Genomic DNA, 127,533 nt, shown 5'->3' on the forward strand with positions numbered 1-127,533 from the left:
GGACGTGCACAAGTGCTGGAGCGTGGAAAGGCTGGCATCAGTTATCTCCTCTTTATATCAGAACTAAACTCCAAAATTTACATGACACATTTTCAACGAAGAAAACTGACAGTTAATACCTTTTTCAGGACTGAAATGAAATGAGTTTTTATCCATTTTGCATGCCACACAAATACAGAAAAATATTCACAAAGCCAATTAAGAGATTAGAATAATACTAATATGAAAATGTATTTGAGATATTTATTCTCATTTATAGTTTGGGATTAAGTTTAGCACAGGGATTAAAAAAAGATTTTAGAATGCAAACAGAAAAAAACGTTGCTTGCTGCTGGCTTGGACGACTCCGGCTGGTTAAAAATAGACCATAGAATACAGATATGCAGTTGGCTACGTGCGATGATGAGTTGACCCTGTGTGACGAAAGGCATCTTTGATCTTCTCCCAATCAGCATTTTCTGTACCCTCCTCCCATCACAAACCCCCAGAAGTATTTTAGAAACGATGTTGTCCATTCAGCACACAAGCCTTGAACCACATGGGCCCTGAAATAAACATGCTTGTCTTTGTTGTGGAGGTCAGAAAGAGAAGAGAATACCAGCCACACAGGTGGTCTGGGGGAGGGGAGGTGCGTTGGCATGTGGAGGTCTTTCATCCCGTGGATCAGGCTTTTAATGGGGCCCGTCACTGCATAACCAAGCGAGGAGCACAGCAGACAGGAGATGTGTCTTATAGGTCTAATGAGAGCACATTGGCATTTGTCACTGGCCAGGGCTGCATGTGGCTTCCCAAGGTTACCAAGCTGGTGCAGAGCAAATCAGGCGACTTATATTTAGCCTTGCAAATGGCGCACTGTGGATTATGTCTTGGGGCTCTCCGGTTTCGTCTTCAGTGCGTTTTGTAGCATGAAGGGGGGCTGTGGATCATGAAGTGGCTGCTATTCAGGTGAGGAGCAGGCTCGCTTCACGTTCTCAGGCCAGCTCTCCTTCCACTTCTGCTCACGTTCTGTCCTGCCCGCTCACACTTCATCTGGGGAGAACAAAAAGTGTTTATGGTCTCACATATTCCCGTCACTCTTCTGGAGGTGGAGGGCTATTCGGAGAGTCCAAAAGACACCAAAGACGACACCCTTGAGTTGGACTGACAGCCGTGGGGTGGGTGAGCAGGGGGTTGCTTCCCATACTCGCAGAGGACAACCAGCGTCACTGGACATATCACAGATTATTTCACCAGGCCACTGAGGTTGGGGATCAAACGGTATCATGGATGTACTCGCCTTAGAGGCAAAGAATGTCGGTGGACCTGAAAATGAGAAAAAGGTTGCACCGAGGCCAAAACCAAAACCTCCCAAAAAGGCCAAAAGGATCGTATACTTTGAGGTGGAGATTGTGGACCTAAAGACTAAAGAGAAACTGCTGCTGCTGGACAAGGTGAGAGCGTGTGTGGTGAATGGAGGGTTTCTGATTACTCTCACCTTTTATATTGACCATAATGATTTTAGAAGATTGATAAGACTTGCTTTAACTACAGCATGATGTGTTCTGATCACAGATATTCAAATCCTGTCTAAAAGACACAAAGATTGCTGGAGAACGTGTAGCATGCCATGGATTTTATGATCAATTACTACAGTTTATCACCTCCCACTGGATTCCTTTGAAAGGTTCATGATTCAAAGATGTCTGTCTGCTCTGAAAGTAGCACAAGCAGACGCAGTAATTACTTTGCAGTGAAGTCAGAGGAAACATGTTTGTTCTATCTCAAGAACTACAGGGTCACTGCTGTGAGCAGACAGGTAATTTTGCAGATAATCATCTACTTCACAGGCAGCTCGGTCAAGCGCAGCCATTATCGGTTACGTTTCTATTGAGCACGGGCTGCAGTTAGGAGGTGAGAATTCCCTCTTCATCTGCCAGGAATTTTCTGTTCAAGCTACAGTACATGCCTGTGCTGCACTGGGCCAACAGGCAGCCAGATACACATGATTAGCAGCTTGTGAAAATGTGTAGCGTCGTGTCCGAAAACACGAGGAATCACGTTGCAGATCAAACTGGCAAACTGAGCGATGAAAACGTCTGTAGTAAAGCCAGTAATCCAGATCACTTCTGCTTTTGTATTTGTAGTACTCAGTGTCTTGCACACTAATGTTGCTGATAATAATACTGTGAAGTTTGGTTTATATTTACATTTTGGTTGCAGGTGGAGCCAACTGCCACTGTTCTGGATATTAAAGCTTTGTTTCACAAATCATGTGAGTAAGTTTAAGGTATTACTCTTCTTTTTCTCCCTGTCTTAATGTTTAATACATGATCTCTGGAGCATGCCAAGAGTAAAGTTCCTCTCCGTTTTGACAGACCCAAAGTGGTATCCAGCCAGACAGTCCCTGCGTTTGGATTCAAGTGCGTCTGCATTTTACAATAAATTCTGCATTCGTGCAGCTCAGCTGATTGATAGGCAATGTGATGAAGTTATGCGTTGTTGTCTGGTCTTATCTGGGCTGATGGGTGTGAACTGTCATGTTTCTCAGAGTCAAAGTGTCTCAAGGATGAGGACGTTCTGCAGACACTTCCTGTGGGAACCACAGCCAGCTTTTACTTCACTGACCTCGGACCCCAGCTCACATGGGCAACCGTGAGTCCACATGTGCACAGAGATGCAACATCTGGGGCCAAACAGTAGTGCTGCATGTCTTCGCCAATTAATGACACGACATGCCTGCTTTTCATCACTGTGCGCTATCCAAAGTGTTTTTAGATTGATTCACGTGATAAAAATCAACTTGCCAAGATTTGAGTGTGTTAAGCCAGTTTTGAGTGTGCTCTGAAAAAAAACTGCCTGCTGTCTGTGTCAAGGAGGCTCCAGCATGCAAGATCTGATCCTTAATTGATTCGGTTCACATGGTCCTTTGCAAGTCCAAGTCAGCCATAACAAACTGTCGTACATGCACGCAGTGTTTTTCACCGGCTGACTGTTGGGAAAAGAAGCGAGCTTTGATTTGTACTTAATGGACTAAAACATGCCAAACCTCTGCTATGGTCTTTTAAGATTCTTCTACTTTAAATATAAACAGACAGCCTCTCACCCACTCAATAACTCTGGAATATAAATATCAACCCACAGTGACAGATAGAGGTGATTTGCTGCGGTTCGTTTTTCTCTCGCCTCCAGCACCGCCTGTCCTCTGTCCTAGGACATATAATCTCACGGCCCCATTTCTCCCAAAGGTGTTTATCCCCCTGACCTCTCGCGTGCCTTTCACTGCGCTACTTTACTCACCCTTGCCCACCCACTCTCTACATTCCCTGTCCTTACCAACCCTGACACAACCCCCAGCACCCTGCCAGGCTTCAGACTAATGCCACAGTGGGTGGAGGAACACTAGTCGCCCCAGCAGAGACCACCAGTAGCTATTGGTCGGGCATGCTGAGCCGGGGCTCTGCTCGAGGAGCTGATTCAGGCATTGATTTCAGTGCCAGCTGTGCTGCTTCGCTTGATCATATCATTTGTGAAAAGCTGCTATTACAAGCTGTCTTAGTGTCTCATTTGCTCAATGGGCACATGTTGAATACTATTATTGTTCCACTGAATGGTTGTCAGTGCTGAGGAGAAGTAGGTTGACTGTTTCTGCTTTAAGGTGGCTTTGACAAGTGGGTTGTAAGAGAAGCCTGAGCCATACTGGTGTCAGTTGCATGTTTTTGCTTTCCTTTCAGACTGACAAAGTGTTGATCTAACACAGGGAAAATATTCCAGTTTCAATGGTTAGTGTGTTTTCTGTTGGACGAGTGAATTGTTAGTGTTGTCAATGCTGTCCATTCATTCATAGCTGCTGCTGCAATCAAGAAAAACAGCGTTTAAAGCATGTCTGCCTGTCCTTTGCTCACTTCAGGTGTTCCTGGCAGAGTGTGTTGGCCCACTGGTCATCTACTTAATGTTCTACTTGCGCCTTCCCTTCATCTACTCTCCAAAATATGACTTCAGCAGCAGCAAGCACTGGGTCGTACAGTGAGTGTCAGCTTGCTTATGTTTTCGGGGATCTGTTGCGATGTTGCAGTGATGTATCACACAATCCCAGGCTTTGCACAGACGGCCCCTCAACATGACAAACACTCGTGAAGCATATTGCTATGGGGACGCTGAGTCAGGGCCAAGTGTAATGAACTGCGGCGGGACAATGTATTAAATCACGGCTAAATATGTGTGTGCGTGTGTGTGTGCGTGTCCTCTTGCAGCTTGGCCTGCATGTGTCACTCCTTCCACTACATCAAGAGGATTCTGGAGACGATGTTTGTCCATCGTATCTCCCATGGGACCATGCCTCTCAGAAACATATTTAAGGTGCGTGAACTACATAATTTTGGCCTTCGAATGTGATACGCAGGATATTATTATTTTACACCCTGTTCGTAATCCCAGAAATCCGAACCAAATATATGTGGTTTTGACACTTAAACTTATTATAGTCCCCGCTTCTATTCCAGAACTGTGGCTATTACTGGTGCACTGCAGCTTGGATGGCGTACTACATCAACCACCCTCTCTACACCCCACCCTGTAAGTGCACACTGCAACTCTCACGTTAACTCATCCCTCAAAGTTGACCTCCATCTTAATCCATTTTTCTGACACCTTGACAGATTATGGGCAGCAGCAGGTGAATACAGGACTTTACATTTTCTTGGTAAGTTTGAGATCTGTTTGAGTTGTATATTTCTGGCTCGGTACAGGCATCTTTCAAGACATTAAACCCAAGAATCTATTCTTATGTAGATGATCAGCTTTGGATGTTTTTATTCCCACAGTTCTGTCAAGTAGGGAATTTTTCCATACACATGGCTCTTCGTAACCTCAAGATACCTGGTGAGCATTTTCTAACAATGCATACAGTGTTCATATGCATTTTTAAGATAGCAGCTAACAGTATGGGTCAGTTAAATGTTTTGTTTATGTTTACCCATCATCTCAGGTGCCAAAACCAGGAAGATTCCTTACCCAACGAAAAATCCCTTCACGTGGATTTTTTGGTTGGTCTCTTGTCCAAACTACACGTATGAGGTAAGCAGATACATGCATGAATTTATTAAAGAAAACTGAGCATAGTCATTTTTGAAATGTGTTCCTATGAAGGTGGCGTAGAAGAAATGTTTGGCTTCACAGTCAGTGGAGTCCACGATACAGTCAGTCACTCAAAAGTTTACTGAAATGATTTGTATGTTTGTCACATTGAAGGATACTATTCACAGTTTTCCAAGCCTGTCTTGAAACAGTAATCAGATGCCTATGTGGACACTGAAACAGGGTTTTCATACCTTTTGTTCATGCAGGCCTTTTAAGACGTGCCTTCATAATGTGCTTCTACTGGAAGTGATGGGGAACAAAATCCACAGACCTGAACAAAAGCAGATTCCAAAGTTTATATGAACTTAATATGTGGCTTCAGCAGTCTGACTAAAGCTTTTTAAAATGATTAAAAAGGTAGATATCCACTTGATTTGACCAACTCATAGCCTCATATTAGCCTCAGATACACTCATAGCCTCATTTTGGCACAGAACAAGGCTTGTAAATTTTGTCCCCCATCGCTTAGGTACATTGGAAGCACACCAGGATCTGATCTTTTACTGGCAAGTATTAAAAAGCAGGAATGATTACAGAACGCTGGACCTGTTTCAGTATCCACATGAGCACCTGGCTATTGTTTTAAGATACACTTGAAACATTTACTTGTTTTGTTAATGTTCTACTTCTTTATGTAAGAGTCTGTATGCATATGTCATTCTAGGGATTTTTGTCCTACTTGTTATTTGCTGTGTTCTGCATAAATTCCACAATACAACACTGATACACTGAAGGCAACCGCTAACAGTACCTGCAGCCTGTCATTGCAATATAAAATGCACTATTGCTGCCATCTACTGGTTACATCCAACACATGTATGATAAATATCAATGCCGTGTGTGTGCGTGCGTGTGTGTTTTTGTGTTCAAACTTCTTGCTCACAGCTGGGCTCCTGGATCGGCTTCACACTGATGACCCAGTGTGTGCCCGTGGCTTTCTTCACTCTCGTGGCTTTCATCCAGATGACTGTATGGGCCAAAGGCAAACACCGCAGCTACTTAAAGGAGTTCAGAGATTATCCGACCCTGCGCTCTTCCATACTCCCTTTCATCCTGTAGAGCCTGGCAGAGAAAACAACAGTTGCTACACACATCACACATCCAACCTCTCGCTGATCGGGGCCTTTTGAAGGGCCTGTCCATCCACTGGATGTCAGAAAGTGTGTGCTGAAGTTAACCGCACGGATGGATTTTGGTCGCACGGACTCCATCTTTCTCACATGTCACTCCACAACAAGGAGTTACTCTTGAGTGTTGGACTGGCGAATGCAGCCTTCAGAGTTAATGCAACAAAGTCTTAATTTAATGTTGTATGTCAGTGCTGTTTGGTTTTTAAAAAGTTCACGTTATTTTCACAGCTTTTGGGAACCTGATCAGTTAAGTTTCGCACAGAGAAACTAAGAAGTTAATCTGCATTGTCAAACTAGTGTGCAGCCTGGAGCTGACAATGTTCTGGCCTTGTGCAGTATTGTATTGATCCCACTGATCCAAGTGACCTTTACACTATGGTAGTGCGAGTTCTGTCTGGATTAGAAATTGTATGGATTCCTGTGTTTTCCATGGGCGAGGGAAAATCTTTTCCCTTTGTCTGTACATGGATCAAGTGTGTTTGTGGTGTAGGAAAAGCAATTGTGAGGAAGACACGTCTTACAAAAATAGACTTATTCCTTAAACAAGATGTTAATACAGTGCTCAATCAAAAAAGCCCAAGTTTCAGTCATCAAATCGCCATCAGTGTGTCATGTATCTACTATCAAGTTACTGTGCATTGTCACATTTTTGCCCACTCAATTATTTCTGCATTAATCTGAAGAGATGCGCAGATCCAAACAGACTGAAATTCGTTCTAATGGTGCTTTCCAAAATTGGATAAGGAGTTTATTCTCCCATTTTCACTAAATGTGCATTTCACATAACACTGCATCGACTGAACCTTGGGATTAAACTAGCTTTAATTTAATTAGATTTTTTAAAACGTTCAGCTGTAACTTATGCGCGAGGAGAACATTCAGAGTTGGAAAGGATTTTTATCTTAAGGGGAAAGCTTATGTACAATATTTGATTTAGACTAAATAGGGCCGTCACTTGTCCTCACATAAGGCAACGCTGACCTGTTGAGACAATTGTTTTTAGGCGAATTATTAATGCGACGAGTGTAATAAACTATCACAAAGCAAGTGACTGAACAGAGAGACTCAAGCTTTATTTGTGACTCTGGAAGAAATGTCAACGTTACAGATAAAAACAGGAGGAGATACATTGGAGATGTAGACGACATCATGGAATGTTACAATTCAAGAGGCTGATTTTGATCAAAACACAAAGAAACACTGGACAAATCATAACTGGGTGATAACATAAAATATTGCATTTGATCAACATATCTGCTCTGTAAACAGGTGCCGAGCAGCTGTATTGAATTTAAAACAACATATTCAGTATTACAATAACATTTCACAAAGTTTATTACTTTATTTTGCTCATGTACTGTATGAAAGCAAACTCCATCAGGCTGCACATTCCTGCCCACCTCTATCTGTAATTGTTCCCCAAAATGCAACTGTATTAAAGTTGGACCACAGTCAGTTCTATACAAGGTAGAAAAAGAAAGAAAATGCAACATATTGCCTTGCCAGCAGGTAGTAGTATATCAGTTTGGTTATATCTCAGTGTTACAGAGACTCTGAAGACATAATCCAACATCAGCAGCTATTGGTGGCTTGGTAAGTCACGACTCAGACTCTGGTGACATGCAGATATGTAATGTAGATAGTTTGACTCCCCCAGCACTTAAGATGACATTTAATTCAACTCATCATATGAGAAAAGGAAAAATCACAGCAGATTTATGTTTATCTGTGTGACTTTCAATTTCTGGACAAACAGAAGGTACCATAATAGATACAGCAGGGAGGATCCGTTGATGGTACACTGACGTTTTGTTATGGACCCAAAGCTGTGACAGCACTTTGCTCACAGCACAACGCAGTCACGTCTCTGTGGGTGCATTAGCCCGTAGGTGGTCCACTTGGTGCAAGGCTCAGTCCCCTTCAATGGCGGCGTTATCCATCTTTTAAGGTCATTGCTCCTCCGCAGACTGAACATAGCGGTCTACAGCCTTGGCAATGCATTCCAACAGCCACACGGGTGAAATGAAAACCATTTAAAAACCAAAGACTATAATGAGAGGTAGGATGACTGTCTTTCAGTTTCTGGTCATTCTCACAGTGAAAGTTAATTCCACCGCAGCCTTCCCCCTTCACTCACCCTCTACATATTCTGTATATGAAGGTGGGTGGCAGGGTCCAGATGGGAGAGGGCACTGCATGCACGTTTGGGTCAATGCAGCATTGTCTGTCAGTCATGTGAAAGACAACTTCAGAGGTCTTCGAATTCCAGGAAGTGGGTCCTCTGAAGCACCTTCACATGGCGCTCATAGATTTTGAGTGCAGGCCCGAGTCGGATAGACAAACCAGTCAACACGTCGCTACGCTGCATTAGAAGAAGGGACTTTCCATCAATTTCCTGATGGGGAGAGAAAATATGTTGCTCAGTCAGTGTCACCTATAGGGCTCTGAAGGGATGTTCTGAATGCTTTCTAACTTTTACCGTATCTAATGTCATGTCATTTTGACTGTCCACGCTGTATTGAAACCCTGAAATTGAGAAAAAAGGCTAAGACTTTTCTTTACCACGCTGATACTGGCCCTAGCAGACACTACTTTTGGATCATACAACACACTTTATATTAACTGCCTCTAAAAATGTACGGGACGATGGGACACGTGTGGTTTTCAGTGTACACGTAGCGCCCTCTGTGGCAGTTGTGTAGTGGTGCACTGACCTGTGTGCGAAAAGCCACAGCCTGCTCTGGAAAGCCTGCAGCTGAGAAGTAACTGGCCACATCTGCCACAGTCCACTGCAACAAGTTCTGGCTCATCTTCTCCTTCTTCACAGAGCTAGAGGCAGATCAGATGAAGAAGAATGAGAGACACGACCACAGAGTGACCTTCTTCAGCAGGTAATGCCTCGCTTTTATGCAAACTTTTAGGGGACCTTCTGTGCAGTTAGTGAAAATTTAAAAATGTGAGTTTGTGCCTCAGAAATATGCAGATTGATTATTGAAGAAAATAAATAAAAGTCAAGAGAGATTTAAGAAACTATTGTAGAGACGGAGAGGGACATGATTTGTTTAATACTCACACTTCATCACATTTACCACCATTCAGGAGACTGTCTTCGGCTGCCGTGAAGGAGGATATATCGATCTTATTCTTAAATGTACCTGTGAAGAAAACGGACGTAAAATTAATACAAATGTTTCGTGAATGTTACTACAATAAAATACTGATTTCATAGATATCACGACAGGCTCTGGGAAGCTGCATGTTTAATGATCACTAAAACACAACATAGAGTCGATTTCACTGGTTTCTATTTAAAGCGTGAGTTTGACAACATGTAGGAGAAACACTTCGGTGTTCTGACTCATCCTTGAATTTCTTGTCTGAAGACCACATGCAGCGGAAGCACATGTACCTTTTGGTCTTAAGTCATTTAGAAAAACTGAAGTGAGGTACTTCAAGTTTGGTATTATACATGAAAGTGGTAATTCAAGGGAAGCTCAGGTCATATGACTCACTATGGCGGCAAAGACAAGGGTTCACATAAGAACCACGGTTCTAACTTTTTCCAAATCTGCATCAACGTGCAAAATTCAATGAAAATGTAGTTAACAGTAGTCATTTTTTCTGTAGTTTTAAATGTGCAGAATCACATCCCTCACCCTAAGCAGTGTGATTGTGAACAAACAGCAACAGAGTTGTGAAGAAGTGGAAGTGATGCTTTTTCCACGGTACTAATATGCCACACTGACGCCTCTACTGTCACGGTACGGTATGTTTTCCTATTAGAGTTTATTCACGCTTCAGTACAGTGAATAAGTGTTGATACAGCACCATTACTATACAGTATCAGTCCACTTTCTCAGGAAGCTGGCAGGACTGTCTTCATGCATGTGACGCATGAGAAGGCCCCCATTTTTACACAGCGTTGCTTCCTCTATGCAAACTGTATCCATGCCCTACATAAGTACAGTATAAAATAGCATGGTACTTGTACAGTGGTAAAAATACTTCAGTGTTGTTTATTTCAGTTATGTCTTGTTAGTTATTTACCCTGAGGTCTCTTGGTAAAGTCTCACTAAGCAGAGAAAATCTATGACCACTTCTCTTGCATTAAAAGACAGAAAGTCACATTTCAGAAAAAACCTCTGCAAGCGTCTCACAACACATTGTGCTGGCTGGGATACACAAGCAACCAGGAATCAAACCGTGTGTCTCTGAGGTGCTGGATGGGAACTTTTCCCTTGGTAACCTTTCATCAAGTTGAAATGTTGCTCTGCTAATCGGCAAAGCCGTACATAACAAAATATGAACGGGACCTTCTGCATTCTTAAGAGCCATCTGTAAGCATGTTATGCACCAAACTGCTCGTAAAAACTGTAAGTCTACAGATTTCCACCACTACAAGCCACTGCTGTTAAAAGAGCAGTATTGCAGTAGACCAGTAAGTAAGAGTGACAGCTTTTAAGACTCAAAGTGAGCACCACCTGGATGGAAGGTAGCAGGACAAGTTTGTGAAACATTCAAAAAATCTTGAGCAAGCCTTGAGGCAAGTACAAGTCGAAATGGCCAAAGAACAGCGAGAAGAGTATGGGAAACATACACTGTCATTAGTTAATGTCCTTAACATGCAGAACAGATGCAGACGACACAGTAGACATCATGTTACTCACAACTGTCAGATGGCAAAGATAGTGCTTGTGGTCTGCCATCAGATACATTCTTGGTCTCATCCTGTTGGCCACACAAAGCGGAACAAAACAAGTAAAACATGAAAATCGTAAGTGTGAAGCAAAGAGATCAAAGACATACAGATGCTGTTTTGTTGAGACAAAAGGTGTACTGGGAAATTACCTGTCCTGCTGCATAGTCTGGTACCAACTGGTCAGATGAAAGGCCACTATCCTCTGCCTTGCCTCCATCTTCTTTCATCACATTGTTCTTTAAAGCACCCGGGCTGGTAGTTACAGGGTGGATTGCTGGCTTCGTGGCTGCTGAGAACACAGTGAATCACTTGGATTACATGCTCATACAATCCATATTATCACACGTGACTTTATTCTCTGTAAATTCTAGTGCTATGTCAAAAACGAATGCGGCAGAGTTATTGTATGTGTCTTTTTTTACCACTGTTCATTAAACATGAAAAAACTGGTACAAACAAACCAATGGACGTCTGCAGAAAGACATTTTTAAGGCATGGAAATACAATGTTTTATTTTTTATTTTTCTGTGTCTAGCTTACATTGACTAAGCATTTCTACTGCCAACAACCATGTTACCCATCCAGCTTCCATGCCGTTTCATATCCAATGCAAAACTAGGCATAAAGCTTGCACATGAAACAATATTCAAGCGCTCCATAATGCTGGGTGTGCATATTAGCGTGTGTCTAGCAGTGTGAATACCTTTGTCTCTCTGCATTCCTGGGTGCTGGCGCTCCACTGGGCATACAGCAGAATGATAGGCCCAGTCATTGTGTGCGAGGGCCCTGGGGCTGGAGGGGGGCAAGGAGCTGGGCCTCTCACCAGCCTTCTGGAAAGAGACACAGTCCAGACCAGAGCCAGGGCCGCAGCCGGGGCCGGGGCCAGGCCGAGTGCCAGACGGAGAGCAGGGGGCAGAGACAGCCCGCACAGTGGCACAGTGCACGGCGGCATCTTCATATGTGCGGCCAGGAGAGGGTCCGTCCTGCCCATCGCGGCTCTCATCAGCCCCCTCTTCATCGGCATTACTGTCTGTGTCCATTGCCATAGAGGCGTCAGCCTGCAAAAAGGGAGCAGAGGTGCAACATGTAATTTCCACCCCACTCAATTTTGGAACTGTAATCTCTAACAATGATCACATAATACCTAAAAAAATCTAAGGTGGGTGCAGAATTAAACAATACATCAGGTGTGCCTTCATATCTGCTTTGATCAAAGGGGACAATAAGGTTGATACAAAATATTTAATTCAGTGAAAGAAAAGCCACCATCAACAATTAAGTTCATTATTTGACAACAAGTTAAAAAGCGGTTAAACCCTCCCAGATTATCAGGGATCGCTGTCATGACTGAGTACTGATTGCAGCCTGAGCTTGTCACACGAAAACACGCTCATACAGATGTCGCAATTTGACCGCTGTGGTGGTAAATTACTGCCTCTGAATGCCTTCGTCCCTTTCCGCGGTGCAGTGTTCACTCCGCAGACAGACTGTGAGCCCCTCCACCGCAAACGTGTTTCCACTTGAATATAATGTCATCTGATTGCATCTAACTAGTTTCAACATACGCACTAGTCCCTTTCGGTGGGGGGTTTTAGTCAATGGCGCCCTGAGTAAAAAATTACCTTGTGTGCGACTGCGTGTCCAAGACCCAGCAGTCGAGCACAAGAGCGCACTAAAGCCCGCCCCGCTCCTGTGCAAAGAGCCGCTTGTATGGCATTCACCCATCGCACTGCATTTCTCACAACTTTCACCGAGACACGGTCACAAAAACACCCCGGCCCCGCGGATCTCAATCCAGCATGATTTTCATCTCGGCTCACATGAAACAGCCGATGTGCTCGGTGCGTCCCGGTCTGTAGAGGCCTTCTTGATTGATCATACGAACACACGGGAGTGTAGAAAGGGCCGATGGGAGGCGTTTTGGGTTTTTCTCAAATTTCCTCCAAAGTGCGCATGGAGTTGGGAGCCGCGGTAAAGACCTCGCCATTGTGTCTGTGGTCTTTAAAGGAGCGCTTCCCGGGGCCGAGCCACGGTAGAGCCGAGCGGAGATAGAAATCGAGCGTTAACTCGACGTGCAGACCAACGCAGCACACCGATCAGCGCGAGCACCAGCCGCCCCGATTACCAGTCTACTTTGACTTTGCACCGGGTCAACGATGTACAGTAGAAGCGACCGAAAAGAAAAGAGTAACGCAAATGAGTCCGTTATCGGACACGTCACTGTCTGAATTTGACCCTCGTATTCAGGTAAAACCTGGATAACAAGCCCCGAGAAGCACTCTATTCAAAGTAATCAGACGTATTCGTTTTTGTAGCGACACACACGCCTTTCAGAGAACAAAGTCAATTTGATCTCAGCTTAACCCAAATCGGATAGAGCATCCGCCAGCTAGCGCTGGACGAACAGTTTGCGGTGGCTTTACGTTAGTTAGGTCTCGCAGTGTGACCGGCTTCTACATATTCCATTACTTTGCAGTGATGTGGCTCCTCTTAAAATACTGTCAACAAATAGCTGCCAGACACAGAGAAGTGATGGCATTACTGTATGGGACGAGTGAGGCCATAACAACGGCCGACACCAAGCATTAGACGTGACCGGGCTTGGCTGCGTGTCCGACAATGGATCTAGGGGTTCGACTTTATGCACTGCGTCGGCAGTCGTGCATCACTCGAAAAATAGACGCAGTGTGCATAAATTGAGCCATTATACCTTTATTGTAAGTACTTTAGCATCGATTATAATCGATTTGGTTGCTGTTCTACGGGACAAAACATAGTGATGGGCATATCTTAAAGTCAGACGGAAGGGGCTGAAATCTCGTCACGGGCAAACAAAATATGCGTCTGGACATGGCTCTTGTGACATTTAGTCTTTTGCCTGGGATGGTTGTCCACATTATTCCCCAGGAAAAAACAACAAGAAAAAAACAATCAACAACCCAACAATGTCCCAACGTCCCCCATCAGGCTCCTACATCCGCGGTGTTTGAGACTTTTTTTTTCCTTTACCCACTCCCACATTTAAAAGCCAGTGAGACTGAAAGCCCGTATTTCCAGTCCCGGGTTTCAAAATAAAACCCACATTGACACGCGCGTGTTCTGACACTATTATTTTGAAAAATGATTTGTTCAGCTTCCGGGCTACGTCTACGCATCCTTTGCTAGCTTGACACAGCCCCCCTCCCCTTCGCTCAACGCCGAGTTTGGGGCTTGAAAAGCGCTTTCTGCTGCTGGTAATGGTGGCTCGGCTTGTTACGGACGGGCAGGACGGTGCAACTTTTCCTGTTTTCTTATTTCTGCCTTTGCATCGCCCGTTTAAAGTGCTTTCCAGCCGGCGCCGTGTAAAATCTGCCATACTCAGACTACACGCGCACCTTCTGTTTTTTTTTTCTGTCTCCACCTCGGTAGCGCTCGAGCGAGGTCCAACCGCCGCTCCCCGTCTGCGGCAGTTTTGGGTGCACTTGCAAATCACTCCCCTCACCACTCCCCGAGTACAGACAAAAAGACGTGTTTTTTGTTGCAAACCACTCATTAACGTTACCCGCTCCTTGCCTTTATCTCCACCTGTTAATTTGGTGAGATGTGACATGACAATGAGATGTGAGCTCGTTAAACATGCCGCCTCGCATCAACCTCAACATACCTCCAAATCCTCCTCGTCCTGGTCCACAGGACCGAAAGCGCTGTCCCCGTTGCTCAAGTCAGAATGACTGGCTTCTTCCACCGCGCTCCTTCTGGCAGCCGTCGTTAACGTTACATCGTCTTTTTTTCTGCTTCTCCGCTGAACCTTGGCGGCGTTTCTGTACGAAATAGAGCCCTTGTAGTTAACTTTCAGCACGGTTTGTTCCTGAATCAGTTTCTCCAGTTCTGCGCAGGTTCGGTCGGGCTCGGACCCGTGTCGTCTCCGGACCATTCGGCAAATCCTCTCCAAGTCCGGCCGGGCTTTTCGCGACCGCAGCGAGTCGATAGTGTCCAGTATCCACTCGCGGTACTTGGATTCAGACATTTTCTTTGCTCGGTTGGTTCGTCTTCTCTTTGCTTTTTTTCTTACCTTAGTGCGTCAACCTTGTACGTTACACACGGTGTTTTTCGTGAGCCGCGGTCCGAGCCCAACTGAGAAGCGGAAACCTCGCTGTACGCCTCCTGCGTTTGCGTGTGCGCTTAAGGTGGACCGACGGAGTTGCAGAGAAAAGTTTCACTCGTGAGGAGTTTTAAGGTGGAATTTGAAGTCCTGGACGGGAACGAGCGCGCGCACTCGGGCCCATGTGCGACATAATGGGCGCAAAAGGTGGCGTTTTATTTCAGGAGATAGACAGTGTGATACCAACAACTGTTAAGGTTCAGCCTTTGATGAAGTCGCTGAAGCCAGGTCACGTGGTCCATCCTCTCTGACTTATCGTTACAACAGAGAGCTGTGTTACCCTTTCACACGATCACACGAGGAAAGAGGCAGCACATCAATAAATCAGTATATAAATCAAAATTATGCTTTATTGAACCTGATGAAGATTTGATAGATTGAGACTTATCCCAAAATTGTAACTGTTTGCAAAGGTTGAAAATTGGAAAAAGTAAACCCACCTAAAACCTGCTGTGTCTCCCAAATAAATGGACTTTTAATACATGGACTAACACTATACAGATATCCTACAAAAAAATCATTTTCTGTTAAGGGTTTGTTTACCTCAGTCATTTGTAAACACAATAAACAGCTCTCTTCTGTCAATTATGACAATGAATTCACAAAATGACTTTTCGATTGTGTTTGTAAATATAGCTGTAATTTGTTGTCCAAAAAATGTCCAACTGGATCTCTGAAGTATTTGTCTTAATGTTTTTGTAATGTATATTTCTTGAACTGCTTCATTTGTACCCATTTTAATGTGTCTCATTATTGTCCAATCATCAGTTGACTTCATAACCTTTCATTCTTTAATCGACTTCCATTCTTTGATGGATTTATTCATTATGAGGTCTTTTACTTTATCTTAATTGCTCTCCAACCATCTGGACGGCTCCCTTGGCCCTCCACATATTACTGATGCAGACAGATGAAATCCTAAAAGGAGGTGCACTGAGGACGGGAATACATTTGGAGAGGGGTGCCGAAAGCTGGCTGGTAATTGATCCTGTAGTGTGACAGGATGAACACAACACTGCATTATTCAATTGCACCTGCCTGCCTCTTAAAACACTCACTGCCAAGAACGTTCCTCCGATCCAGCCAACGACAGCAGCCTGAAACCTGGGAACACCTTCCTTGTCATAAAAAACATTGCTTTTACCGTGACATTGTGCAAGGTGAAGAGAACTTACATATCACCCAGACATGTTAGTCTTAACAAGTAAAAGTTTATTGGAATGATACATTTTGCAAAATATTACTTTATGTATATTTTTTAACATACTCATTGTGTTCTAAGGGTATCTGTCAAGTTCTCCAGAGGGTAAGATAGTTAAGACTGTCAAAGGCAAGGATATACAGTATTGTTTCCCAAAAGGTACAATAGACTACACAATCACTGTACCCAGGTCATGAGGAAAAGATTAATGTTTTGTTTTTGCTTTTTTGCTTTTTTTTTTTTTGAAAATACAATTAGAAAATATGAACGCAAAACATCTCAGATGTAAAAAGTGTCATGACTGAATGAAGTGCGCATGTGTGTGCGTGTGCGGAAACTTGATGAGAATAGAAGGCAAACACAGGAGAAAAACTCAGAATTAGCACAGAGCAGTTGATAGCGTTTAGTTGATAGAAGAGAATCAAAGACAGCTGACAAGAAGTTTTGCGTGGGAAACAAAATCAATCTTAAAAAAAGCATTGCGGTGGCCTCAGTGTCTGAGTGGATCAAGCGGCGTTGCCTTCTACCCACCAACTCTGATTTAGTTATTTGTCAGAACAGAAAAACCAAGGATATTACATGTGCTCTCTTCAAAGCATTACATAGTATTTTAGAAGTTTCAAATAATTAGCACAAATCAATTAAATAGGAGATCTGAAAGGGTGCGGCATGTGCTTCACTCTTCGCCAAAGACCGGACAAGTTGGTTGGTGATCCGCTGCATTGCACAACGTGATACTCTAAGAAATGAAAGGTTCAACTGTGATGAGACTGTCAGCTGTGGAAACAGCGATTTCTCAAACGTGTCTCAGGTCCAGCTGATGTCTTGCCGTTGGGTCGCTTTGCCACATGCAAGAAAAACCAAGCTCACCAGAGAAACGTGTATTATACAAAACACACATCATGTTTCCAGACAGCACTGAAACATCTCCATCAGACAAGTCAAGACATTCAAAAGGTATCATGTGTTTGATCTCAATTACATTAAGAGACTGGCAAAAGAATTACTCAAGCCTACTGAAATCATTTAGAGTCGAAAAACATTCTCAAAAATGTCATGTTACAAGACTTTATGACAGATCGATGCACATCAAACAATTCACAGAAGCTTTTCAGTGAGATGGACAAAGTCTAGCACCTAGGGCCTTGGGAGGGCGGGGGTGGGGGCAAAAGAACAAAACAAACAAACATCCTTCATCAAACCAAAACAATGTGTTCAGTCAACAAACCAGCAATAAGATTTGGTCTGCGATTGTCTTGCATCCACAGAAATAAACTTGGCAAAAGGGGACAGCTTCAGGACAGCTTCCTTAGTTTAATTTGTTACATAGAAAGCTTGAAAATGGAAACAAAACACTCCAATCTCAACAGCCCCGAAAATTTGGTTGGACTGCAAATCTATCTGAAGGTGTTACATGTTAGGTATATACAAGAGAAAGGGGAAGAGGGGAAAAAAAATACCAAGGTGAGACGCACAAGTTCAGTGACAATTATCAGCAAACCGTTGCCCTAAAACTGAATAATGAAAAAAGCCCGTAAGAACTCTCCGACACCTGTAACTGGGTCTTGTTCCATCTTCAAAATAGAGCCGCCGAGAGTCCGTTTCAATAGTTCAGCATGTTATCCATGACCTCAGGTACCTCAGCACAAATGAAGCGTAATGCTCTGCCATCTCTCTTTAAAAGTGATATTGTACAAAAATAACATGCACACTTCGTTGAAACATTTTGCTACTTTTTTGAGTATTAAAATCCACCACCGTCATAGTAACATACAGAAAAACTTTGCAATGTTGTCAGTTTGCAAATTTGGCAGAATTTATATTCGTTTATTTATGAAATCTTAATTCAGTTTCACAGCTATGAGATAATGTTGAAAAAGATGGATATTGTCTATCATTATATATATATATATATATATATATATGTATGTATATATATATAAATAAACAATATAGTCAGGAGTGTGACCACAATGTTACTTGCTGCTAAATCACAGCTTTTTAAACCCACCCTTGAGCACTAAATAACACATAAGCACAGAGATCGACATAAAAGGACAAAATGATCACCAATAGGATTCTTAAAATGCTCTAATAAATTCAGCTAAGAGAAAGACAGACCTAAATGTAGACCTCATGTTTACATTTCTCCCAGGTCCCCACAAGGAGGGAGACCTAGATGAAGTTTACTGCGATAAATCATTTTCACTCTGATCAAAGAGGTCACCACTGCTTCAACGGCGAGCAGCGAGTGCATCGTCTACCCAATAATCATGCCACATTGAGCAGACAAAGGCAGGTGCAGAGAGTTTTCAAGCTTTAAACCAAATGGGCACGAGGGATGCCACCATGGCCAAAGCTCTGCACCAATGCTTTCGACACAGTTTTCCAACCAGTTGGCATTGTGATAGGCACATCTGTTGGACTTGGTATTGCTTGGACAGATTCAGGATGAGAGATGGGGGGGGGGGGGGCAAGGGTGACAACATACAACAATCACTCTTTGAGAAGCTTGTAGAGAGCCCGTTCAAAAAGGAGCCTAGCAGATTCAGTACCTTAACAGAAAATCAATGCCTCAACCTGCAAAGACTGAAAACATGTCATTACGCCATCAGAAAGATACAAGTATAGCCGGGCAGCCACAACATATGCCTGTTCTCCTCGAGCCCCTGCCACGAACACAAGAGGGATAAATAAAATGAATAGGGAACAGTTGAGAAACAATCAGAAAAGGCAACACTGCTGGTTCTGTTGGATCTTTCTCCACTTTGCCTACCTTTCCACTGGGGGGGTTTACATTGTTGTCGTCATTACAAATAAGCAAGTTAGCAGTCCAACCTAGCGCTTCCTTTCTTCGGACCCCCTTTCACTTTCTAAATACCTGTCTCTCTCTCTCTCCGCTACTAATGGTTGGAATCTAGAACTCAGCAAACTCCTTTGCACACTTCTCTGTGAAGGAGACTCTGATTTCCTCTTCGTCGTAGTCATCGAAGTTGCTTGTGTCACCAGGGCCTTTGCACTTAGGAATAAAGGGAGCTTCAACCTAGAACACACAGGACAGACAAATCATCAGGATGATGATGCAGTGTGGTCTGATAGAGAGCATCAAACCATAGTGTGCACCATAATTTACTGAATGGCACTGGAAGGTGAAAACAAGACAATTAAAAACATATTTATATTCATTTATAGTAAACAGTAAGATAGAAATGGGAGTAAAATACTTTAGATGACCAAGAACTCATGCATGAATACTTGCAACACTAGTTCATTAATCAATCTGTGGTCACACTGCACGGCTAATTTGGCCGTTGATCATGTGTCATCATTTGCTTTCCCTCGAGTCAACTTATCTATTTCCAATTCAGCCAGTCATTTTCTGTATTTTCCAGAGTGAATTTCAACAACTGCATGAAAAAAACATATGAACTTGCTGCATTCATCCACACTACGTGGGTGCAGAGGAAACACTATCAACACCAAAGCTAAGAACTCAGGTGTCTTTCCTGTTAAATAAAGATGACAAAAAGAATTAAATTTGTGTGTTTTAAATGACATGTTCTTAGTGTTTACAGTCCATATTGTTATCAACATTTAACCTTTGTCTGCATGCTGCCGGCACTCCTTACGTGCCTGACTGCCCTGCCGAGGGGACTCACCTCCTCCTGATGAGTCCAAGGTTGGGAAGGGGTCACTTCAACGTGTTCTTTTTATATTATGTGAAACCCTTTGAAAACCGTAACCGTGATTCAGGTTTTCTACTAATAAACATGGGTCTGTTTGAGATGTGGACCGTAAAGTGGGGTTCTGTTTGTAGAGGGAAGGACTTAGTTCACTGGCCTTTATGTTAAGAAAAAACTAGAGGGAAACACATGTTCTGTGTGTTTCAGATATTTTTCCATTGGCCTCCAACCTAATATCATCTGTGCAGAGGAAGCACAGATGGTGTGAAATTGCCCGTAGCCGCAAATGTAGACTTAAAGACACTTCTACTGTCCGACATCTCATTAAAGACGTTTTCCTTGGCTGGCATCACTTCTCTTCTGCCCTTCTGGTTTTGAAAAGGCATGTGGGCTCTATTTGCACAACTACTGCATGAAGGGCTGTCCTCTCACCTTCCTCTGGTAGATGGCAATCCAGTCAGTGGTGGCAAACCACTTGTGGCCCTTGATATCATTGACTCCATTCCTGAGGTTGCCAAAGCGCTTGGTCAGGTCCACCTGCAGCAAATTTCTCAACAGATCCTTCAAGTCTGAGCTGAAGTGGGAGGGAAAGCGAACCTGCAAACAGTAAAAGCAGTGTGAGCGTGTGCTCTCAAGACCAGCATTTTACACCCTGTGCTATGTTTTCTTTAATAGACTGCAGGACTCTGGCATCAGTGCGAGCCTGTGAGTCGTGCCTGGTGCTACGAGTGGTACAATCTAAAATGACATTATGCCCACTAATGTTGAAATTGGATGTGATTTGCCTGGTTGTGACACATCTGCTTGTTTGCACTATTTCACTTTCCTTTGACCCTCTCTGTCCACAGGATGGCTTACCAGTGGCAGTTTTTGCTTTTCCCACCACTGTTGACTGACAGCATGCACGAAAAGCCAGAGATGACTGTCATTTGGGAGATGCTATACCTGCCCTGCCTTATGTTAAAGATCCAAACATGCTTTAAGATGTATAGAAAATACTCCACTTTGAATAATAATTTGTGTCTGATATGGTTCTTCCACAACCATAAGTTCAATTATCTTGCTTTTAATTTCCACATTTTAACTGATGGACGCAAGATGTCTCCGACTTCACTGACAATCAGTTCTGTGTTTGTGCACTGGAGGCTTTAGGTTTCCACATCACAGTTGAATATTGGACCAGAATTGGCTTTCAAATTAGTTGCAATGTCACAAATCATGCACGTAGGCCCGCCCTGTAAAACTGGATAGTCAATGGCAAAACTCTTCACACACACACATAGTGTCAAACTCTGTACACAAACATCATTTTGTACAGTGAAGCTCAAACATTCAACTGCAGAACTAGAAGAGTCAGTCAATTTTTGAGTGAAGGGGGCTTTAGCTATGGTCCCATGTTAGGTTCATGTCATGTGAGATCACCAGGGCACAGGCTCAAGTTAGAGGACAAACATGAAGGCTTCCTGTAAATAAAAAGATTCAGATTCAAACTTGCTAAAACAAACATATTTACAAATAACAAGCCTAAAAAGAACACTAAAGATTAGAACTTTATTATGACAAAGTCAGAAAAAAAATCAATGTTAAGCTCAAGATTTATGAAGAAAAAGTGAGGTATTTTCATGTCATATCCGATAAATTAAGAGAAATATAATGAAGCCATAATTTCACCAAAGGCTGCTTTCCAGTGCAAGGGGCAGGGGAGCCGATGAGTTAAGATCAGTACATTCTCCTGACGTTGGTGATGCAACGGTGCAAAGAGGCATTACATTAAGGTCAGTTAATTAGACACCTCACTAGTCGATAAATGGGGTGTGGATTTCAAGGTTCAAGGCATTTCAGAACATTATTTACAGCAACACACGTTTCTGTGGTTCCTTAGTAAGCAAAAATTCCCTTATGGACAATTATCCTTAACTTTTAATCTTTACAGCTGCAAATATTTCACAAAAACACCACATTCCTCTTCATATATTTAAGACTGTGACAATCCCATCACTGTTTGAGTGTTTTCACACCAAAGGAAAAAATGCTTGTATGAATTATGGACTTTTTGACATAGTTTTTAATTTTCAAACTATAGCTTGCAAACCACCACCTCTGTTGAGAGGGAAACAGTGTAGAATTGAGCACTGCGTTGTGCTGGGACAACCAAACTGCCACCAAATTTTTTAAAAAGGGGGATTATTTCGGTAGGTGTCCGTAAACTCACCTTCCCTGATACAATCTTCTCGTAAATCTGAATAGGCTGGTCTGCAAAGAAGGGGGGGTATCCAGCAGCCATCTCATATATCAGAACTCCCAAAGCCCACCAGTCCACTGCTTTATTGTAACCCTGGAAAACACAAAGGAAATAAAGGGCGGTCAGATGTGTCTCACACATTAGAGTGCTGACAATAGACAGCAAGCAGTACCACAGTCCTAAAGCTGACAATTAAATGGTTTCCTAAAGCCTCGCTTCCACTGGAGGGAATGGCCCAGCTCGACTCGACTTACTTTTGGTACTAGGTACTTTTCTTGATTTTGTTCTCCAGAGCAGATAACAAACTCTCCGTGTAGGTGAGATTCTTGGCTGATTGTCATACCAGCGCTGCATGAAACTGATGTGACAACATCTTCAAGGCGACACAAACACAGGCACAATGGATATAGGAAGGAACACAAAGCAAATATGAAGGAAGGGTCTTCTATTCTTCATATGTGGCCTTGTTTTAAGGCAAAAGCCTGCTGAAAAAAACGAGAGAGTTTGGAATGTCCTACATCAGAATACAGACGACAAGACGACTTCGTGTCACGCAAGTGACAATCCTCTCTGACCAATCAGCGGTCTGCAGTGGTCTCACTCCAACTTTTTGTACTGGCTCAGCTCTCCTGGAACATCGACCGCATTAAAAAAAAAGTACCAGCTCCTATCCACAACCAAAACCAGAACGGTTCCAAGCGAGTCAAGCTGAGTCGAGTCGAGCCACACCATGCAGTGGAAACGAGGCGTACTGTACATGAGGTCCCATGCAGAGCTGAGAACTCCCCTGGTCTTGTGACTTACAGAACAGTGCAGTTTACTATGGGCCAGGCTGAGCACTTGCCTTACTGAGGATGATCTCTGGTGCCAGGTACTCTGGGGTCCCGCAAAGCGTCCAGGTCCGGCCCTTCACCCTTTTCGCAAATCCAAAATCTGTTACCTGGGAAACAGAGTGCACAGCTCTGAGCACTGACCACACACTGCAGGAGCACAGAGATCAATCAAACATAATTGCTGTCGATGGCTAAGAAAACAAATCCTTGCCTGTATGTAACCCTGCTGGTCGATGAGCAGGTTCTCTGGCTTAAGATCTCGGTAGATGAGATCCAGGGAGTGAAGGTATTCAAAGGTCAGTACAATCTGGGCTGCGTAGAAGCGGGCGTGGGGTTCACTACAAAACAGATCACACACAGTGTTTACAGTCAACCAGCGGTGTGTGGAAAGATTCAGGAGTTAACTAAAAGTCAACTTACCTGAATCTACCAATTCTCCTTAAGTGTGAGAACATCTCGCCCCCGGGTACATACTCCATTATCATATACAGATTACTGTTGTCCTGTGGAGAGATGAGAAGTCTTACTCTGACATGCAAAACACATACACAAAAATTAGGTGAACGTGCAGAGACGATAAACAGACAAACTTTCAAATACATACCTTAAAAGAGTGCTCCAGTCGCACCAGAAAGGGAAAGCTGACAGCTTGAAGGATACGTTTCTCGTTCAGTGTGTGTTCTATCTGCTTCAGCTTCACTACCTAGGGTTTGGGTTAAATAGGTTAGTACAACCAAACTAGCATTTGAACATGAACTCCTCCAACCCCACGCATGAATTCATCACAGTCACACATAATCTGACTCTTCCAGTGACTGTAAACTGTAGGAAATTTGAACTTCTACAACAAAGTAATCTTAACGCCATTCTGAGATTGATTCATCCTCAGATGATGCACTTGTAGCACTGAAAAAGCACTGGATTCTGTCAAAGTCACTTTTCTTTTCTCCATGAGCTGCTAGCCAGCGAGGCTTCACAGGTTACAGATAACTGTGACATTGCACAGGGGACGACTTCACAATTTGTAAGATCGGGAGGATAAATAAATGCAAAACTTTTATACAAAATTAGTTTCCACTTTGTCGTCAACTCTAGACTGCATGCTTGTTTGTAGGTATGAATTATTCTTGTCTCTCCACTTTGCATAGGAAGGTGCGCATATAAATACTCTCTAAAGGTTGCCAAAATCTTGGTATACAAAAGAGACATTATCATTGTGTCAGAAATAGAAACTTGAGTGCCCAACTCAAGCATTCACTTATATTTACCAAATAGTATTTCTCTGTAATATCATGCCTAAAAGTACCGTACCTTCTGTTTGTCAAGTATTTTCATGGCAAAATGCTGGCCCGTCTCTTTGTGTTTAACCAGCATGACCCGACCAAACGAACCAGTGCCTAAGGTCTTCAAACGGTCAAAGTGGTCCAATGCCGCAGTTTGCTGAGGGGTACAAGAGGTATCAGTAAGAGAAAAGGGTATATAACAACTTGGCAGCACCTTACCAAAAAAAGCTCCAATGTATTAATATGAATGTTGTCATTCTGTTTACTGAGTCTATATTAGCTGCGCTCTCACGGTTGCAAAAAAGTGTATTTCACATTAGCCCAGCAGAGGGGGCACTGCCCCTCTTAAATAAATATGACTTAATCTGTTCATGAGCAGGACTGCATCCATAAATCTGCCCACGAGAGCGAACAAGCACATGAAAGCAGCAGTTACATCCATTCAAGATTTACTGTACAATGCATCATCACACTAAGGAGTCTCAGCACAAACAAGTACTAAATATTAATGACAATCAGAAAACAACAATGACAGAATTCTAAAACAACAAAACTGATGATGATTTATCAGAAAGGGAGAAGTAATTCTCTCTCACCTGTGCTGGATTCTCCCATTTCTTCAGGAAATCTTCTTTGGCTTTGGCAAGAAACTCCTTCACTGTAATTAGGAACAAAGTGCATATTCATTAGAGAGAGTTCATCTGTTTTAAAAACCACCAAGTCCAGACTTATGGGATTTTGTGTAATAGGTCACCTCATGTAATCACCAAGACCCAGAGCACTGCACAGTTTTGGTGTTTTACACTAAAATGAGGAGGCCACAGTGAGATATTCCAACAACTGAGCATGATACATGTCATGGGTTCATTAACATAAATGCTGTCCTCCATTCATCTGTCGTCTCAGCTTGGAATCACTCCTTTCTTTGGTGTTGAATGATGGAGTGATGAAAAATGAGTAACACCTGACTGAATTTGTGAGTTCAACTAACGCTAACATTTATCAAAACACTAATACGGCTCATGGTAATAACGCAAAAGTTGACCCATAGAATAGAACAAATCACTACAAGTTAATTTAACGTAATACAAGAAAGCATTGATCAATGTGTTTCACCCCGTTACAATACCACACCTGGATCTAGATTTAATAAACCTGTATTTACAAAATCCATCAGCTGGTGTGCCAATTCCCTTCATAAAAACTTTAATGAATGAAGAAGTAACTCAAAACAACTCATGACAAGTTCATTGAAAGTACCAGTCGGGAGAGGGATATACAAAAAAAAAAAAGAAGAAGAAGAAGAACAGGGAGGTCAACAATCTTTTAATGAATTAATAAATTGAGCATGACACAACTGTGTGCAGGCTATTCCCAAACACAGTCTGTGCAAGACAGATACTAGAGGAAGAGGCCACCACAAGGCCGAAAACAACTGGGGAAGCTACAGGGCTCTATGGCTGAGACAGGGAACATTATGCGTACAACAACAGTTAACCGGGTGCTTCATAAGTCACAGCTTTATGAGAGAGTGAGAAAGCCACTCATGTGACATCTCAGCTAGTGTTTGCCAGAAGGCATGTGGGAGACTCTGAAACCAAGTGGAAAAATGTTCGAAGGTCTAATTAAACAATATTTGACCCTTTTAACCGTCATACTAAATGCTGTGTTCCACAAGCCAAAAACTGGACATGATCTCAAGTGTGATTTATGGCAGTGCCAGCATCATGATGTCAGGATGCTTCTCTGCAGCATCTCCACAAACATAAAGCCAAAGCTACACAAGAAAGACTTAAACAACCTGGAGTGGCAACACCAGAGTTAAAGCCTCAATCCTATCTGGAATTTCTAACATGACTTCGGTATGGCTGTTTAATCATAGCGCCCATGCAGCTTAACATTACCTGAGCAGTTTTGCAAACACCCGTTGGGCCTGTAGATGCTGGAGGCAGCCAGTGCCCCACACCAAAAATCCCATGCTAGTGTATTATAGCCAAAGTTGGATTTGGAGTGGCCCATTTCTGAGATATTCTGAAAACAGTATTCTTACACATACGGTCATTATTGTCTGAGATTTGACACTGTTCACCAACATTGTGGAATAATAAATAGATCAGGAATAACAAATTGATCTGTGCCAAGAGAGCGGTATGGCATGAGGCTACAATGCCTGCAGGTTAAGAGGAAACCTACATCTGGGCTCAGAACACACATGCAACACTGCATACATGCACATACATGCAATTATAGACCGACAGTGATTTGCTTGTGGACAGATTTTGACAGCTTGGCATACAGTGCCATATGCAGCAGTTCATTTTTCTTGCCCTCATCTTTATGGGACTAATCACAGAGCTCTGTGGGAACATGTAGATAACCCGTCCTTCCTCATTCCTCTTTACCATCTGTGTGCTAGTTTTGAGGACACTAGCTGCCCTAGCTGATGAGGGAGCACAGCTCTTTCTACTGTTAGCGTCGGGCACAAGATGGCCGAGGTTGTACTACTGTCTGAATAGTTATTTTTTAACTGTGCTTAACTACTACAGTAAATATCAAGCAAGAGAATAAAAACACATTAATTCTTCAAATTACATACGTAACATTTTGCATGCAAGATTTCACAAATATAGGACTGAGTTCAAAGTAGAAATAATGACTAATGCAATTAATATTGAAAAAATAAAATTTATGTTAATTCATGAACTGAAAAACAGCAGACACATAAACATGTTAGGCCTTTCGGGATGATGTGGAACATCAATCTGTAGGATTAACTATTGCAAAACAAAAGCCTATGGTACAGTTTAAAGCCTGACGCTGTCAATAGTGACAAACTTTTGGATATTGATACTTAATCTAATGGGTTTTTGGATAAGTTCAAAATAGAAAACTATGAGAAACATAATGACAATGTTAGAAACAAATAACTTTCTACACAGAATTTTCTGATGCTCAAATGAGAACATTTGAGCATCTCTCACCCACAGACACTTAAAACTCCGCTAAAGCTTGATCCTGATCCCGTCAATGTGATTTCCTGCTAATTCTCCAAAGACCAACATCTCCAACAATAGGATGGGAGAAAGCCAGCAAGAACGGCGAAGACCAAAGTTCGCATAAACATGTCAAGAGTGTCGCTCCCACAAGAGAGCAACAGAAGCTGACTGGTCAACAGGGAGAAAACATTTCCCGTGAAAGTTGCTCAACTCCCACTTCCAAGCAGAAAGCCACAAATGAGGCTATTCCAGTAATAACTGGGAGCTAGTCAGAGGAAAGATGTGGGCGTTCCTGTAAAAGTCATTGGATGGTTAATGGTCAAATCACCCGCCGTCTTTGTTAGATTTTAGGAGGCTTGTCTGCCACGGCGACTATGGTAACTGCAGGTGATCAAGTAAGGCTCAACACCCGAACTTTCCTGTCACCCCAAATTCCTTACCATCTGGGATGACTATGGGTACCTCTGGTGCTGCACCATCTGCTGAGCGCGAGGATGACTCCCTCTTCCCTGCATGCCTTCTGGAGCTCTTCCTGTCACACATTAGCCCTGCAAAGTCTCCCCAGTTCTTCTTCCTTGGCCTCTTCCTCACAGTCACTGACTCATGACCTATCCTCCCCCTCTGAGAGCACTCTGGTCAGATCAGCAGCCCAACTCATCCACTAAAGCCAGTCCGGTGCCCTTGCCGAGAGGGTGTCTTCAGTCTTTCCTGTGACTGTCACTTTGCTGGGGGCCAAGTTCTGAAAGTAGCATCCACATCCAGTGTACAGTCAAATTTAGCATGGACAGCAGCAGTGGTCCCGTTACACTCACACAGATCAATTGGACCCTTGCTTTGGTTTGTATCAATATTTATTCTGCGCACAAAGTACTCTCTGCTGTTCCCTCCCATGTCAGGCACACACACATATAAACACACCGAGGTTATATATTGATCTAAACAGGGGCATAATCACCAGGGGGAGGGGCGTAAAACACAAGCTGGTATATTTATCCAACCCAGAGAGGAAGTCCTATGGAAAACTAGGCCTAAGTGAAGACCCTTGAGATGAACTAGACACATCTAGATGCAACTCAAACTTTCCCTAATTAGCAGAACCAATCAGATGTCACATCTGCAATGAAAAACTTTCAGAGATGATCTGGGCGTTTTCAAAAACATAAAAGTGCCCCTCTCAGGAGACGCTAGCAAAGCAGGAACACATAAACCACAGTGAAACTTTTTCCTCCCTGCCCAAATGCACCAGAGAGCTTGTGTAGTGCCAGTGCTGAATTGATCCTCCAAAAATCAATCCTACATCTCTCCCCTGGGCTTCGCTGGCCCACTCTGACGCAGGAACAGAGGGGTTATATTAGGGCGAGCTGACCGACATTTAACTGTGAAGCGCGCCAAATCAGGTCCCTGTCTACACAAGGACTTGTTCAGATGCACACGTTGCCATGTGGTGCATAAAAAAATCAGTCTGGGGGTAAACAGAAATGCACTGAAACTAGGAAGGTGTTTTCATTTGTGTACAAGGGGAGAAATCAATTGTAGTCATCAGCTCAATACTGACAGTTGAATTTCACCGTGACTACAAGCAGTGACTAACAAAACCACCACTGGGAAGTTACTTTACATCCTACAGTCAGAACTGAATTGGCTCGTTAAATTACTAACCAAGTCAGCAGCAGAGTTGCCAACAACGTCTCACTTTCATGTTCCCTTCACTTCAATTCAAATGCATGCCGAGGACAGGTAAAGTGCATGCATCCATCTCACTGTGTAATTGTTGTTGAACATTACAGACGATCAGTATCACCATGACCTCTTGGCTGACAAACTGAACACACTTTGTATTGTTTTTTAGCTTGTAATTTTAGCTTTACACACCTAGTTGGTTCCTCTTCAACTCTGTGTCAGTATGTTTCAATGCTGGGAGGCTAAAAGCTAAATGGCTACATATACAGTTGCTATCTGGGACTTTGTTGCACTTAAAAAAACGTTTTCCTGAGTTTCAGTGCCAGATTAGGTACAGGTGGTCTCTTGGGAGTGCTCATCTCTATAGCATGGCATTAGAGTATGCTACAGCTGTATTTATTGCAGAGAAAAAGCGATTGCATTATCACTGCCTGCAAATGTGACTGCAGCTTTACGAGACCAACAGACACAAGGGTTACCGCTACGCCCGCTGTTGCTGTGAGAATCCAAAGGAAATTACTGTTCCTTTTCCGATCACTGAACTCCATCCTCTGTTTTGCTTTGGTTGCTGTTGGATTTTGCATCTCGGGATTGTTCCCTGGCAGTATGCCAGCTTGCCAACTTGCCAGTTCAGTGCTGTAAGCTTATCTGAGGTTGCTGATTGGCATTTCAACAGCAAGGTTCACTGGTAATCAGTGCAGGCTTATAACAAAGCCCCTTTAACTGGAGACAGGAAGTGATGAGCGATCCGAACACAAACCTATCCCTGTTACACAAACCAGCTGCGTGCAGAGCTGGGGCAGGACATGAACCACACAGATATTTATAGATAGAGGGAGTTGCACTTTGACAGGGTGCCACCTCATTATATGACCAAATTCAAAATGCACAACATTCAATACAACAATCCCTTGCTCAGATGTTTAATTAGTGTGTGAAGTACAGGAAAATATTTTCCAAGCGATTAAGTACTCATAAAATCAGGTAGACTTCCAAGAGCCCTTTCGAGTGCGAAGGACAATGACACAACAGTTGTGTAACAACAGTATGCATGTGTGTTTGGACAGGTTTGTTACGCTGCGTAATAGTTTCAAGGCCGATAGTGTTATGCTGTGCAGCATGGTGCCTGACACACACGTCCAGAGTAACCGAGAAATGCCCTCCTTTGAATTGTAACTAGAAAACAATAGACAACAGATCATAGACAAACAACAGGCTGCTGTTTGTATATTTGTATACATGGATATATGCACACACACACGTCTTGGTTGCTAGCCATAAATACCAGTAGAACCCAAATCTGCCAGTATATAAAGACAACAAAACACTCCACCAAAGCAAACAGCCATGCAACTCACCAGGTCATGATATGAATTTAGTGACATTATCAAGAAAAAACAGCTTGATCATCTGTTAAGCGTATGAGTTTGAGCTCAGCCTGTAACTAGCTAAGCTGGTGGGGCATAGCATGGTCCACAGGCTCCATCCCTAACCCATGCTCCTATCCAGCTCCAGAATGAAAACTCACTCCAGCAGCAAGCCTCTAGCTCCTCCTGTGGTTGGTCGTGTCTGCCTTCTCCACTGCCTGTGTCGCCTAGACAGGGCCCAGCTCGATGAAACAGCCTTCCTGCCAGCCTGTGGATAACAGACATCATACAAGGCAGAAGGAAGCCAGTTGACAGCCTGTGCAGAGTCCCAAAACTGCAGTATGTCCGGCGGTTCTATCAAGCAGGAAGTCCAGAAAGCGGTACCGTCTTACAAAAACCGTCTTAAAGGCCAAAATTTCCAGCTATCCTGGCGGGCTGTGTTTAGTTTGCAATGTAGTAGAGGCAATGACCAACTGTGCAGAGCCTGGGCTGGACCTTCCTTGCTCCTTCACTTCCTGCTGCAGTTCACAGTGTCTGTTTGCCCTGCTTCCTCCTGTGGACCAGAAATAAGCTTTGTATACTAGTGCAGCAGCTTTCCGCTTGTCTCCTCCAGCCTGGAAAGTTCAGGGGAAACAGACCCTTTGCACCCGAACAAGCTCTGAACACTCTCTTTCCATTTTCCGTCGAAACCAAAGCAAGCTGCCATGTTGTCCTTAATCTCTCGCTGCTCTGTGGAAAGTTACGTTCCTGGGTGTGGGCTCTGGACCCCTGGGCTGCACCTGTCTCTGGGGATCAGGGTGGACCCTCAGCGATCAGGCCGATAAGGATGTGAAGCATGGCGGGTGAACAAACCTCCCACCAGCAGTGCCTCCTCTGTCCCTTCTTCTAACCTACTATTCTCCCCAATTTTCATTACTTCTTGAGCATTAAAAAAACGAAACTTCTTTGCATCAACACCTGACAGTCATGGGCCTTGTTACAAGGGTTACCAGTGATGGGTTAATGTTACAGAGGGACTAGGTGCCATTCTTCACACATACTCTCTACCAGCAACAAGGAGCTGACACTCATTTTGCAGATACCCATTCAGACTTTGCACTCTTGAGTGTTATTTATAGGGTCGTGGATAAAAACATAAAATGTTGTCCTCCAAGGCCTTCACTTGGGTCAGTGATCCTGGTAGGAAAAAGGAAACTCGGGCACTTGGATTGAATTACCAAACCTTTATATTTAGAAAAACACAAGTTTTTTTCTCGCTTATTCAGTAGTTAACCACTGCGGTTCATACTCAATGAAAATAACTGTCATTTATTTTGTTAGCTTGTACAAACCCCCCCCCCCGCACACACACACACACGCACACATATTCAATGACACATACAAGCGCCCTTGTTCTAAATGCTGCTCATCACATGATATTCAAGAGACTCCTCAACTCCCAAGTTTCTGCCTGGAGAGGATCACCCTCATGCATCACATGACCCCATCCTGGTGTCTTATTCCTTCTCTGATAACAACTAACTCCCCTCTACTCACTTACTGTCAAACCCAGTCTGTGGGACTCAATGCTCAGGTCTGCACTGCATTACACACTGCATCACTTACATAAACAACCTGAAATATGTGCACCCCAACTCTTGCTTCAAATCCATGCATTTCTCAGAACATGCTCTTTTTCCCCCTCAATACACTGGGTAATATATATATATATATATATAAAATCATTAAAAAGTGCACAAGAAAAATCCTTATCAGGATTTAGGATTTAGTGTTATTGCAGCCTTTCATAATCTTATGAAAGGAGGGGGAAAACACATCTGAAACACATGACCCACAAAGAAACCTATGATTGTTGTATAAGGTCGGTTGTTGTCATCCTCACTTGTACCTCTGAATTTAACCTGGGGCTTTTCATCACGAGCTTTCCCACAGAATCAGCGGGGAGAATGAATAATATCCTCTGGTGTTCAGCTGAGATGAACATAATGCCACTGTAAAACGGCTTGGCTGAAGTTGTGGCTGTGAATGGCCATGGCTATTTAAGGTTGATAACGAAGTAAAGTTAGCATTTTATGTTCATTCACTTCCCCATATGACAATAGGGTGTTGAAAGCAATGGAATATGGTGTCACTGTCTTTGGGCCTTGATGCCTTATACAGGTGTTATGTTGTACTTCATATTTCGCTGCCATCATAGGAAACAGGAAACAACCGACGTTACAGGAAAACGTTCAAACGACAGGCGGTGATAAAGCTAGCTGCTCCAGCTACGGGTTAAAGGGTACTCACCGCTCTCCATCTCATTGCCCTTCTTCGCGGTGGGCGTGTTGCCCATGATGGCAGGCTGATGGTGGAGTCCCTGGGCTCGGACTGAGTCTTCTTTAAAAGTCGTTGAGTGATGCTACACCGCTAACGCAGTCACTGGGCTCAATGAAGCTGACAGCTAACTACTAGCTAACAGCTATCATTATTGACTAAGGAGTGTTAATATATTTAATCAAATACCTTTTCTTAGTATGTTTGGAGAAGTCCAACCAAGCGAGTATATCCAAGTGTGCAGTTAACACTAACGCTTTACGTTAGCTAGGCTAGCACGCTAGCTAACTAGCGGAGATGGCCAATGGATGATAGCTTTGCAGTGTTAGCTCGTCAATTTCCCAAGCGTGCCTCGGGAAATCAAGATGTCACTCGACTGCCGTTTATTTCCAGACACGGCGTGGTTTATCCAAATCCTGTCCAGAGCATTAGGTAGATCGTCGAAAGTTGTTTCCGTCTATCTAACGAGCAAGCTAGCGTTAGCTTTTAGCGTCCCTAGCAGTCGTATCCTGGCCTGAACTAACCAGGTGATATCTCTGTGTAGGCAGGCCTTTTCAGCTGAAACCTGGATAAAGAAAGTGGTGTCCAGGTTATTCGTTTTCTTCCCTGTTGATTATTTCAAGTGGCTACCTCTCCTTTTGATTCCAAACCAGCCATCCAGTGTAATGGATTCCAGGGACCGACCATCTGATAGTCGATTCCTAAGATCAACAGACCCCTTCCATTAATCTTCGGACCGCAAGGGAAACTCCAGTCATCCATCCACCGGGTCCCGCCTCTTACAGGCTCTGATTGGCTCCATACAGAGCCACTCAGTTGACAGATGTCGCATTTCAAGTGATGATTGGATTAGCATCAACACAGCCAATCATTGCATTGATGCGATTCGTCTGTCAAATAGGTTTGTCCCGCCTCCCGGTCTCGCCAATAACCAATACGCCCATAACTATTTTTGTTTCTTTTTGCTTTAAATTATAAGATTTTAATATTTATCAGACTGAGTTTCGTGCAGGACACAAATCAAATGCAGTTGCATCTTAAAATCATCATCCTACTTGCAGAGCGGTATTTTCCAAAGCCAGGTCTGTAGCCTAGCCACCCCTTTCACTTGACTGATCTGTGATTGGACGTGACGCTAACGCAGGCTATTTTTAGTATGATGTGAAAAATATAAGGGGATACTCAAATTGATATTTGTGTTACAGAGCTGGTACTGTTGTGTTTAACCCCCTAAAGAAAAAAGTTCTTCTTTGGACAAAAGTTTTTAGCACACATGCATTCAAAACTGGTTCATATTACGTATTATGTTTTTCAGCTTCTGTAATTGACATTGAAAAAAAAGTGAAACCAAACTACAGCAAGTAATTAGGAGGAACATAGCTCTCACTGTCACACAGATTTTCATACACAGATACATAACAAATACAATGTTCTTTTATTTGGAACACAACATTGAAAAACAAAAGAAAAGAAAACATGGAGGAAGTGATATAGCCCACACAAAGCCCATTCCAAACTCCAAAATCTAAGTGGGAAAAGGTTTTAAGTGCAAAAGAAATTTTGACACAAACATAATGACAGATTATCAAATTCCTGTACAGCAACATATTGCAAATTATTTGCCTATTGCTTCAGTGCTGAAATCCTCTTAAACAGGTACAAATCAGTTCTGCAACAACAAAAGGAAGAAAGGTGAACCACCTGTCAGCTTTCTGTTCTGTTTCAGTTCAGCTGTATCATTTCATAGTTAACGTTTTCCCTTCCATGAGTTTAACTACGTCAGTATTGCTTTCAACATCATGGCAAGGAACTCCCCAACTATAAGTGATGGTTATACTGATCAGAGGTTCATTATCTTCCTTGGAACCAACACTGATCTGAAGCCAAGTTCAGTTTTGACAAGCTTCAGTTAAATAAGGGCAGCTGTAAGGCAAAGATGTCTGTACATCCACACTAGAATGTCCACAGGCATTTCTTCAAAAATAAGGTCTCGTGCTGTCAGTCATCACCTTTGGGACAGGGGTCGTTTCTATAAGCAGTCCATAGAGTTGTCTGGTAGTAACCCCAACGGTGGGGCCTTGCCTGGGAGACAGGATGGAGGGAGCATGGAGTTTGACGTGGGATCCACATTTTCTGAGTCTTCCATTCGCTCTGCACAGCCTTCCCAGTTTATATGGAATCTGGTAACGCGTGGGTTTGATGCCAGAATGTTTCTCTGGAGCTGAAAAAGAAACATGGAAATATAGATGAATACTTTGTACAAGTAAATGCAAATGCAGAAACTGTTTTTCCCTGCCGCCTCCCCATGCTGTTGCTGGCCTCTTCGTGCTACTGGGTTAGCTTGCTGAACAGTCTGACACTGCACACCAGACCACTAAATTTTAAAAATAAAATGCCATTCGCTGATGTATTGGTCCAATTGCCCAGCCCTAATGTGCACCTTGCTCCAATCGACTTGCAATACATCCCACCTGATTTAGCATCTAGACATAGGGTAAGAAAACCCTTTAGATCAGCCATCTTAAAAATGTGGCCACTACAAACAAAATCCTTTGTCATTACAGCAAACTCTGAGTGGAGTAAAACAGAAGTTACTATCTGAATAAAGAACATACATAACATTTTTGCTTAACAAGTTATATATAAGAGAATTTGATAGGATTATTAGTATTGTTCCAAGTGGAGCCTCAAAAGAAAGAAAAGCTCCAATTCTATAGAGTATTAACCACCATGCCGGTTGATGACTACCTCTGTTCTTCCCATTTTCATATTTAATACAACAAAAACATGTTGTTAAAACGCTAGGGTGGTGTAGTGTAATTAGAATCCAAAAGTACAATTTCAAACTAGTGAAATAAGCATTAGGCAGTCACATTGGCAACAGAACATATTATTCAGAAATCAACCATTAGTCTGACCTGTGTATAGTCTGGTTTGATCGGTGGATTTTCTCGGAGCTCGGGGTCTGTGTATTCATTGTTCACATAGTAACCAATGCGAATGAACTCCTGGCCACGGTATGTGCAGGTAATCAGCACTACAGTTACACCAACAGCATCACTTTCAGGAATCAATCCAGTGTTTGGGGCATCAGCCTGTTAAAAGAAACAGAACACTAAGATGTGCAAAAACATAATTTTTTATAGACATCAATGTCAGGAAATTAAATCGTCTTATTGTCGTGGATTATGGAAGCAGGATTGAGATACGATTAATCAAAATCTGTCGGTATGAAAGACAGGCTTGTACAAAATTCAGTCAGTCTAAATGACAATTTATTTATCTATAAGTGGATTATAACATGGTTAATTTAAAGGGGAAAATGGGCCTTATAGTACTTTGATAGATCAATTAAAGATGAATCAATAGTTACAGATAATGCAGAGACAGATAAGTAGAACAGCATAAACAACACAAATAATGGTTCAGCATGCTGATTGCTTAAAGAACAAGAAAATATGATTTGTCCATGTGTGTGACAAGTGCATTTAACTTAGTTTCTTCTCGAGTAAGTAACAAGTTATATGCCATATTAGTTCAAATAACATAGTTTTACATGGCAGTAGTTTCCACATGATTTTTTTTTATATGTATTTATTTATTTTACTAATTCTCCCGACTAGGAATGCACTGATCAGATGGGCACCAGTTGAAAATTGATATTTGCTGATCTTTATTACAGACAATTATGATTATAGATAAGGCAATTACATTTACGACACTCAAAATGTGCTTCCATTGACCATGTCATAATGTCTGACTGATCCTGCACCATAAAGGTTTCTAAGGCAGTTTATGAGCCCAAGCAGACTTGAGATGATTGTGCTGACCATGTAGGACAAGAGGCTGCTGGAGATGGCCTGTGTTTGTATACTATGAATAAAGAGAATTAGAAGTTAATTTGCTAAACTGAAATGGGCTTTTGAAGGAATCTTTTTTTACTGTGAATGCATTTCTGTCTGTCTTTTTCTGTCTGTCTTTCTCTGTCTGTGTGTCTCTCGCTAAATCTCTCTCACCCAAGAGAATTTTCTTTGAACATACCCAAAACATTTTTTATAAGGTTCCCCCACATTTGTTATTTAATAATTGAGATCAAGACATGTACTGGGCAAGACACTATATGGAAAAACAAACTTGTCACTATCTTCTAGTGGACAAACCGTAGAATGGCATTTGTGTACTTCAACATCTTATCATTTATCAGTTGACATATATCCTGATACCAATATATATCCGCAATGACCTAATATCAGCAGTCTGGCTCTAGTAGCCATTTTCCTTACATACAGCATCTCTTCCTGTTTTATGGCTGGAAAAACAACTACCCACAGTGTGGCATGACATGAAACAACTGTGGGACTGCATTATTGTCACATGGCCAGATGAATAAGTAGTAAGAATTGTAATTGTATAGTCTCTTGCATGTTTGACAGATGTAAAAGTGTCTGTTTGTAATTTCTGATCTTTCAAACTGCTCTGTGGACACATAGAGAGCTGCGTAGGAGAAATAGTGAACTGTTTAAAGGGACAAAACTGCTGACTTTGATAGGTGTAACAGAATAGAACAAGTTGTTAGAAAATTTTTGTTCCCACAACATACAGTATGGCTAAATCTAAACAGATTAAACACAAAGCACTGCATCAGTTAGTCTGTCCCAACCAAACATACCTGAAACACAAACATATGTCTCCCAGCAGGTACTGGGCCAACCAAGACGGAGTCCAGGACTTGGTCATACTCTTCACTTTCTGCTGAGCCAACGTAGATGATCTTCCATTCCAGATCTATAAACAAAATAAAGAAATCATGTTTTACTATAAAAGCCACATTATGAATGTAGTGCTGAGACAATTACTCCATTAACCAATTAGATGCTCAACAGAAAAAATGTCGATTACTACTGATAACAGTACTTGGGTAAAGCAATAGTTCTATGCATTAGCTATCTGTTACTGGTACATATACAATGTACAATGTACAATATGCAACCCTTAAAAAATATTTCACATTACTATTTGAGAAGTAACAAAGGCTAGGATTAACATGAATTATCTGAGATGAACGCACTTTTGGCTGCGCTAGCTAACGTCATCACTTTCACTGAAGATTGTAAATCTACATTAGCATATTTAAAGTTTAACGAACCTGACTTACATTACTCAACTTGAAGATGAGTCCACAGTGGGACACACATTCAGTCAAGCTGTGTAACGTTACTTTGTTATTACCTTGTACCATTACGTTACCTTTCATAGACCTAACGACTTTATGAATTAAGTTAGCATTACCTAATATAACGTTAGCTAACCTAGCGTTAGCTGTTAGCCATCTCTAATGCACCGATTAGCAACGGCTTACGCTGTCACAGAATATTGAGTTTTCTACGATGGCACATACCTTCTGGGAGATCCTCCATACACTCAAACGTTATTTCAAACTGAAAGGGGTTTCCAAAGGGACTCGGGTTATCTAGAACTGCCACATTCAAAACCTGTACCTTCGCCATTGTTGCTGAAGCGCTAAAAGGGCTAATCAAAAACAAACGTTCAAACCAGTTTCCCGGGGAATGCTTAAAAGCAACGCTACAACGACACAAGCGGTTAAAAGACTCAGCGGTATTATCTGCCAAGCACCTTTGACTTAACCGACATAAAGCCTTACTTATACGCCAAAATACACACTATCTGCTTAATTAATGTTCAGTGTAACTCGTTTTTTATTAAATTTCAGAATAAATATGCCACTCTCCCGCCGCTCAGTGTCCTACCCAGATTTCACCGCGCCTACGGCAAGCGGTGCGTTCCTGACAGAGCAGCCGCCTCCACCAAGGAAGAGGCAAAGTGCTTCTACCGCCCCTTAGTGGCGCGGTTAGAGAGGCCTGAGCTAAACAAAAACTAATTGCACATTGCCTACGTAACTGGCAATAATTTCTTTAACCATAAACAAATAATTCCTTTCTCGACCAACCAAAGAACTAAATGAAGTTGAAAACATTATTGTAACGTGGCGTAACCCATTGATCTGTCAGCTCTCAAGTCAGTCCATATGTTGCAGGTAGTTTACTCCTGCTTTGATCACCAACAGTTGGACATAATTATCCTGGGCTAGGAGTTACAATAAAATAAACTTTGCGGTGTCCCACGCCAGGAAGGCAGACGAAAGGCACATTTCACAATATATGTTATTGCAATTAAATACAAGAATCCCACAATATAACTTGTTATATTGATGACATATATAAGATTCACAAAGGTATTTTTATTGCAAAACTGTCATTGCTTGTGATGTTTCCACACCCTGTGTAAACCATATACCTGCTGTCACAGTTGAAGGGACCAGTGACTGAAATGGGCTTTCTTTCATAAAATGTCCACATTGCATTAAGCAGCTGAAAGGACAGCCATATATACCAGAGACAGGAATGACAGTCATAGGTTGGAGAGGCCTGATCGGAAACTGTCTTCTAGCATACAAAAATATGCCATCATCTGATCCAGCAGCGACTGGTTTAGAGGATTTTTGAAACATGGGCCTACAAATAACCATAAACAGAAAATACAACTAGACAGAGGCCTTAAAACTTGCTCATAGCTATTCTACATTAAAGGCAGTAAAAGATGCTCATGCTGTCACGCCTTACTTGTGGAGAAATTGCATTTTTTAACTGAGAAGATTTAAATTCAATGAGCACCCAGACATCCTTTTTTTCCTTAACTGAATAAAACGGCTTATAACTCATGTAAGGCAGCTCTCCATAATCATTCCCCACTACATTTAGGTTACACCATCGCTTCTTTCAGACAGGGTTTTGCAATTAGTGAACTTGGGCTGTCAGACTCATAAACTGTCAGCTCTCATAAATAGAAAACTCGAAAGCACAAAGAAAATTATGACATACGGTGAGACAAACAACACACACACACACACACACACACACACACACACACACACACACACACGGTTTGGTCATATGTGAGCATCCCCACAGACTGACTCACGGCTGTAATATAGGAGTAATTTTCCACAGCACTTTTCAGCTTTTCTAAAACGCCTCACGGCTCTTCACACACTGTACAAATGAAAACTATCTGACCACCACAGATTAGGCCTGAAGCAGCCTACATTTTCTTTGCCCCTCTGCGTCTGAGAAGGGGAGATTAGGTGAGGATTAGTGCCCACTGGACCAGCTGGCCGCCGAATTCATCCTTAAAATATCTCAGGAATGTTGATATCCTTTCTCATGTTGGGTAACATGAAACCTAGTGGAGGCGCTATTGCATGCCACCTTCACACAGGTTGCTAGGTAAGAGCTGGGCACCGAGTACACGCATTGTACTCCAGCAGGTTGAGGCAAGTGACTGAAACCTGGCATCATAGAAAAAACAGTTCAGTTTAAAACAAGTACCAGGAGGTGAACAGCCATGATGTTGCACAGATGACAATAAAGGTACTCGATGCAGTCCATTCTTAGGATTTTTTTTTTCAGTGGCAACAGAAGAAATCGACTCTGCTCTGCTTCAGTAAACTGCGCTTTTCCTCGACTTTGTACAAAGGAGTATCTGTCCGCGCTGCTGCAGGTGGATAACCGCTCTCAGGTAATGTAACACGAAACTGCACCATGTGACCAATGGCGATTTGAAGAGTAGACGGAAAAAAAAACTGCTTTACATAAAACACCGACTGGAAGTGCAGTTGAGAATGTAGCACTGTGCTGCCTGCATCCATTCAAGTGTTTCTCAGTAAACACTCTCCGTCGTAAAATGTTACCTGTCATTTTCATTGGACCAAACCATTTGTTGCAGTTTCATTTTTGACAAGGTGAGGCGGAAGTAACATGGTTCACGCGTGAGGAGTCAACCTGCTCGATGCTTCCCGTTTTGCGTCCATCACCTAAAAACAGCCGGATCAAGGGTACGTGTGTTAAGTTTACTTTACAACCTTTATCTTCTTTATTAAAAGCAGCTAAACATGATAATGTTATTGCAAATGAGATGGGGTGGACCTTTAAAGCTGTATTGAGGTTTTGTATGAATAGCGTATAATTTCTCTGTGGTCGGGGCAGGTTTCAGGGTGATTCAACATCAGGCTGAATGTGTGACTCAGTGGTTGTATGGTGCTGGCTTCCTGACTCAGCCTCAGATTGAGGATAAAGGACTTTACACAGGGAGTCAAAGTGTACTGAAAATTCCAAAAAGGACAGGTCTTTACATGAGTGACAATAATGTGTCTCCAGCTGTTGAGATAAATCCACATAGTGAATGTTGGACCTGATGAAATGGACCCAAGCTGATGCCCCAAAGTCCCAGTCTGCCCTCAGTTGGCTCTGCTGGTCACGGGTAGAGATGGAAGCGTGTCTGGATGTGCTGGCCATACCTGGAGTTGTGGTTGGGAGTGTTTTACTGCTGGTACTGAGCAGTAATCCTGCGTGGGGTGAGTCAGTAACCATCCCCTCATCCTCAGCACTCACACACACAAGTAAGACATCCTGTTGACCACTCCTGCACACACACACACACACACACACACACACACACACACACACCATTAAGTCATGCAATGATTTTAAAAAGAAAAACATAGGGGACATTCCAGCAAACTTGAAACGTGCATGGGCTTGTCAGCATGTTGTAAGTACACTTGTCTGAGAAATAAATTAAGTAAGACACTCTGCCGTATGAGTAAGAGGTATATTTAGCATATCAATAATTAGATATGGAAAAGAATTCAATTTCACAAACATCTGACTTTCTTTGGAGCGTGGCTGCCGTCTTTTGCAGCCACTGCTTTTTGTTATCAAGTTGTACTGTGTCCTTGCAGAGTTTACTATTTACCCAAGTTAATGATTGTCTCAAAAATGATAGGGCAGAGTTTAAGTTTCCACAACAAAGCAGTCTAATTAAAGTGATTCCCGCCTTTGTAATGCTTTACATAGACAAAGCAACAATAGATTGTTTTTCTTTTTTAACATATTTCAAACAGGAGTGTTGTTCACTCAGCTGACTGTATCGCTGCAGTACACTGCATTCCTGTGCTTCTCCTCCTCCTCAGTCACTCTCTTGGTCAAGTAGTTACCATGTAGTTTCGTGATATCCCTGAGGAGTCACATGGCTAGTCATGGATAACATGGCTGGGAACAGCAATAGACTGAACAATCTGGCATGCTGCCTTTTGTGTTTGTTGCCTTTTAAAGTGTGCATAAGACTAAAAGCAACTTCTGCTGTGCTGTTGGATTCTTCTTTTTTCTTTGCTTGTGTAATGTTAGCACTGTATTTAAAAAGGAGTTGATGTGAATAAATAACAGTTTTAAAGGTCACAGTAGGTTTTTCAGCTGCTTCCTGTTACTCTTTTAGTTTGTCAACAAAAAAATCTCAAGCCAGTTTTTTTGTCTTTTGTCTTGTGCGCACAGCCAACCAGTTTATTTGGATACATACGCTTGCATGCGGTCACCTGGTTATTCAAAAACCTGTTTACATGTGCTCACCAGTAACACAACTAAAGTTACCAGCAGGGATGGAGGCCCATATTCAGTTGTATGTATTATACACAGGCAGGCACTGAAAATTAGTCTGCATGTGCATTGTTACTACAGTATTCCTGATGTTTCTGCTCTTTTCATAGGGAATTACACTGCTCTTGGAAGTGAAACCCCTTCTAATAGCACTGCTGTGAGTGAAAAACTTTTATCATGACCAGTAAATGATATACAGAAGTGTCCAGTGTCACCAGATTGACCTTCCTGTATTTTCCATTCACAGGGGCCCAACATTGCAGCTATCGTGGCCCCTACGGTCATCCTGGGTGTTCTGGCCATAGGCTTGGCTGTTCTCGCCTGGCTTCTCTGCGTGGTGAAGAAGAAGAGACAGACTGAAGGGACGTATAGACCCAGTGCTGAGGAGCAGTCTGGTGCAAGCAGTGTGGCTGCACCAGATGCACTTAAGTTACCAAAGGAGGAAAGACTCATTTGACATTTTGCGCTTTGGACACAGGCTGCAAACATTTGCATGGCGGCGTTCCTGTGCGACAAGGCTCTTTTTCCTTTGAGCTGATGAATGAAAGACAAATCTTCCCATGTTTCTCAGCAAGCAGTGAATAGTTCCTGCACGAACTATGAAGGAGAGCACCTGGATTTATGGGTCTAGTGGATTTTAAGAACAACGAACATTTCAAGAAGGCTTTGAACATTTCCTCTGCACAAATGAAACAAGAACTGCAGTATTTTATCACCACTAATCATTTCAGTTAAGGTTTTTCTTTCAGTTACCTTAATATACCATTTCCCATGCACCTGTGGTGATTTGATTCAGTCACTGGCAAAAATATGATACCAATCTTTTACCTCAAACTTTTGCCTCTGAGAGTCGTGTTGATTCCATTGCATTTAAAATTCAGACAATTTTTTAGTCTAATAATGAGTGTAATTAAACATCTTATTGCAGTGCAAAAACTCTTGATTTTAGAGAGACTGCTGTGTGTTAAAAATTAGGTTATACTGGGAAATTTTGTCAAGCAAATCAAGGAGTTGTTTACACTTCAAGTATTACTTCAGTAATTTCAAGTCACATTAAGAAAAAATCAGATCAGCCATGCTGTGCACATTGCATCATAGTCAAGCAGATGTTTTACGGCATCACATGCTTGTTTATGCTTTTGTTAGATAAATAACATGTTTACTATAAAATGTTTGTAAAATAGTTGAATAATTAAACTTTATAAAGCACTGAAACTATTTAAAGCATCTCTGAGGATGTCATCCTGTTCTTATGTATTGTTTTTGTTTAAAATACACGATTGCTTAAAGAACTATTATATTGACCAGATGCAGTCCCAGTCAAAATAGAATTCTGAGTATGACGCAGGGGAACATTTAATGAAAATGAATATCTTCCATATACAAAAAAACCCTAAAAGAAACCATAACCATGTATTTGTATGCCACTTCTCACTCTAAGGTGATAAAACAGGGAGTCCTGATAGTCAAGAGAGTGAAAAGTTCAGCTCCTGCAACAAGCTCTCAGACTGTACCCGAGAAAGTCACTCGAACACTGACGCCATTGTTAGTCTCTCTGGGGGAAAAAAAGGTTATCTAAAACTGAATGGAAAAAATGTAGAGAGAGTATAATCTTTTATGTACAGGTATTTTATAGATCAAATGTTTGGGAACTAGAGGAAAGGTGGTCATTGTTATTTAACAATGACATTGACATTGACTCCAGACTGGAAATAACTCAAAATACAAAGTTATTTTTTGCAGTCACTGTTGTCTTAGTTTGGACTCGTAATGAGCTTGTTAAGTATGGGAAGGTCTCCACATTCAGGCCACCCTCAAATAAGCTGAATTTACCTATTTCTTAAAATTGACAACTTACCAAGGCAGGATTTATAAAAGACACACGTGGAAGTTTATGGAAGTAATTTGCTTCTCATAACCACACACTGATAATATTGGATTGGCAGTTACTGAGTCACAGTTCTGGAGAAGAAAGAAACGTCATATTCAGTGACGTCACTGATAAGACAAACCTATCTACACTTCAGCAATTAGAGCTTATATAATCAGCCCAGACTGCATGTTCACTGGAATTTTGTATGAAAACCACTAAACTACTAATATTTTTGGTCTTGTTTTCATCTTCATTCATAACTTTTCCCCTTTAGATTAATTGTCCCATAGGTACAATTACAGGCTACTAACTATTCAGTATTTATATAAAGGGTTAAATTGAAGAGCAAAAACATGTTTTAACAGACGTCAGGAATCATGTCGTTCTTCCCCTTTCAGCATGATGCAGGGCAGACACTGAAGTGCTGTAACATCATTCAATAAAAACTCAGAGGCAGCAAAAGTGGCTTTTTAATAACATTTTAATCATCCTCACTTCACAGTTAAAATCGCTTGCTTTTGAACTCTGCAAGGCAATGATAGAACAGATGCAAATAATTCAGTGCATTCACAACATACAAAAACACATTTCAACCAAAAAACTTCACGAGTATCTGTTAACATCAATGTCTATCACTAGAGCAACAGAAATCTATATAAAGGGGAGCAGTTTTTCAGAGTGTGATGAACCATTCAATGCAGGATGGAGAGGGATGAAAGGGATGGAGACGGTTTATGGGTGAGGTGAAATGAGATTTGGCAGCTGGGCAGAGTGAGGGTTTAGGCAACTTCCTCTTCTCCCTCTTCCTCAAACTCGCCCTCCTCTGCGGTGGCATCCTGGTATTGCTGGTACTCGGACACCAGGTCGTTCATGTTGCTTTCGGCCTCGGTAAACTCCATCTCATCCATGCCCTCACCGGTGTACCAGTGGAGGAAGGCCTTACGGCGGAACATGGCGGTGAACTGTTCGGAGATGCGCTTGAACAGCTCCTGGATGGCCGTGCTGTTGCCGATAAAAGTGGCAGCCATTTTGAGGCCACGGGGTGGGATGTCACAGACGGCGGTCTTCACATTGTTTGGGATCCATTCGACAAAGTAGCTGCTGTTCTTGTTCTGGACATTCAACATCTGCTCATCCACCTCCTTCATGGACATGCGGCCCCTGAAGACTGCGGCCACGGTGAGGTAGCGGCCGTGACGTGGGTCGCAGGCAGCCATCATGTTCTTGGCGTCAAACATCTGCTGGGTGAGCTCGGGCACAGACAGGGAGCGATACTGCTGGCTGCCCCTGCTGGTGAGGGGGGCGAAGCCTGGCATGAAGAAGTGCAGACGGGGGAAGGGCACCATGTTGACAGCCAGTTTACGGAGGTCAGCATTGAGCTGGCCAGGGAAACGCAGACAGGTGGTCACCCCGCTCATGGTGGCAGACACCAAATGGTTGAGATCTCCATAAGTGGGGGTGGTGAGCTTGAGGGTGCGGAAGCAGATATCATAGAGAGCTTCATTGTCAATACAGTAGGTCTCATCTGTGTTCTCTACCAGCTGGTGTACAGAGAGAGTAGCATTGTATGGCTCCACCACAGTGTCGGACACCTTGGGAGAAGGCACCACGCTGAAGGTGTTCATGATGCGGTCAGGGTACTCCTCGCGGATCTTGCTGATGAGCAGGGTGCCCATGCCAGAGCCAGTACCCCCACCCAGGGAGTGAGTGAGCTGGAAACCCTGGAGGCAATCGCAGCTCTCAGCCTCTTTCCTCACTACATCCAGGACGGAGTCCACCAGCTCGGCTCCCTCAGTGTAGTGGCCCTTGGCCCAGTTGTTTCCAGCTCCGCTCTGACCTGCAGTCAAGAGAATGGCCGTTCATTGATGCAGGAAACTCAGCGAGCTACTCTTAAGGAATTCATTTCTGATGTGATTACAGGTGAGTGCTTCTTGACTCCATTCACATAGCTTACCAAAGACGAAGTTGTCGGGTCTGAAGATCTGCCCGAAGGGACCGGATCTCACTGAGTCCATCGTGCCAGGCTCCAGATCCACCAGGATGGCTCGGGGCACATACTTCCCACCTGAAATCATGGATCAACAATGTCACTCCTTGTAAAATGTTATGCGCTTATTGAGCATGATGCGTTTGATGTAAAACGCAGATGGTGCATAGTAGGAGAGCTGGGGGGTGAGGGAGGAGAAGAAACTGGCCGGTTTGCTCTGTTGTGTGTTATACCTGAATCTGCAGCTTACCTGTGGCCTCATTGTAATAGACGCTGATCCTGTCGAGCTGCAGATCGCTGTCACCATGGTAGGTACCGGTGGGATCAATGCCATGCTCATCACTGATCACCTCCCAGAACTGAGAAAAAATAAGCATGGAAGTAGAGGAGGTAGATGTTAATTTAGCCCACAGCAAAAATAAAATAAAGGAAAAATACGATAACACTACGATTACTACTAATAATAATTCAATGCGCTGAAAGTAGGGAACAGTAACAGGATTCCCAGCAGTCCGAAATAGCATAAAGCCACTTTATAGGAAGCTATTTTTAAACATGCAAAGCTGCAAGACTCTTTAATTCTCTTGTTGAATGCAGGTTAAATGTGCAGTCTATTAGTCTGAAATGCAGATTGTCTCAGGAGCAATCAGGCAGATGGCAGTAATCTCATAAGTAACAGTGTTTCCAATGCTGTAAGAACAAAATGTACTATGAAAGGGGAGCAAGCTGGAAATTACTAAATATATAAGCATGCAATATTAAAATAAAACAATAATTTTAAATGGTTAAACTAAGGCCATTTTCAACAGCAATTGGCTTGAAAAGAGTCACAGGTGAAGTAGGTCAGAAAAAATGTGCGTGTGTGTGTGTGCGTGTGGGAGGGGCTGATGCTACGGCACCAAAAAAAAGGTTAGCCCCGCATTATTACTACCGTTATTAGTGGTAACCGATAAGAAGGGAGAAAAAACAAACAAACAAACAAAAAAACAAAAGCTAGTTTTGCATCCAATTATTACTGAATTATTTTTCGCATAAATCAAAATAAACATGCACGAATCCTGAGACCAAAGTAAATCCTGCCCAGAATATTAATGCAAATCCTCCGTGATGTTTTGTCACTGCACGAAGCTTCAGTCCAGACGCTGCCTGGACTTTATTCTAGAAAATTCCTTGAGGATGGATTAGGCGGCTTCACCGAGGCGTGAAGCCTGGAAGCGAATGAATGCAAAAGCGAATATAGAAAAAAAAGAGAAAAAAAAAATCACAATCAAAATACCTTGGCTCCGATCTGATTTCCGCACTGACCGGCCTGCAAATGCACAATTTCGCGCATTTTAGACGGATGGATAAGAGGACGGTCGGGTAGAAGACGATTCCTGAGCTGCAGAGATTCAGAGGAAGATGGTGCCTGCGGTCGGGTGTCCGAGATCTGTTACGCCGCCTCTGAGACCACCTATTGGACTGAAGCGGTGGCGCAACCTTACGTCATCGCCATGGCAACCAAAGACCGGAGGAGAGAGGGAGGAACCAAGAGCCGTGGAGCTGTTGGATAGGAGGCGAGGAGCTGCATCAGTCATCAATAACATCCTCACACACACACACACACACACACACACACACACACACACACACACACACACACAGAGTCTTTTTTCCCATCACTTTAGGGGACATTACATAGACTTCATTTCCTGTTTCCTGCATAGCTACACACTCTTAGAGCAAGGTCATTCTAGCGGCACATGCCAATGCACCATTTATCAGGACTGAAAGGACAAAAACATATCAAATGTAGCCTGAAGAGTACATGTACTGATGAAAAGTATCAACTTAGGCCTTTATCCAAAAGTATCAAGAACTTCTTGAACTTTTCCAGGATGTGCAGGCATGTAGGGCCAAGAAAAGTGAGCTTTACTTCTTTTAATTAGAGGAACCCATTTTTTGACAAACGCTGTCATATACTCATGGTTACATAAGGAAAAAAAAACCAAAACAAAGCAAAGCACAAAAGGGCAAGTACAGGTCAGTCGGAGATGAAATTTCATAAATAACTTTTGTCCATCAAGTAAATATGAATAAAACTGGAGTGAAACCTTTACAGTTATTAAAAATAAGTCCATTACGGGATACTTTTAGAATTTTCAATTCTGTCTATAAACAGAAAGAATACTCATGAACATCTGAAACAGGTTTTTCTTGCTGTAATCTTTCCTCCTAATGTGCTTCAAATATAAGAAATTTGGGACAAAATAATCCACAGGCTTCGTTCTGTGCAGAAATGTGTTCAAAAGCTTGGAAAAATCAAGGAGAAATCAAGGACACATCTAAAATTAGATTCTTCTAAAAAACTGTCACTTGGAATAACAACCTGCAGCCACATGAGTAAATGCAACGCTCCTTCTCTTCAGAAAAGTCGGCTTGCAGATTGGATGTTCACTGTGTTGTTTCATCTATTTTTGGCTGCTGTGTATTTCACGCTGGCAGTCTTCATTCTGATTTATTTTCCTCAATTCCCTAATATGTGAATAGACAATTGACCTGCAGCATTAATATTGTGTGTTATTAAGACAAAACACTAATTATGTAAAGCACATACATATTAGGCACAGTCACATAAAACCTACAGCCAATATTATCAATAACCTGTATGGAGTGCATTCACACATTTTCATAAGTTCTGCTTAGTAACCTGATGCTCAGGGTAATAAAATCGAGCTGGGGTAAAAAAAAAATCTTCTGACTGAGCTGGTTTAGCCAGTTTGTGTCAAAAGTCACCATCTAAAAGATAGAAACAATAATGTGAAGACAGCAACAGCAACACTGCTACCAAATGCATGTCTAGTGTGAGAAATAATTGTTTTTACCTGACAACCCCCAGTTTTCAATTGGTACCCGCGAGTTAATAAGTAGGTCGGAAAGGTTTGTCTGCATGCAGCCTTGGGCTGTTAACACGAATGTCAACACTGAAACATTCACATTTGTGTCCTGAATGACGACATTCCAAACATGCAGCAAGTTACCAGCCACTTTTAAGATATCCAAAACTGGCCAATAGGGCTTTATTTCCTGTTTCCCAGCATTGCTGCATGTCATGCACAGGAAAACCAATAGCATTTGCTCCTTCATGTCAAGAACAATAGACAGGCAGTCAGTGTGCTCTGAGGCTTTCAGCAGACAAGTTTAACTAGGCACGCTACAGACAGAGGAAACTTTCAGGATTTGAAAGTGAGGAACGTGAGGAAAGTGAGGACTTCTGCTGTTTTAAACTGTGGATTTACCGCAGTGCACATGACAATCTAATGATCATGTCACTCCCAGAGGAGGATCTTACATGCCCAATATGCTGTGACATCTTTACGGACCCTGTTTTGCTGTCATGTAGTCACAGCTTCTGCAGGAGCTGTCTGAAGCGCTGCTGGGACAGAGGGTTACGTGATTGTCCAGTATGCCGGAAAAAAACCTCCAAGTCCAGTGCTCCCTCCAATTTGGCTCTGAAAAATGTCTGTGAAGCCGTTTTGCAGGTCAGGAGTTCACAGCTGGAGGAAGACAAGATGAACTGTAGTCTGCATGGGGAGAAGCTAAAACTCTTCTGTCTGGTTGATAAGCAGCCCATCTGTGTGGTGTGTCAATCTTCCAAACTGCACAAGACTCATGACTGCTCGCCAATAGAAGAGGCCGTGCTGGACTACAGGGTAGGAGAGATAAACATATCAGTGTGTTTCCAAACTACATTGTAACAGCAACCTAAACTGACTCTGCTGTTTTTGCTGAGCTAAAGTATTTAAGGTAACACCTAAAGGTAGAATGCTGTCCCACAAGTTTGCCCTGATTACAAACTGTTCTTTCAGTTATGGATCCAGGCTTAAAGTATCCAACGTAGTCAAAACATGAAAGATAATTATGTTAAGCCATCTGATCTCTGCTGACTGAGGCCCGCTTGATTTTCAGGATGAACTTTCTGTATCCCTGAAGAGCTTGCAAGATAAACTGAAAAGCCTCAAGAGAATTCAAACAACCTCTGTGGACATGTTCAAGTATATCAAGGTAAAGTGTGATGAGATGACAGATATTTGGTTTGGAGTAAAAATATCTGGTCATATAAACCCAGAATTTGCAATAACCTCCCTCAGAGTCAGGCGCTGGAAACACAGAGACTGATCAAGAGCCAGTTTGAGCAGCTCTATCAAGTCCTCTACCAAGAAGAGTCAGAAAGAATAGCAGCTGTGAAACGGGAAGAAGAAGAGAAGATTGCAGGGATGAAGGATAAGATGAAAGAACTTTCAGCCGAAATGCTGTCCCTCACTGAGACCATCGCAGCCATACAGGAGCAACTGAAAGAAGATGATATGGTCTTGCTGAAGGTCTGCACAGTCCAGTATACATCAACTTTTTAATCACTGTTCCCAAAAAAAACCTCACCTTGATGGCAAATTTCTCTATCTTCCAGAATTTCAAATCCACTCAGGAAAGGTAGGTCAGTTTACACTCTTTCTTGCTTTGGTGTGTTATTCTCAGCATAAGATATCTGTTGTTCTCACAGAGGAAAAAGCGTTGCACTTGGTTCAGACGACATGTCTGGGTTACTGATTGATGTGACCAAGCATCTTTGCAACCTCAAGCACAGAGTCTGGGAGAAAATGCTGGACCATATTGACTATAGTGAGTACACATAATTGTTATTTTCTTTAGGTTCAGAGGTTGAAAGAGTGGAACTCGTCAACCCATACCCTGTTTAATAAATCATACTTTCTGTATTGTTAATTTCCCGTCTTTTAGCTCCTGTGACTTTGGACCCAAACACAGCACATCCCTGCCTCATCCTGTCCGACGACCTCACTTCCCTCCACTATTCAAAGCAGCTCAGCTGTTGCCCTGACAACCCGGAGCGCTTCCACATCAGCGCTGAGGTGGTTGGCATGACCGCGCTGGGTTCAGGAAGTCACCACTGGGTCGTGGAAACAGGAAGTAATCAGGACTGGCTCCTGGGCGTGGCCTCTTTGTCTATACCTAGGAATGCTGAGATCGCCGCTCGGCCTGAGAACGGCTTCTGGACCCTGTGTTTCCGGGATGGAAAGTTCAGGGCCATGACATCGCCACCCACCTCACTGGCTGTTCCAAGAATGCCAAATCATGTCAAAGTGCAACTGGATTACAACAAAGGGACAGTGTCTTTTTTAGACCCTGCAGATGAAACACTCATTTATGCATTTACACACACATTCACAGAAGCTTTAATTCCGTATTTTTATACACAGTGCGTTCATCCATTGAGAATAATGCCAGAGAAGGTGCTTGTCACAATGTTGCATCAATAAGTAGATTGATTATTTTATTAATTATATAAGAAAATAATCCTAGTTCTATCTTGATGGATGAGATGAAAAACTGGGATTGGTTGATTGACCAGCTGTAATATTAATTTCTCCCACAGAGGGCATGCACAGTAACTTGCAGTTTGTTTTTGTTACTTTTTCGTCTTAAAGGAACAGTCTGACATTTGGGGAAATACACTTATTTGTTTTTTTTCCTGAGACTCGAATAAGAACATTGATACCGTTCACACGTCTGTATGATAAACATGAAGCTACAGCCAAGAGCCAGTTCGCTTATCTTCGACTGAAAACAGGGAGAAACAGCTAACCTGCCTTTGTCCAAATGTAACAAATCCACATTTCAAAACCTTGTAAGTCATTAATTTACATGTTATATCTTGCTTGTTTAATCTGTACAAAAACATAGCAGCTTCCCCTGTTTCAAGTCTATGTGCTAAGCTAAGCTAACTGACTGCTGGCTCCAACTACATTTTTGCCAGACCACATAAGTCTTCACAAGTCATTTGTCTCAAGATTGTGAAAGCTCTTGAGACAAATGTGTGATGTGTGTAAATGTTTGAATAAAGTAGCAAGAAATTTTAGGTTAGTCCATAACTGATTTTCGGTTTGTTTAGTCTTTCATTTTATTCTTTTGCACTGTCTGTGACTTAGCACCAAAGGAATGATACTGCTGTGCAGGTATTCATTGATTATTTTGTTGATGATAAGCACATTATGTTGGACTGGAATGAGGTAGATGTTTCTCACCTGCTCAGCACCATGCACTGTAAGAAACACACACACACACACACACACACACACACACACACACACACACACACACACACACACACAAAGTGAAGTAATAGTTCTCTGGTCCAAGGTACTCTACACTGGAGGGATCAGACTGCACGGCACTGTTTATTGGTCTCTTTTGTACACATGGTGGCGCCAAAGGCAAAGAAATATTTATTATTCATGGGACACTTTAAACACATAAACATCATGCTGTTTGTGTAAATTAGTGTTCCAGAACATGATCTATGAAAACATGAAACAATTAATACATATTTTGAATAGAATGGAATTAAAAACATAAAAACAAAACATGAATTCACAGTTGTGTTGTCCTTCTTCTTTCTGGACAAATAGATGAGGTTCCATATGCGTATTGGGTCTTCTTAAACCTGAGCAGGTGGGTTTTGTGCTGTTTGGGCTTTGCTGCTCTCTGCAGAGACACAGGTGCAGCACTTCTTCACCCAGGTGTCTGAGAGGAAAGGCACCTTGTCCAGACGAACGAGATAGACAAGTGGCTGGATGGTGCTGCTGATGTTGAGGAAAGCAAATCCCACTGGTTGCACATAGCAGCGGAACACAGCAGGGGAGTAGTGGTCCTCAAAAGGAAACAGCGCAACAGGTGGCAAGTAGCAATATATAATGATACCAAGGATATAGAGGACTGTCTTGAAGGCCTTCTTCTTTGTGGGGTGCATCTCATCTTTCCCTGCACGATGGGACTTTTTCAGGGCCCACAGGATGCACACATTACACAGAACCATCCACGCGAATGTCGCCAGGATCTCACCTGTGAACACCTTCTCAAAGTTGGGGAGGCCTCCTACAGTCTTGGCTGCTGAGTAGGCAAAGGTGAGGCAGAATACCAGCACTGAAAGGCCTAACCTGTACTTGATGTGTTTAAGCTGCCCAAACTTAACTGGGAAGAGCACAGCCACAAAGCGATCTAAGCAGATACAGGAGAGAAACAGCGGGCCGCTGGTATCTTTCACACCGTAGGAGAACTTGATAGAGGACCACACCTCCTTGCTCTGCCAGTGATAAAGGTTCAGTAAGGTGACAGGGGTCTTTACACCAAAATAGATGTCCATGAACGCCAGACAGCCCAAGAATATGTCCGAAGTGGATGGCTCTTTGCGATTGTAGATGAGGATTGCAATGACAAGTAAATTGGCAGGGATTCCCACGACTACATTGATGCACTGCAGGGTGAGGTCAAAGAGAATTCCCTCCACCTGTTGCTCACACCCGTCAAACACGCTGAAGGGTTTTACTGTGGCATTGATGGTGGTATTGAGAGGGAGTTGAGTCGGGAGAGAGGTGGAGTTGAATGGTGGAGATACATTTCTCTCCATGATTTTACAACTGCAAAACCAGGACTCTGATGGGAGAAGAATAAGAATAGTGGTGATCAAGGTTTCGCATATTTACCACCTTCTGGACAGCACTCACTCAGCTACAATGACACAATTTGCAATTAAAGCCAGGTGTTTATCAAGGGGATTTCAGCGTGTTTTCCAGCTCAGTGTCATGTTAGATATACTGCTGTTCATTAGAATCCTTCTGTCTAATCTGCTGAGGAGTTTGTTCTCTGTAGAGTTAAACTAACCGCAGAGCAGGTGAGACAGTTCTCAGGGAGCGAAAACATGTTGCAAACACCGTCAGGGCTTCTCCGCAGGCGGTTATCTTGTTATTGTACGTGAGCGGACCTTCCTCTGGGAACCGTGACTCCCTGTATGCAGGGACATCTAACTCACTTAAGGGACTCATACTAAATGCACCACCCTTTTGTAGCAGAATAAAAGGGCAGCTATTCCCAATGTAAAATGGCAAGATTCACATTCTACACGTAGACAAGTGCTTAAGACTGCAAATCGGATAATTTCTTGGAGCTCTTGAAAGCCAGATTCTGACATTTAGCTATTCCTAAAGATAATTTCTGACCAGAAAAAGATGATCATTTGGAAAATAGATGCAATAATGAATGGATTGATGGAATAATAAGTGGAGTCAGACATGAAACAAACCATTATAAGTGTCCTGGGCCTTGAGCTCTGTGTCTCTGTCTTTGGTCCCTACAGGAGTCACCACAAATGGAAGCTTTTTATGCTGTTTTTTTAATACAAAAGCTGAATGTCAGGTTGTTTTCTTGGCTATGGGACTATTTACAGCGGCTCTGAGTCAGGCTGATTTGCACAAAGTCTTCGAAATTTGTTAGAGTCTTCATAGGCAATACACCTGAGCTCTGTCTGCTGAATGAACTATTGGAGCCAGAGGCTGTGATTGTTCCTTGCGCTGCCATCAAGGGGCCTATTCTGGTTTAATGTGGACCTTTCTTCCCCTTGCTCCTTCAGTGGATTGTGTTTCTCACCTCCCTCTGCTGCCGGCTCTACCTCAGGCCACACACACTCCTGTGGGACTAATCACACCGACGGAGGAGTGAAGCTCTTTACCAAGAAGATCGTCCCGGGAGATGGAAGACTTAATCAATTGTGTTTTTCTTCAGGCATATCTACTAAAAACTAAATAAGCAAAACAGAATATTAAAGTCTGGAGTATTTATAAATAGGTGCTGAATACCCTACAGTATAATTAACTGTTTTAGATGTATTCATAAAATAAAATAAGATATTATCTCAGTTTTGTTAAAAATTTAGAGGCATGTGTGATTAAAGATGGGAATTATTCATTGTACTTGTTGCTGTTTCTAATTGTAAACACAGATTAATCACATTAAAACATTTATAACATGTTGCCTGTTACTAAACACCAAAATTGAAAACAATGTCCTCATCTGCTTTTTTTCTGATGTTGTTTAAAATTTTAAATCATTCAGAACTTTGAGCAACAACAATAACAATTCAGTAAACTCAGTTCTCACCATCTTTGCAGCTTTTGTAACACATTTCAGATGAAAGCACAGATGTTCTCATTAAAGATTTTAAAAGGAAACACTTTAAGACACTGAAGACACATTAAATGCTCATAATTTGCTATCAAATATGGTTTTACCATGTATAATGGTCTTCGTCTAAATGTTTCCAGTCACGTCCCAACTTTAACGAGGGATGTGAGATGAGGCGAAAGCCACTTAAACTAAACTCATCCACATTATTTTGTCCACAGACTTTTGCAAGATGGAGTTAATCACTTCTTAATCCTAATACGAAAAGTGTATTGGTTAATCTCAGTGAATAATATCAAACTAATACAATTTAAATGGAAATGACCAACTGCAATTCAACCCTTTGACAGTCCTTTCTCTCTTTTAAAGATTGAAATGCTTTGATTAGAAACAAACTTTTTGAACCAAAAACAATTGAAAATTTTAGAAACGTACCGATGGAGCTTTTTAAGAGTTCAAACAGTACTGCCTTTACTCACCGATGTAGAATATTGTTCTGTGCTGTGTAGTAAGTGTGGTGAAGTGTGCGTTTCAAACACCGCTTTGTGTTTCAGGGATTAATTTATAAGTTCTGGTTTGACGCTGACCAGGAGGGGAGGATCATGAGGGAATAGTGACTCTTCCTGTCAAAGGCTTTTTTATTAAAACGCCTCCAAGAGCTCTTCGCTGTGTATTAAAAAAAGGGGTCATGTCGGGGGACCTGGTGCCTCAGATCTGGTGTTGAATTGGAGAGATGGAATGTCCTTAAAGTCACTGGGTTAGAAATTGCTTCTTACTGTTTTGCTGCAAAATCTGTACTTTTACTTTTTTTTTTTACTCTTCTTCTTCTTCTTTAGTTAAGCTGCATCCTTACTGTATGACTTTGGCTGTAGAATTTCTGTATTGCTGTACTGATATTTTTACTGAAGCAAGAGATCTGAGCACTTCTTTCACTGCTGGCAAACTGTGCCAGAGGTTATAGATATGTTTGTTACTCTCTCATTCCCTTGTGTCCTGGGTTGTCAGACTGGGCATGATATGTGGATTCAGGGAGCATCATGGGACCGGTCTGGTAACGCTGTGGGTGTCCTGGAGCGATATGTGTCATCCTCACTCAGCTCTTAATCCTTCCCTCCCATTACTGGAGATGCTGAGCACAGGTGCACAAGCCTAGGAGCAAATGTCACTGGTGTCTTAGCTTGTTTTGTTTGTTTTATGACATTTTCATCAGTGTGACACAAAATAAAATCATCCTTGCTCTGTCTCACGACGTGTTTGAGAAACCTGAGCAGAGCTAGCAGACTACCTCTGAAGTGCTCATCACTTAACAACTGGGGGTGGAAAAGGACACTCTTTAAGCCTGTGTGTGAGTATGTGTTAGGGTGTATTGAGATCGATTGCTTTACAGGGTGGCTAATTACATTATAGCCTGTGCTTGGTTGAGTATAGAAGCCAATGTTCTGTTCCCATGTGAGCACAAAGACAAAATTCCCCTTGATTCATTGTCTCATCGATGTGTAAAAGAGAGAGAGAGGCTCACAGAGGAGGACTGCCTGATTTGGTTGCTTTACCTCTTTTTAGTCTGGGGGGGCAGTAGCGGGCTGCACGTCTTATGAGATAACTGACAAGTACAGTATGGTTTCATCAAAAGGGCTTGAAACTTTTGAACACATGACATTATATTTATATCATAATTTATCCCCCAGGACAGTCTGAGATCTGTCAGTGTAATTCCTACAGGTACTGCCAATCAGATGAAATTTGTAATTTTGTTTTGCACGTGTAGTATTAACGCATACCTTTAATTCTTTGCAGTGACAGTTATGGAAATTCAAAAATTCTTGTCTTTTTGCACCAGCTTGAGTTTTATATATAATCGTCTTTTCTATTCTCTTATTTTAGGTTCTGCTCTGTCTTCAGCACAGTCTGTTTGTATTGAAACTCAACATAATCGTCTGGCATCACCAGCAGTGTCTGTGTTGCCAGGCGAAGTAGCAACATAGAGCAACACAGTTTGAAGTAAAATAATTACATATCCCGTGGAGAATGTGTTTATAAAGAATCGAACAAATGAGGCAAACCACACAAAACTTACGAAATTGGACAAATCGACTTGATTAAATTTGATTAAATCAAGAACAAAATGTTTATATAAAAATACTCTGGAGGACTGGACATATTCTGGCATCTACTGCTTCATATAATTGTAAGAGAGTTGAGTCACGTCTTACATAAACACATTGTAAAATCATGCTGTTAGGAAATCTCTTCCTCTTATTTCCTGTCTCAGATGTATTAATGCAAGCAAATGGGCACTGGAGAGGCAGAATACAGAACGGATATCAGGCAGGATCAGGAATCTGCATATATTTCCCTGCAGGCAGCCAAGAAACCAAAACCAAAATTAAAACATGAGTAATATGTTAACATAATATAAAATTAATACAAAAGTATAATATATGTTATTGTGCACTGTGCAGAAACCACCCCCACACATTGAATCACCACATAATGAAACCTATTGTTCAGGTGTAGAAAAGAATATATATATATGATAATGCAGTTAAAATATAATGATAGTAATTATCAACATGTTTGCAAATGTGTCTCACAACCTGTGTCGGTCAACGCTTCAAACCATATGAGTATCAGTACCTTCATAAATAAATGTACATGTTTTAAGTCTGCTATAAAAATATCTGGTATGTGTATATATGGTTAACATGAAATACAGTTTTCCACAGTACAGGTGCAACATGCCTCCAGCCTCAATGGCTGACTTCAACACACACACTTCTTCAGCACCACCAGCATGTGAAAAGTTTTCACTTGTCCTGTAAAATATCTGAACATCTATGAAACGGACTGGCACAAAGGTTGTGCAGACATGGTCTCCAGAGGATGAATAAGCTGCACCTGAAGCTGTCTTTGGTGCCAATAAGCAAATGTTAGTATGCTAACATCCTAACCTAAAATGGTGAACATGGTAAACGTTATACCTGCAGTTATTAGCATTTAGCTCAAAGCACCACTGTGCCTAAATACAGCCGCACAGAGCTGCTAGCATGCATGACTGCACTCTTGGTCTAGTTATTAGATCATTACAAATGAAATCATTGTTGTTTTATGACCCACACAACCATGACTTCTTTTTTAATTTTCCCTCTGAAAAACTGCAGCAGCGAGCACCTCCTGAAAGGACAAAACAGAGGACTGCTGTTGAACAGTATGTGGCTCATCCACGGAGCTAAAATCTGTTGTCCAGTCTTTACTGAAACAGTATGCCAAGTGGAAAGGAATCCAAAGACACAAGAGAAAAGAAGACGATAAGCAATCTCATATGATCTGATATAAACAATATTACACAGCTCTTCTATTTTTTAGCTGTTTCCTGCTGGTCGGTGTGGTGGTTGTGAGCGTGAAATGGGCTGTGACTGAAACCTACGTGCGTCATGGCAGTCAGGAGAATGAGAGCTGGAATTAGAAATGGTCTGAAACTTTTCTGTAAAGGCACACTCGCTGGAGAAAACATCATCAATCAAAAACCAGCTGTCTCAGAAAGTGTGAAAGCAGAGAACTGAAGCAGAGAGAGAAAGCAACAGAGACACAGAGGGAAATAAAACAAAATGGACAGGAGAAAGGAATTATGTACAACAAATTGGCTCAATAAAGGATCACTTAAACTTGATCATCCCACCAGCTTTTCACCCATTATTACAATTATGCCACTCTAAATATTCAGTAATCACCATAATTATAGCCTCTTAGTCTTGGGGAGGCTAATCAACAAACAAACAACCCAGATTTTAATTTAGAAGTCGCTTCTTAATGTTATTAATTATGGAATCAGACAACAGGATGTGGTTAAACATTTTTCAGATTTTTAAAATGCAACGAAAGCTGCAAGATAGGATGAAGTTCTAGATTTGATTCAGTGTGACATAATGACAAGTGTTTTGTGATAATTAAATCCACTTAGCCGATTACTGCCAGAGGAAGAGAGCCAAGAACTTAAAAGCACAGTAACACTTCATATTAAGATACACATATTTAATAGTTGCTTATTAGCTTGCATATTAGTAGCAACGTGGCTCTTTTTGTAGCCATTTTAAACTACTTACTAACGCTTTATTCTGCAACTACAAGGCTATTAACTAAGAATACTTAATAATGTAACCTTGACCCCCAGAAAAGGACGTGTGTATTGCATCTTCTTGGTCAGAATGAACTTTTTCTGAAGGACAGTGTTAATCAGTTCATTACGCAGTTAATTATCACTATCCTAAATTTCAAAGTGTTACTTTACACAGTACAGTATACAGTAGCTATGGATTAATTCTGAATACTGTTAAGCTGTTTGTAACTGTTGGTTAATGTGTCTTGGAGCAGAATTAAACACATGTTGACAAAGGATTTTCACTTGTAAGTAGGCATTTGACTGTTTTCATCTTGCACTGAAGACAGGATATACAACAGAGATTTGCAACTGTGTGCTGAATTGTGTTATTGTTTAAGCAGCTGGTGATTACCTTTCATAAATACAATACAGGCTCTAATTATCTCCAATTTGTACAATTATAGGTCTCCTTCTGCAGACTGGCAGAGTTTGACTCAGTCAAAAACACTTGACAATGCTGATATGAGATGTGTTCTGCCATTTTTGTTTAATATTTGTCTATGTCACAGAATTTGCAACAATGCATTGTGGAGTAACAAGATAAACCCAAATCAACTCTTGATCTGTTTTATTAAAAAACAAAACAAAACACTTTCATAACACAGCTGAATAAATTATTGGAATTAATAAACAATAGGGTTATGGTTTACATTAAAATATCATGTGTGGCACGCTAACTTTATTTTCAATGCATAAATTATTTGTTTTGGTTTTATTCAGCCCACTAGCAACACGCTTTGGGAGCCCACAAAGCAGAAAACCCACATATAGACGACTGAATGTTTGAGCTTGGACCTCCAAGATTTTCTGGACAGAATACATGAACATCAACAAAGCTCAGTATAACACAAACCAGCCGTGAATACAACAGCATGAGGCACATCTGACAGGGTTCAGGACTTTTAAGCTGTTAATGTTTCATATTCCCAAACCTATCTAATGTTTTGCTAAATAATCCGGAAGCATAAATTGCTTTGCAGTTTGTCTGCAACAGACAGTGAAACATATTGAGAAGATTGAAACATTTCATCATAGGAGCTTTATGAATACAAAATGAAATGTAATGATTCCTAAATGGCTGATCTCTTACAGTTATCTACCTCTAAGACTCATTCCACAGAAACACATGCCACAAAGAGCTTTTTGGATTGGATTGGAACCCATATTTAAGTCATTGAGGAGAGATTTGTCTTTGGTTTGGCTTCTCTATCACATTGCTTTAGCATTTTCTTGGATTCACAGGACCATGCGAGAGAGAGCTGAGTGAGGGACAAGAGGGAGTAAAAGAGTGTCTTTGTTAGGAATTGTGTGAATAGGGAGATAACAGCATCCACCAAATGGCTATTTTTACACTCAGGGACATGGTTTAACTTTACTATAGTACCTCCATAGTTCACAGGAATAAACACCTGCAGCTGTTCTCAGAATAATTATACACACTGTTGGAGTCGCCCTCTCAGTGCATATGGAGCAAGCTTCTAGCAACATTACTTAGCATTCATGTATAGGTTAGTAAAGGTTATTTCCAGATGGATGCTCTGCAGTGCAGTACAGAAAAACTGGTATGGTAACATTCACTTTATTTTTAATTGAAGTAGAGAAATGGGTTAGATTGAACTTTAAAGGCCCCCAAAACACATTTTCTCATTCAGCTTCTTATGAGTGATTCAGTCTCACATGAAAGCAACATTTTCTGCCATACTTAGATGTTTATTCTGCATGGCAGGTGTCAGTTTTTGTTTGGTCTTTTTAACTAGTTTGAAGCTGGCGGAGCTCAGTTGGAAAAAGGTGATGTCACATACACCAATGCACCAATCAGGCTTTAGCAGCGTCTGAAATATAATGTGAAGACACGTGTGGGTTTGTTGGCTTATGTTGCCAGGCTGCTGTCAATAAAATGCCCTCATATCTGCTTACATTGCAATATGCTATTAACTATTTATTCTGTTAATGAATGGCTTATAAATGATAAAAATGTATGCACAACAATATGATCCGTAACTGCAGATCTGAAAGGTACTATGAAATAATGATGACCCACTGAGGCCTCTCTATCATTTATCGAAGCTTTTCCGGGTGCTATGAACCCTGCCTTCATTCAGAGAAGGTCCTGTAGCTTCACTTCACCCTGTGGAAGGAGAGTGGATGTCTGATACTCCAGTCTCTGTCCCGGCCTCCCCGGGGGGAATCAGGCTCGGGACAGCTGGCTGTTTGAGGCACCAGGGTGAGAAAAGAGCATGACTGTACAGCTCAGTCTGAACACCCTGCGGTTACCGCTGATGGAGATCTGGCTGAAGAACACTCAGGCCATCACACGGGTACACGTAAAGGCTTGAATGGAAACATACACTGATTGGCTGTTCGAATGTTGCCTCAAGTTTGGGAATGTATGTGTGTTGTTCCATTACGTGTCGCTCCACCACTCACATCACTCAACTCATGGCACTACAGTAGCTCAAGTGCTTCCACTATGGACACTCTTTCTTTTCAAAGTCAGACTGGTCAAAGTCAATACGCTTTACGTGCAGCTTATTTTCTGTCACATAGCCGCTAAATTAGCGAGACTGTTATGAAATATGGACCTGCAGTGAATCTCCAAAAAGATGCTCTGCAAAGCATCTTGTTCCCAGTATGTTCTATTTATATTCGCTGTCGGTGCATATACAATATGTTGTATAACACACAGATTTTAAAAATGGCACATTTCATTCAATCAAGACTCACCTGCTGCCACAGTACAGAAGCACTGGCTCTCCACTCAGTATTAGTTGAATTGTCCATTCATCCACGTGGTGACGACTGAGACTCTGAAGTTTTTCTGCTCTTATCTCCTTACCTGCTTGCCTGCCTTCCTGGCTCCTGTCTTTTTGTGTGCGCTCAGGTGCCTTCAGCTGTCTCCGCCCATGCCTTGTCTGCATCTTTGAAAAGGTTGGATCGTCTTGTCTGGCCTACTCCTCATCAAGTCCTCTTCAAGGAAACTCATCAGTTTGCTTCTGTTTTCAGTCATCATTAAAGACTTAAATCCTTTTTTGATTTCCTGTCCTCTCTAAGTGTGGCAGTTTGGGTCCTGTGAATTACTAAACTTAACAAATGCAAGATAACGCCAACGAGGAAGTGTCGCATGAAGCATCTATTGGATGGCATTGACTGTTGCCTTATGTGACCCACACGTACTGCACATTAATTGCCTTGAAATGAGCTCGAATGTAAACCCAGACGATACTGCCCAATCACTGTATGATATGAAGACAAACAAGCCATTATGAGTTCAAAACTGTGCAAGAATTTTTATATGCCGCACTGCACTGATCTCATTGTCTGTCATGGAAAATACGATCCTGCCAAATGCCAGTTGAATGGCCAGACTGAAAGAGCGTGACCAGACTCTGAAAACAAGCTTGTCTCTGAGGGCCCAGAGGGACCAGATGCCAAGCCACAGCTGACCCAAATACACAACACGCTGCTACGCTTTGCACTCTCACCTGTTTATTCCCACTGTCAGCTTGCTTTTTCAGACCTTTTCATCTCAGCGCTGACTATTCCCACAACAGTTTGGACTAAGCTCATATGTTTGTTTAGTTTATCTTGGCAGCAGGATGTCCAAGTGGTAAAATTTGCATTAGCTCTTTATTTTGATGTAAACAAATACCTTGACAACATGGGCAGTTGTTTTTACTTCCATGTCTTTAAATACCACATGAAGTGCACCGTGGTATGTTAGGAGTGTATTAACATTTTTTAATATGTGACTCAGCCACGTAAAACCTGCTCCATTATCCTGGCCACTGAGTTTGTTTTTGTAACCTACTCATGTTCCCAAACCAGACCACATTATAATTATGTCAACTATACATCCATCATTTACATTACCTTTTGCGGTGGGACTAATCTCTCTCTTCAAATAATAACTTTGCAATAGCTGCAGACAGATGTGTGTGCTGTAATGAGGACAGAAAATGAGGACATGGCAGAGACAGCAGAGAGAAGGGGAGTGAGCCTAGAGGAAGACCAGAACAACACCTTGTGTCTGTGTGTCTTTTTATGCAATGGAAGCCAATTGGTATATGTGTCTCATTATCAGCATGAATCAAGTTGTGTGTCTCACTCTGTTTGCATTATTACACTGGCTCCCTCTGTTGGATGGTCTGGGGACTGCTGCACTCACCTTCCATACACACCAACCCCCAACCCACGCACACACTCATTTGGTTAATACTGTATGGCTTTTGCTGTTATCGGCCAGACCAATCTGGCAAATGTGATTAAACTTATAGTTTATTTTTCCCTGAGGAGCTTATTTGGGCCCTGAGGAGCTGTTTTAAAGAAGGAGGAATGTGTCTTAGTAGTCGGTATTAAATTGTCAGACTTTCCTCCTTTTATAGCTTATGGAGCGCCTTTACAAAAAAAGATACAGATGGTGCCATGAAAAGACACCTTTGTTATTCTAAGTCATATAGAGCCTATAAATGTGCCAGTAGGTTAATTCAAATGCAGCTATTTCTAATGTCTCAGGGGACAGGGAGAAGGTGTACATCCGGCTCTTGACTGAACTTTCCATTACTTTTATGTGAACCAGAAACATCTCAATATAGAGGCAGTGATGCCTGCCTGATGGATGCTATCGTAGCGTTTTGTGTGACACTGTAGCCTCAGAGAGCTTGAGGCTGTTTTGGCATCACTTCTCAGTCAGGTTGTACTCTTGCACACGTTTCACCAGTTAACAAATTTAAGGAAGGTAAATAGGTCGAAAGCCACACTTTAGATGCATCAAGCATGATGAAATGATAGAATGATAAAGCATGACGTAATATGTGAATAATCCACCAAGGTTTTGGTGTGCAATAAGCATTAAATCTTAGTATATTATAAAAGGCAGAAGAGCTTGTTTAACAATATCATATTTGAGGGAGAAGTCTTGCTTCAGCTCTGCAGAGCTTATTGACACATGCAGGAGGTCGCTGAACCCTGTTTATGGCCAAAGTTCATGTTTAGGTGTGTGAGTGAGTGTGTGTTTGTGTGTTTTGTTCAGGGATTTACTGCAACAGCATACAGCCTTGTTTTCATTTGAGTGCCGTTGTGGGATTTTATTCACAGAATGATATGCAGTCAAATTTGTTGCAAGGGGAGGTAATTGATTAGCTGGTTAGGGATCCAAGAAATTCCCCAGACTGTGAGTGTTAACATACGGTGAGGCTCTGCACTGGGAAAATAAAATTTCCCATTCATTCTGAAATGCTGACAGTATTTGATGCATTTTCAGTAGCTCGCTCATGCTAATCCTTTGTGAGCACATCCATCTGACCTTACACTACAACACAGTCCACGTTTCTGTGACCACGTGATGGATTCTCTGCTTAAAACATTCAGAGTCAGTCGAAGATGAACATCACTGAGGAAGGCACTGATTATTTCAACTTGGCATTTCAGTGGTGATCACAACAAATTCTACCTGTCTAGCAGCAGTATAGAACTATTCCTGCCTGAAATGCATTAGTCCTGCTCAGTATACAAAGTAAAACGTCCTCGCAACAAGAAAGCACAACGGTTTTGCAAAATGACAACTGACATCAGAGGATAAAGTTCATTCAGCAAGTAAAGTAATTATGAAATCTGAGGGAAGTTTGGAAACCTCAGTCTGTCAGGAGCACACAGATATTATATTATATAGTCCTGAAATATTATATTAATATATTGAAGAAAATTTTAATTAAATGATGCTTTAATGACGTCAATAAATGAAAACATGGCCAGGAATATTATAAAAACATCGCAATTATATAATGTCTCAGAAGAAAAAACAGAAAAACAACTCTTCTCAGTCCATAAATCATCCATTGTTAATGAAGTAGTTCGATATTTTGGGGAAAAAGCTCACGTTGTTGCAGAGAGTTAGATGAAAAGATCAATAACTACTATGCTATGTAGCTCTCATGTCTGTATGGTATAAGCCAACAGCCTAACTTAGCTCAGCACAAAGACTAGAAACAGGGGGAAACAGGTAGTAAAATCCACCTAACAGCACCTCTTAAGCTCATTTACTAGTGTATGAAACACTTTTTTGCTGTATTACGGAGTAATGTACTGTTGTACTTCCTGGCTGCAGGACCAGTAACTTCAGGCTGGTTGTCTGGTGGCTGATTCAGCACGTGACCCACTGTAAAACTGCCAGTGTCATTTTTACCATCACAAATGAGATACAATGCATGAATTACTGAACTTTAGAAGTGCTATGCTAGCTGGCTGGCAGTGGGAGCGAAGGCTATTTACCATTCAGATATGAGGTTCAGACCTGAGTGAGCCTACAAATGTTTTCATCCAAATCTGGACAAGGAATCCCAAAAAGTCTAACTTTCCCTTTAATGAGTATTGTGCATTGCAGTTATTGAGTTCCCTCCATGCACATGTAGTTAGGTTATATTAAAACAAACAAACAAACAAACAAACAAATAGACATAAGCTACAAAAAAAAGTTAATAGAAAGTATGATTATCATAAACCGGTCAATTTCTAAATAGAAACACACACACGCACACGCACGCACGCACGCACGCACACACACACACACACACACACACACACACACACACACAGGCCGGCATGCAGATAGATACCCCCCCACCCCCCCACCCCCGTTACGTCACGCGGGTAGGCCTACAAGGAGCGTAATTTAGCGGCTCGCGCTCATTCAGCCACCGGTTCCAACTGCGACCACAGAGTAAAGCCGCGTGCGCTACTTTTTAATGACACCTTAGTTTTAACCCTTCCATTTAAAGCCACAAAGCAGAGCAGAGGACTTCTTCACGGAGCTGAACGAAACAAGCGCTAATTTATTTTGAAAGTTGGATTACAGCGGAGCCACTTGAAGTGAGAGGAAATATCATCTGCCAGATGCGGCTCAGAAGATGAGCAGCAGTGAAGTCCAGACTGGGGAAATAAGAGGAATCCCGTGCTGTCAGCGGTAAGCCTTTGCGTGTTTCTTTCATGCAGTCTGATGATGTTTCCACACGCGCTTCAGGTGAACTGAAATGTCCATAAAATGTGACTTTGCAGAGAGATTGAAGATATGTTAACAAGCGATTTACACTTATTACTGAGAGCCACATTAGTCATTACATGGACTTTGGATTTTTCATTTGGACTCAGTTTCATTACTGGAATCGTTTTCAGAATTCCAGCAAGTGCACTTTAGTGTCACTTATCGCTTCTGTTCAAACGCCGTGTTATCTAAACCATCCTCTATCTGTAATCTGCACTTGGTCTGCTGCCCGGTCTGCAAAGTGTGTTTTAGTTAGGTGGATATCTAACTGAATGTGACTCTGTGCTGTGCACGAATACAGTAATGCACTGTTTACTAAGTTCATGTTTTATATACCCAAAAATGTCTGTTTAACATGCCAGTGTTTTGATTGTTTATGTGGCTCCTAATGGGTTTGGTGAAACACAATTTCTTTGACTGTTTGAATTACAATCAGTTATGGCTCCATAAAGGAAATATATTCCTTTTAGTAAACAAAACTTGACTTGATGCACATATCTGCCTGTGTGGAATGTACTCTATTACACAGTAATGTTGTTGCTTAACTAGGAGCAACAATGAATTAGACTGCATAGGAATAACACTAACACCTGCAGCATGGCAGAATGGAGCAAATACAACAAATGCAATGACATTTTGTGATGAAAGGTGAGATTTAATTTGTATCTTGTAAGTTTACTTGTTGTAAATTGTAGTATTGTTGCATTGCATTCTGTGGTAATGCGTTTCTGTCATTGTGTCCATCCTGCCCACTATGTAATGAGAGCTCAGATCCCTCCAGCTCAGTCAAACAGAAACAAGCCCAAGATCAGAAGGAATTTGCACTATAGACTGAAAATAATGGACATCCTAAACTTACTTCAGGATTGTGAGACAAAAACAAACATTGTTTCGAATAATTAATTGAGTTATTTTGCCCGATTTCTTTAACAGAATTGTGAATATGTACGCCTCAAGTGACTTAAAACAAATATTTAACATCACACATAGTTTATTTATTGTTTTATTATTTAATTTTACAATAGACTTTGCAATTTTAATGCAGTAGCGAATGTACCGAGGGCATCCTGTGCTCTATATTAGAAAAATGTTGCGTCTAATCATGTACCAGACAGAATAAACACATCAGTGCTTCTCTGTGTACATTGAAACACTGAATACATAAGAATTTAATTGTTGGGGGAGTTAATTGTCCGCGAGTGATTTTGAGCCTAATTAGACCCACTTGGGCAGCATCACGCCAGTGAGAGAGCAACATGTGGGCTCCAGGTCCCTTGTGCATCTTGTAATCCACTGTACAGAGTGTTGCTAACAAACGTGCCTCCTGTCAGGTAAACACTCCTCACGTAACTAAACAAACATATTCATTATTACCACAACACATCTGCTGCAGTGATAGCAGAGCTTCTTGCTGAGGCAGCGGCATCACCCCTGTGCATACAGGTGCACTCCATGAATGAGTGATGACTGCATGTCGTCTTTTGTGGTAATGTGCAAACATTAGCAGGCCGCACAGGTGCTTCAATGCATACAAAATACTTATTAGTGCAGTTTTGTGATGCTTAAGGGTAATCTCCTGCTTTTAAGTGCTACTACAATCAGCAGGGCGAACCTTTCCCAGGTGAGAGTTCTATTATGTATGTGGCTGAAAATACTGAAGGATGATACGGTGTTAGGAGGTTGCATTTGCTAAGAGGTTACATACACTACATAGTTGATCCTTACGTGCATGCAGCACAATGTGCATTTAAAAAGCTCACCAGCTAAATGACTCAGACTGGATCTGGGCCCAAGGAGCTAAAACTGAAAACAGTGAGTGCTTTCTGATCTTTTCACCCTCCAGAGTCCTGTCTGTCAACTCTGTGCTCCATATGAGACCATATGTTCAGCTCCAGCTCCAACAGTGAAGATGGGCTGCTCCACTGTGTCGTGGCTTTATCAGCTTTGGATAAGCATTCTGTTCCCCTCAGAGTTCATGTGAGAAAAGATGCATTGATATTTAAATCAGCCCAATCTCCTTCCTCTGTGTGGTGTTTAATTTTGTACCATTGGCATCAGACAGTGTGATCTCAGCTGCGATTTGTCATCAAGGTGTGAGTGTGCTTACGGTGTGTGGTAGGAACCTGGGGCCAAGCTATGCTCGTTGGAAATTTATGTGCATGAAACAGTCCCATTGGGTGTTTTATCACATTGTAAACCACTGCTGAGATTTAATGCTGTCTTGTGGGTTTGTACATGTACAGTTCAACCAGCAGAGATGGCAGGTGGCTACAGGTGACTTGCTCATTGTGTCGCACATGATGACAGGACAAGGAACAGCTAGTGACTGACTCTATGTTGGAGTCAAGTGATTTTAAGAAAAGAAACTTTTACAACTCAGGAAGGGACTGTATGGGCTGAAGCTTATGTTTCAGTCTGTAAAAAAACAAAGCCAGAAAAAGAGGATCTTCCCCATGTTTTCATTGGCTCTTGTCTTGACTCAGAGAAACATTGCAACACCCAGTACACATGTCAAAATAATCAGGCTTAAGCTGGTGGAACTTATTTAATGGTGGTCCCCGATTTAACCACAGTGCACCTTTTTGAAGCAAGTGAACATTTGATGTCACAATTCATCTATTTGAAAAGGAAGGAAATATTAATCAAGGATGAGAAAAATAAACCAAACTCTCCTCGCCTAATAATTATCACATGGTCCCTTCCTTTATACAATTGAGGCTACACTACGCACTGCTCGCAAACATTTGGCTTGTCCTGTACTTCTTTGATCCATATCTTGCTGGTTCGAGTTATCCTGTCTGTGTACGTCAGCTTTCCGTCTGTGGTTACTGTGGCTGCTGGGAAAATATGGCGAAGACATTCAGTGAGAGACAAATCAGAGATGGGGAGGACACATGACAGAATACAGCGCACAGTATGTCGTCACAGTTGATTGCCACTGTTGGATGCATTGTGGTGTATTCGGGACCAATTGCTTTGACATTTTTGACTTATGTTTTCAGGATAGTCTGGTAAGTATTTAACACTGAAAAGAGGGGAGAAATGTTTTTTATCTGAACAGTTGAAAATGTATTTGGGTGGTCCGTGATGGTATGATAGAGTACATAACTGGCATGCTGCGGGATTGAGGTCTAAGAGAAGTGAACGAAAGGAAGACTTGGCGCTTGAGAGCGGAAGAGAGAGGACAGCCTTAACATATCTCTGCCTTTTGTGGTTTCCTGAGTATGAGCCATCTAACAAGATGAGAGTGAGAGAGAGAGGATAGATGAGAAGAGAGCAGCACAGTGGCTTTGCTTGTTTCTTGCTGTGCTACCGTATACTTTTCTTTGTCTGTAGCATAGAGAATAGACCTGAGAGTGGAAGAGAGAAAGGCAGAGACAAGAGTCCTACAGATAAAAACGAGTTCAATCTCTGAGAGACTGAGCGAAACAGAAAAGAGACAGAACTAAAGAGAGGTAATCAGAGGATCCTCTGCAGGGTGAAGGCCTGTGGTGGTGCGAAGCGCAGGTGTGAGGAGGAGTGTGGGCGTCACCACCCCGTAAAGTGACCACAGACGTCGCTTGATGCTGTGCAGGCTCCGATTCAAATGGACCCCCACAATGGGTGGAGGGCTAAGAATAGCTTCCACTACAAAGAGCTGTCACTCTGGATTGTAAGGGTCCGTATGGATACCGCCGCCGGGCTCCACTTAGCCCTTTGTTCCATCCAGCTCATAACACCTTGTCTGTACACACACACTTAACTGTTAGCCACGCACTCATGAGGCAAAAAGGACCGGATGATCAAAAAAAAAAAAAAAAAAATTAAGACAAAGGGCAGTCATTTTAAAAAGAAAAACAAATGTTTTTTTTTAATAACCATCCAGTAGTGTCAAAGATATTATGCTTTATCAGCACGCACATGTTTCAAACACATTAAATGATTATAGGAATAAGTTCAAAACTAGTTTGATTTATCCTTGTTTTCCTTGTTTTGCAGCCACATACAGAACACACACACACAAACACACACAAAACACACACTGTATACGTACAGAAACACAGTTTTTATATACACAATTGAACAGGAAGCATCAAAACCGATCCCTTCCTGTTAGCTGCAGGAAACATCTACTGCTTATTGAATAGAAATCGACTCCCATGTTGCTTCGAGCCACAGTTTGATGGGTGATTTTGCTATCCAACTTTCAGACACGTGCTGGGTTAAACTGATAAGAGTTTATTAAATCTCCCCAAGTACACCTAACAGCGTGCCAGCAGCAGCCCAACTCCTGTCATGAAACCTCTTCGAAACAAGCTCTTTACCTGCAGAGGAAGATCAAATTACTTTTTTGTGTTTATGGAGCAATACACAGATACACTTGCTACAGCAAGAGAAAATTGCTTGTGAAAGTGGAGCACGAGCTCTTTTTATTGAGATACAACACAAGTAAGAGTGAACATGTCAGCGTTTCTTCATGGAGTTTATTGCTTCAGCCATGGCTTCCTTCTTATTTAGTTTTCTTCACATAGTGAGGAGCAGATTGCGTTGTTTTTTTCTTTGCTGATGAAACCGTTTCCCTCTCAGCCCATCTGAGCATTGTTCTGATGTGGCTCTCTGACCTCTGGGCAGCATCTGTTGCCTTTCCTCCATGTTCTCCTCCGCTCAGTACCAGAACCAGAATCAGATATGAAGCGCAGTACATTCCAGCACTAACTGTGGCCTGAGTGGCTGCCAGCAGCTTACCTTCCTGCCCCTGTGAACAAATCCAGACAATGTTTTGATGTTGCCTGCTCTGCTGTGGGGAAACGACAAGATTAATCAAACTGACACGCCAGAAGAGACGTGCAGCCCCTCACAGTGAACAGGTTGAATGTTTTCTGCAGCGGTGGTCAAAAGGAATCAGCTCTTGAGCTTAAGCTGTTGTCAAAAAAAAAAAAAAAAAAGGCGCTGAAAAGTGGTTTTAAAATTTCTTTTAATGTATTTGTGTTTTAGCGCATGTGTCTTGCCACAGTCAGAAAACATTGCATCATTTCATTCTTGCTACAGTAAGAGCTTCACCGCATTCGCTCTGAGTGTCGGCCAGACACTTAAATCATATCCCTCCTGTTTTTACTCAATCAGTTCATGAAAGTCCCACCAGGAATAGTTTGAGGATTACTAGGTTCAAAGGTGACTGCCTGATAGTTGGAGCTGGCGCTGCAAAGTGGATTACAGAGATTCATTTACCCATTACTTTAAATCAATACCTGCTGGCTGTAAATGCTGCTGTCATTAATAATGACTTTTTAAAATAACTCATCCATCAACGGGAAATCCTGTTTATTCATTACAGGATAGCTGTTACAGAGAATGAGTTTCGGCAGAAGAATTATGGATTATGCATTATTTGGATTGTTATTAAATCAAGTGTGAACAATTCCTTTCTTCACAGGTCAAGTATTATTATTTCTTGAGCACAATACAGTCATGTAGCATTTTTTTAAAAAAGTCAAACAGAAATTGGAATTCTGCACTTTTACGTTTATTTGTGTCACTCGTGCAAGTTTAACTGCGTGATGGTTTGTGTTTTCTTGCCCTAAACAACCATAATACCTCACTGTACATTAGCCATAAGATAGTGAGCAACGACAGATGTGTGTGAACTCAGCACTCACAAGAGACTCCGACCTGTTGTTTCCCTCCAATCCATCTTCTTTTTGCCCTCTCCTCTCTGTACATTCATGAAGTAAAGTAAATTTCCCCTCCAGTCGGCAGTCGACGTGGACAAAGAGACTAATTACGTTATGTCAGCTGACAGAAGAGGTCACTGCTGCTGGTCCTTCCCACACAACAGTCCACAAAACCCCACAGTACGTGCAGATTTTTAGCTCAAGTTCAAGTTCAACTATGCAAGTAAGAAAAATTTGCAGAATTTATGCAACATGCATGTATGTTTGTCTTTGCGTTGACTTTTTTTGTAACTCCATCCTGCAAAAAATTGCTGTGTTCATCTCATAATGGAAAGGGGGATGTCTAGCTGTGTTAGCTTTCTTTGCATTTCAGTTTGATGCTTTTAGCATGTCATGCTTTTAGCATTGCAGAACACACAGAGCTGATAAGAGTGAAAGATTCTATAATAAAACCAGAAATGTTTGTAATTTTCTTTTCTTTTAAAGTTATAGATTTTGTCTGAATGAAAATCCAAACCGCATTTTGAAGTCCCAATAACCAAACTGTCAACACCATTGATTATATAAAATGAAAAAAACATGGGAGTCAAAGCAGACAGGAAACAGATGTGGACCAATAAAAATTTCGAGCTGCCTCCAGATGTTTATACTCAGACTTTTTAGAGTCTTTGGTAAATAACTCTCTGTAGACAATCAACCTGCCCATTAAATTCAATCAGAGCTCACGTTTTGTAGATGGAGTGAGACATGTAGCCTCATGCTCAGGAGGTCATGACTGGAATTATCTCTGACGACTCTGATAAGTCATGCTGGCCTGAGAGAAGTCAGTGGGTTGTGATGATGGAAAGACATCACTTGTCTTGCTCTAAGATGAATCACACAATCAGGCTCATATGATTACTCACTAATGACCAACCTACGTGCTCCAGTGTTGACTGAACAGGGCCAGTGTGCACGTGGCTGTTCAGGGGTGACTGTTGGTCAAGTTGTGGGTCAGATTTGAGAGTTTGATAGGTGATAGTTGTGTTCAGTGGGGGAGTTAACTTGCCCGTCCTGTGGGAAGTAAATTCCTCCTCAGTGCACACAGAGACATGTCAGTGTAGGGTGCAGACGGGAACAAAAAGATTTATTGCAGCAGAATCAATACCAGCAGAGGTACGGTAAAGGATTTGAAAAGATGAAAGAACACAACATGGTTTTGCTTTTCTCTGAACTGCTTTGTAAACCCTGGAGGAGGTAACGGTATTGAGCCATTTTCTGTTTGCTCAGATCTACGCTGGTGAGGCACTAAAAATACCCCCTCTTCCCTTGCAACGTGTGTGGGTCGAGGGTCAAGTGCAGCTCCTTTTGCTCCCCAACACGGCCTATTATCACAGTACAGAGCACAAACAACAGTCGCTTTATCTCGACGGCTGCTCAACTGGAAACTGTCGCAACCATGCCTTTGCCATGGGCTTTGAGTCTCACATGACCACTTTTCTCCAGCCACACACAAATGATCTGTGAAATCTCATTGATAGTCTTTCTTAAAGTTACAAAGGCTTAACAGGAATAAAAACCCATAAACAGCAAAATAATGGATACATCTAAAATGGCAGATAAACCATGTTGTTTTTCCATCTGAAAGAATGGAAAGAGTCAAATAAGTTTAGTTTGCTGGAAAATTAGGTCCTCATCCAACAACAAGGCTTCTTTTGTACAAAGTGAAGAAAAAAATGAACTGCTGAATATGTAAATGAGAAAGAAAAGTAATCTTGTGTTTTGATGTTTTCTGTTTTCTTTTTTTTTTAAATCAGACTCACACAGAAAACTCAGAAGCTAAACCAATGAGTGGTCACATTGCTGGCCAGAGCTTTTACATGAAACTGTAAGGAGGGATGTATAAGGTCTGAAGAGGGTAATTGCTCCATCATTTGGTTTAATCACACCTTCCTCACATCTGCAAGGCAAAACAGCCCCGACACTAAAACATTGCCCATGAAATGGATCATGACTTCAGAGTGTTTGTTAGAGGTTTTGCATTCAACAAAGCTTTAGGTCGTCATAATCCACCCAGAAAATGTGTCAGCTTTCCTCTTTCCTCTTGACTTATTTTCCTTCCAGCTTTACCTGGTTGGTTGCAGGAGTAACATATGGGAATTGTGATAGAAGATATATTTTTCTGAACTGTAGAGTGAGTGCAGTTCATGTGTGATGAGCAACAGCAACATGTAATATCCAATGGATAAAGGTGCAGACTATTCCCACTTCTGGGAGATTTAGTACAATGTGCCTTCCCTGAAGCTCATATTCACTGTATCATGTAATAACTTCAGAACTCGGCTTTACGCACATGAAATGAGAACATATAGGACAGACAAGTGGATCTGGATGAAAAGCCATTTGTTTCATTGATACAGAAAAGAGCATGTTGTATGACATTAGATATAGACTAATATTAATATGATACTGTTCCTCTTACTCATCTTTTTTAAAGTACTACATGTGATATAAAAACCTTCAATTCCTGAGAGTTAGATGAGAAGATTGATACCATTAATGCCTAGTCCACACATACACTAGGATTTTGTTTTAAATTAGCTTTTCCCATTCTCAAAAACACAACTGAAGCACTGTTAAGAGCATGCCAAACCAACATGCAGCAAGAACTCTAATCCTAAAGCCTTGTTGGCCAATCAGAAGCCTGAAATAAGCAAAATCTGGTACCTGTAACTTGAGGTCTGAGGCGCTGAAGGATGTGACTGAGTCTGTGTCATGTGAGTGATGTATTATGCAGCGGTGACCTCTGTTGTGCATTCTGACACCTCTGTTCCTCAATGCAAGTGGAGGAGTAACTGCACATTTATGTGTAAACACGTAAGAAGTACTAGCACTATTTGGGGCGCTGCCATTGCACAAAATTTCCTCGTGTAAACAATGGAGACAATGGCACACGCAGTGCCATCACAAGCCAAAAGCTCAGTTTTCCCCATCGACTCGTCAACACTGTGAAGTGTCTGAATATCTTCAGCCTGGAAGGAGTTTTCCAAACGTCTGTTTTCAATGACCCATTTATAAAAACACCCGCGTATGTGTTGACTATGGCATTAGATGTGAAAATGTTACTAATCTTCTCGTCTACTTCTTCTTAAGAGAGTGAGTATTTAGGTAAGTAGGTCATAAACTTCAAAACTTGAAAATTTCAGCCTTGAAATGTCTTTGTTACGTGATTTTTTAACATGTTTTTATTTTTCTTCACTGCCGTTCCGAGCTGATTGCAGTAGTCAGCACTGCTGCAGTGCTGCTCGCTGTTAGTGTTTTAACACATAAATGGTTTGGAAGAAGGGCCAGACATGAATTAAGGCTTTTGAATGGCAGACAGTGTCCGACTAATATCTTCCAGAGGAGCTAGTTTTGTCTGTCTTTTCATTGCATGAAGGATTTCTCTTCAGTTTTTGGTTGATTGTTAGTAGGAGTTAAAAAACAACATGTCCTCCTGCGTCACTGAAGATACTGCTGATGTCAGTGTGTTTTTGACCCGAGGGGCTGGACATGGGCCTCCAAATGCTGTGTACACAGCGGGAGACATTGACCTCCATCCACATGTAACACACACTCACACTCCCTGCTGAGGGCTGTCACAAGAACACAGGAAACACCCACAACATTAAGTGTTGGTTTTGGTGACTTAATCAACCCTCTGTACAAGAACGTCTGTGAGAAACATTGAAATATTGCTTTCTGCTTGCAAAAAAACGGCAAAAAAGGCAAAATGAAAATGCGACTGTGGTAGAAAGCTCTGTGAATGATGTCCCTGTATCGTTTAAATCAGTGCACAGTCTCTCCTGGAAGGCATTCATAGCGCTACGTTCAAAGTGAGCGAAATTGTTATGTAAAGAAAAAAACGTACTCAAACCGATTCATCGATTACCAAAATAGTTGCTGGTTTAAATGTTGACAACCAGCAGAGCACATTCAACACATCATCAGGGACCCTGATGAAGTGTTGCTGGAGTTTTGGACTCCTCAGACTTTTTCCCATCTCCATCCCTCTTGGAAGCAGGTTGCACAAGACATACCTACATACCTTTACATCCCTAGAGCCATGTCAGGCAAACAATAACAGAATGATAAAAACAGTTTGAGAAGGAAGTTGATGGAGTTGGATCGTCCACTTGTGGCGTATCAAACTACATTCATTTTCAGCCATTAAACCTTCATATTATGCTGATAGCGAAGCAGTGTTTAATAATCAGACATGTCAAATCAGCAGTGTTTCTAAAATTTGGTGAACACTCCAGGTGAAAACAGATAAGATGTTTCATCTGCTGGTATTTAATCATTTGCTGACAGAACTTCGCCTTATCAAGGCATTTATTTTTCTTTCATGACGCCCTCACACCTCACCTGACTGACTGGCTGCCTTCTTCTTTTCTGTGTGGTGATTCATGCCTGCCACTTCACCTCTAGAGCTCTCCCCTGTCAAACCTCATCTCCTCCTCTCCTTTAAAGAGCTGCCGTCAACTGTGCTCTCCTCCCCTCGCTGAGCTGCGTTGTTATAACCTAAACATATCGAATATTCACTACACACCAGCACATTGCTGCTATGGACTATTCTCTCCACAGACATGTGTTGAGCTCCTGAGGGTCTTTGAAGAGCTCATGACAGCCTCAGACTTTGGCTGTCAGCACTACAGATCTTATTTGCAAACATGACCGAGTGGATGACAGGCATTTTTATTCAGTCACCTGTGTTGTAACCCCACCTCTCTGTATGCCCTCTTCTATAGTGTTTGGCCTTCACTGCTACACAGTGTAACATCTTGGAGAAGCTTTAAACTAGTGTGGTGTCAAATGTGCTTAAATGTGTGTGTCTTTGTTAGAAACAATTAGCTTTTTAGGCTTTAGATGTAAAATCTGAATTCTGTTAATGTAAAGACAACTCAGGAAGCACTGATGGTAAAGGGCGAGTGGACCTGCAGTGAAGTAGTCAGTTAAGGGTCCTCTTAAAGATAGACATACAAGGATGTGTGTGTGTGCATGTGTATATTTGTGTGCTCATCTGTTTTACTGCCTAATTAGTCTCTGTTTGCTGATTACATTACCTCCCTTACATAGCCATCTAAATGTTTCTAACAGCTGTGTCTTTGTAGGCTGACACAACTGCAGCTGTGACGCAACTGTATGAAAGTATCTCTGTATCAGCTGTATTACAGTATACTGTCTATTACACTACGTAGACACTACTCTGTTTACCAGGTTTTATCTAAAACGTATCAGATTTTATGTCACTCATGCATCGAAAGGTAGTATTTAAACAAGTATTTAAAGTAATCAGAAATAACAAATAACAGATTTGTGCTTAAAAAATGTTTCACCCACAGGTTTTTGCATAACTGCTTTTCCTCTTGTTTCTTTGACATGCAAAAGCACATTCTTTCGGCAAGTAAAAAAAAAAAAAAAAAAACGCTCTGAGCCAAACTGGCAGAAATTCACTGGTTCCAGATTCTCAAAATGTTGAGTTTTATTGCATTTTATTGTTTTGTCTATGCATTAAAAAAAATATAAAGTGTGTTAGGGTTTTGGACTGCTGGTCGTATAACACCAGACATTTGAAGACATCTGCTCGGACACTTTTATTCTATTTCCTCACATTTTATAATTGTTAGTTATTGCCGCAGAATGAACTGCACATAGCCGACTATAGTCACATATATTTACATGACTTTATTATAGCGGCACAGAAAGCAGATGAACTGTACAGGCTGTCGGAGGCTCTGGATTTATTCTCAACATTCTTGCCTGTTATCACATCTACAGCCTCCGAGCTGCTTTCCTGTCCCCGCTCATGCTGCTGCTCGCTGTTGCATGACATGTTAGTATCATCTTTGCTCATGAATGACTTAAGATTTTGATGCTGCACAGTGCACGCCAGCCCTCCTCAGTGATGAGAGGCAGGATGCTGTATGTTATTTTGTAGTCTATAAACGACATCTCCAGTGCACAGACATGGGGAGTGATAACGCTGTCGGTCTAGCCCGCCTAATTAAATGACTGAATGACAGTTTACGACACACAGTCCACATTCATGGATGAGCTCTGTGTTTTGTGTTTGTAGATAACGTCTGTTCCTGCAACCTGGACTGTTTGTGTGGTTAATTCATTCACGAGTGGGGTCAGTTGCAACAAACGAACCCACAGCTCTTCATGGGAGGATAAATGACACTTTAGGCCTATTTCGGTATCTCTGCAGCTCAGAACAGAACAAAAGCGGTCGCATAGCTGCCTTAGGTGCCTCAGACGGGCTTTGTGTGGCGCAGACGGCTCTTTAAGGTTAAACACACTGAGGCCACCTTTAGCTTTCTTGCTACTAACAAGCAGCTCAACAACAAAACAGCAACTTGGCTATGCATGAAAAACTCAAATGAGACACCGCTGGCAAGCTGAAATTATTTTGGGAGCATTACAAAGCACTCGAGGCAAAGTTTACATAATGATGGCTTTAAGCATCTACAGTAAGTGTGTGTTTGTGTGGGTGTGTTTGAGAGATGAGCGAGGGAGAGCGGCAGAGCAGAATGTGTGTATAACGGAGAAGATGGAGCGGCAGATAAGTTGCTTTGCTTTCTCTGGCAAGTAGCAGTAAGGAATTGTGTTCATTTTAGGCTGAGGATGATAACAGATGCTAAGAGGGGGAAATGGAGTGAGATAACGCAGAGGAGGAATAGGAGCGATCAAGAAAAGGAGGGGATGTGGGAGCCAAGTGAAATCAAGACAAATCACTTCAATTTACTTTATATTTCACTGAGGGAATGCGCACATTAAGATTTACAACTTTAAACCTCTTGGATGTCTTCTTATGTCCAGGTTATAGTGCAGGAGGCAATTCATTCATCATCAACATCCCCTGAGCCAGAATGTGCATTAATATTAACACAAGTGCAGCAGGGATCTTCTTTTTTGCTGCTTGGGATAACTTACTGTCATGCAACCAGCTGGGAAAATCTTTTGTTGATCAAAACGATAATTCTTTTTGTGATTATCAACAAATCGCACAAAACCACCAGATTCAATCGTGGCTTTAACTTGTTAACAAGTATTCTGTGTCTTATCATAGACTTCCAGCATACATGTTATCTAAAAACACATAAAATAGCCATAACATTGTATTTGAAGTGGTCGGCAAACGTGACTAAATGTAATGTTAATACATTACCTCGTCTGTGAACATTTCTGCACGAGTCACGTCAGCTTACATTTTCATGATGGCTGTTAAACAGTGAAGAACAAGAACAACTCCCATGATCCCATGCTGCTTCACATCATCAAACCCCGAGTGGCAGAAACGACATACTTTGCATTTAAGTGTTGTACATGCCTACATTTGCTTTTCAGCACTGTGTTTCTGTCATGATAATGAACATCATCAGCACTGTTCTTTCCTCTCAGTGCATGAGATTGAAATGCAGATGTGGTCTTGTTTCAGAATAAGTAAAGAAGTCGTCATTGTATTAAAGGAATTTGTCATTCAATGCAACACTCTCGCTTTTTTTTTGGATAGCAACAAAGTTGTGGCAGAATTTCCGAGTATACATCAGACTGAGGTCACATAGACAGTACTTGTTAATGGGACAGATTCATTGTTGGATATAAGCCCCTCAGGTTATTTGGTGGTAATGAAAACAATACCAGCCTTTTCCTTTCTGTTCCAGTTCAACCAGCAAGTACTTCATAAGTGCTTGTATCATGTCCCTCTTTCCTGCTGCGCAGGAGGACATGTGTTGTATGACAGTGACTGTTATGCAAAAACAGAAGAAGCATACGGAGTCCGTGCACTGGCTGTGCTTACTGTTTATTTAACCTTCTTTACATGAGCTGATGTTTTTTTTTTGTCATGACTTTTGATTAGTATTGCAAGTCCATTAAAGTTGTACCCAGGTTAGGGTTAATTACCACTTTTCAAATGTTCCCAGTCTGTGCAGCCTCGGAGCTGCAGCCTCTTCCCTCATAAATGATGTCATTTTTGCTTTTTTTCAGTGGGCTGGACTGCTTTGCTAAATAAGGTTTAAGAGATTCGGTGTATCTGTGTTTGGGTTCCACTGTTCCACCATGCTGTGCAGCTTTGTTGCTGTATAAGACAGGGGGGATTACTGCACATAAACACTGCCTGCCAGCATCCATAAGAACTCAATGTAGAATAAAGCCGCGTGGATACAAGGTGGATAAGACATGGTGTAGGGATCACCTAGGCGCTTCCATAATTCAGCAGGTCTATTTGGAGTTACTTCATAAACATTGAATACTACAGGGGCCACTGTAGGAGGTGCGTGTGTGAATTCCTCTGCTCAACATATACAGTAAATTAAACACGTAAGGGTCAGACACCCTGCACAGGGTTGTTTGTGGGAATATCTCTAAAGGGGCCGCACTGAAAGGAAGTCCAGTAAGGCTTTGTCCCTCTACACTGTATCTGTCTTTATTTGTTTTGTTGTGGAGCCTCGTTTCTCATTTCTGTTTGTGGAGTTTCTTACAATCAGTCATTCAGCACATACATGATCCAAAAGGAGCGGTCTCATTAGCATAAAAACGAGCTGATGCCAATCTGCGGGTCAAATGTCCTCATTAAAGTGTCGATCGTTCCTCTATGAAGATCTGCTTTGGTTTTTTTTTTTTTTTTTTTTTCTTCCAGCTGTGCATTTGTTTGCATAGTAATGTTATATTTTGCTTGGGCAGAAACTGCATCCAGAGACAGTGAAATGTTTTTTTTCTGTCCTTCTTTAAGCTCTGCATTTGTTTATTTCCCTTTACAGTTTCCCATTGGACCTAATTAGGCAGGTTTATCGTATGGTCTTGTTCTGATAACAGTGTTTGTTTGTCAGACAGTGGCTTCAGTCCCTGAACTCGAGCCCTTATTAGTAGTAAGTGAAGTTGTTCACTGTCAGAGCATCATAACAGAGCCGCTGGCAGCCAGGGCGTTCTTGTTTTAGTCCCAATCCTGACTTTTACTGTAATGGAATGAAAGCAGCCTCATTCAATCACTCAGCTGTTGGGAAATAGTCATCACTTTTGCTGTTTCTCAAGCCACATCCTTTCGCATAAAAGGCTGTTGACACCACAAACTGAACAGCCTCACCATACTCTTTTGGCACCGATAACGCTTTCAGCAAACGGACTGTTTTCTATTTGCAGACAGCTGAATCGGTTTGTTTGACTTGTCACACTACCTTCTAAGTGTTGACAGGTGAAATTGCAGTGTTCACTTCGCTCCTTGCGCACATGTTTATACCAATTCTCAGGCAATAGGTGAGAATGTCACAGGGAGATTTATTACTGTGGAAAAACTCTCCTTTTTACTCTCAGGAGACAAACTCTGAAATGCTTTACAGGTTTTGAGCTTTATATGCTGTTTCATTTTTGTACGAATATACGGAAATATCTCACTGGGTTGCATTTGTTGCCCTGATGAATTCATTAAGCACCTACAGGCTAGATTTAAACATTGTTAGGAGCTGAATTGGTTCAGGTTGGATGTGGTCCCTCATTCTGATGCTCAGATGGTTCAGCATTGTTGTTCTGAGGTCACTCATGGCTGGTGATTATTTACCTGGTTGTGGTGGTGGAAGAATCATTCAAATGCTTCCACCGCCTGCATTCGAAATATTTCAGATTTCAACCAATGCATATAAGTATAAGGAGCATTTTAATGTTGTAGCTGGTCTAGCTGGTAGAGTACTTTTCAAGGTTGGTTTAATCAATGATATAGTAACATATTCTAAAAGCGATTAAATGTTTTGTATGGAAACACCTATCGTCTGTCCTCACAGGTGTTTTCACTCCTCTTGCGTAATTAGACCTCTTCACATAGCAGCGTGAAGACTGATTGACGTCTTCGTCATCCATGTGCTGGTTTAAACAATTATGTGCTTGTTTCCCCATCCTTGCTTGTGAACGACTGAGCCTTTCGATGATGCCCCTTTCATTCCCAGTCATGATACTATCACCTGCTACTCACTTACTATTACCATCAATTTCAGAATAAGCATATATTTGCAAAAATCAATGAAGTTGATGAGGTCAAACACTATATTGTCATTGTACTGTTTTCAAATTATCACATTGTGTTTTATTTACACAGCATCCCAACTTTTTTGGTGCTGTCTCGTGTCTTGTACTTAAGTAAAGAACTGACTTAGTTACTCTCCACCACTGCCTGTGTTGATCTACGTGCACTGATGTTCTTGGCTTACACACAATGTTTTCCCGTCTGGCTTTGTGTGATGCAAGTTGCCAAACCGCCTGAAATTGCCACGGACTGATTTTGTTTCTGTCTGTACTGACTTACCAGTTAATTAGGTGCACTTGTACCATCAAATCATTGCAGTGTTTTCGTCCACTTCCATTTTCATACATTGGGAGAGACAGAATATTACAACAAGCATCTTTCAGTGAGACATGATTCTGGTTCATATCGATTTCTGCCTCAGATTCTTGGCAATTTCTGGTGTAGATTGTAAAGATGTGTATTGGCGCATGATGCCAGTGGTTGAGGCTCCTGCGTGGGCTGGCTTCACGGCTGTTGAGAAGTAAATTGCACATTGAATGTGTAGTTGGAGTGAGTGGTTACACACAGAAGGAAAGAGAGTGCAGCACAGCGCTACGAGCAATACAAATGATGGAGATATTTCCTCAAGTCCTTTTCCCTGCATCCCTGTGCCAGCTAGGTCAGCGAATATCAGCGAGTACACAGGCACAGACAAATAAGTGAAGTGCTGCTCCTGTTTGAAGCCTGTACAGAGATCACAGACAGCATCTACAGGATAGTAGTCCTGGTACTCCTGACTGCAATTATGCTGTTGTCTCAAAATCAGGTTTTAATCTCGGGCAACTAATCATTGTTCATTTTTGGGTCGAGGCTATGGTGTGAAACTGTTGGCTTGTGTTATTAGGAGGTGTGATTGTCCTGGTTTGGCTCATTATCAACAATTTCGTAATGGATGAAGAGCACTGTGATGAAGTTCTCCCAGGAGGACACTGATACTTTCATGCTGCGCCTGAAGAATCACCTCTTGAATATATATCAACTAGAATAAGCAGCTGAGGGCAGATGATGTTAAATTTCTTTGACGAGCAGAAATTTATTCAGCGGACGACACCATTCAGTCATAACATAGGTGGTCCACTCACTGCACACATAATAGGCCAGTTCACATCAGGGACAGTTTGACTATGGCCATACAGCTTAACACACAGGAGACAAGATTGATTCATTTGGGGAATTACTGTATATCACAGCACCCAGCATGTTGTCCATATTAAGGGCTGGAAAGCAACAGGATCAAATTATATGTTAAAGCCACAAAACCAGCATGTAAGAATGATGCACCATGTAATTTTGATACAAGAAAAAAAAAAGGTGCAGCTGCCAGAATACACAAAAATCCAACTGTATAGCCAACAGACATGCCAATAGCAAGACGATGAAGTCATTGTTTGTCCTCAGTGTTCTTTTCCATCTGTGCCACCCATCGTTTCATACTGTAGCTCCACTGACACTGGACGCTGATATTGACACTAATTTTGTCACCAAGCTACACACTAAGTGGGACATTTCACAGTTGACTTTTCAGACACCTCATTGAAATGACCTCAAGCCTAGTTTGGCATTTCTGCACTGCAATTTGCTACTTGTGGGCCGACACATACACAGATACGAATATATCTGCAATGAGCTCGTATCTGTGAATATAACGGCCTGCATCATTTATCAGTCTAGTTCAATTCCTAACTTCTTTACAACATATATGTGTTACAAACGTAGCAGTAACAGTGTAGGATGGTGAGCGTGGTAATCAAAGGCTCCCTGTAGGGTTGTTGTTGTTGCCTCACAGCAGGCACAGTCCACAGGTCCTACACACCTCATGAAAGAGTGTATGAAACAGCATTCAGCCAAAACTTCCCACACACGTGTCCATGTGCAACACACAATAAAGCCCCCATACACTCGCATTCAAACAATACAGGTACTTCTCAAACGTTATACAACTGTTTGTCATTGTTTCCCACCCACATGCATCAGATGTGACCTCTGTATAGGAAGTGTGAATGTTTATGAAAAGACGTGAATAATCGGCGCACGGTAGAGGCTCTGAGCATCCAGCCGCGGGGCCGCTGGAGCTCTGACAGCGGGGCGCAGATGGGACGCACTGTGCTCTCCACCATTGTAACAGGGTCAGTGACAGACATTTTGAGCAGTGCAGAGGTCAGCCATATTCACAGCTGCTGAAATCTGAACCACTGTTTTTCGTGTGTTTTTCGGGCTTAATGCTCTCCACAATGGCGCACACACTATTGTTCCTGTCATGTCCATGTTTAATCATGGAAACAGTGTGAGATGGATTTTGGAAAATGAAAAGACTTTTTACATATTGATTTTAGGCTCTAAGTACGGTTTGTTTTCCTCCCTTTAGTAAAAACATCTATGGAAACTGGAGCGAGAAGACAGGTGATGAATAATCAAAGACTATTAAAATGTAGTCATTCACTTATTCACTGCATTCTGGATAGCGAGAAATGTTTATCCTTCAACAGAAAGTTGCACATTTGACTTGCATATTCAGTGAAGTGCAATGTCCCGTCGACTTTTTGGACACAGAACAGGTTTTCACTTCCAAGATTTTTAAAACAAGTAAAAATAGTGAGTCTGAAAAACCCACAGTTATTTTAAAACCAGTGCAGGCAGACTGAAAACAACTACATTTGTTTGTCATGATGCAAATTCTGACTTTCAACAAAGCAGTTTTGTACTGCCTGCTAAAAAGATTTTCAGACAAAAAACAAGCATGTATTGCCTTTTTTTAAGATTTTACTTACTGAATCCCTGGATTATGTGAACTTGATGAAAGAGAAAGCTGCTGCGTTTGTCTGAGACTTTGTGTGAAGAAGTCTGTGGTCAATCTGGAATGTGTGGATACACAGACCGGAGAAAGCAAAGATTGAGAGTTTTAAATAGTCTTTTAATATCTTTTTATACAGTCAGTTCAAGTAAAACTACCCCAAAAGTCTTGAGCTCTGTCAGATATTGGTGTGTAGTGGTGCATTTCTTACTACTACAGGAACAGTTACAATATATTTGGACTGCATAATGCTTTTCAGCAATCTAAAACGTCGATAGTAAGCATTGGGTCGTAGCAGCAATTTCTCAGAATCAAAGTGCAGCAGCAGCAGCGCAGAATCACAGATATTCATTAGTCACACCAGAAGAAACCTTTTACAGAAAAGAAAAACTGGGCTGCGCCAGTAATGATTTGAGTTTAATGCCAAAAGAACTAAAGATTTCCCTGATGCAGCCACTGACTTGTGACGTCAACCAGAGATTTGCTTCACAGGAGCAGTTTGTGGTGCCTCGCACATTGGCACTTTGGCTAAAGATGAAGATGGATGGCCCTTGTACTGCATTTCTCAGAATGAAGGGGAAATGGCACAGCTCTGGCCTTAATACTTACCATTTTGTTAGTGACTTGCACACAGTGTGCTGTGTTTGGATGATGCAGGAGGCAGCTGCTGTCAGTGTGTTTAAGACACGTCCACAGGGACAAACACTCGCTGATAGTCTGTGTTTAATGAGCACCTGAAGTAAAGACTTTCAGCTAGAAAAACGTTCCTTGTCCTGCGTCTTATGTAGCATTTTGATGTTGTTTTGTAACTGCAAATCAAACAAAATCACTGATCTAGTTTTATTGATTGTCTGCTGATGTGTCTTTCGGTAAAGTAGGACATCAACAGGAAGCTTTGATCAGGATGAGTTTCCTGTTGAGTCACATCTGAACTGAAACTTTGCTTTGATGAGATTGAGTTTTGGAGAGAACGAAGTCACATAGCTTAGGTTGATGGAGCATTTGCACAGGAACAGATAAGTGTGCTATCTTACTGAAAATTAGGTTAGCCATTCAGATTATGGTGCCCAGATTTAAGTGATGTCACGTCTTCCTCGCAGCTGCCAAATCGCAGAGCGTGTTGCAGCATGATGCTCTATCTCCTCTGAACTCTGCTTCACCCCATTATCAGATAGTGGGGCTCTCATCCAGCATTGTCATGCTCAGTGTAACATCTGCAGCCCTAAGGTATGAGCATGGCGTGCTTTGTCTTGGCTTATTTAGTCAAGCAGGAAGAATACACAAAGAGGGAGTTTTAGAGTTGTGCTGCATTTTAGTATTAGCCATCATCGACTTGATTGATGTCTTTGTTTGATATTTCAGAAACAAAGACATTAGCCAGTGTTACGTCAGTATTAATAAATGCACGTAGGCCTCATCAATGGAAGGAAAGTTGTGTAGGATGAGTGAGGCGGGAGGGTTCTGCATTCAGAAAGCTGCATGATAGATTGTTGCTGGGGGGCATTTTCTGAACCGGACAGTTATTGTGTTTTCCAAGAGGTTTGTTTTTAATCCTCGCTGCTCCCCTCTGCCCGCATTCATGCTCGCATACTCCCCCTTTGTAATTTTATTTGTCAGACAGTGTAATCAAATGAAAGGTAAGTACTCTCAAACAAACAACAGTAATTGTTAGTGGCCATTGTATTGAGCCATCCAACATGCACTTGAACGCAGAGCGGTTTTAATGTTTTTGGGATATTCGGGGAATCTGCGTCATTCATTTGTGATTGTCCATGATTTTCTTTTTACACAAATATTAATAAATGACCAGGCATTATTAAACCAAGTACCCATCTGTCCTTTCAATCAAAGGGAGCAATGACCCTTTAGTATTTCTCTTAAAATTCCATCTTTTTAGTTTAGTATTTGGCCAAGCGTCGCTAATAAGTCCAAAATTATTGCATTTATCTGAAAAAACTGGCGTCACATCATTTTTCACTCATTGAACACATCCCCAGGCAAAGCATTTTGGCTCAGTAACTTGTTTCAGGATGAAAAACACAAAAGGAAACAGGCCCAAACAACCCAAAAGGTCCCTCTGGCTCTGCCTGTGTGAGTCTCTGCCATGGATCCACCTCTTGAATCAGATGTGCAACACTAGTGAGAAAAGCTTCAGGTCATTTCCTGGAACAGAGAGCTAGCCGGGCTAAACAACACATGTTCCAGAGGACCTTGATTGGTCTGGACCCACAGAGGGCTGAAGCTCTGGCAGGATATCATAGCAGCAGAATAAACAAGCCTAATTAGCATCACACCTTCAAGCACATTTGCTCCACTCCAGCTCCCACCGAACAGCTGATGTGATTGCTATCATCCTACATTAAAGGCATCCAAGCAGACATGTTGTACCTGAGAAATCTGCACAGATGAAGCATGAGACACTTAAGAACGCATGTTTTCAGGCTTCAGGGTGTGACTTTAAAAATACTCTCTTGCTCTGGCAATGTTACAAACAGTGAATGCTCATTTAAGGAAAAGCCTTATTTTCTGTTCAGCTTGAGGGCCTTTCGTGATGTTATATTTTAAAAATATGCAGATACAATATGAATCAGAAGCCTTCCACATCTGCAAAATGAGACAGTTCTTCAGTGTGACATTAAGGTTTAGTTGCCTGATTACAAGACATGCTTCACTTCTACACACAACAAACATTGTTGTCATCTAAAAAGAAACTTATGTGCTTATACAGTATATTAGGAGCTCTCTCCACGCTGCTTGGAAACATTACTGCAAGATGTGCTCTTCTCAAGCTCACATGGCAGCTTCACAAATATGTAATGGCCAGTGTTGCAAGTGTTGGGACATAAAAATGGTCTCAGGGGCCAGAAAAGGTTGAGACACCCATTTTTATCTCTATCTTGCTCTCTCACTTTGGCAAACCCTCTCTCTCTTTCGTCATCCCTCCTGCAGGACTCCACCGAGCACCGAGTCTGGTTAATCATTGCTCCTACTTGGTGCTAAGTTTCAGAAAACGGTGCAGGCAGGCCGGTGTGTTAGGTTTACTATGAGTTTGTGGGAAGGGAGAGAAAGAGAGAGAGGAGGGAAACCCTTGGAAAACTATCACACGCTGGCGTAACACTCATGCCGTAAGCAAAAGCATGTGCTCAACCACATCCATATCAGCCTCTGCTGTACCTGGACATATGCTTAAATGTCACACACTCACAGGATGAAGCCTGATCTCTTTCTTAGGTAAGAAATGGATCTGTCACACTTACAGTACAGACGTTTGGTGTTGCAGAGCTGCCTAATCTGGTGTGACTGACATAGTTTGGTAACAGTTTTGTTCATGCAATCAGTGTAAACCATCGTTTTTGCATGAAGAAAACATGTTAAACTGATGTCCTAATTTTCCCATCTCATACCAGAGATGCTTCTTTGTTTTGAGCCCCTTCTGTTGCTGTAAAACTCAGTACATGAAGTGTAACAGCAGTGGAAACACAATTGTGACATGTCTGATGGTGTTAAGGGCACAGGAGTCAGTGCTGTGATCTCAGCTGGACCAGTCCTGACCCGATGTCAGACCAGACAAGAGTAATTCTGATCCCTCAGGCGCCCGCGGCTATCAGTCAGTCTGTACCACAGCTAATGCTAACTGCATCCTGTGGTCATTACACTGAACAGACCATTTAGAAAATATGGCTCTTTAGTTTAGATATTATCTGAAGTCTGACTTCCAGTAGAGCTTTGTAATATGTTGGGCGGACCTTTAGATTGTGACTCCTGGTGACTAATTCAACAGGGACTTTAGAAGCTTGTTGACATGTTCAGTCAAAATGCCGACTGAAAGCTCGCTTTGAGTTAAGGTTTTCTTGAGCACATACATTATATACTGAACATCTGTCACGACACATTGTGCTCTTATCTCTTGAACAAACACCATACCCCCCAGTACACAAAAGAAATTCCAAACACATCAGCATGAGCCCATCCTCCTCCCTGCCACGAGACTAGAACAGAATGGAATCTGAAACGTTTTAGCCAAAAATGTTTCCATGGTCAAGGTGTTTTTTGCAGAAACGTTTCAGATTTCGTTTCGTTCTCCGGCTTCGACCAAATCTCTCGGTGGATTTTGCGGCGTCCATCGACACACAGGTGAGTGACCTCTGGCACACGTGCTCAATCAGAGACTGACATCCTTTAAGATGAAGGTGGACGGCGGCCAACTGAGTCACTGAGTGAGCGCAGCTCTGCTGGGCCGCAGCTGTCTCACTGATGGCACAAACAGCATTTCCTGGAGGTTTTTGGCCCTGTGCTTGGTGTTCTGGACAGTCTAATTCTGGGTAGTCCATCCTGCTGCATCAGTCAGCTGTGCATCTTGCTACCCGTGCTTATAAATGAGTGGTAAGGATGGAAATGGGACTGGTCAGGCTCTGAATGGATATCCCCCTCTATATGTTTAACACACAGGTTACACTGACATATTCTCTTAATTTATTTTGTGCTTCTTCTTCTGCATGTCTTCAAATCTTGGTGTAATTGTAGTGTGATAGATTTGACCCTGCCTTTTCCTGTTTTGGTTCTCTTGTTTCGCACAGCCAAGTTGAGCCAAGGTAATAAGTAGTTTGTTTGCAATGAGCTTTGATGGATTGTGTCTCTCTGTGTCATCCAGGCAGTGTGGTGAGTGTAGATAAGCCCCCTTATGAGGTGAAAAGCCTTCCCCGTCCTGCAGTATCCCCACCCAGACCAACAGCAGGAATAAGGGATGTCACGGCTGTTCCTCCTTTTGGCAACGCTCATTGTCTACTGCAGCATCCAGGTGGGTCCCATGAGCATGCATGCACACAAAAATGCATCCATACATACATGTTCACACTTTTTCCCAGAGGTAAACAACCTCCATGCATCTCTGAACTTCACTGGCCTTTGTCAGTGTGGGGGTGGGGGTTTTCTCAAGCTCTGCAGCCCTGTGAAATAAGCCAGAGACTCGTGGTGTGGAAGCCTAAATAAACTACCACTGTCTTTAAATGGCACTAGTGTTATGGTGTACAATATATCAGCCGGTCCATACAGTAGCAGAAGCCCCCCCATACAGACAACACATTAGAGTGGGACACTGTCATCTGGATGGATTATGTTCCCATCTTGAGGATGGGTTGTTTACAGCTTCTGTATATATGAAGTGAAGTGAAACAAATGAACGCCAGTTCAGCTAATGCACCCGTTTTGTCTTCATGCTTTGTGTGAAGCCCATACGTTCTCAACATTTTTCTTGCTCATCCGCTTATGCTACATCAATTAGCCCACAAATAACAGACGTTCCTGGTGTAAGTTTTTGTTAATTTTTCACCTTTTGCGCTCCACCATTTCCCCAGGTGTCACCTGCTGTTCCTCTGGATAAGGTGAAGGAGAGTTGGAAGCTGTACATGATGGAGTGTGATCACAACAACAGCCGAGAACCACCAAGCACCGGTGAGCTGAACATGCTCGTTAATTTTTAATGTTTTAATGTGCAGTAATTAATAAATCTTTCTTGGCCACTTGGGTCGTAAACAACTTTGCCCATCTGCTGTGTCAGGTGGAATGCAGTGGGTTTATCTGAGATTTTTAGCTGAAAACTGCTGCCCACTAAGCCCAAAAATGAGTCTATGAGAGTGAATCAAGGCAGTAAAGTTGCAGGCTGTAAAAGCAATGTGCTATAAGGGTGACATGAACTGCAGAGCTGGGTGATAATTCAAACTCAGTGGGTTTGTCACTAGAAGCAAGACCTTTCAAATAAAAGTATGAGCCATTGTTAAAATAAAAAAACACTGGCATTACATCACCAATTAATAAACCGTGTGGGCATTAAGGTCGTGTTCTTATGCAGAAAAACAACAAAGTGCAACATTACACTAAGCTATGATGCCTAAATCATCATTGGTGCTCTGACAACATTTCTGAGAAGGGAAATAGAAAGAGAGTTTTTTTCTGTGTACTTTGCATTCACATTTGCAAGAACATCAGTATTTACCGTCACCTTGTGGTGCAGTGGCAACTATCTAATGCAGTGGAGCAGGTAATGATTAGGTCGCATGGGCAACAGACTGTGGAGCGGCAGCAATTTCCGCTCCCTGCTCAGCCTATTGTATAATCACTCTACTTGCAGCCACTCCCAGTTTTCTATTTGCTGCACCACAGTCTCAGCCTTCTGCTCACATGGACAGAGCTCTAGTTTGCTCCACCAACAGTGTTTAACAACATGCTGATGCTGCTCCTCCGTTGCATTATAGTCTGTTAGCTTCTGGAAAAGAGCCGGAGAACACTGATGCTCCAACTTTCCAAAAAGGCCACACCACGCATACACCCTCTACAGGAAGGGACATAGTGGACACGGACAGACCACTTACCCGAACATCTACCTGTCCGTACACTAACAACCAGCACTGTTTACATCCTTTGTTGACAAGATGAAAGCTGTGATATAAGCAGAGGGTCATCGGTGGACGGCTCTACTCTGAAGTCAAGATGAAAGACTGATGATGTGTACAGATGCCATAATGACCACCAGCAGCCATCACTTTAAAGACATGTTACTGCATTCAATGATTTAGACCAATCCAGGCCACAGACTTAGAGGGTAAGGGTTGGGATTATACGGGAAAATATCACCCCCATATTTCATGTTTTTTATCCCCAGGACTTGTGTGCAACAGGACTTTTGACAATTATGTCTGCTGGCCTGATGGACTCCCCAACACCACTGTCAGTGTGTCGTGTCCGTGGTATCTGCCGTGGCACCATGAAGGTGAGAGACATTAGTAGATGTCATGACACGTTGATGCAACACAACTTAAAATATCCTGCAGATAAAGACAGCTGTCCATGATGACTGGACTTTCCAGTGAATCACAGAGACTATGTGTGTGTGTGTGTGTGTGTAGTTCAGCACGGCATGGTCTATCAGGAATGTGACGCAAACGGCCAGTGGGTGACTTACCAGAATACCAGCGAGTGTGACTCTAATGATCTGAGTCAGGTAAGAAATGTTTCTCTCGTTACTCTGTCTGTAAGACAGAGCCAAAGTTAGAGTCAATACTGAAACACACCACCCCTCTCAAATAAAGGAAACAAGTCTAAAGTCCATATGTTGGCATGTGTTTTTTCATTTGCAGCAGTACTATGGCCATATTCGAATCATGTACACAGTGGGCTATTCCTTATCCCTGGTGGCGTTGGTGTTAGCACTTGGCATTCTCATTTTCTTCAGGTAAGAATGACACTCCAGTAGATTTTGCACCAAACACAGCAGGGAGGGAAAATTATATTAAAATGAATTGTTAAAAATGTTGAGAAATGCACTTATTATCCTTCTGGTGGAGAGTTATATTATAATAAGTTATATTATAGTGATATCACTTGTATATCTGTCCATTAAATATGAAGCTGATTAGACTAGCTGATCACCTGTTTCCAGTAGTTGTCATGAGCCAAGTGAACCAGCTGCTGGCCGTAACTTCATATTTACTGCACAGACATGAGAGATATCTTCTCACCTAACTCGAGGTAAAAGCTGGATTGCAGTAGCACTTTTCTGTGAATAGCCATGGTTAAAAAAAGGCCATTGTTGCCTCTCATTCATCAGGAAACTGCACTGCATGAGGAACAACATCCACATGAATCTGTTTGCCTCCTTCATCCTGCGAGCGCTGTCCATCCTCATCAAAGACGCTCTGTTGGAGGCCACAAACATCACATCGCAGGACCTCGGCAGAGACCAGGAGCAAGGGTTCCCCGGAGCATCTATGCCTCCAGTGCTGGTCAACAATGAGGTCAGTAGTGATCTGCAGCTTAACACTAAGCTATAAAGGGCAGTGTTTTACCGTGATCACTAAAGGACTGAACATAATTTGTTAGCAGGTGAGAGTTATGTACTTGTGCCTTTTGCTGAGGGTCGGGTAGTCTGTCGTTTTGGGAGAGTAGAGGATAGGCTTCTTGTTTTTAACAACTTCAATAAATTAGTCACAAATGAGGGTTCTAACATGCACAGTGGGTCATATGACAACAATCCTGTGTCTGTGTCTTTAAATGTTATCTCTACCAAAAATCATTTCCTCCTTCACTTTCTTCTGCATCATAGAAAAAGGTTAAAAAGGTTAAATGTGTCACATAAGGTTGATGCGTTATGATACACAATAAACCAGTTTTTATTATCTTTAATAGTCCAAAATATTTCCATTTTTTAGTCTGCAACTGATCCATAGTCTGTGTCAAAGCTCTCATTAGCGTGCTGAATATCTGATGCCTTCATTTAATTAATGTAGATAATAGAGTAAAATAGAAAAAGCATAAAGTACAATATACTGTAAATAAATAAATAAATAAATAAATAAATATGTAAATTATGAATAGTCACATGTATTGAAAATAAAAATGGTAATCTTGTGAAAGCATAATTGTTGCCACAAAGATAATTGTAGCAGCTAATTATTTGTAAAAGGCGGGAGGGTCAACGACATGGGTTGATGTGCAGAGTGCCTGTGCTCGTGTGTTTGCGTTGGGGAGTCACAGCTGGCTGAGGCTGGGGTTGAAGTCGCTCCCGTTGTACAATCTCATGGGTGAATCCTGGAAGTAGCAGGAGCTCCCATCTGCCGCAGCACTGAATAATGTTAAACATCAGACAGCTCGGTGTTTGTATCATCTGTGAAATAAACCTCACTGCTGTCCTGCAGACGACGGTTAGCTGTCGCATCGCCATGGTCATGATGCAGTACAGCATCATGGCCAACAGCTACTGGCTGCTGGTGGAAGGCATCTACCTCCACAACCTCCTGGTCATCACTGTGTTTACAGAGAGGAACTACTTCAAAATCTACCTGTGCATTGGCTGGGGTGAGCTGGCCTGCTCGCTGTGTGTGACTGTGTGTGTGTGTGTGTGTGTGTGTGTGTGGTGATGTTAGGTAATGATGTGCTGCATGATGGGTTTTGCATGAAAGGAAATGAAGTCAGAGCAGATAAATGTAAATGGCTGTTACATTTATACGGCTCTCATTTCTGTGCAGGTACCCCATTAATTTTCCTTGTGCCTTGGGTGGTGGCTAAATACCTGTATGAAAATCAAGAGTAAGTTTCCACAACACTCACCCTCTCTCTCTCTCTCCCCCTCTCTCTCTCTCTCTTCTTTTCTCTCTCTCTCTCCAACAAACATTTTATATTTTAACTCATTTATGTTGATCCCACGCTCATAGCAGCATCATCAGAAAAAAAGCCGGCAGATGGTCTTTCTTCTAAACATATGAATGTTGACACTCGTCAGCTTATGGTCAATTTAACACGTAATTACTGCACGAGGACTTGGCTGCAATTTAACATTTGACTTCTGCTGGACGCCAAATATGGAAAATATGTCAGAACAGCAGTTCTTTTAGTTAGTTTTTAATATTTCATGTTAATATTCAGCGCCCAAACTTTATTATGCAGTCTGTTAGGGTGCAAATCAGGGCGAAGGGGATTTTAAAGCAGGACTTTCTGAACCGTAGACACATTGTGCTCTTATGCAGAGCTTTAAAAACCCATGATGGCGCTGTGTGTGCCGCCTCTGGGGTTTGCCTGTCAGTCTCTCGCATTTCATCAGCCAGGGAGAGAACTGTTTCTACTTTCTACTCTTTCTGACAGTGTCATAAGATGATTCAGCCGTGTTTGAGAGCATGTGAGGTATTTCTGGTCGTCTCTCACTTATCTTTCGTCCAATGCTTTTCTTTTTCAGATGCTGGGAGCAAAATATAAACATGAATTACTGGTGGATCATCCGTTCTCCAATATTGCTGGCAGTTGTGGTAATTTCCCCTTCCTCCCTCTCATTCTGTTGCTGTGTATCATGATATGCTATTTCCTTAATATTTCAATCCACTGTGCCATCTAAGTTGTTCACTATTCTTGTGTTGGCAAAAAAGTGTATTTGCCCCATAATCTTCTTGTTTACCCAGCACTCCTGAATTTCAGCAGTTCTCTTTCCATCTATACACCATACAATATTAAATAAAGCTTATTTATTCATGAAGTACAAAGGTCATCTGTGCTTTAGGGTAAACACATTGGAAACCTCTCATGACAGAAATATGATTTTCCTTGCAATGTGACCTACTACGCAGTTTAGCAAACCCCTATCCGTCCTGTGACCAGGCCCATTATTGTAGGTGAGCTCTGCAAAGGTCACTGCTGAGCTTTTATGTAAGTCCAATTCGTCATGGCTCTTACTTCAGGCTAGTTACACAGACATCCCAGCATTTTCCATGCATTAATTGTCCTGCTAAGTGGCCTGTATCCCACAGGAATTCCTGTGTTTGAGTTGTCGCAGGGTCGGGAGGGCCGGTTCCCATTTCACTGTTTCCCTCTTTATCTTTATCCCACCAAGTTCAAGCCGCTCAGTAGTAAACACTTGTGTGAGGTTATGTGTGTGTGTGTGTGTGTGTGTGTGAGTGAGTGACTGTGTGATTCTGCTTTTGCAAAAAGTCCCTCAAAGATCAAAGTCTATGCACATGTGGAATAACACATACATACTGTACACAGTGCAGTGTGTTAATATGCAGTGAATCCACAGTTCTGAGGAGGAGGAGATGGAGAAAGCTGCAAAGCTTATATCTGACTTTTTGTCACCCTGCAGTTGTGCTTTATATACTGTATATACATTTCTTTTTCCATTTAATTTGAATCAGATTTATTTATTATGGTCTTTGGTTAAGATTCCTTTCTTTAAGTTTTACTTAAACCATTCAATAAATGGCCAAACTTCAGATGTAGCTATGCAGTTGAAACTCTATTCAAAGCTGTCGATACTGGTCTGACGTTGAGTTGAAAATATATGTATTGCTTCATCTTTATTACTGTGTTCCTTGGCTTGTATCTCTTGGTCATTTCATCAATTTTACTGAACAAAACTTACTAAAACAGCAAAAACTCTGCTGTGTTTAGAATAATCACAAAACGGCTGGACAATAACTGCGTGTACAAATTAGGTCCAGCGTCGCTTTCTTATTCCAAGCACCTGCAAATTACCGGTAACAACTTAGCTGTGAATAAAAAGGTCACATCATAAGTGATTTTCCTGAGAGGAACACCCACCGAATCTCAAAATGCCAGCTGCTGTGAAAGGGTTCCCTGATCACGATGTGCCTCTGCTGTGTTTAATGATGTTAAAGGGCTGGTTCACTCAAATCACAAAAAACATGTTTTGTACTTGGTATGAATCCATTCACACAGTTTTTGTTTTATCTGCAATAGTGCAAAAAGTCTGAGGCTTTTGCTTTTTCTTTCTTCTCTGTTTTCATTAGAAATTATTTTCTAATGGAGCATGTGTGTGAGTATGCTGTGTCTTCTGGAAAGAAATATTCCTGTTGAGTTTTTTTTTTTTCTTGATGGAATATTTCTGTGAAAATTTCATACACCTCCAACGCATGGGGGCGGCAGCCGAAGTTTCAGCCTAGCAGTTTCTCAACACCTCTGCACATAAAACCAAAACTATCTGCATGACTACACATCACAATTAGTAAGTGAGAGAACATGTTTTGGCTGAGGTGACCCTTCAACATCTGTTTGTCGTTCAGTCCAAACTGTTATCATCAACACCGTCGTCTCTGTCTTTCACAGATCAACTTCCTTATCTTCATCCACATCATCAAAATTCTTGTGTCAAAACTTCGAGCGCACCAAATGAGATACACAGATTACAAATTCAGGTGAGTTCAAACGTTGAAGCAGTCGTTCTCTTTACATTATGTTACTCTCTCCACTTATTCTATGCTTTGTCTCTTGTCCTGTCCATCTCAGGTTGGCTAAGTCGACCCTAACCCTGATCCCTCTGCTGGGTATCCACCAGGTGGTCTTTATCTTTGTGACAGATGAGTACACCAAGGCCACCAGCGGTCTGCGTCTCACTAAGCTCTTCATAGACCTCTTCTTCTCCTCCTTCCAGGTTGAACTTGAGAAGAACTTTAACCGAAGCATCTGTTTTTATTTTCATGTAATATTGAAACATAAATCATACTTTTTGGGAAGAGATGTGACAGCTGAGGAACACAGGAGGCAAAGGGCTAAGACATGCCCAAACTGTTTGAGTCAATCTGAACCAGATTAAGTAGAAGACGCACAACTGCAGCTGAATTACATTGATCTCCTAATCTATTCCAAATCTCAAAATTTATGCTGCACAAAATTAACAGTAAACCACAAAAGTTCACCTTTCATTTTGTCTAAGAGTTGTTCCAGGTGTCACTTGTTCAGTGGTCCGTTCAGAAGTTTGTATGTTGCAGTTTCCCATCCCCCAGACAACTGAGAAGTGCTAAATTTACTTGTGTGTCAAGGATGATTTGATTAACACAACATCTGTGCTGCTAACTGACACAGCCGGTTAGCCGCACAGACAGCACATTAGATTAACATGATGTGCTGTCTGTGCTGCTAACTGGCTGAGTCACTCTTTGACTTGATGACAGTGACCTTGTTGCTCCGGGGACACAGATGACGTGTGTCAACATTACAGCTAACCAACACGGGAAAATTGGCTTGATGAAGACAGGGACAGAGAGAGGAGGATGCAATGAGAATGAGACCCATGAGACTCTCAGCTTCAGCCAGAAGATACTTTAATGTGCATGACAGCACGGATTGGTTTAGCCATAAAGCTTCTAATGTGCAACTGCACCTTTTAACAGTTAACAGAGTTGTGTTTTCATGGCTCCAATCAATGTGTGATTGAATATTGCAGCCGTCATGAGTTAATGTCTGGGACTGACTCAGTATTGGTTGTCTCCACAGGGTCTCTTGGTGGCCATCTTGTACTGTTTTGTCAACAAAGAAGTGAGTCTCCTCATTTGCACGACGAGGACTTTTCGCTTGTCATCACAATGACTGACTTTCGTCTCCATCCTCTCCTCAGGTGCAGTCCGAGATCCTGAAGAAGTGGAAGCGCTGGAAGCTAGGGAGGAATATCGAGGAGGAGTACCGCCACACCTACAGCAATACCCCCAACACAAAGACAGGCAGCCTGTTGAACCACGTCCCCAGACTGCCGCATCTCCCAGACATCGCCAAAACCTCTGCCCCGGTCTGCACCCCGGAGGAGAGGCACATGCTTGTGGCTGGATGCCACAATGGTATGGCCCACAGTAAAGAGGCGGACCAGTGCGCCTCCCCGCTGCATGAGGGAACCATCAGCAACTGCACCCTCGTGGAGGACATCAGCCTTATGGACAAGGTGCAGTGTTACGAAGGTCAGAGAGAGAACGTGGAGAGCCACCTGTGAACAGCGCTGGACACGAGAACTTGATGAGGAAAGCTGGAGGGCCTCGAGCTCTCATCTGGCTCTGGCAAACTGCCCTGGGTGGCTGTGAAGAGCTGGGCTGATAGAGTCATCTGTCAGAGCGGTCTTTCCCCAGAGATCACTGTCACTGGGAGGATGAGCAGCACTCAGCCCTCTCCACAGCCAGATAACGAGTGCGGCAGACATCCGCGCTGAGACGTCCAATGTGCTGTGAGCCTCATGAATGGATTTCTGTAGATTTTTGTCAGATACTGAAAGAAACTGATGCATGTTGAACAATGCAAAAACAGCATCCGGAGGCAGACAAGCCATATAAAATAATAAGAAAAAAACCCCTGAAACCTCAAATAGCAACAACGGAAACAAAACAACAACAAAAAGACACAGGGTCCTCGCTTGAGCCTCCGCTTTATATGTGATATGTATTAAATGTGTGTTTTGTGGTACTGGAGGTTAAAGACAAACTGGACATTGAACTGCAGAAACAAAAACAAGTGACACAAAACAAGATGGTTTGCAACAGAGGAAATGTTTGTTTTTTTCGTTTTTGCTTTGCTCTGATATCTGTAAATGGTTTCCTGGCTATTCTGACTTTGATAACAACGTACAGAAAAAGTTGACTGAACCTCATACAGTGAGGCGACCACAGTGTTGTCCAAGTGGCCCCATCCAGGGGCCATTGGAATTTGGCAGCTGCTCTGCGTCCTGGCTTACATATTGACTTTAAAAGAGGTCCAGAGATGTTATGGGGTGAATTATAAATAAGCTAAAATGATCATTGCTTGATGTACTTAAGTGTTTTACAATAAAAAAGACAAAAACTTTTTATATGTAGGTCTAATCCTTGGATACTGCTGAGGGCTACAGTTGTAACTGTGTAAAGGTGTGTTTTCAAGGGGAGTGTTGCAATTCTGTGCCATTAAATCTGTTTTCTTTTCCCCCGTCATCAAGATGTCTGACTCAGATGCCTTGGCGTGTAATATGAATTATGAACTATATGTACTCAACTCTTGAGATGAATGCTGATAGTGGAAACCGTGCACTCAAATCAAGGATAAAAATACACAGCATGAATTGTAAAGCCACACATGCATACAGTATGAGTGCAACGCTGTGACTCAGAATAACATGTCATCTCTGGAACAAGGGTGTTTTTGCGATGTTAAATATAGGCTGTCATGCATGCAGATTGTGCAGATTTAGTGAGCTTAAGTTATAAATTGTGTGAATCACTCGCTGCGGATTCATGCTGTGCAGTGCCGTCACATCAGTAGAAATGCCAAACAGTCAAAAAGTCTGTGCTAATGACTGCGTACACTCAGTTACTCCACACACAGTGTTCATTATTCAGCCTTCTGCTGTGTCTGCAGGGGCTGTGGACACTTCGAACAAAACTCTGCACCCTGAAAGTAGAACAAAATATCTCCTGGAAGCATTCTAGTGACAAAGGAAGCTGAATTCAAAGTGGTACATTTGCTTCTGAATACATTGCGTTTATTTTTAAGCCTCCTGCAGAGCATTCATTCATTGTTGAGTTGCTAAACTCAACTTGACTTTGTATGTATGGCTATTTGCACAATGTTAATTTAAAATTGGTAAATACTTTGTGTGTGTATATATTTGTTGATACAAGTGATTTATTTGATCGCTGTGAATATATTTCATGATTGTGTCTGTATGAATGTGTGTACAGGTATATTTTCAGGTGGGTATGAATGTGTGTGGTTTCAGTATTCCATATTTGTCACAGTGAGATGAGTCATTGGCTGCAGCTGATAAGTGATGGGTTGATATAAACCAATGCAACTGGCTTCAAACGGAGCACAGATGTCAGAGGTCGCTGAAAGTCGAGCGTATACAATATTGCACCACATAACATTCTCAGAAGTCATGCCTATATATGGCACAAGGAAGATGCAGCACTGTGTTTTATTATGGAAACTACTCTCAGTGCGTTTCCTCAGTGTCATTTCATAGTCCAGAGCTAAATTAGAGCACAGCAGCCACATGTTTGTCATTCAGATAATAGCTCTGTGCGTTTACACTTCAGCCAGGTGCTGGTGTTGAGCTAGAAAAAAAAAAATTGCATGTTGAGGCTATTTTCTATCAGTGTCTGCTGAGGATTGTAATAGAGCAGGTAGATATCCAATACTGAGAGCTGAGCTGGGAGCATGACGCACACATTGGCGCTGCTGTTGCTCAGAGGTGAATTTGCAGTGTTCTTCTTGTTTTGCAGAGCAGGAGAAATGCTTCAATACTGACAGTAACAAAGGAATGTTGTGCACCTTGAGTGAAATACTATTCGGTAGAGTGTATAAGTATGGTCAATGAGTATAGTGCTAATTTTTTTTCAAACTAATACATGTATTTTAAGCTGTGACCATGACCGTGTATGTTTTTGAAGCCAGCAGCTTGGGTCACTCCCCTTTCTGGACCAAAGTGGTTCTGTCTGAATGTATTGTTTAGAGGCCCAAATCAGTATGTTCCTTTTTATTTTCACTTAAAGGTGGTTATGTACAGAGTATTTTTTCTGTAAGGAACAGTCAGTAAGAAACTGACTGTGTTCATGTGTATACAGTTCATCATATATTGTGTCCGCTTATCGAACTTTGTCCAAATGGTGAAAGAATAAATTACAGTGTATGTGAAAGAGGATTTTTACTTGCTGTGTGTTTTGTATTGGTGCACATTCATAATGTTAAAATAAATAAAGAGAACTCACGTGTAGGTCGGCTTTCTTGGCTCGTTGCTGGTGTAGGCTGCGGTAGCTTGCAGGCTGTCCTTCTGGTTGGCTGGATGCCAGGTTGGCTTATAAGAGAAGTGAGTATTGATTCTACCCCGGGATCTGGTGCTGCTTGTGAGCACACACTGTTCTTTATGGCCAAAATGAACAGTGTGTGCTCACACTGACCTATTAAATCCACCTAGTTTCAACTTACCAGTATCCTTAAGGTGCCAGTATACTTCACTGTGTGTAGGATGGCTGAATAGTTCTGGAAACCCCCTCCCCCTACACCCCTCCGATGTTGGAATTAAGAAGGCTGCGCCAAACCATTTCTGACATTCACACCCACTTCACACCATGATTGGCCAGGCATGTGGAGGTGAGAAAAGAAAAAAAAATGAATACCTTCCAGGATAGACTGTCTGAAAATGTGCATTAATACACACATTTAGCTGATATGTCCTGCACCTTGTGTTTTGCCCCACCTTTAAGTGTGGGTGTTAGGGGTTCAACTGATATAGTGGTCATAATTGGAATGACATGACTTTCAGCAGTGTAATGCTCTTTGTAGAGCTAAACACTTCTAACATGCATTTGCTCATTGATGCATCAAAATTTTAATAGGCTGATTGAGTTGAGTCACGTTTTTCTAATGTTAGCGACAGATTCAAGCGAAAACTGTGTCCAGTGTGAGTCCCATTCACTGCATCGACTGTGCTGCTCTCAAACTTGGTGGTTCTGGCTTTCAAATATCTGCCTGAGCATCACAGATCACAGGCTGCGTTCACACCCACATCAAAACATGTAATGTAATTAGCGTAAAGCCCACTTTAACCCTGTGATGTTAACATGGTCATACTCTGACCCTGCTGAGACAGTGCATCTTGTTAAAGAGTCTCACTTTCAAACGGCTGATAGACACTCAAATGGCTGTTACACACTACTGTGCTGTACTTTCTTGCCAAATTCTGCAAAGGAGTCATCTTGACTGCTTCTTCAGCAACATGTGATTAATGTAAGAAAACCAGATGTTTGAACTGAAGATGGTGGTTGAACATTTTTCTACGCACCCACACCAAAATAAGGAGCTGTGAGGAGGGAAGAGAGTGACATCCAATGACAGCCGTAGATTTCAAAATTACCAAATTTCTGTTGTAATAGCGACCCTGACAAAAACCAAACAAAATATATCCCTCAAGAATATTTATTTGAAATAACTGGCTCGTCTTTGTTTACTTAAATGTGCAGAATTTTGTTCAGCAGGTCAGGCTTCCTGTAAGAGACCACAGGGGCGTATTTCAGTGTGGAACAATTTAACTTTCTCAGGGTATAAGAGGATGGGAAGTGGTCAATGGTTGTAGTATTTATGCTTTCTCCCTGAGGCCTGTCAACTGGGCTTGTGTCCTGATGTGGACAAAGGTTGTGTGTGATTTGACTGTTACTGTCCTCCCTCAGCCCTGACAGGCTCTCAGGGCGCCTGTGTGGCTCCCTTGCCATCACCACTTCCCAGGACCGTCAGTGTGGCACAGCTGGAGAGGCACAGGGTGAATGTGAATGAATATTTAACGTATCTTACCGAGCTACTCAAGTTCTATTTGCTTGAATGCAGTGCATTACTAAATGAATTAACACTGCAAGTGAATTGTGACATGTGCTTTGGGCTGGAGGAAATGAATATGTCACAAGGGATTGCATTACTGTGTTGGTTTAAAAAAAGACTCTGTGCATATGTGACATACAGATTGTAAGCTGCATTCATGGATGTGCAACCCAGATTCTAAAAAAGTTGGGATGCTGTGTAAATGCAATCATTTACAAATGAACTGTGTTTACCGAGCCCTGTCCCAACTTGTTTGAAATATTTCGCTCCATCAGATCCAGAATAAGCAGATAATTAGAAGCCGTAGCCGTGAATCTGATGAGGTCAGACATTAAATATATTGTCTCTACTGTTTTCAGTTGAGTATATGTTAAAAAGTATCACCAAATTATCACACTCTGTATTATTTGTAATATCTACAGTGTGTTTTTGAATTGGCATCGTTTCTGAAGCTGCAGCATGTTTCTCCAGATGGAAATGTTTTGGGTTGATGCAGCGTGTTTGCCCTTACTGGCCACCATAAGTATCAGGGCTGTCATATTCTTCATGATGTCTAAATTGGTCACAAGTACTTCTCGGTTTCATTATCTGAGGAGGGGATTATGTCAGTTTTGTTCAGTGCGGCACGGAAAGCTTTTCAAAACATGTCTCGGTTCTGCAGTTCCAATTTTCTCAGAGCAGGAAATACAACAAAATACCGCACTGTCAACATGGAAATGAAGACCGCTCTCACAAAGTGCGCATTGCTTCTTGCATAGACCTTGTGTGGAAGAGAGAGGATCTTCTCCCGCCTCCCTTAAATATGAGGCAGGGCCACCCACTAATCACCATAACCAGGAGCACCTGAGAGAGAAGAAAGAGGAAAAGAGTGGGAGAAAAACGCAAACTGAACTGAGTTCTTTGCGAACTCAGTTCAGCTACTGATCACTTCCATGTCTACAGTGCCATCAATTACCATCCTCTTTTATTGTCGTATAATTCCTCTTACCAGGCAGCTGCCATTAATCATGTCATTCCACCCACAATGAGTGAGCGAGCATGGGCACTGCCAGTCTCTGGAGAGGCTCATGCAAACAAAATAAGCCAATGATCAAAAACTTTTTGGGACTTTTCTGCATTAACCAATTCATCATTTCGAAGGCTAGCCAGGGTATATATACATAACAGAATTTGCTTAATGTTCACATAAAAATAGAAGAGACATAAAATTCAGCCTATCAACAATGTCAGACTAACCTTGTTGCAAGTACATACAGTATGTAGGCTAAATGGACTTAAATGGACTGTTACATCAACAGTGCCAATTTGCAAACTTAATGTCAGAAACCTTGCAACCCAGCAAGGAGGTGTGGGTGAATTCAAATCCTGTCTCCTTCACAATGTGGATCTAAAAATGTTTGTCACATAATTACAAATGTTTTGTGGCAGTCCACTGGTACGAGAGTGTAGCTAGCCTAAACATTTCCTCATGCTTCGAGCGTGGAATGCTGCTCATCTTAATTAGCATAATTGACTCTGTTTCACAGATGGTGGAGGAGAGGACGAGACACGAGGGGCGAGCAGAGAGATTCATCGGGTTGGTTAATGCATGAGCGTCATCAGTCAGGCTGTTAGAGCTCATTAGCTGTGTTTGAGAGGTCACGTTATCGTCTCTCTCAAGCAGAGCAGAATCCCCTGGGTACACACACTGTGGGTCAAAGCAACCCAATTGACCAAAGCTACCACGTCATGTAATATGAAGAAGACCCTCTCAGCTTACGCACACACACACACACACACACACACACACACACACACACACACACACACACGCCTCATCTGAGAGATCCCCCTCACCACGGCCTAATAGTCTGTCAACTGCCCTCCACGGTCTGGTCTCAAGCATGGCAAATTAAATCAACTAAATGTGCAATCAGATTATCGCCATCAAACACAGAATAAGTTGAATAAATCCAGTATCTCAGACAGTGTGGTGGTTGGAGCGGAAGCGCTGAGGCAGAGTGACTGACGTGGCTCTGGGTAAATTCACTGGCCCGGATGGGAGTCTGATAACCAAAAGCTTCGCTCAGAGGAAGATGAACAGAAGAGCTTTCAGTGCATGTTGCCATTCTGTGCTCAGCGGTACGGCTCAAAGTAGCCGGGGGAATAAAAGTCCATTGCCGATATCGCACAGGAGAAATGGCTGTTCAAAATTTCCTTTCAAGAAATATTCTGACATTTCTGGAAATATGCTTATTCACTTGCAGGGGGAGAGATGAGAAGATGGATACCACTATCATGTCTGTATGGTAAATATGAAACACAACTAGCAGCTGATTAGTTTATCTTAGCACAAAGACTAGAGACAGGGGAAAGGCAACCAGTGGAAGCTCCAGGAAGTTACCAGTCACAACCAAGAAATAGCCCCACGTGAACATAAAATGTCAGTTTTTGTACAGATTAAACAAATGAAATATAGTGTTTTAACTAGTGAACTTATAGAGGTGGACAGTGGACTTTTGGACAGAGCCAGATTATCTGTTTCCAATCTTTATGCTAAGCTAACCAGCTAACTGCAGCTTCACCGAACAGACAGGACCTCTCATCTCACCCCATCAGAAAGCAAAAAAGCATAAATCTCAAAATGTTCTTCTGCGAAGATGAAATCACTCAGCTAGTCAAAACTTTCAGTCTTATTCATGTCACGTCAATTTAACAGTCAGAGATGCTTTTTTCTAGCACTCTGCTTGATTATCACTTCCACAGGAGATTAGAATAAAAATAGACAGCCGGACTCCTCACAATAACTCAAATTAGGATGTAACTGCTGTAGTAATAGCTTCTAAAAAGCCCAGGCAATGACAGAAAGGCAATTTTACCTGTTCTATAACAGGTTCATTCAACTGCTTTCATCCTGCTTTTATTTAAAAGACACTAAGTCTCTTCTATTATGTGTTGAAAGTGCAAATCTGACCAGTTTGTTAATCCATAACCGATGAATCACTTGATAAAGTCAACAGTTTGTGATTGTTAGACACACTGACGTGCCTTTATTTTTGGATAAGATAAACTAATAATGGCGGTCGCAAGATCAAAATAATTAGACACTGACCAAATGTGGATAACGATGCAGAAGGTATTCAGTATGATGCTGCTCACTGCTTTTTGTTATTTAGAAGCACTGTTTTTTAATATTGCAGTGCTATTGTACATTCAAATTAATGTGCATTACAGTTACCATAAGTGCATATGTTTCAGCTACACAGGGGTGCTGAACCTTTTCCATACTAAATTACTGAACACATATATCACACTAACCTCTGTGATGGCTGAAGCTGCTTCTCTTTGGTGAGACATCTAATCTAATGGTAGTGGTGATGATGATGATGATGTTACTTGAAGCTGGTTTTCCAGGTTGTGGTCAGTCAGTCTCGAGTCAGCTTTAGTTTCAGCTTCTTAGCCATTAGCTCGCTCATCACCAAACCTGCCTGCTTAACACTGTCTCTGTCAGAATGCAGTCTTCTGAAAGCTGCTTGTTGGGCATCCAAACCCCACTGAAGAGCATTAACTTTATCCAGGCATATTTGTTCTTGTAGCTCATCCAATTGAATGAGTTTCAAGCTGCAATGATGGTCAAGATTGACCTTTTTTATCACTGCCAGTGCCTCCCCACAAACTAACTGTCCATTTCTCTTGGAAAGCGTGACACTTCGCATCTGCTTTTGTTTTGTTGACAGTCACCATGATGCATTGACGTGATATCGCTTGCTCCGTGTGTTGCATTCAGGCACCACTCACAAAAATTTGAGTCTACTATTTTATGGTATTTTTTTTAGCACTGAAATTGATGAAAGAAATTGCTTTGTTGTATTTATGTATTTATAAATTGCCTTGCGGGCCTGATCACGGTCCGTATTTGCCGTGGACCACCAGAGATTTCCATAGTATGAGCCCGAGGAGGTTCATCTAAAACGTTTTTTTCATAGAGGCAAATCTGTATCACTAAGTGGAAAAACTGATATTCAACAAATACTCTAAAGGCAATATGAGAAATGTCTAGATACAGCCAGGGAAATCCTGAATTGTCCAAGGACAGAATGCGTTGTTTTAAACTGCTGAACAGAGACTCCTCATACAGCGCCACTGAGGTACACTGTGACTCCTCTGTACATAACTTGTCCCCAAATGAAAATTGTCCTTGTTTCTTTGTCAGTAAACCACTTCACATCTGCTGTGTTTCATCCAAGTCAGCAACTCAAACAGTAACACAGAGACAGATTTGTTCCTGATGGGTCTCCATGGAGGCTGCAAGGTGAGGTCAGGTGGAAACTTTTCTTCAGGATAAGAGGAAAAAAGAAGCTTTCCCAGTGTTTCTTTCTTCCTGAAAATTAATCTTTACCTTAAACTTAAGTCAAAAGATGTTTTCTCCATCATGATTCTTCAGCAATGTCCAACTTACTGTACAACACCCACACTTGGGAAATGTAATAGAACAAATAAGAATGAAAACATTATCTCACATTATATAGACTCCTTGTTGGAAGACTGAGAACAAACCAGGAGCCCGATACGAGATTTAAACTCATTTCGTCATTTCATCATCATTTATTTCACTCTGCAGACTCCCTGTGGGTATTCTCTGCATTTCATTTGGGCAAAACACTCCATAAAACACTGGTTAAGAAAAACAGATATAACCCAGGCTTTCATCACTTTTCAATAAGTGAGATTTCTGGGTAGTTACTATTATGTGCTTTACTCTGAATTAAAAAACCCTTTCTGCAGGGAAATTAGTAATTATAGTGCATGGCAAACATCCCAGAGTTTGGGCAGCTGAACTCGTGTTGTTTTTCCTGGTTTCTCTGGGGAATGACAGTATCCATAATCGACTGGGCTACTGAGTTTTTTAGACAGACTCTTACCACCTCACCTCAGGCAGAGCCAGCACCAGACTGCCGAGCCTTTTCAGAGACGGTGTTCAGCTCCCCTCAACCTCTTCATATCAGATTTTCTGAGTTGCACAGTTCTCGCACTTCCTTAAGTTACTCCATCTGTCCTGACCTTGGCTAGCAGTGAATCTGGCTTTATCCTGTGCTGTTTCGTGACTTGCATAGACAAATTTTCCTCTTTGCTCCCAAAGGCTGTAAGTTTAATTGCATGCTTTACTGACAGGTGTATTAAGAAAAATCATGCTAGTCTGTATGTGCACATATCAAATTTATGTGGTACTAAACCTTTGACCTGTAGTAACTCAAGGATAAAGGAAACACATAAAAACACCCAAAAGCCACAGATCTGGACCGTTAGAGAAAGACATCTTATTTTTTAAAAGCTGAAAGTTCCTGTTGGAGATCAATCAATTACTCCTTTAAATGGACCATAATGTGTTTTTCAGAGAAACTCTCAAAGCTTTTCAGAAGACGCTGAACAACTATGAACCTAAAAGCTTGTCAAAAGTGTCGTTTGAATGCAGAAACAGATGAGGACAGTTCTGAAATTAGAAAGAAAACATGGCAAGAAATGTCAAAAAGTATTTGAAAAAATCAGTCTTTTAAAATGTTGGTTTTAATCACTCACACTTGACAGATCTGACTTCATTTTACTATGCTATGATGGCTGTGAACTGAACTTACATGTCACTATTTGTTACTGATTGTTGACAGTAATTTATGTATCCTTTGCAGTTATGGGACAGTTTTCAGGTAAATCTTGGACTTCTTGTGTCTTCAGTGTCAAAATAAGCATATATAAGTTAATTAAATGTCAGATAGTAGTGATGAAAATGTGTCTCAGCTGGTTTTCCATGTTTGGGTCAGTTTTGAGCAGAACTGAGACTTTGACATCATTATTGTTGGGTATTGAATTTCATCTGTATCGTAACTCATCAGAATTAAACTGCTCTGCTCAATTATCTGGTTTACATCATTAAAATCTCCATATTGGATGTGGAAGTACACATCATTATAAGATAACCCCCAAAGTTGAGCAACAACACCCTGACTCAAATGGATTTTCCTGCCTACTGAAATCAATAAGCCTCATGACCAGAAGCGGACTGCTTGACATCTGTATGACCTTCTTAATGGGACTCTCTGACCAGACTATGACCTTCTTATTACAGTGTCACATCCGTGGATCCACCCCTCGCCTGAAGGACCAAATGTAACTTCCTGCACACGGTTTCATGACCTCCTTGATGTTCTTTCTTAAGAGTTAGCAACAACATATAATCTGGCTTCGTGGTGCTTAGTGAGACTGTTGAGTGTTGAGCGAGAGGCTGCATTAGCATCACGCTGCTGTGCAACCTGCTGCAGCTTCACACTGAAGAAACAGGTCCAGTGAACAGAAGCTGCCAGGAGATTAAAGCTTAAAGCCTGAAGATTAAAGCTGTCTCCCCAGCTCTCTGCACATTCATTTGCCCAGCAGTGAATCTTGACGTAATACTGAACCCCCCTGGTAGGAGATGTTAATAAACAAACTAACAAGTTAATAGCTACTATTGGGAGCTGGAATGTCTGATCATCTACAAAAAAGGTGGCTGTAAGTAAAATACAGAATCTTACCTGCTTTGAATTCATGTCTGCTCATTAATCTTCACCACATGCACCAAAGTCTATGAGTGCGCTAACTCCTTGGCTGCACCAGGGCAGAGGAGTGTTGCAGACAGTGATAGCCTGACTGAGACACTCTGCAGGCAGTTCATTCGGAGATGTTGTATTTCAGATGTTTCAGTCGTGTCTGGTCAAACAGGATTTATTTTCTGCTGTCCTGGGTGGCAGTCACAGATGAGGTCGTGCAGAAACAGGATGGGAAGGGCCAAAGAAGAAGTGATAAAGAAGTTTAACTTGCTTCATGAGCCCTACAAATCCTAAAGCACAACAGTACAACTTTAACAGTAAATCATTTAAGATTTACAGTCAAAGCACAATACCGAAAGATATCAAAGCTCAAACGTCCTCATTAAGTTGGGTGAAACGTCTCATTTTGAGTGTGACTCTGTATATTTAGCCTTTACAAGATGTATTTCATTCCTCATAATTTCATCCTTTGTGATGCAAACACCAAGTGTTTTATCCAAAGTGGGTAATCAAGGCAGCTTGTTCAATGAAAATGGAAAAAAAATCATTCATTTCTAAGCCGTTCATTCTGTTCTCTGTGTAATCAATCTAGTATAAGACCCCTGATCACAAAACAAGCTATTGCCTCTCACCACAAAGCCACATCCTCTGACCACAGACTCCTCTCTAAGTGTACAACCTCTCTGTAGTTGGCATCTGCCGTCTGTCTACAAGCCTCTGTGATCTGAGGAATAAGAAAGATGAGCTGCTCAGATGAGAAATGTACTGTTTTATCTCTGATCCCACCTGCAATTTCAGCTAGATAAAGAAGCACTTCACTTTCTCTCAAGCCTGCCTGCTCTACCTGTTGAGTATCTCTCAACAGTGATGCACGTCATCGCATGTCTGTGTTTGACCCAGTTGAGAAAATAGACAAGTGAGTTTGCATTTAGACAGCTTAATATTTTCTAAACCACATGTCCTTGAGAGGAATGGGTGGACTACAACCAGGCCAAACATGAATTTATTTAGCTGTTTGTGTCGTAGATGATGGTAATAACAACTCACTGGAGGTGCCAGATGGTTTGTTACACAGAACCATGTGGGAAAGGGAAGCACTTTCAAAAAATACTTGGCAGGTGATTGGACAAACCATCTGCCTATTATCGTCTATCGCGGGCTAACTTAAAGGACCAGTTTGGTGGACGGACAGACCAACATTGCCATCCATAATGCTGCTAGCATGATTAAAAACCTAATGCTCTGAATTAAATTGGAGGAAACTACTATCTGATGCTGCTCTTATGTCTCTTTAAGTAGAATAATGGATCCCTGAGTGTACATAATGTTTCAAGGGTACTTACAGAAAGCTAAAAAACAAAAAAAAACCACAAAAAAAAAACCCTATATTGCCGACAGAGCCTTCAATGCTGAGAGCACTGATTAAGGATGCAGCCCTACTTGTATGGAAGTCAGCCTAATGGGTGAAGCTACAACAGCTGTGACCCTCCAGTACCACATCTCTTACTCTTATCCTGAGTACTACATCTCTTGATAATGACCTTGCATCCACGCCAAAATTATGTCTGCTTCATCACTTGTCTTCATCCCTGCATGTGTCCAAGCTAGAGAAACAAGACAAGCAGGATCCTGGAGTGAAGCAGAGCCAGCGAACTTGCAGCCAGACTGTAAGTGGCCGAAGGCGAATGTGTCTGATGTAAAAAACAAAGCGGAGCAGAGTCTGTGGAAGGGATGTAGTGGTTTTTGCCCAGAGAGTAAAAAGGACTTGAAGTCTCCTCTTAAATAAGGACCTTGTTGATTACAACATCCAACAAACCCCACATTTGTTGCTTTTTTTTTTACTCGCTGTTGCTCTGGTGGAGTTTCGGAGGAGTTGTTGTGATAGCTTTTGAGGAGTTCATCAGTCGTCAACCGACAATGGTTAGGTAACTTGGCATTGAACGAGTAAAGTGCACTTCATCTCCATTGACAGATTCTCATTTGTTACTTCACACCCTACCATTAGACAATCATACACCAGTGTATTTACTGGAACATGCACCACGATAGCAAGCCTCAGTTTTTGTTAACGACATTTATGAACAGACATCATGTCTCCTCATTTCAAGAATGCGCCACATTTTTCTTTGTACTGGATTCACCAATGAGGCCAACACAAGGAAAGTCCATTTACCACGAAGCAGTGCTGGCAAGCATCCATGTGGCGTCTGTCTAACTGTATATGACTTGGGTAACTGTAAGTGTTTAAATAATAATGTTGAATGTAGGAGCAGCCACCTGGAGACTGTGTTTATTACTTCCAAGGAGCTCATTGCAGAACAACAAGGGGACTATTTATTTTAATGTAAGAGTCCACTCTAGAGAACTTATCCACTGTTTTATGGTGTCAGTCTTATTCTTTCAGTGTACCCAGTGACTCTGCTGTCCTTGTGAGGTAACAGTCGGCCAAACTCCATTCATTCAAACAACCCAAGAGTCAGGATTTAAGCTCTGTGAATCAGCTAGGTGCTGCCTGCCTTTGTTTGGTGCTGGGCAGGCTTTGAACAGTGGCTTTATTGCTGAAAATGTGAAGCTGATAAGAGCGGTGAGAGTAAATCAAAACTGTAAACCACATTAATGAGTGCTGATTAAAAGACGCTTCAAAGCTCAACAGAGCTGAGAGGAACGGCAGAGTTGGCTGCAGTCAGTAGATCAAATGTTAATCAGATGCTAATATAATAATATTGATTATAGCAGTTTTTAATCTACATCTTCATTTGCCACAACTCCCCTCCACAATACCCAGACGACAGGTGCAAACATGTCAAGCTCCATTTCATTTATTGTCTCATTTGGTGCATAGTCACATTTAATCAGAGCATGTGCAGCTATGGGGCTGAAAAGAAAACAATTGCTGCTTTTGGCAGAAAAGAAAAAACACTCCTTATCTCTTTATAATTCATTGCACTAATTCAGTGTTAGTTCCTCCATCATGAAGCCGCTACCTAGCAAACAAATAGCCCAAATAATGTGCAAGTCTAATCACATTAAAAGTTAGACAGAAATAAATCATAGCAGGCTGCATAATTGCTTACTGTGGAATTTGATTAAATGCTCATTAACTGGAGTTTCTGTCAGCTCAGAGGTCCCTGCTGTGACACAGGCTTTCATCACCAGGCAGTGTAAGAGCCATGGGAACCAAAGCCACCTTAATGGAAATGCTGAGATATGATACAGTCAGACCACTTGATTGCAGACAGAATCAGGTCACTATTTATGCCTCCCCTCGCTTGGTTATCTTTGGATACTTCCATCCCTGTATGGATGTATGGCATTGATGCCCTGCCCTTAGGTTAAGTGTTTCTAAACTGCACTGTTGAGAGGTGACGAGGCATCCCAAGAGCCTCACAGGCAGTACTCGGATCTTCTGTTCTGCACACATACACAAATACAGCAGCTTTGCACACACATTATCACTTTGAGCGTCCGCTAGTTTGCCTCTGGAGAATGAAAACTAGTTTGCCTTCCAGAATGAAAATGTAATAGATGGAGCTTCTCATCCCTGATGCTGCTTTGCGATTTAAAAGGAAAACAAGAAAAGCCCTCGAGCATAAGAAAAAAGATTGAAAAAGAGCCAGTAGCCATTCGCTGTAATCCCAACTTGCATGTAAATGTTCTTCACATAGTATGTAAGCTTCACAAAGATTAGTGTAGCCTATAATGAAATTATATAAGCCTTTTGTGAAGACAAGAGGAGACCAAATAATGCCTGCATCTGTCTCATGTCTGCTAACTCTCACCAATCCCTCTAAACAAAGCATCATAAAATGTGCCTAAACCCTTCCCCAAACTGCAGTTTCTCCATTTTATCTTCGCTAAAATGCATTTTCTCAGCATATTGAAGCAGCATGCATGGGCTTGTAACAATGCTCTGTAGAGTTTCTTTCATTTACGCTCCACAAAAACAAAAGAGGAATGGAATATCTGCTCTAATGTAAGCTGGAGTCATGAACACAGTGTACTAGCTTGCTAACTTACAGTAACAAGAGTTACTTGGCCAAGAGGCACATAAACCACATTAGTTTGTAGTGTTATTCCCGCGGTGTAGTGCTGCCTGGATGCTATTAGAGTTAAGGGGAGCATTAGCTTCATTTGTCAAACACTCTGCTAGTCCTCATAACAACCTCTTCTTGTAAAAGTGAAAGCATGCTGCTTGAAAATATGATAATACATTAAAAAGAAATGTCTGATTTCGCGTTTTTAAATCATACCGAAGGCTAACAGAGCTGTTCTAGCTCTGAACCCCAATGCTTTTTTATTTCAATGTCTTCTACACTGATGATTCAAGAGGTAAATCTGCCACCGTTATTATTGTAAACTGCTTTTGTGCCGTGAGAGAATGGAAACTTGAGCAGGCACAGCTCTACTGGGGATAAGAGGGATCGCGTAACTGATGAGGGCCATTTGAGAGGAGTAAATGCAGTGTATCTAAGTTATTTAAGTTTGACAGAGTGATGCTAATTACTCTTTAAAATGACTTCAGGGTGTCTTGCTGTTAAATATGCTCAATGATCCCAAATGTACCATTAACACAATCCAGTGTTGCCTAATTAGAGTTATAGCTTATCAGCGGGAAGACAGTAGCATCATCAGCAGTGGCAGATATCAATGGTAAACCACTGCAATTCTTATTTTGGAAAAAACAACAACAACAACATATAATTGCATTTTAATATAGCTGGAAAAACTAAAGCTTTAGGAGCCGTAATTGAAATGCAAGGACATAATTTAATTATAAGCAAATGAGTGCTTAGAAACAATAAGGGTGTCTGTGTATGTGGGTGGGGGGTGTCAGGGTGACACCAGCATAGGCAGAGAAATGAAGTTGATTCTCAATTTGCACATTTTCCCTGCATCATCATGATCATCATCATCATTATCATCATTTACTTTTTCCCTAAAGGATCTTGCATGCAAACTATAATAAGAGGGGACATTTGTTCAAACTCTTTGTTTTAATGGCTCATTAAAAATTCTGAACTGTATTTATCAGGCATAGCAAACATACGGTAAACATCTTTTTAATAGGTTCTGTCCTGAAATGCCTCTTCATGTTGATGTGAGGAGAGTAACGTCTTCTGCATAGGACAGATAAGAAAGATTCACAATATAACCCCCCCAAAAAATCTTCGGCTTTGCAGCATGAGCCCTGCCTGTTGGTCTCTGGGTGTCTTGTGTTTCGTTCACAGCCAGTCTGAGAGGGCCGGCCTCTCGTTCTGCTACAACGCTCTTAGTAATAATTTCTCCTCAAAAGCCCCAACTGCAGTATGTATCTGCTGATCAGCAGAATAACTGGAGCAGAGATTGTACAGATGGTTTCATATAGAGAGTCCCAACTTTCAAGGAGACATATGATTGTACTGTAAGATCAGTTTAGTTTGTTTATTCACACACAAAACAAAACACACAAAAAATAATTTTTCTGAAAAGATTAAGCTGTTGAGATTTTTAAAAATGTGCTTCTCATGTATGACTTACCCATGACAAAGCCATAAAACACTAAGACATCTTGTAGATGAGACTTGAGACATAGATATTTTTATAGTTAATATCATGAAGTTAGATTTATTAACAAATGTGTTAAATTTAAACCATAAAAACACCAAAGTTTAGTCTATGAGATGTCCAGGTTCCCATTTGCGTCTGGGTTTCTGCACGTGTTCCTCACTGCTGGTCCTAATCGGCTTGACAGTGTCAGTTCCCACGAATCCTCATCCTGACAAAACAGCCATTTCCTCAGATTCTGCGGTTTCTATATTCCTCACGAAGCTGCCTGAACATGAAAACTGATGTCAAAATAGCTCACAGCCGTGATGGTTTGACTCTCCAGCGTCTGAGTTTGCAAGACATGTGGGAGTATTGTGATGATGGGAACTAGACGAGAGGAGAGAAACGGGCAGAATTATCTTTGGATGGCAGGTTCTAATAATTCAGCGCTGGCACAGGAAATGGCCACTGGGTCACACCTCACTGAGAGTGAGCAGTCCAAGAGGTGTGGAGTGGAAAAGGGAGAGTGGGATAATGTCCAGCAGCTGATCAAACATGCACAGTGGGAGGAGAAGAAGAGGGTGAGCAAACAGGTTCTGTCACGGTTAGGTCTGACTGCCAATCCACTTCTTCAACATCTGTCGTCCAGTGGCAGATCTGTTCTCCTGACCACAAAGAATAACTGTACTTCTCTCCGTGTGTGTACATTTGTGCATGTGTAAGTATCTGTATCTTTTTCTGTGTCATTGATATTACAAAAGTAATTGGCTCCATATCATTCCTCAAACAAATACGACTTTCAGGGATCATCCAACTTACCCCAGTTAAGACGTTTTGATGGATGCAGGCTTGACTTGTATTACCAAACAAAATGTTTAAACTGGTCTTTTACATGTTGATATACTGACCATTACTGGGAGAGTCTAAACCTGTTGGGTGACCACAATCACTGGGAATAATTATGTGCTGCTGATGAACATCCACAAAAGGCAATCTGGCCATTGGTTGTTAAGATATCTTGATGCAACCCTATTCCCTAGACAATAAGTCCTCCAAAGTATACAACACAATGCATGGTTTGTTCATGCCCTTCATAACGAATTAAAAAAGTATTTTTTGCTGGAACAAACACAACTTGAGTTGGTTTAGAAAAAGATCAAGACTGGGTTCGACCGTTATGAATGAATGTGTTAATGTTGGGGAAGCATGATCATGGTTCTAATCAGAAATACGTGGTTATGGAACAATTGTGCTCGTGCCTGAAGAAAACACTGACTGCTGCATGGAAACAGGAATCAGTGGTTTCGCCTGTTGAAGTCCAATCTTTTGTTGACTCATCCATCCGCCCCAATTTCCACAGTATGTGGACTTGGTCGCTCCAACTTCCTCTCTTGCTGTAGTCATAATTACTACTGCGCTAGGGGGCTTTGTCACTTGAACGTAAACACATGTTGTTTTGGGGTGTTTGCTGAAACAACTGAACTGGCATTCATTCCTGGAAGACGGCCTCGTTCTTTAGATTATGTTTATATTGTTCTCATTTGTTTTCCCACTTGCGTTGCGGTAAGGAACATAATCGCTGCCTGCATGAGGGACGTGCTACATTTTTGTACCCCACAGAGGCAAGGCATTGAGTTGGAGAAACCAGCAAGAGTAAGATAGATTTTGTAAAAAATCCCATCCCCTCCGTTCAGGCCTCCTTCCAAAGACACATGAATGTGCGCTGCTTGATTTTAGCTGCAGGACGAGATCACTGTCATCGATAGCTGTATCCAACTTCCTCATGTGTCGTTTACATGTAAGAAAACAACGAACATTATCACAATGAAGATAAACAACAAACATGGCAAATTCCCTCCAAAACCAGATAATTACCTGTCCAACAGAAATAATAATACAGGAGTAACTTTGGCTGCACTTTCTCTGCTAGTCTTGTGTGGCTAGTTTGTTCTAACTTGAGCAGCATGTCTGCCAAGGCTTGTGGAAGACTCCAGTCTCCACAGCAGAGTGTGCGTAGGTCAGCAGATACACAGGTAGACAGGCAGGTAGGCCATCCAATCAATTCATTCAGGCTGAATGAATTGATTGGATGGGTTGATTACAGCCTGTATTGATTACTGTTGGGATGTAAAGAAAATTTCAACAAATTTAACAAAAAAATGCTTCTAACATACATTACCTACCCCAGCTTTAACTGTAAATACAGTCAAAACGCCCAACCTTATGCTTCAAGTGACTTTTTCTGTATTAAACCAAGACCATTTCCCAACCTTAACTAAGTACTGTGAGGGCGTAATCATAAACATAAAAAGTTGGATCAGCATTAACATGCTATGAGCATTGTTGTATTGCATGAGCAGATATTGTTGGGTTACATGATGTGGACAGCAAACAGACTAACAGCAAAATTTATACAAACACATCAGCGAGGCACCAAGATAACCACACACAGAGCATGCAAAGCCACGAGTTAAACCCACAGAGCGGATGTCGGTCATATTCAGGTCTAACATGTTAACCTTACAGGCACGATCCCGCATGGTGGGCTCACAGTCAGGTTAAATTAGAGCCAGTTCAGGGAGCCAGACAGACATCACTAAGCAGCAGGGCTAAAACGCTGTGGAAAAAACAGTTATTCAACAATCATTAAAGGTGTTTTTAACTGTGGTTTTGTGGTTAAAATAGGTGACAGGAGCTTCATGCTACACACTGCAGAACTTCAAAGTGTTTTAGCTTTAAATGACGAGTTGAATGAATGTGCTGCTCAACTCATCCATCCTCAACCCATCATGGTTAAAACTCTCAAAAGTCTTTGTACTTTACCTCTGGAGCACCGTGCTTCAAACGGGAGCAGCTGCAGCTCTACGTTCTTCATGGCAAAGCAAATCTGTGCATAACGTCTGTCACAGCTTTTGATTCAACTTAATATCTTTTTTTTTGCAAGTTCAGTTAATTCATGTCTGAGCTAATTATTCAACCTTATTATTAAAAGCACATTTTTGCCTTGGTGTCAGAGCTGCGAGGGAGTTGCTACAGATGAGAGACTTGTTTAATTAAAGAATTGTATACACATACAAAAAATTAATATCATTGCCTTGTAGGTGTATAGTGTGAACTTTGAATAACCCAAAGTGTACTTTCCTTATGAAATAAGTTTGTTTGCCAATAAATGAAGCAACGGGATTAACTTTGATATCAGAAGCTTCTCTTCTCTTCTCTTCTCCTTTTATTGTGTATAAAGAATAAATTAAAAACAGAGCTTCAAAGTGAACTGCCTGCATATGTTGGCTATGATCTCTTCTGGTGACTGACTGTTTAGTTTTAATGAGGGAAAGAATTCCACTCCCAGACACTCTCACAAACAAAATAAGGACAAAGTTTGTTCAAGTTGTTTCAGACATGCAGTGAAAGATGTCCTCTAAATGCTCTCTGTTCAAATGAAGAAATGAAGTGCAGTGTCCCTTGTGATTCTCTATATCAAAAATATTTGCCACATACACAAGTGGACCATTTGCAAGCAATTATAATCTATGTACAGAGTACATCATTAGACTAAGGCATAAATTACCGTCTACAACATGCCTCAGAAAGTTGCAAACTTCAGCACAGAATTGCGACCTTTCACTTTTTTCATGAATATCTGAAGAATAGCTCAGGCTTCCTCATCTGCATTTAATTACATAAAGGTCAACCACCATATTTTCTGCAGTCCTTATCCTTTCAGAACATATAAAACGTCCTGTCCCACTTGAGGAGTTAAAATGATAATCCTGCACTGTTTTCTCCGGGGGGGTTTCCCCTGGGTGAGCCAGTGTTAACAGCGGTGGGTGTGCTGTGGCACCAGCACCACCCCTGATGGGGTGATTGCCCTGTCAGCTGAAGGATCTGTTTTATTATGCATGTTTTAACTTCTTTCATTCAACAGCATGCATGATAACTGATTCTGAGGGAATGTGGCGCTATGAGAGGTGCTGCTGAGATGTAATTAATCTTTTGGTCTTGTGCTCTGCCCAGCACCCATTAAAAACAACACTGGCACCCTAGAGACACTGATAAAAACCGCAGCAGGGCAGCAGGGGCAGCAGAATGATTAGTAGAGAGTCAATGGGCTTTTCCTCTTCCTTCCGTGGTGTGATTGGAAAGTGGCTTCCACCAACGTGTTTAATGTTCGTCTTATTTGCATAAGCATTCACATGCAGAGCTGCACACTCAATAGCATTTGGAAGCATGTAATGAATGTTGATTTACCAGGCAGACATTTCTGCAGACTGTTTAAGTGCATACTTTAGAATAAAATTTACATTAACCTTGAAGTTAATGAGGAAAGTAATAAAAAATGCATGGCTGAAATTCACCGCAAACATCAAATATATAAATTAATTGCAAATACTTAGAACAAATGATCACACTGTATTGTAGTTTCACTGGTGTCTCCTCTTTTCTAACACAGCTATTTGACTACAGCCATGCTACTGTAGCGGCTGTGGGAGGCACTGTGGTTGGAAAATGCTAACATTAGCATGCCAACATTTTGACATGATCGTAAATCAGCGGATCAGCAAAATTATAATTCATTGCTGCAAGGAATCTGATGTTTGATTACAGACAGGTAAGGAAAGGGTCGATGGGTGGCACGATGGTGCAGTTAGCACTGTTTCCTCCAGGTGCTCTGGCTTCCTCCCACAGTCCAAAGACTTGCAGGTTAACTGGTGACTCTAAATTGCCCACAGGTGTGAACGGTTGTTTGTCTTTATGTGTCAGCCCTGCGATAAATTGGTGACCTGTTCAGGGTGTAGCAATGTCAGCCGGGATCGGTTCCAGCCTCCCGCGACCCTGCGAGGGACAAGCAGTTATAGATAATGGATGAATGTATGATCCTTCTGCACATTAGCAGATGTGTGAGGAAATATATTTCACTGCCCGTCTGCCCTCACATGCAGCAATGAAAGGTGACAGCTCCTGCCCGTGGCTCAGCTTGCTCTAACCACACTGGCTGTGGTGCCTGCTGGGAGTCATTATCCACTGGTAGGTTCAAACACATCATCAGTGGATACATTTGTTCTGTTGTCAAGACATTAGGGAGCAAAGTGGCACATTCACAACCTTACGCAGTTCGCCGAATGATAAAAGCCACTCACACACACTTACATATACACACAAACAGGCTCTTGTTTATGTTTTTGACATTTTGCACTCATTTCTGTTCGAATGTCTTCTGTGAGAGTGAATCTCAATAGGGATAATTAATCAATTAGAGATTGTTGAGGGTTGTTGTCCTCTGCTGAGTGGGATTAATGGGCCCATTTATGTGATGACGAGGCAGTGTTTTCACCGGGGGCTCTGAGTTAGACCCTGCACGTGGACAGAACTGTGGCATCGTTGCATCCGGGTTGCAGTGTTTTAATCTCCACCTTGTTGGCGAGTTGGTTATAATCATGTTCCGCTGGCTCTGCCTGATAAGCAGCGTTCCCATTCAGGCCTTGTCATATCTCTCAAGTGTCATTTCTCCAGATCATTTACCTGCTCCATTCTTTCCCCCCGAGACGTTTTCATCCGAGAATCACAGGACATAAAATGCAAATAACCTCAGCGATGAAAGCGGCTGATGTTCAGCCGCAAAGGCAATCAAGCCCCTCCATTCCAGCCACTCCTCTATCTGAACGGCTGTCATCAAGAGCCCACGGTGGGAACCATGCACACACAGAGCACGCCACATTCCTTCACCTTTTTTGGCCACATCTGGGTGCAACGCAACACAAAGTGCACCTCAGTGGTTAAACTATCAAAATCACTCAAGGTACCGGTGCTAAGTTGCAAACCAAACACAGCCATAAATCAGTCCAGTTAGAACACTGAAATGCATAAAAGACAACTTTTATTTGAGGATATGCCCTTAAGTGGTGGTAGATTACATTAGTCTAAAAAAAAACACCACTTGAGTGAGCGCGTCAGAGGAGTATATAAAACTGACAGTGGTGGAAGAGCTATTCAAATCCTTTACTGTGAAAATGTACAGAGAGCAAATATGTGGACTGTATGTTAACGATGTTCTGTCTTTCTTTGTGTATGTGTGCTTTTTGATGTGTGTACATGTGCCTTAAAAGGTTGTTAAATCTATCAGCAGACCGTACATATAGTACGGCTTTTATATGGCTGCCTTGCTGGAAGTGTATACTGAAGTGAATAAATAAATGATCAAGTACCAACACCACAGTGTAATTATAAAGTTCTGTATTTGAAATGCTAATTAAAAAAATGTGCAGAACTATTATCAGCGAAATATTTAAAGGATCAAAAGCAAAGGTATTTTTATTAGTACTTAAACTTGGCCCCTGCGACTGACCTCATTATTACATATTGCACTTTTATATCGTTGATACTGCTCCATCAGTGTGTGAGTATGTCATTATACTGTGCTGTTGTAGCAGGTTGAGGTGGAGCTAGTTTTAACTACTTTGCATCAGTCCAGTGGCTCTCAACGTGGGGCTCAGGCCCCTCCGAAGGCTCACAAGATAAGTCTGAAGGGTCATGAAATAATGAAAGCGGCAGGATACACATTATTCTGTATTATTTTTTCTCTAACCTTTTTTTTATTGTGAAATATTAGATCGCTTCACCTCTTTGGGCCTAGAACAGTTATTTTAATGAAACCTAAGAAGTTACAGAGGCTAGATGCAGCCAAAAAGACTGGAAAGCACTGGTTTGATCTTTAACAATGTAATATATTCTATAAGCTTATTATTATAATTATTATTTTTGTAAAATCTCAATCTGAGTAAAAAGTATAATATTTCCCTTTGAAATGTAGTAGCATAGAATATTCAAGTACAAGTAGCTCAAAATTATACTAAATTGCAATATCTGAGTAAATGGATTCACTGCTGGTTGCAAACTAATGCTACACTATAATAAGCCATCACTTGGCCTATTGCACATCAGTGAGCCCCTCAGAATACAGACAGACCTATTGACCTGTCACACCTTTGGTAGAAAATGTTCAGTCCCACATGGGTGACACACGGCTCTGCTAATGACTAACATCTGCCATCATCAGGATTGCTTCTATATCAGAGGCCAAGGTGTGAGCAAAACAATATCCCGCTAACTGTGTTCTTCCGCTGTTTAATAGAGGAGGTGTATTAGGTTTGTAATGACAAGCTTAAAGACATCAGCGACAAACAGTCCAAAAGAGCGTTTTAGCTATAAAGTCAGGTGTTATTTCCATCAACTGACGTAGCATTTATCGGTGAATCTACTGCTTATTTTAAATCAAGTCAATTTGGCCACGGGAGCAAAACATACAAGGAAAGGAAATGAAAGCAATTGCTTCATAATGTGGCCACAAAACAATATTTGACTGTTCTTATGTGTTAATGGATAAAGAACTGTCCCCAGGCACATTCATGCAAAGCATAAAACAGAGTTAGGCGCAGACAGCGGCTGGGAAATGTGACTTTATTTTAGAGATCCATTTGGACTAAATGTCAGGCCAGTTTACAACAAACAAGGCTTAACTGAAGGTAGAACACTGCTGCGTTGGTTTTCACTGAACTCGCACAAAGATGCATTAGCCTTTGTCGGGAGACAGAGACACGTTATCATAAAAACAAAAGCCATTCACATTAAATGCATTTTGCATTATCTCTGTCTGAAATGTTACAGAAATTTGTTTCGGTAGTTTGTGGATTCATGCTCCATTAAAACTGCCATAATGTTGCCACAATTTTAGAGGAAAACACAGAAACGATCTCATCCATCTAAGATTCCTTAAAATGTCGGATGTGTTTTGACTAATAACACGAGTGATGAATAAAGAGAAACAGAGATCAGGGATCACATCACAGATTTATCGGCTGCTTGAGTTGATGCAGTGTTCCTTATCAGCAAATCTGTTTCTAAGAACTGTGAAGCATGACTATAATGTCATTATTCTCTATCTACACATTACAACTGATCAGATAAACAGCCATTTGTCATTGCAAGAGAAATATTTTTGAACATATTTCCCGTGCTAACCGTCCAACAATGATCAAGGTCAAACTGTACGTGATCTATGTGCATCTAAGTGTTTGAGACATGGCCGTCTGCATGTTTTTAGCTTAATTTTGTAAAGCTGCATATTTGTTTGGAGGTTCAGTGTGGAGGATTTAAGGGGATCTATTGGCAGAAATGGAATATAACATTCATAATTATAGCTTCATCGTGTATGTTTTTGTTGCATTTGAATGAGCTTTATATATCTACAGACACATGGACTGGCATTTTTCTACAGTAGCCCAGAATGGACAAACCAAACACTCGCTCCAGTGCACTCATTTTGCTATATTTGTGATTTTAGTGGCCACTGTAGGGAAGAATGTGGCGAGGCGTATTCAGTTGGTTGCAATCTGCTCATTGCTAGACGTCACCTGCATACCACAGGTTTTGGTTGAATACAGTACTTACATAGATAACCCATCACCTATTTAGTTGCCCTTTTTTTATAACTTAAATTCTTAACTTGCACTATTGATATTTATCAGTACATCCTCTTTTATCATCAAATTCAGATGAATTCAATGCAGAAATTTTCTGTGTCTTCTCCTGTTTAGAGGTTTGATCACACAGATTTGAGAACATTCCCAGAGGGAAAGTGCTCCAACATTTGGGGAGGTGCTGAAAACAACATATCCTGCCGGGGGAGAAAACCGCCGCTCACACTGTTGGAACACAATGTTCAGAGCTGATGCCTCCGCTCTCTCCAAAGTAGCCAACCACTGGAACCAAGTCTGCAGCCCGCAGCCTCAATAATTACTGTACAGTAATGAGATCATGTCCCATCGATTATCAAAATAGCTCCCAGTTCAACACCAGATTGTTTTTTAACTGGGGGCTGATGAAGTGGCCAAGATTAAAATTCACTGAAGTGCACAATATTTCATCTTTAAGCATCTGTCTCCAGGTTGTTACTGCAGCAACCAAAGCTGGATGCCAGTGTCGGACATCTGCAAGTCATTCATTTGTAAGAGCGTGTTTAAGTTGCTGGCTCATTATTCAGTTCACTTTGAGCGCGTTTATGAGTTTAATATCGTGATGCAGCACCAGGAGCTGTATTATTTTCACCATATTACAAAGAGAAAATGCAACCAAAACTCTGTGCTGCAAAGAAATACAACAATGAATAAAGTGTCTGCTGAGTTTTAGGTAATTATCATACGGGCTGCTTTTTCAAGACCGCTGATTTGTTGGAACTTTAATGTAAATCTCTATATAACGGCATCCCCCCCAAGGAAAAACAAGAAAGATTAAAAAGCATGAGATAAACTTACCTCCAGACGTTTGTTTATTACAAACGTCTGCGTCATCTCAAGTGAAATTTAGAGCAAGTGGATTACATCATTAGAATTAAGGATAGCTTTGTTTTCAGTGTTCCACTAAGGTCTTTTCACTGCTGTTGTAGTCATGCCTCTATTATAGGAAAGCCAAAGGTAACAGGGTTCACTGACTCAGTGTCGAGGCTATATCGGGTGGATAAACAATATGATTACCTTGGCCCACTAATAGCCTCTGTACATCCACTGATGTTATTAAGCATAGTGATAAATGCAAACCCCCACAGTTCAGTCATCGCTTTTGTTTTGTAACTTCACTTCCTGTTGCACAAGCCAAAATGGACTGAAATTAAAGTAAATCCAAATTGCTCTGACAGGGAAAATTGGCCTTGAATGCTTGGATATAACAGATCTTGTCTCCATTATTGCAGATGTGGATGTCGGAGTCATGTCTGACCTTTCTAAGGAGGCTGGATGAGAGAACAACGGTGGGCTGAATATCCTTTGTTAGTCCTTTAAAACAAAAACAACAAATTCTACAAAACATGTTGTTCCTGCCTAATGGTCTGCGTCTTCCTCTCCTGTGAGTTTAATACAGACTTATCACTGAGAACACAACCTCCTTTTTCCCTCATCCTCTTCATTATTATTAGCAGTCTCAGCAGCGGCCAGCATCCTTTCGTTTGGCTCTCTCTTTCTACTGGCTGAAGACTGCACCATAATGTTGCTGTCTAATTGAAAGAGCTCATTAGCTGTGCTTAACAATTAGACGAACTGTGATGCACAGAGAGAACACAGATAAATGCACAATTTAACATCTTTTGTTTGTAATGTGGACTAATTCTGAAACTGGTATGCAATAGCTACTTTAAACACATGCTGTGCTGCAGCAGGACTGAACCATCAAGTTGTAACGTTTCTGATATGTTTTTGCTCGCATCTTTCTGGACCAAACGCTGAAGTCAGACTGATTCTCTCTTGTGCCGGTCACAACACACACTATCTTCCTCATATATTGTCTTTGTGACATCCACCCCCTTGGCTTTAGGTCCTGTTTGTGAGGAGATTACGGTTCTGGCTGGCTGCAAAGAGCTGGAAGCCGGAGAAGAGTGCGAGGAGGCACGTAAGCTTAGATCCACAGTCAGACCTCGGGAGAAAAACCTGGCTTCCACTCTCCATCCCACAAACTTTTCCATAATTTGAAACCATTGCTCAGTCTCTCAACTCTGCCATCGTTCCAAACCAGAGAAATCAGCACCGTTACCACTCTGTGAAAAACAGGCAAGAATATACCTCAAGAGAGAGGTAGAGAGGGGTATTATTGTCATCAACTGAAAACCTGGGAAATGCAGGTTTGGGTACTTACCTGTTAAAATATAATTTCACAGATTTATGAGTCCTCTGCTGCACACATTTGGTCTGACAAAACACATTTCAAACACAGTGAGAAAGTGGCAGCGACCTCAGCTTCCAGCACAACCTGTAGTGCAGGTGGCGCCATGGCCAAGTTTTGCAGTAGGGGTCCTGTCAACCCGGTCTCATTCCCTGACCATCAAATACAGATGCACAAGGTGTCCTTTAGCATCTTTATGAGACACCTGCCAGCAAACCTTTCCAACATGTAGTTGTGAAACAGTCACAGTTTGGTTAGGTTTAGACACCAAAACTATTTGGTTAGGTTGAGGGTTAAAATAAGTAGGCCTACGCTTACGTACATCATGCAGGTTAAGTATGTTATGTGTGTGAAGTCCTGTGCTTTGCCCATCCTGATCCACCTCCAGCCTCCTCTACACATGGACTTTTTCGCCCTTTAAGCTACATCACTTTGTTCCAAGTATCTAATATTGCCATGGATGGGTTTACATTGGAGTTAGCTGAAAGCCTGATACGTCTCATACAGATGCCTGAGGTTATCTTGTTCGTCTGTATGAGATGCTGGCATGAAAAAATGTGATGACCTGGGAACGACAAACGTCTGATCTTGCAGACATGGAGATTAAAAAGGCAAGAAGAGATCATCTCCAGCCACACTGGGTTATTAAGGGAGGGGTTCATAAAGGGAAACTGGTCCAGTCCTGGCCTCTGGGAATGATAATAAGAGTGGGTCTCAATTGAATTTGCTAAGCTAGTGTTGCAATGTCTGTCAAAGTTCATGTTCTTGCACCACATATGCAGTTTACCACGACAATGTGGGCAGATTTGCCAACCAAAATCTTTGTGACTTTTTTAAACAATGGGTCCTCATTCTTAGCCAGTGAGTATTTGTCAGCTGAAAGGACAACTGTCACCAACATGTTTTATCAGCTGCAGGCAGTTAGCTAATCAAGCTAATGTTTCATGAGTTGGCTGAAAACTGGCTGACTTTTTTCTTAAATGTGCACTTGATGGTCACATACGATATTGTGTTAAAAGACGAGCCAAAGCTGCAGTTAAGGATCAATGTAGGAGACATGGAAGTAAAGAAACATTGTTCTAACGCTGCAGTTAGAGCTAGTTAGTCCTCGTGTTTTAAGTATGATAACACTGTTTAGCTACTTAACTGAGTGGGATAGGTACTACTACAATGAGATATTCTTTGTATTTCCAGTGAAGGATGTGGACCAATCAAATGTTTGACTTGATCTTGCATTTCTGGAGTGTAAACTACTACATATCAACCAAAATAACGTGTGCAGCTAACTGTAGAACAGACAAACACACTGTTTGATGAACACTTTTGCTCTTGCATGTTTGGTTATGGAGGAGGTAAAAAAGGAAGCCACCATTTAAACTCTTAAAATGCGAACCTTTATAGGCCTGCTGTGCCAAATTATGATTGCTAAGCTATAACTGTACAATTGCTGTTCAGGTGAGGTGTTCAGTGGCCAGTTGGGGCATTGTGACCTATTGATGCTCCTGGACTTAAGAGGTCAAACACTCAGACATGATGGCCCTTGGCTGATGATGGTCCAAAGTCACTGTCTCAGGTGCAACAAGCAAAGCTCACCATCCTCGACATGACCCTGTCTGAAAGTAGCAGCTGTTCTTAGCCAGTTTGTGTTAGCTGTGAAGTTAGTTTAGTGCAGTGCAGCAAAAAGTGTAGCCAAATACTTTAGTCCACTTAAGTGAATTAAATTAAAGCAACATATGAATCACACACAGGAATGTGGAAATGTAAAGTAATCAAACCAGTCTTTATTGCATGAAATTGTTCACAGGTGCATGCAGATGGTGTCAGATACAGATTTATTAAACCCGAGCTGAGGTGAAAAACAGAAAATCACATCCTGCTGTTACATGCTCGTTCATTCTGTGACCATGAAGTCTTATATATGAATGTGAATTAGTGTAATAATTAACAAACATTTACTGATGGATGGGGAATGTTAAGGACAGTCACAAGTTTAAGTCAACATTGCCTTCCCAGCATGCGTTTCCCTTCTATGGGCTGCAGAAGAGGCTGAAGAGGATAACGTTCTCAGCAGACCTTCATCATTCTTTCCAGCCCAGATACTGAAAGGCTTTATTCGTTTATATAATTCGTTTAATAATTCATAAGTCATTTATATTAAAAGGCTCTGGGTTCACTGTAGCTTGAAATACAATTACCTGATCTAGATTCGAGTTAAAGTGAGCATTTTCAATATTTTAGGTTTTGAATTGAATCAATCAATTGCTAGAGAATTTCAAATTTGACTGTAAAGCTATAAAAAAGCCACAAAAAGCCTCCTCTGTAATATACTAGCTTTTAGCCCCTGTAATTCTGTCTCAGTGTGGTAC

The 127,533-nt window shown here is 41.8% G+C and overlaps 9 protein-coding genes across 14 annotated transcripts; 4 read left to right on the plus strand and 5 right to left on the minus strand.

Moving 5' to 3' along the window:
• The first annotated feature begins 892 nt into the window (after positions 1–892).
• Positions 893–6,329, plus strand: tecra (trans-2,3-enoyl-CoA reductase a). The gene is made up of 11 exons (XM_076753046.1): positions 893–1,430; positions 2,200–2,251; positions 2,355–2,399; positions 2,528–2,631; positions 3,887–4,002; positions 4,230–4,335; positions 4,479–4,551; positions 4,635–4,678; positions 4,800–4,857; positions 4,964–5,052; positions 6,001–6,329. The coding sequence occupies exons 1-11, from the start codon at positions 1,263–1,265 to the stop codon at positions 6,172–6,174; spliced, it is 1,029 nt and encodes a 342-aa protein (XP_076609161.1). The 5' UTR covers positions 893–1,262; the 3' UTR covers positions 6,175–6,329.
• Positions 6,330–7,294: 965 nt separating this feature from the next.
• Positions 7,295–15,074, minus strand: samd1a (sterile alpha motif domain containing 1a). 2 transcript variants are annotated; one of them, XM_076753641.1, is made up of 7 exons: positions 14,588–15,074; positions 11,648–12,002; positions 11,094–11,233; positions 10,913–10,973; positions 9,319–9,400; positions 8,960–9,074; positions 7,295–8,640 (listed from the first exon to the last, which is right to left on the minus strand). In XM_076753641.1, the coding sequence occupies exons 1-7, from the start codon at positions 14,948–14,950 to the stop codon at positions 8,494–8,496; spliced, it is 1,263 nt and encodes a 420-aa protein (XP_076609756.1). In that variant the 5' UTR covers positions 14,951–15,074; the 3' UTR covers positions 7,295–8,493. The 2 variants fall into 2 exon arrangements, with proteins under 2 accessions (XP_076609756.1, XP_076609757.1); XM_076753642.1 differs by having other exon boundaries at positions 7,301–8,640; positions 11,094–11,230; positions 14,588–15,044.
• Positions 15,075–16,274: 1,200 nt separating this feature from the next.
• On the minus strand, positions 16,275–33,447 carry prkacaa (protein kinase, cAMP-dependent, catalytic, alpha, genome duplicate a). 3 transcript variants are annotated; one of them, XM_076752276.1, is made up of 10 exons: positions 32,660–33,447; positions 24,924–24,985; positions 24,356–24,484; positions 23,649–23,747; positions 23,465–23,547; positions 23,256–23,382; positions 23,056–23,151; positions 22,182–22,304; positions 20,402–20,566; positions 16,275–19,329 (listed from the first exon to the last, which is right to left on the minus strand). In XM_076752276.1, exons 1-10 carry the CDS (start codon positions 32,703–32,705, stop codon positions 19,204–19,206), a joined length of 1,056 nt encoding a protein of 351 aa, XP_076608391.1. In that variant the 5' UTR covers positions 32,706–33,447; the 3' UTR covers positions 16,275–19,203. The 3 variants fall into 3 exon arrangements, with proteins under 3 accessions (XP_076608391.1, XP_076608392.1, XP_076608390.1); XM_076752277.1 differs by lacking the exon at positions 32,660–33,447 and adding an exon at positions 30,532–31,525; XM_076752275.1 differs by lacking the exon at positions 32,660–33,447 and adding an exon at positions 27,764–28,124.
• A 657-nt stretch (positions 33,448–34,104) lies between these two features.
• asf1ba (anti-silencing function 1Ba histone chaperone) lies at positions 34,105–38,477 on the minus strand. The gene is made up of 4 exons (XM_076751534.1): positions 38,085–38,477; positions 37,356–37,471; positions 35,605–35,781; positions 34,105–34,907 (listed from the first exon to the last, which is right to left on the minus strand). The coding sequence occupies exons 1-4, from the start codon at positions 38,191–38,193 to the stop codon at positions 34,716–34,718; spliced, it is 594 nt and encodes a 197-aa protein (XP_076607649.1). The 5' UTR covers positions 38,194–38,477; the 3' UTR covers positions 34,105–34,715.
• A 1,508-nt stretch (positions 38,478–39,985) lies between these two features.
• crb3a (crumbs homolog 3a) lies at positions 39,986–43,415 on the plus strand. 3 transcript variants are annotated; one of them, XM_076753010.1, is made up of 5 exons: positions 39,986–40,282; positions 40,490–40,598; positions 40,921–41,117; positions 42,306–42,352; positions 42,443–43,415. In XM_076753010.1, the coding sequence occupies exons 3-5, from the start codon at positions 40,946–40,948 to the stop codon at positions 42,650–42,652; spliced, it is 429 nt and encodes a 142-aa protein (XP_076609125.1). In that variant the 5' UTR covers positions 39,986–40,282; positions 40,490–40,598; positions 40,921–40,945; the 3' UTR covers positions 42,653–43,415. The 3 variants fall into 3 exon arrangements, with proteins under 3 accessions (XP_076609125.1, XP_076609123.1, XP_076609124.1); XM_076753008.1 differs by lacking the exon at positions 39,986–40,282 and having other exon boundaries at positions 40,496–40,598; positions 40,921–41,162; positions 42,443–42,792; XM_076753009.1 differs by lacking the exons at positions 39,986–40,282; positions 40,490–40,598 and having other exon boundaries at positions 40,845–41,162; positions 42,443–42,792.
• Positions 43,416–44,531: 1,116 nt separating this feature from the next.
• On the minus strand, positions 44,532–47,492 carry tubb4bl (tubulin, beta 4B class IVb-like). Its single transcript, XM_076752679.1, has 4 exons — positions 47,332–47,492; positions 46,306–46,414; positions 46,023–46,133; positions 44,532–45,905 (listed from the first exon to the last, which is right to left on the minus strand). The coding sequence occupies exons 1-4, from the start codon at positions 47,386–47,388 to the stop codon at positions 44,848–44,850; spliced, it is 1,335 nt and encodes a 444-aa protein (XP_076608794.1). The 5' UTR covers positions 47,389–47,492; the 3' UTR covers positions 44,532–44,847.
• Positions 47,493–49,197: 1,705 nt separating this feature from the next.
• LOC143334458 (nuclear factor 7, brain) lies at positions 49,198–51,370 on the plus strand. The gene is made up of 6 exons (XM_076753271.1): positions 49,198–49,747; positions 50,004–50,099; positions 50,186–50,416; positions 50,503–50,525; positions 50,596–50,714; positions 50,832–51,370. Exons 1-6 carry the CDS (start codon positions 49,355–49,357, stop codon positions 51,368–51,370), a joined length of 1,401 nt encoding a protein of 466 aa, XP_076609386.1. The 5' UTR covers positions 49,198–49,354.
• A 1,178-nt stretch (positions 51,371–52,548) lies between these two features.
• Positions 52,549–53,517, minus strand: LOC143333849 (G-protein coupled receptor 183-like). The gene has a single exon (XM_076752214.1). The coding sequence runs from the start codon at positions 53,515–53,517 to the stop codon at positions 52,549–52,551; it is 969 nt and encodes a 322-aa protein (XP_076608329.1).
• A 12,389-nt stretch (positions 53,518–65,906) lies between these two features.
• gcgra (glucagon receptor a) lies at positions 65,907–100,702 on the plus strand. The gene is made up of 14 exons (XM_076753500.1): positions 65,907–66,181; positions 89,431–89,577; positions 90,134–90,230; positions 91,438–91,545; positions 91,682–91,776; positions 91,913–92,007; positions 92,383–92,569; positions 93,470–93,629; positions 93,800–93,860; positions 94,504–94,573; positions 96,384–96,472; positions 96,564–96,708; positions 97,551–97,592; positions 97,672–100,702. Exons 2-14 carry the CDS (start codon positions 89,524–89,526, stop codon positions 98,035–98,037), a joined length of 1,569 nt encoding a protein of 522 aa, XP_076609615.1. The 5' UTR covers positions 65,907–66,181; positions 89,431–89,523; the 3' UTR covers positions 98,038–100,702.
• Positions 100,703–127,533: the final 26,831 nt, after the last annotated feature.

This window comes from Chaetodon auriga, chromosome 16, assembly GCF_051107435.1.
Source record: "Chaetodon auriga isolate fChaAug3 chromosome 16, fChaAug3.hap1, whole genome shotgun sequence".
Lineage (NCBI taxonomy): Eukaryota > Metazoa > Chordata > Actinopteri > Chaetodontiformes > Chaetodontidae > Chaetodon > Chaetodon auriga.

Bases quoted from the DNA above. Each gene is read 5' to 3' on its own strand.
- tecra (XM_076753046.1), top strand. From the start codon at position 1,263: ATGGATGTACTCGCCTTAGAGGCAAAGAATGTCGGTGGACCTGAAAAT. The intron at 1,431-2,199 runs GTGAGAGCGTGT...TTTTGGTTGCAG, and splicing joins AACTGCTGCTGCTGGACAAG to GTGGAGCCAACTGCCACTGT. The intron at 4,003-4,229 runs GTGAGTGTCAGC...GTCCTCTTGCAG, and splicing joins AGCAAGCACTGGGTCGTACA to CTTGGCCTGCATGTGTCACT.
- samd1a (XM_076753641.1), bottom strand. From the start codon at position 14,950: ATGTCTGAATCCAAGTACCGCGAGTGGATACTGGACACTATCGACTCG. The intron at 12,003-14,587 runs GTATGTTGAGGT...CCCTTTTTGCAG, and splicing joins AGGACGAGGAGGATTTGGAG to GCTGACGCCTCTATGGCAAT. The intron at 10,974-11,093 runs GTAATTTCCCAG...TGTGGCCAACAG, and splicing joins CAGACTATGCAGCAGGACAG to GATGAGACCAAGAATGTATC.
- prkacaa (XM_076752277.1), bottom strand. From the start codon at position 30,658: ATGATGTCTGTTATCCACAGGCTGGCAGGAAGGCTGTTTCATCGAGCT. The intron at 23,383-23,464 runs GTAAGTTGACTT...TCTGTTTTGTAG, and splicing joins AGGAGAATTGGTAGATTCAG to TGAACCCCACGCCCGCTTCT. The intron at 20,567-22,181 runs GTGAGTTTACGG...TACTGTTTGCAG, and splicing joins AGAAGATTGTATCAGGGAAG to GTTCGCTTTCCCTCCCACTT.
- asf1ba (XM_076751534.1), bottom strand. From the start codon at position 38,193: ATGGCGAAGGTACAGGTTTTGAATGTGGCAGTTCTAGATAACCCGAGT. The intron at 37,472-38,084 runs GTATGTGCCATC...TTTTGTTTATAG, and splicing joins TATGGAGGATCTCCCAGAAG to ATCTGGAATGGAAGATCATC. The intron at 34,908-35,604 runs GTCAGACTAATG...TTTCTTTTTCAG, and splicing joins TCAAACCAGACTATACACAG to CTCCAGAGAAACATTCTGGC.
- crb3a (XM_076753008.1), top strand. From the start codon at position 40,946: ATGTTGGACCTGATGAAATGGACCCAAGCTGATGCCCCAAAGTCCCAG. The intron at 41,163-42,305 runs GTAAGACATCCT...CTCTTTTCATAG, and splicing joins CTCAGCACTCACACACACAA to GGAATTACACTGCTCTTGGA. The intron at 42,353-42,442 runs GTGAGTGAAAAA...TTCCATTCACAG, and splicing joins CCCCTTCTAATAGCACTGCT to GGGCCCAACATTGCAGCTAT.
- tubb4bl (XM_076752679.1), bottom strand. From the start codon at position 47,388: ATGCGCGAAATTGTGCATTTGCAGGCCGGTCAGTGCGGAAATCAGATC. The intron at 46,415-47,331 runs GTATTTTGATTG...ATTTTTTCTCAG, and splicing joins GAAATCAGATCGGAGCCAAG to TTCTGGGAGGTGATCAGTGA. The intron at 45,906-46,022 runs GTAAGCTATGTG...TCTTGACTGCAG, and splicing joins ACCCGACAACTTCGTCTTTG to GTCAGAGCGGAGCTGGAAAC.
- LOC143334458 (XM_076753271.1), top strand. From the start codon at position 49,355: ATGATCATGTCACTCCCAGAGGAGGATCTTACATGCCCAATATGCTGT. The intron at 49,748-50,003 runs GTAGGAGAGATA...CTTGATTTTCAG, and splicing joins AGGCCGTGCTGGACTACAGG to GATGAACTTTCTGTATCCCT. The intron at 50,526-50,595 runs GTAGGTCAGTTT...TTGTTCTCACAG, and splicing joins TTCAAATCCACTCAGGAAAG to AGGAAAAAGCGTTGCACTTG.
- LOC143333849 (XM_076752214.1), bottom strand. From the start codon at position 53,517: ATGGAGAGAAATGTATCTCCACCATTCAACTCCACCTCTCTCCCGACT.
- gcgra (XM_076753500.1), top strand. From the start codon at position 89,524: ATGTCACGGCTGTTCCTCCTTTTGGCAACGCTCATTGTCTACTGCAGC. The intron at 90,231-91,437 runs GTGAGCTGAACA...TTTTATCCCCAG, and splicing joins CCGAGAACCACCAAGCACCG to GACTTGTGTGCAACAGGACT. The intron at 91,546-91,681 runs GTGAGAGACATT...GTGTGTGTGTAG, and splicing joins TCTGCCGTGGCACCATGAAG to TTCAGCACGGCATGGTCTAT.